We start from the raw sequence: 142,597 nt of genomic DNA, 5'->3' as shown, positions 1-142,597 counted from the left end.
GGTATGAAGCACAAAATAAAAGTAGAAGAGAAGTATTTTTAGTATTTATTTTAAAAGACATCCCTGTTACATCTCCAGCTTATTCTACTTTTTCGAAGCAAATAGCTTTGATTCACTTATACTTTGGATAATGAGATTACAAAGAACACAGTATTAGTAATCTTTATTTCATCAACTGGTTATACTGCAGGGAAGACACACCTCAGCAGATATAATGCAGTGAGATTGCATGAGTGCAGACATATTATGCTAGAAGACTTATTTTGCAGCATTACTGGTCTTTAAGACTTGGAGAAAAACATAGATTTGTGCATATTTAGGGATGAGCTGCTAAAGGTTTAAAAAACACAGATTTTATTTAGGCTTTTATCTTGAGGAAAGCATTTTGTTCATCTTACCTGGTCCCATCCCAAAGCTGAGAATATAGGTGAAGATGCAGGCCATGCTCAGGTAAGACATCCAAGACACATATTGCTGTTTGAAAAAAGAAGCATCTTGTTTTCAACAAAAAGATAAAATATGCAACATTAAAATAAAAATAATTATTTTATTTTAATAATCTGCAGAGATTTGTTGGAGCGGATGCCAATTACCTCAAATGACAGAGCGATGGTGAAGACGATGGCCCAGATGGTCATGAGGAGGAATCCTCCCATCAACATGAACCTCCGACCTTTACGCTCAACCAGCAGATTCTGAAGGGGTTAAATACACATTTTTCAGACTCTGTTTTTATTGTTGCAGATATTTGAGATTTGATACACTTTTATGTACTTGCATTGAGCAGATATCCACAATATACTACAAAGGATAAAACATTGTTTAAATAGTCTAAGACTTGCTGGTTAAGGCAGGCTATCATTAGCTATTATCTCATTAATCTTTCAACTGAGATTTTATCTCTTTGATTGCTTAAAGAGACATCCTGAAGGATTCACGCAGTTCTGATTGGTCAGGTGGGTAATTTTTTTTAATGACACCGTAATATCCAGAATGAGTCAAATTACCTACAGAGCTGATAGTATGTGGAGGAGGATGTCAAATAAAAAGAAGAAAATCTAATTAGTTGAGTACTGTACATGGTTAAAAAAAAAGAAGAAAAAGTGATATATCTTCCTCTTCAGACAATGTATGTTTACTCACTCCATATCTGGTGTATGCTATTCATACTCTGATGTAATATATACACCCACAGCGGGCAGTTTCACTCTACTTAAACTCAGTTTCACTTTATAAGTTGGAAGTTTAATTTTTATTGCTGGAAAATTTGTTTTCTGACAGTCTAGTACTGATTCAGGCTTTTCCTCCTTTGTTAAAGCACTGCCAGTTGCAGCTTTTCTCCCTCTTCAGCAGGTTGTATAACAAGAGACTAAATGGCAGAAACTTACACACATAATACACGCTGTGAACTCACAAGTCCCAGTGCCGATTGTGACATACTGAATTTGTTCTTCAGATATGCCGGCCTCTTTAAACACGTAAGATGCATAGAAGTAAATCTGTAAGAAGAACACATAATGTGAATATGTTACGAGGGATCACTGCTCATTTTAATGGGGTTTTAATGCTTTTAAGCTGATTGTGCCAACATTTGTACTCTGAGTATTTGTGTTAATATAAAGTCTTCTCTAAAGCTGCCAAAAATGTGGTTAAGAGGTTTTAAACTCAAGATTTAGTTAGTGTTTTCTGTTCTCATAATGCTTTGAAATGTTGCAAAGATGCACAAAGTTCATCATAAAAATAAAAAAAATTAAATATATATATATATATAACACAGCCCAAACATTCATGTAATTTTGAATTTATACTCCAAAATCTAAAGGGTATCTTCATGGGCAGGACTGTAAGGAACATAAACTAACTGGTAATTGCTCACTTTATAACACAGTCCTGTTCCCAAAAGTAACAGTGTAAATCCATAAAAGTAAATGGAGTGAACTTGGGAACTGGAATCAAATTAAAAACTTTTCTGATAGCTACTCTACCCTGGTGACAGAGTACTAGTAGATAATGCAGCCCAGTTTTAAGCTTCAGGAAAAATTCCTGGAAAGTATCGATAGAGTCCAAGACATTAATCTGTTGGTTCTGAAAAGATTTCTGGCGATTTAAGAGAGGAATCTGTAAATTTCAGAATAGCAACTGTAGGTTTTGGAAATTTACTCATAATTTCCAGGTAAACTACTAGCAAGATCCAGGAAAAGTAAACTATAAGTCCCTGAAACAACTTTATGGCTTCCTGAGAGTAACATGCAATTCCAGAGGTGGGTTGTAACCAGCTACATTTACTCAGTTACATTTACTGGAGTAACTTGTTGTACTCTTTGGAGCAGTTTCACAAAATTGTGCTTTTTATTTTTTCTTTAGTAAAATTATTCTGAAGCATTTTTCTAATGCTTCATAATAATTTTTCTTAACTACATTTTTTCATTTTAGTTTTCGAATATCAGAATTTACACAAAACTTTAGATTTATGTCTGACTGATGACATAACGTGTAAATATAGAATCAGATGTTGTGCTCAGTAATTCAGTGCTTACATAACCTTTTCACAAAACAATTTTTTTTATATTTGAGAAATTTCTTGGACAGTAACTTTTACTTTAACCTTACTAAATATATATTGAAGTAGTGTTACTCTTTCTTGAGCACAATTTTTGGGTACCCTACACACATCTTACCTGGTATATTATGGAAAAAATTACCCCTAAGTTACAGAAAGTTACCTGCAAAGTCAAGAAAACTAGTAGTTTTGGATAAATAATTGTCTGTTCTAAAAAGTTATAACTAAAAGTTGCTGAAAATGCCTTGAAAATTCAAGAAAGTACTGCTGGTAATGGAAAGGATCTTGATTGTTCGACAAACCCGGGGATTTTTGTAAAAGTAAACTGCCAGTTCTCAAATGTATTAGTAATTTTAAAGTTACATATAACTTCACAAAAAAGTAATCAGTTAAGATTTAGGAAAATATATTTTTTTTCTAGTAAAGTCATTTCCAGTAGGGATCCTGTTAGTTTGGAAAATATTTTTGTAAAATTGTAGCTTGTAAACTGTATTTATTTATTTATTTATTTATTTATTTATTTATTTTGAACAGACTTTAAAACAATCAAAGAGAAAATAAAATAAAATGGAATGAAACAAACTTAAGAAATAAAATATGAAACAAATTATTATGCCCATGTGACATGCAAAATTTTCTGTTCGAAAAGGAGCAGGTAGAAGATACATCTTATAATGTCCTGCCCCTTTCCTACTTGTCAATGTATTTACAATGAACTGTCATAACATGAAAGCAACTGTTTGCGTCTGTACACAAATCCTGTAAATAAAGAAATTTACCTAAAGGTTCTGGGAATTAATCTGTAAGTCTCTGAAAGTATTCTGCAATTTGTTGACAGTAACCCATAATTTTTTGGATAAGTACCCCATAAATTCTGGAAAATAGCTGTTCAAGTTCCAAAAAGTAATCTAAAAGTTCCAGGAAAGTATGATGTATGTGATGTATTGCCTCCCATTTTCTTTTTTAAATGAGAATATGGTTGAAATCATACATAAAAATAATTGGGGCTCTTTTACACATTTATTATGATGCTTCTGCAGCTGCCTACAGTAATAAACCATTTTGAGAACAAACTGTAAAGAACATAAAGTCCAAACACAAACTTGGCAGCTCAACCGGGCGGCTCTGAGGAATCCTTCTAAATTTCCCACCAACATCCCAAGCATTCATCAAAGGAAGTCCTGACCACAAGAACATCAGATAATGTTGCTGTACATTATCTGTAAGTCCCTGAAAAATTGCTGTATTTTTTTTTCTTAGCAAAAGTGAGAAAAAAAATTTGACCATATCTCCATCGTGACAGCAGGCCTCAGTGAAAGACCCAGACCAGGGAGCTTACCGAGTCGTTTCCACAGAGCTGCATGGCACTGCTGATGATGATGACAGAGATGAGCTGCCAGCGCACAGAGCGATCAGTGAAAAGCTCCCATGGCCGCCTTGGTCTCATGCCTTTAGTTTCTGCCTGTTCCTGCAGGATCTCATCGAGCTCAGTACTCTCAACCTCACAGCCTCGGAGACGACGCAGAGCTAACCAAAGAGGGGAAAAAACATACACAGAGCGTATTGAAAGTACTTAGAGAACAAAAAAAGAAAAAGCTACAGGGTAAAGTACTCCTGTGAATAAAATTGTGTTTTTTATTTCTTTTGAGGTAGCCCTGGTATCAGCCATGGTACATGTACCATAGATTGAAAACTGTGGCTTTAAATAAAAGCTTATTCATTTATTATGAAACCTAGTCAAAGTACAGACTTAAACACAGAATCTTTGGCAACAATTGAAAAAGCCTATAGAGACATATAGACTGTCAGGTGTACTTGCAGCAAGATGGCAAAGCAAGAGGCCGGTTCTACAAAGTTCTTTTTTCCTTATACACATAATATCCTTAAAATTTTTCAAAAACATCCATGAATCCTTCCACTTATTTTTCCTTCACAATTGTTCTCTGTTTTTTGGTTGTTATGTGACGATGTGTAAACAGGTTTCAAAGGGTATAAATGCTTTTGAAAGCCGCTGAATGTAGACTGAACTTCACTAGAACATAATACTGTACCTACCATTAATACAAGCCTCTTTGTCCCCTCTGTCGATAAGCAGGTATCTGGGACTCTCTGGAAACCACGGCAGGGTCAGAAGCTGGATGAAGCCAGGAATAGCATTACTGGCTAGCAGATACTGCCAGCATGACTCACACCCCAAAATCTCCCTTAAGAAACAAAGCGCACTTGTTTATTCATTTGAAAAACAGAGACACACTTTTAAAATCCTGGACTGGTATATTTAGAGATACCAGGAGCACACCTGAGACCGACGATCTGCCCCAGGACGACACCGAAAGCAGTGAAAACAGCCGATGACAGAGAGATGGCTCCTCTCAAGTGCTTTGGTGCACTTTCTCCAAAATACATGGGTTGTACATTCATGCTGATTCCTAAGAAACAAACATGCTCTCTCTGTAAATGAACTCTACTTATGAATGAATGAACGTTACTCCTGAGGCATGCATGGGTGATTTGGAAAATGTTTAATTGCCGTACCAGCGTTTATTCCAATCAGGACACGTGAGAGCATGATCATCTCAAACGACCCGGCAGCTCGGCTTGTGAGGGCCAACAGAGCACCGCTCATGAGAAAAACATTGTTCAGCAGCAGACATTTTTTCCTTTGTAGATGAAAAAACAAAACAACAATCTTATTTGTTTCGCTGAGATTTTATGTCATAGAACAAGACAAAATTGAGAAGTGAAAGATACAAGATTTTCACATTTATTTGCAAATAAATGTGAAAATTCTGGTATACATTTGTACACAGCCCATCTGAGTCAATACCTTCCAGAACAACCTTTAATCAGCTTTGAAAATCATGAGATTTATGTCAGATTGGATGGATTGGATTCAGTCGTAAATATAAATTTTCACGTCTCGCCACAGGTCATCAGTTGTATTTTGAACTGGACTTTTTGACTTGGCCTTTGTACACCTGTCTATCATTTGATCCAAACCATTCCGTTGTAGCTGTATCTGTGTGTTTTGGGTCATTGTGCTGCAGGTCTGGTCCTCTTGCAACCTCAAGCAGTAAAGGAGGATGAATGTATGTATGTTACTCTTTTCATATTTTCATTTGTAGATCAGCATGAACTAATGTATGTTTTTCTTTCACGTCACTAGTTTTGCAGATAAAATCCCAGCAGGTTTGGTGGTTTAAATGTGACAGCATATGCAAAGGGTACATAAATACATTTGCAAGAAAGTGGAAACAGATGTAGTTGATACAAAACACCAAAAGTGAACACTGTTATATATATACCAATAGCATTTAAGCTTAAAGGCTAGCACCATCCGCAGGTGCTTAGATAAAAAATGAAAGTAAATGAACAATCTCTGATGACGGCAGCAGGTCTATCATTCACTTTACCTCCCAAAGTGGATGGTCATTGGTCCCGCTATGAGCGCTCCGGCAAATCCCCCCAACGAGAAGATGGAGACAATGATTGTCCACACCAGAGTCACCTGGTAGTCCTCCAGCTGGATGTCCCAGCGTTGCAGGAAAGTCTCATTGATGAAGGTTTGAATGAACTATAAGAGAGAACACGAAGGTCAATATTTGATGCTAGATTCCTGGTTAACACTGACACTTATTATCTCTGTTAGCTCAATTTCATATCTTGGTTTGTACATTTATGCTTTGGAAGGTGATCCACACAAGACAAATTCTTCCATATGTCTTTTAATGTTTCAAAATCCCTCACTTCTCAGAGTATATTTATAGTTTAAACTTAAGGAAGATTTTGCTTCTTTAAATTTCATTGCAGATGCTTTGCTCAGCAAAAATCATGAGAAACAATCTCACCTCAAGAATTAGAGTTTGTTACTCAACATATCTGGGCACTTTACAAGAATGACTAATCACTGACACAGCAGACCTAATTCTCACTTGTGCCAAATCACCGTCTGACCCAAATATTAGGTCACAGAGTCTGCAGACTTCTTACAAGCAATGAAAACTTTTCGCGAGCAATAAAAAAATCCTCTGCTTAAATCCATCCCGTTTCATGTTAAAGAGAAAGCAATTTGGGCTTTTAGAGCAGTTGTTTTTATAACATATGTTTGAATGTAACTCGCAGTTATAGTGGAGATCCCTCACACAGGAACAAGCAGCTTACAGTTGTTGGAGCATTCATTATGGCCAGGTTGTAGCCGTACTGCAGAGTTCCTCCGATGGCCTGCAGAGGCAACCATGAGCACCAGCGTCAGAGGACTACCCTGCCAGAAGAAGGAAATAAACATCTTCACTGATGACATGTAGAAACACAGAAAAGGCGGTGAAGTCAGAAACTATCGTGAGAGCAAAACCTGTCTCTAATCTCAATTTTAAGTTTAATTCACTTAAAAGTATGGAAATTGCTCTGCGCTGCACTCATGAACATGCTAAAATCTTATGAAAATACGCGTAAAACATTCAATAAAACATGAAAATAAGCTCTTTACGTGTAATAAATAAAAATAAATGAATTGTTTACCTTTTGCATCCCTGAAGTTGTCATTTTTAAGTTGAGGTAAAGGTGACTGAGTGAGGACCAGCACAAGCGCAGAGATCGGCTGATTGCAAGCAGTGATCCCCAGAAGCCCGAACCTGAACAGCAGTGGACCAAATGTATTTGCATGCAGCAGAGTTGGGCCTTATTTGATTGGCTGAAGTTGTTAAAAAGCCTGTTAACACATAAACAGCCAAACAGTGAGATGACGCTTCACCAGCTTTCTTTGAACAACACAGAAATGATTTACCTGAGAAAACTGCATATTCTTCCTTTAAGTCTAAAGACTTTAAAATATGCAGCATAGTGGGAGTTCAGCTGGGATGCTAAGAACAGACACAAATGGGTAGATTCAGCCAGCATGGAGTTTTATTTAATAAGTAAACTGCAGAATGAATGGATAACTTGTAATGTCCCGTCAAAAACATGAACCTGTGGAAAATATTCTGGGATCAAAAACTCACATCAACACTAATTTTAATCAATTTATCTTTTATGTTTATTTTTTTATATATATATTGGATAAAGAGTCCTTTGGAGACAAGAAAATACTCTTTCTTAATACCAAAGAACAGAGTACAGTATATTTTCTAAATTTTTTAAAACTTTAATATTCACATATCAATTATCTTTTTTGACTACTAATAATGTGAGACATGAGATAATGCTTCCCAGTTTGTAGATATAAGTACTTTGAAGGGATGTAAATAAATAAATACATTTCAGTGCTACTGAAGTGTATTTGTTTCAGTAGCAGTAGCATTACTTGTAATCCAAAGTAATGCAAGTCAGTCAGACATAAAGGGCTGACGAGACACAGATTGCTCCATGAAAAGCATAGCAAAGATTTAAATAAGTAAGTAAATAAATAAGAAATAATACTCACCCTCTAAAAAACATCCTGATCAAAGGTTTGCATTTGTTGTCATTTTTTATTTACGCCAACACAGCCAAATTTAGCGAAAAAGTAAAAATAAAATATGTCCAGAGATCCTGGGATGGCTAAAAGTCTGCATTAACTGCTAATTGATTCTCTTCAATTGAAGTGAATTAAACAACCATGCCCAGCAGATGGCGCTGTTTCCCACCCCTCCTGCTGGACTCTATTATTAATGGAAGATTGTCCTTTACAGTAGAGAAGCTGGAAGAAGTACATTTACAGAAGTTTACACGAATCACTCAGGGGACAGTAATGTTACCTCTGAAACAGCAGCTTATTATCATCAGCTGATACTGTACAGACATCAGACGTGAATTTTATTTTTCAGATCTCTTATGTCTTAAATTAAGTAAAATTAAATTAAATAAATTTTTATTTTGAAGCACATAAAAATGCAACAAAATTAGACTTGAAGTGCTGTACAAAAAAAAGAACAAACTAAAAGTAAATACAAGCAGAAAATGCAAAGTACTGAAGTTTCTAAGAATAACTGAGTCTAGTCCAACAAAAGCAGGCTATACATTCACCTGCATCGCTTTACAGCTTGAAGTGATTTGAGATTCTGAGAAGAGCTGAGTCATGGGTCCATCTTGAACAATCCTACAAGTAAAATGTTTTACTTCTGCGTTAAACAGGGAGAACCATCTGTCTTTAATGGGAACATTACCATAGCTACTGCCAACTTTGCAGCTTTTGTCCTATTCATTTTACTAAAATACATATTGTCAACATTCATCTTTTGCTGAGTAAATTCAGGTCCTGAGAGCCCAGTCTATATAATTTTATATCTGTTGGGATGTTCAAAAATCCACATTTCAGCAGATTCTGGCCAGAAGATTTAAATTTATTATTATCAGCAAATCTGTTGGACAGATGACTGAACAGAAGGAACGCAGGATTAAAGTTCAGCCTAAAGTTGGAGGGAAAACATAAATCATCTGAATACTGAGAAGTGACAGGAGAAACAGAAAAAAAGAAGACAAGTTGTACGACTACAGTGGCTCTACGTCAAGGTCGGGGTTTCCTGGTTTTGGGGAAAAAAGCTGGTCAACCCAGACATTGCATCAAAACATGGATCACAAAAGCTTAACATCCGTCCGTCATTATTTTCAATAAAATGTTCTTCTTTGAGCACCTGGTCATAAGCTTTCTTGGCATCTAAGAATAAACTGTAACAGCGTCTTTATTTGTTTGTGCTTTTCTAATCTCTGATTCTTAACATAGGATGGAATCCTTGGTGTTTCCTTTATCCCTACAGCCACTTTGCTGCTGATTAAATTATTGCTTGCTTTCTACATAGTGACTGAGTCTGTCACTTAGCAACAGATTCATCTCAATCAGAAGATAAAACAATAGACAGCCTACTTTCTGTATTTTCTGTAAATATTACAGGAAAATTACACAGACAAAATGTACTACTTTTCTCAAAAATTAAACCCTAATAGCTTATAATGTATGATTATAATATAATCTTATTCAGATATTTCAGAATATTATTGTGAAACAGTTGTGGGGATTAGAGATTGTAGTTTCAATGGGAGTCAATGGGGCCTTTTTTGTTCTTAGATTTGTTATATGAAAACAAAAAAAACATTTTTAAGTGTTTTCTTTAGCATAATGTAATAAAAGTGACATTTGAAGGACAAAAGCGCTGATAATTATTCAGTGTTTGGAAGTTTGATCAAGATTTAACCTAAAAAAGCTGAAAAAAATATTCATCTGTACCTTTATAGCATTTTTAAGTGTACATTTTGTACTTAGTGACGAGTCAAGAGGGCAGTTCATTTTAAATCAGATTGTGCTCAAAAACAAACAATGCATGAAAGTGAATATTTTGGTAAATCACGTATTCAATACTGATCTTAAAAAAAAAAAGCATTCCCAAGCTGCCCAACATTTTGGAACAACTGTTTGTGGTGGCATTTCTTTACTTAGTGAAAACAGTGACATAAAGTAACAAAACTGACATTTGAACAGTACAAACCTTCATAATTGTTGAATGTTTGGTAATTTTAAGCAGGGATAAAGTAATAAATTATGGCATTGCTTTTGTACTGCTCATGTTTTTATAGAATTTGTTCAGAATGTGGATATTCTTACCACTTATTTCATCTCATGCATGCAGCTGGAACAGAACTGCTGCCACTCCTTCTGACTGCGCCATCCAAGATTCACAAAGGAGCATTATGGTAGGTCCTTCCTCCCAGCTGCTGTAAGACTCTAAAACATCACTACTCTCAATAAACACAGTAGGTTGTTTACATTCCTATTATTTGCATATTTTTGCTATTTGTTGTTAGTTGCTATAAGCTTGACCTTTTTGCATTTATGGAACAGTTTGCACATTTGAAATGATTGTATTTAGTTGCACTGAATACAATAATAAACAGTTATTATTATTATTATTATTATTATTATTATTATTATTATTATTATTATTATTATTATTATTATTTTGACCTTACCATATCGCTCTTATTTTCTAATTTTCTGTTTTTGGTTTTTGTTGCTATCTTCGTGTACCTGAATGCTTCTGCCTGTCACCACCTCTCCTGCTGACTTGCACGTCCCCACTGGGTGTCATTAAGAATAGCTCAAATAATTCATGTAACGGTGTTACTAAAGTTAGGTGTCACACGGTATAATTTATATTTATTACATATTAAACAAGTCAACACAAAGCGAGTGATATTGAGGTCAGAGTGAGACCTCTTCTCCCCCTCCCCCATCTGTCTCTAATTGGTCTGCTCTGACAGGATTACGGGAGTTTCCTCAATTGAGCAGCATCGCCAAGTGAAAGGCTGTGGCATCCAGGGGAGAAGATACGGAAAACTCGGCTGTCGTTGCTTCAAAACCACTTTATCTATTGTTTTTCTTTCTATCCAGTGGATTAGATGCTTGTGTTTGACAGTGGTCGGCGGCTGTAGCTCAAGGATTCCCGGATTAAAATAACCATCAGTGACATCGCTGCTGTTTCTGCTGCTGTACCTCTAATGTGGTTCTCCAACGCGCCCGGATTTCTCTGAAGCCGCTCTTCAGATCCTTCAGCCGGCACAATGACTCGGATTTTGTGGGATGCTATTTTTCTCATAAGCGGTGAGTCTTTTGATCGACGTTTGAGCTGAAGTGTTAAGTTTGGTTTTAGATAACCTAAGTAACTGTTTTTTTTTTTTTTAAAGAAACAACTTGTGTGGCAAGCAGGTGTGACAGTAAAATACTATTTTAATACCAATTAAGAATTAATATAAGATTAATATTTAATGCACTTCTATTTTAATTAAAAGGACATTTTGCTGTGCGTCCTGCTTGTTTCAGTTTTTCTTGTCATTTATAGTGCCTTGGTCTCATCCTTTTAGTGGATGTTTAACCCTGTAAACCATTGTTTGATAAAAGGTAAAGCTACACATTGTCATAGGTAAATATGACTGCTTTTATGATTTTCTTTAGACCTTGCATTTGTTTAACAGAAACGTTGCAATTCATTTTTTTAAGTGAATTTTTAAAAATATTTAAGGTGTCATTCAAACTCTGTGGAGTTCTTACTCTATCCTGTCTCACATTTGCCAAAGACATCTTGATGATCGCCAAGTCTGTGAGGAAAACATGTGGATTGATGAGACAGAAGTGGAACCTTTCGGAAGGTTCCACTAGAGAAGAACTTCTTCAAACTTTCACTTTCCATCAAGAACCATAAACTTTCAGCCAGAAGTAAAATGGAATAGTTTAGCTCTGGCTTTAAACGTCCAGTTAAAAGCATATTGATGAGGTACAATGGTCTTGTAAAAGAGTTTAGACCCATATCCAATTGGGAATTTGTGGCAAGACTTAAACATAACATTCACAGACCCTCTCTGTCCAATCTCACTGAGCTAGAGCTACTTTGAAAAGAAGAAATAGTTAAGAATATGCAGATTGAAGAGTTGGACCTGTAAGTGGATCTGTAAATTGTTGAGTCTGGAGGACTAAATACAAATGCAATTTAGAGATAGTTTTTCTTTTCAGAGAAGAGGTGTATAAAATATGTTTAGAAACACTTGTATTCCCTTGTGCAGGTTCCTTCTTTACATTTGGAGCAGGTCCAAGCGATTCAGCTGTGATTGAAGCGAATGTTTCCATCGCCACCTCTGCTCCAGATGCATCCAGTAACAACTCTTTGACCACCAGTGGCAAAGGAACAAGCACAGCTAACTTTCTTACAAGTAGAAGTAAGTTGAGTAATTGTAAAAATGCATAAAAGCAGTCTTTTCTCTCTTTTTTTTTTTAAACTTTCTGTAGGAGTTTATTTCCTTTATATCTTTGCATTTTGTTTCCAGGTTCTCTTTTTACAGAGCAAACAAATTCAACAGTCACAGATGCTGCAGTTAGTCTTAATACCTCTGCTGCTGCTTCTCGCACCCCAACAAGCAGCTCCTCCACAACCATCAGCAGCACAACCTCAACAACCAGAAGACCTGCTGCAACAACCAGCAAACGTCCAGTTAAAAGTATGTTTCATTCCTCCTCTCACAGCCATGCTGCTTCCCCTGGACAGATCCACGCTGCTGTTTCCATTATGGGCACAGTGTGGCTAATAACTGATCCTCAGGGCAGTAATTATGAGAAATTAACAATAATGAGCTGTATTTCCAGCTATTGCCCCCAAATGCTGGCGCTACAGTATTGAATTATTATGTGAAAAGCAAATAACTTTCCCTTAAGAGCTGGTGTTTTGTGTCGGTGTTCCCCCTGGAATCGTCTGCCAAAATCACATGGAAAGAGAGAGGGCTTGGTAGGCAGATGCCTGCAGGACAACAGAGTGCTTTCATGGAGTCTGAAGGATGGAGACAATGCATGCAGGCTGCGATCCAAACTCCCATTTACCGTTGGAATGGAGAGTGTGACGCGGCCTGTAATGCAGCTATCTGTCTGCATATCCATCCTCCTTGTCACCCTGAAAGCCACACTGTGGCATCTGTTTCGGGTGCTTGAGAAACACTTTTTGTTTGTTTGCGTCAGCGATGGAGGAATTTGTGTGACAGTACAGCTTACGTGTGAGAAGTGCTCTGTTTTATCTGGGCGTTATGTTCGATCTGGTGCGGATTTTTTTCTCGTCAGGGTGTAAATTGAGATTGCTGTTTTTATTTATTTATTTTTTTAAAAGAAAAAAAAAAAGAAACGCAAGCTGTTGTCACTGCAGGGATGTTCACTTTCTAAGAACCCAATGCGGGTTGATGGACAGAGGTTTTTGTCTGTTCTCTCACCAGGAGTTTTCTTTGGCTATAATTGTGCCTCCAAGATGTAATCCAGCACATCATGGAAGAAAAGGCTTAGCGGCCTTACCGTTGGTGGCGTGGGTGTCGGCTTTAGTACAGGTCTCTGTTTCAGGCCTCTAACAAGCTTTTGTTATTTTTAGATTTATGTCATTTATCGGTACTATGTTGTGAGTACTGGCCTATTTTTAAGTAAACCAAATTAGTTTGTTGTACAGTGTTACTTTTCTGGGTTCTTCCCCATTGGAGTGGGGGAGAAAAACACACAAATATAAAAACAATTGTGCTCACAGTGTGTTTTAGAACCTTTTAACTGGCATCCTCATAGACCCAGTGGATAACCTGTAAGTGTTTTGAGATGATAGTTAAGGGTTAAAAATGTGTGTGAAGTCATATTCTTTTAATAGCTTTAATTTACCTGTAGATAGAAGCATTGGGAACATTGACAACTTATTATAAATCAAAACAAAGAGATATTAAATCTGTACCCAATTTACAGAATGTGAGAGGTGGAAAATTATCAAGTTGTCTTAAAAAAAAAAAGAGTCATTTCTGCATGTTTCTTTACAAACCAAAACATATTACTGTAAAACCTGAAGAGTTAGCTTCCCTGGCTAACAGCAGGTATCACTTTAATGTTCTTCACATCTGAGTTGCATGGAGTCGCCTTACTTCTACCTGTGCACAGGTGTTCCAGCCCAGGGCAATCAGGCTGCAGTCTGTGCATTTCTTGGTTCTACCATAAACAGCATGTTTGTTGTTGCCCTACAAGTTTTCTATTAGACTGAGGTCTAGTGTTTGGGGTGGCCACTCTGTAACATTGATTTTGCTTATTTGGAACCAAGATGCTGCTCGCTTACTTGTGCGTTTGAGGTTGTTGCTTTAGTAAAAGGCAATGTGACCTTTTTAGGCATTTTAATGCATTCAACCTAATCCATTATCTATGTGATTAATAGACCCAACGTCACAATATGATGCTTGTATGAGGAATTTGTCTGCAGTTCCTAGATCCCAAAAGAACAACCTTGCTTTCAACATTTCTTAAAGTGTTACACAATGTCTCTCTAGGCCAGTCAGTGGATTCTTTGGCAAATCATAACCTCTTCAGCTCCTGTCTTTTAGGGGTTCTTGGTTGGTGTGGCTCAGTTTGTCAGATAGCTGTAGCTTAAAAAGTCGGTGGCTGTGAGACATCAGTAGTATATATTAAGGAGGATAAATTATTTTAATATTCATTAACTATTCAGATCTATGACCTATCAAATATACTGTATATTTGGAGAATTATTATTTTTTTACCTTTACATTGAGGTAACAGTCTCAGGACTGAGGCCGTCTTCATAAACAATTTTTTAACTTGCAGTAATTCCAGTGTGTAAAACAGAGATGCAATGTCAAAGCTTGACTCATTCCCAAACAATACCGAAAGTTGTGACTAATCATAAGTTATTTTTAAAGATTTCTGGATTTTTAAATTGCCAAAACAATGTTAACCTTGGAAATACCAGACAAATCAGAATAGCAATTATCTTAGATGTCTGGTTCTGTAACCACATTTTGAAGTGATCTTAAGAAAAACAATTTAAGTTAACAACTAAAGCATAAAGGCTTCGCCTCTAAGTGCTCCTGTTGCTGCTCTGACATCTGGACAGAGGTTAAAGATTCTCAAATGTCCTGTCACTGTCCTCAGCAGGGTTATTTTGTTTACCGTGTTGCATCCATAGCAACAAGTTGAGATGAATCGCATCAATTTTGTGGGGACACTGGTAATCAGTGATGCTTTAATTTATTAGATGATGTATTGACATTGTATTGCATTTTTGTTCGAACCTGTTTTTACATTTTTAAAATAGACACTGTTTGCCCTCACAGAGTTTGTGGCTGCGGCAGTTCGGTCTCATTTCGATGACTGTCCTGACTCTCATCAGCATTTCTGCTTTCATGGCACCTGCCGCTTCCTGATCCTGGAGGAGACACCTGCATGTGTGTAAGTTATCAGATTATTATTGAAAATCCTACTTGTCAAATTCTGCTGTGACTCCTGACCTGAAGACAACAAAGACTTACGCAATTGCTGCGATTGCTTTAGATTGTGTTTTGCCTATGGAAGCTCCCAGCAGCTCTGCATGCTGTTGGAGCAAAGTGTTGCCATCTGCCAGCTGAGACATTAGTGCAATCTTAAGATCTAAAGCCGTTGGTGCTGGAAAGCTGGAGTTAGTTTTATGGTGCATGCTTTTAGTTTGCGTTGCCAAGGAATCACAAATAAGCCAAGTGATTTAGTCAAACTTTGCAGTAAGAAAATTCAACATAAACTGCAGCAATCAAACATTCATATGTGGTTGTTGGAAAAGCACAGGGAGTTTTCATATTCTCTTACCACATTTCCTGGTTGCAGGTTTTTAAATCTTCTAAATCAGTGATAAAACGCATTGTTTAGGCTTTGAATTGTCAGTATGGTTTAATGAAGATCTGCAGATGCCTCAGAGTGTTTTTAAAAGTAAACTCCAGAAACATCTCTTTAGCTTTGCATGTTTCAGTTGACATATTTTATTCTTAATAAGCTTATGTATTCTTGCTTATGTTATTTAATTGTATCTTATATTGTTTAGAGATGTTAATATTTTTAGTCAATATTAATTTCTGGGCATCTTTAGGTTTGACCAGCTGATTTTGACCGTTCTGATTTCTTTTCCTTTTTTTTATCCGAAGTGCTATTACACATAAAGAGAAAATAATGCTGTGGGTTCTAATAGAGATGGTAGTTTTGAACGTAACAAAATAAAGGAATTTCAAGAATATCCTCATGTTTGCATCACAGCTATTTGACCTTCTAGACCCTCGCTTACCCCAACAAAAATCCTCAACCTTTATCTAAGTTTGACTCAATTAGAAGTGCATCATAAACCAAACATGGTGAGATTTCTTAGTTTTCATAATCCCCAGCTTTTCAGGGGAATATCGGCCGAGTCCAACCTCTGGCTGGTTGATCTGAAACGTTGTTTATGCACATTTTTATGACGTCAGGATCGCCTTACTTTTGGATACATTGTTGACATGCGCATAACTTGATTATGTTTTAGTACCCGTACAATTTATTTTTATTAATGTCTTTTTGTTTTAGATATATTTACAATGTACATTTATAAGTTTATTTTAACTTATTTGTTTCATGTGCAGTTGATAGAAATAACATCTGACTGCACTACATATGACCATTTAGTGTTTCCAGATGTTTTTAACAGTTTTGTCTTGGTTTTATTTATTTATTTACTTATTGGTGGGGATTAATTTATTGCTTTCCACATCCCACTTGTTATTGGAGGTTTGGCCTTTCAGCCAGTGAACCTGCTATAGGAGGATTTGTATAAAATCCAGCAACGCCTGATGTCCGTTTCGACTTTCTGTCCTTGTTGCAGGTGTCATCCAGGCTTTGTCGGGATGAGGTGTGAGCACGCAGACCTGCTAGCTGTAGTAGCAACCAACCACAGAAAGCAGGCTGTGGCCACAGTGCTCGTGCTGTGCGTGATTGGATGTGTCCTCATCATGGTGTTGTGTTCGTTCTTACAGTAAGTCACCTGCATGATGCTGTTTAAAAATTTAGACCACCTTTGCAATGTGCATCACTTCATGGCTGCTACTTCAGGCGATTCTACCGTCTCTCGTTCAGCTGCTGGTGGAGGGAGGACTGTCGGAGGCGGAGTCGAGCGCATCTCTATCTGGCAGAAAAGCACGGAGCGACATGCTATCCACCAGAGAGTGGTACTTCTCTTTCTTTCTCTGTTGTGTTGGATAAAAAAAAACGACATTTTGAAGCTCAGATTTTTTGAGTATTAGTTGAGTGTGTAATTTTTATCAGAGTTTACAGTCAGCAGTTGAATGTATCCTGTGAAATGTTAAACATTTCTTCAGGCTAAAAAAAAAAATCCAACCTATGGAAACAGGTTTCCTGAAGCAATCAGCACCTGCTGCTTGATTGACTATTTATCTCATCATTCCTTGTCTATAGTTTTAATCACCTTCATTCTGAAGACTTATGAGTGTCATTAGGAATAAGTATGTTTGTATTTTATAGTACATCTAATGTCACACATTTCTTTACACAATCACATCATTTTTTAAATAAGGCTTATAGAATTATTTGGTCATTACAAAAAATAAATGTTCACATGACCTCAAAACAGACAAATTCTTAGCTGCTTTTCCAATTCTGAATATTTGTGTAAAGAAGCTGAGAATGGCTTAAAATATTCATTTGCTGTGGTTTCTCTCAATATCACAAGTTGACTCTGCTGTGTTGGTTTCTAGTTTTGTTTTATTTTCTGGATTAGTCTCTTCTTGCCCCAATAGAGCAACTTGTCTTGACTTTAAGAATCAAAATATCTCGATTAAATATTAGGACTGGTATGCCCAGCTGTGATTGTGTTGCACTGATGTCCACTGCTTGGCTTTGACTCTTCACTTCAATCTAATCCCAAAACAACAGTTAAAGAAACTAAATCAGAGTGATTACGAAAGCAAACACACAATACCTTTTTCCGGGAAGATAATAGGATACCTTGATGAGCCGGATTATACAGAGTAAGAACTACTGGTTTGAGAGAGACGGATCAACTCCCGGCGGACTTAGCTCGTTAGAGATCGGATATATTGGCAGCCGCTGTGAATGCAGTTAGAACACCGTGTTTTGAGGTTGAGAAAACGATTATGGTGTAAGGCAAATGATTCCTAGCTGAGAAGACAGAGTGTGAAACAATTATAATTTAGCGTTGAAATGTTAGTTTGAGCTGTTTTGAGATGGATAGAGTTTGCTCTTAGATCCTCTACTGCATAGAGGACAAGTAACTTCCTGATTCTCCAAACCTTTGTTACTCTGTGTTTTGCCTGTAAGATCAGTTTCTGATAAAGTGGCCACAGAAAGCAAACCATCTGTACTAAACCTCAGCAGTTAAATTCCTCACCTTAACCAAACATTGGTCATGTTTTTAACCAAATATTTATTTTTGCACAACTTTAGTTTAAGAACACCTTTTCAACCTTGTGATGTAAAATTCATCTTAGTAATTGATGCTCTTGTTGGTTCCAGTTTTCTCTCATTCATTTTTTTTAATGTCAGAAAGAGTTGGTGATCCAACCGTGTAGTTAAATGTGATGACCACAACCAACTTTCCTTCAGCAAAAAGTCAGTGTAGTGGAGAGTTCAGGCATTCTGCCTTGCACAAGTCATCCACTTTTATCTGCCAAATCAAATCCAGAGGCTCGAATTAATTTTATTTTCTTCAAGCTTTTGTCATAGACCAGCTTAGAGTAGCGTCTGACTTTTACATGGAATGAAAAGGATACAAGGTTTCCAGTTTTCATACAAATAAAAATCTAAAAGTATCATCTACATTTTCAGAAATGACATCTAGTGCAATAAATTACTTTCAGAAATCACCTGTTATTGTTGGTCGATTTCTGTGTGTAACTTGAATCTGTTCTTTGAAGTCATCAGAGGTTTGTTAGAAAACCTCAGTGAACATTCAGCATCATGAAGATGGAGTACAACAGAGGTCAGATTTACACACCAGATGACTGAAAACAAATGGATGTCCACACTCTTCCTAAATTTGTATATGTAAGATAACTTGAAATTGTGTAATCTTTTAATTCCATGTTGGTCTATCACATAAAATCCTTTAGATTTTTTTTTCAGTAACTTGGCTAACTGGTCACAACTCCTATGACTTTTTTTGCTGTGTAGTTGGTTTATCCAAAAATTGCTCCAAGAGAAGTTGACACTAATTTATGCACCAAATGATTTTTTTTTAATAGTTATTTGTGTATTTTGTGTCCTCGTCAAGAATCATTGCAATTGAACACAGGCAATTTTTGATAACACTATTTTTATTTAACTTTCAGTGGTTTGACGAGACGCTGTTTGAAACATTGTGTGTCTCTGTGTGGCGCCTCTGACCCTGGAGATTCTTCTAAAACGATCAAGAACATCAGAGGTAAAGTGCTGCCCTCTTCAACATGACTGAGTTGGAGCTTTTCATGTGGGAAGTGAAAAGCTCAATTATATTCCTCCCCCAATCTGCATCACACCGACTGACTGGGGCTTTTGGACTGCAGAAAACGATGGATGCGTGCGCCTTGCTCTCACTTTCAGTGGCTACACACTCAGAACTGCGTCAGTCTGTTTGGACCTCATATCACGCCTGGAAAAGAGCTCGATGTCCTTATTACCGTTTCTGGATGACCCACAGGACATCAACTCAACTGACTGCTAAATATTCAACCATTTTTAACTAATGGCTTCAGGATGACCATTAGCTTTTCTCATAGTTGAGAAGACCACAGTTCCTATTTTTATCTTTCTTTTTTAATCGTCTCTGCACGTTTTTCCTCAGAAGTCGTTGCGCACGAAGGACATTTTTAGTAACTGGTGGTGTGGGGAGAAACTGATGCTTTAAACATGTTTTAGTGTCTGTTTTTTATAAAAGAAGGAACTCACTTCACCTGATGGAAGTAGGAATTGTTTAACTGGTCTGACTGATGTCACATTTCCTGGACTTCAGCTTTTATAAACAGTGATCTGCAATATAAAGTTGCTCTGATAAACCTCGGAGGAAAACCGTAAATTCCTACATTGAAGCTGTCAGCTATTTTAATTCCTGAGCTGTTGAGTGCTTTTCTCAGATTTGCAATCTGTAACGGTACCAACGTATGCGCATCCTGGGTGGTCATACTTTTTGTTCTCGATGGTATTTTTTTTTTTATAAAGGTGCACTTTTTTAAGGTTTCTTGCTCTTTTTGTAAATATAAACTTTACACACTGTACATTGCTTTATGGTAGCATCCACATGTGGAGATGCCAAAATAAAACCACTAATTCTGCCTGAATGAGCACCGAACAAGCACAGTTTGTACTCATCATCTGGAGATGCATGCGTGGAGTCATCTAAAAGAAAAGCGGTGTGTTACAGCTTTGGCTCTACTTTGATCTTTTTTTTTTTAAAAAAGAGAAAAGCCTCAGAATGCTTGAAGAACTTTTTGAAGGAATTTATAATGCTGGCATGCCTGAGTTTGTGCTTTGTGTGTGGGAGAAGAAAATGGGATTGTACAACGAATGTTCTGGTATCTGTATGCCAAAAAACCTCTAAGATGACGATAAACGTTTTTGTTTACAAGATATAATTTTTTTTCACGTGTCAAAAACAGAGCAAATACGTCTAATATATTATTAGAAAAATTGTCTAAAATGTGTTGTAACTTTACCTGGTCAGATTTTTGTTGTCACAGCTGGAAAGCCTCACTTATTTGTTTGCTTTCCAATGAAAGATTAAAAATGAAAGTGTTTGTCTGTGTGTATTTTATATAGGTACAGTTGAGCACACACCGCCGTTAAAATCCCATTTTCTATAGAATTCAACTTTAGAATCAAATGTGGTAAAAGAAAGTGTTAAAAGTTAAGAAGAAAATGTGCAAGCCCTTTAATACTTTGTTGAAGCATCCTTTAATTCAGTTTCAGCATTTGGTGGTCTTTGGTCTGTCAGCACATAATATCTTCACTTATCAATATTTGATTCATTAAACTCACAAAAGTTCTCCATATCAAATTGTGAGGATCTCTCTTATCCACAGCTCTCTTTAGGGAGACTTAGTCATTCAATTTTTAATCTTTTTTTTTTTTACTCTAGTTGGATCTCTATATAGTGGAGCTCACTATAATGCTGAAAATTAAAGCCTAGCTATCTAGCAGAAACTACATGGTGTTGGATAAAAAGCTGCAACTGTTCATGTACACATCATCATACTCCACCACTATGCTTCACTTTGGATGTTTGTCCATTTCCTGTGTTGAATGATGTTGGTCAGCGAGTTCAGAAAAACGTCACTCCTTTATTTGCTTTTAGCGACGCAGCACTTTTGAAAGCAGGTCAAACTGCCAGTTTAATGTAAAGCAGCTACATTAGCTGCCCTCAAAGGAGCACCTAGCATGAGGAAGAGAACTCAGGTCATTGATTGGTGGAGTTTAACCTTCTTGTTCATGACAAAATTAAACAATGGTGTAGCAGCCATTCTTTTTTTTCAGACTTTATGTTTTGTTTTAACTTTCTGAAAGTCTGAAAGTTTTTAACATAAATCTGTGCAGTGAGAGTGAGGCAAGGAGCAATCTGGCTCCTGTTGGTTCACCTGCTCTCTTTTGGTTTACTGGACAGCCTGTTTGCCAGCAGACCAGATCACTTATCACTTGCAAAATAATTGGGACATTTTACATTAGGCTAACGTTTAGCTGAGCTCCCACCTCTTGGTAAATGAGGCAGAACATTTGAGGAAAAACACTGTGTTCTCTTTAAAGTGGACGAGGCAGCTACCGTATTAAAAAGTTCCTAAATCTGGTTTCATTGAAGCACGATTCTCCTGCAAGGTTTTGAGAAATTTTATCCACAATATAGATTTTTTTTCTTTGAAACAATTTTTTTTTCAGCCTTCTCCTTTTTATTAATTTTGGAAAAACATCCACTTTCTGTTTAGTCACTGTTTTCCACATTTTCTCCAGTTACTGATTGCAGTTCTATAGTGTCTTATAGATAAGGCTGTGAAATTATTTCTTTTTATACCTTTGTACAATGAGATCCTTTGTTGGGGTCTCTGAGCAAACTATAGTTCTAGTTGAGGGCTCTACCACCTGTAACTCTGGAACTGCAAGTGCTCTTTGACCTTCCACCATGTCTCTTTAATAATTTGGCTGAAACAGTGCAGAACCAACAAATTTTATAAGATATAGATGTAACATGCACCTCTAGCAGCTATTTTAGTTTATTTTTGTATGGAATAATTCCTGCATTACACAACACAAATATTAATAAAATTTTTTTCTCATAATGATGAAAACTAAACGCTTTTTTATTTCATTTTCCTCTTACGTCAACTTCCCATTGAGAAAAATGTTAGTTCTTTTTTTGCAAATGTTTTATGTTGTAATGGTGGTTCCATAAAAATGACCACAAATTTCTTATTGTAGATATTTAAAACAAATTAAGTTCTCTTTTCACAAATGTAACACTTGCAGATTGAGACTAGTTTTATTTAGTTGAGCTGAGGGAAAAAATGGCTCTTTGGTTTGTAAAGGCTACAGACCCCTGCTCTAATTAAAGGAACACATTCCTGGAAAATCTTATAAGAGTTGCACATTGAATGTTTTTAAAAGAATTGACCAGTTTATTACATTTTAAAAAAAAAGATTTTCAACTTGAATTGCACAGAATATCACCCTAAAGGTAGAAAAAGCTTCAAAATGTAATAAGGTGTTGCTTTTTTGAGTCTGGCTTTTTAACAGGATTGAGCCACTGAAAATCTCTACTCCATCTCTCATCGCATGAGTCTTTTTTAACTTCTGAAGCTCTTTCCTTTTTTTTTTTTTAAATCTCCCTCCAGATACTCTAGTTTTTCAATGCTCCTCTCTTCCTTTCAATATTTTAAGAGGGGGAAATGTTGACGCAGAACCCTGGACCCTCAGGCACATTTCAACAACGGGCCAAAGTTCTGAGTGCTTTTATATCAGAGAGAATCGTTCCAGCCCCTGGCTTCACATGATCTGCACCCGCTCCCATTAAAGCATTTGTTCTTTGCTCTGATTGTGCATCAGGTTGGCTTGTTCCCTTTTATTACCATGCTGCATACCCGCCCACTCTTCCCTGTTGGCGTTCGCCGGAGCAGCTTCGTTTTGAAATCCCATTATGTCACCAATTGGATTTCAGCGGAGCTCTTTAGAGCCGTCTGGCTGAGCTTCTAAACCAGCTTTGAATTAAGCAGCTCTTCTGGTTGCAGTCCTCAAGATAAACAAAATGTTTTGACAGAAGCCGCTCATTGATATAGAAACAAATTAAGGCAAAGAATTGGGGAGAGGCAAATAATTATCAAAAATCTGGGAGTCTACTTGATTGTTATGGCTTTTGTGTAGCTCATGAAATTCAGTCAACTCTTAGTTAGTTTTTTTTCCACCCCAACAAGTGCCAAGCTGTAATTTCTGTAAAAAGACTAAGTTATGCTTAGGATTTCATCTCCCCTGAGGTCTTCCGCACAACAACATCTCCAGTTTCTGCTTCTGGACAGATGGTTTAAAATAAGAGTATTTACAAAGGCATTAGGGTTAAGACACCCTGCCCTCTTCTTGCTGCTTAGCTCTGCAATAAATCACTGGGAACGATAAAAGCTGTGCAGCTTCAGTTAAAGTATCAGTTCACTCTGTTGCCCTGCTGGAGACGTGATTTTGCTGGGGTAGTAACTGATCCTAAGGGGCACTGAAGAAGTGACAGAAAAGTAACAAATGCAAGACCAGAAAGCTTCTTATAAACCAAATGTTTCACTCATTTCAAACCAAATGTATTTCAGTTTATCTCCTTTCGGGTGAAAAATTATTTGCCCCCTTAATGATTTTTTGGGGGGTTTATTTTTGTCCCTTCTAAATGTTTCAGACCACTAGATTTTAATATAAGAATTTTTCAATAGTAAAATCTATAAAATTAGACCTGGCACTATGTGTAAGAGTGTGTTTGTTTATGTTTGTTATATTAGCTGGATTTAAATAGGCCACTCTAAAACCCTTTCTTTTGTTGCACTTTTTGGGCTCAAAAGCCCAAATTTCTGACACATGGATTCCAATTAATCTAACTTATCAATAAGTGCATTAAGCTCAAAGATTCAAATTGGTTTAAAAAGTTTTCCATCTATGGAAACCCAGCAGATTGCATCGAGTCATTGACTTGCAGCATTCACTCCTCCTGGAAGAGCATGTAGGGACAGTCAAAAATTGCTTGCATTGAGTTGTTGACGTTACACTTACAGTAATCTCATACCGAGCATGCATGTGGTGACAGTGGAGAGGAAAAAACTTCCCTTTAAACAGGAAGAAACCTCAAACAGAACCTGGGTCGGTACAAGGAGCTCTGCCACGACCCCGACCGTTACTGAGGCAAGTGAAATTTGAAGTGTCTTCGTTGTGCTTCAGCCTGAATGGTTGGTTTTAAGGGCAAATCTGGACGCGATCAGGCTTGGGAAAATATCATTAAACTCTGTATTTGGAAAATTTGCAGATAATGAAAATAATTTATGATTTAACAACAACACCAGAAAATCAGTCTCTGAATGGCTCAAAACAATCTAAAGAATATTTTGGAGTGACCTAGTTAAGGTTAGCTAAGGTTGAAATACTGTTGCATCACCTTAAACAGGCCATTCAAGCTGGAAAACCCTCCAGTAAAACTGAATTTTAACAATAATGCAATAAAAGATGGGTCCCAATATCACTCATTCCCAGTTATCAAAAACACTTGATGGATGGTGATGCTGCCAACAATATCACGATCAGTGATTGGATTTAAGAGGCAATTAGTTTCTCATTCAGCTAGGTTGCAAAACATTTTCAAAGAACTGTTATTTTGAAATCAAGTAAACAAAGAAACGAACCATTTGTAAAACATTTTTACATTTATTTGTCCTTTAGGCTCATTTTCAATATGAGCCTTGCATTTTAATGGCCACAGTGTGTTATAATCATATAGGCAAATAATCATTTTTGGGACACAGCTAATTGAATATAAACATCTGTAGTGACAGCGTAACCCATGAACATATACTGTACATTTCATTTACATATCACTACTGCAAGACAATCTGTCAAGAGTTCACATTAGTGAAGAAGCGCTTGGGTTCACAAGAAGCACTAAAACTTACCAAGACACTCACTAGAAAGTCAAGATATGAGAGAAAAGTTAAAGCACCAACTGAAGCAGAGATATTATTAATTAATATTAATTAATTGCATGACAAATTAAAATGAGTTCAATAAATTATATTCTGACGACTAAGAATTTTTACGAGCAAATTTGTTTATAGAGACGTCATAATCCATTTTATTTATGGTTTCAGCTGAGGGTGTTTTTTATTTCTATTTTATTGTTTTGGGTTGTCTTAATTTAGATATTTAAAATGTTTTTAAGTTCCAGTGTTAAACTTTACTGTTTACTGGCCCTCAAAAAGGCAAATTTGCATTATAATTTTCATTATCGATAGGTTTCTTGAAAATGGTCTCAAAACAGCAATGTTATCATTTATCGCAATAATTACTGAGACAAATTAGCAAATTTTGTTTTGTGACAGGCCTAATCGGATGTACAGATTTTTTCTTGTGTCATTCGATCATAAGTTCCTGAAGACGTGACGGCAGCTCATCCAATGTCACAACCCGGTGTTCCTGAGGAACATCGCCTGCTTTGTGCGAGTCGTCTCTGTCTAAAAGGAATCCGTGGATTCCCACAGAGCGAGAAGCAAGGTAATCATACACACAGTGGTCCCCAACATGGGCCACTCTGTCAGCGGATGTGCCACATTTCTGGAGGGCCTGATGAAAGATGGCCGGGCTGGGCTTCGCCACGCCGGCCGCCTCCGATGTTACCACAAAGCTAAAGTGAGACAGCAGCCCGCAGCTGCGTAAAATCGTTTCGAGGCGATTGTCAAAATTAGACACAACGCCCAGCTTCAGTCCAAGAGAGGAACATCGTTCAAGGGCCGTCTTGGAGTCTGGAAATACCTGGAAGCAAAAAAGTTCATGTGTTTCTTCATTTTCATGAATTTTCTGCATTGTCTGACTATTCTAATAATTAACAAAATGGATGGATGCATTTTGATTTATTTACTTTGTTTTATGGGCATAAATGTGTCAAATGTTGCTTACCTCCCATTTTTCTGCGTTGCAGAAATCTTGGTAAAGATTGGTAGCCATTGTGTTCAGCAGAGCTGGATCGTTGACTTTGCACTCAGCCAGAGTGTCTCGCATGACTCCTATCCACCAAGTCTGTCCGGTCTGACCTTGAGAGACGCCATAGTTTGGGTATCTGCTGGAATAACGCCGAAATGTCTCCCGGAAAGCAGCGTTGATCTCTGCAGGATGCAGGCTAAGGCCCCATCTTCCAGCCTCCTTGGAGTAATGGTCTCCCACAGACCCCCGCACCTTCAGCAGGGTGTCTTTAATATCCCACAATACCCAGCGCAGAGGAACTCTTGGCATTACAGCTGAACAGGTATGACAGAAAACACACCTTAACTGAGCAAAATAAAGGAAAGTGGAGGCCATAAATATTCCAGTGGAAAGTAAATAAGTTAAAAATTATTTCCGGTTGTTAATTCTGCTAAAATAAACTTCTCAGTGCATTTTGGATCCTGAGGAAAGTCCAGAAATTATAGTTTATAATTCATGGTTCAGTTTTTTTTTTTTATGTCTGTCTGGCAAGAGTAAAATTACATAAGAACTATTGGGGAGTCTGAGTGCAGAATGAAAGTATTTACAGTGCAATATTCTTCAACAGGTGAGCAGAGAAAATTCTCTTAGATCACTTTACAAATCCACACTTTATGAATCTCCTGCAAACTGTTGAAAAGGTTTTGCTTCACATCCATTTGAAAGCTGCACTAGTCAGAGCTGCTGCCTCATGTTTTTCTACAACATTGTTTTTTTCCACTAAAATTTGATTTAATGTTTGGATGCAGTATTACATGAACAGTGAGCTACTTTAACAACAACCTTTTGTGATGTTTGTGTCAATGGCTATCCTCTGGATAATGGTAGGTTTGTGTAGGTCATAACATTTCCATATTAAAATCCTTTTTTATTAAGCTCATGTGTTTAAATTTGTGTTTGGTATAGGCTATAATCATCATACATTGTGTATGAAATTTAACATGCTGGTTAAGGTCTTTTTCCAAAACACTGTTTGACTTTAAGGTAAATGTTTTGGAACATCCACTTGATAAATGGTCCAATGACCCATCCCTGACAGCCTCTCTCAGGTAATTCCTATTGCCTTTCCAACCTGACATTGTGTTAACATCAACATGTTTGATCAAGAGCAGAGAACTGCTGAAATTTCTGCTTATATTAATAAGCTGCTCATTTCTCTTTTGAATCCTTTGGATGTGCACTTAAGATTAGCTTAACTGTTTTGAACATGTACAGACCTGTTCATATGTAATAATACCGAATAGACAGTCTACCTAAAAAAAAAGAAAAAGATTTTAAATTAAAAATTAACCACCAGTCTACAAAAGCAGCTTTGACCCTGAAACAACGTGCAAAACACATAAAAACTCAACACCACCAGCCGGATATGTGACAATGTAGTTATTTTTTATACAGCAGCTAACGTAAGAAAGCTAATTTTCTCTGCACCTGTGCTCAACCTTTGAAGTTGTGTTTTAGAGCATCACCAACACCTAGCACAACTTTAAACATTACCGATATAAAGTCTCCCCGGTCACCTGCAGGTTTAAGCGAGATTAGATCTCCTTCCCTTCCTCATCCTCTTCGTCTTCTCTCCATCTGCCTCACTCTGTGACGATCGAGCTTCTGCTGCCATCTGTTGGCAGTAGCAGAGATCACGCGGTATTTATTTTACATTTTGTATTTTCTACGGACAACAATAGCTTATTTCTCAACTTCCAGGACTGAAAGATTTATTTAAATAACTGCCATGCCAACTAAAGTCATTCTCAATTCATATGTAACCTTGTATATCAGCACATAGTTTTTACATACATCCACTCCAGTAGGAGGCAGTGTACAGCAAGACGTTGCTGTACACCGAGACGTTGAACCAGCTTTGTGTGCGCATGCGCAAAGGTTCACGTGTGAGGACGGCTTGCCCTACGTACAACAAACATCTGATTGCTAAAAATGATTAAATAATGTAATTTATTTTAGGTGAAATTGAGGTGAATCCGCGCTGTCGCCATGCGGAGTCCAGCTGTGCGAATGTTCCACAGGTTAGAGGGTCTGTTCTGCGTCTACAAACCCGCAGGAGTGCACTGGAAGCTGCTGAGGGACACCATCGAGACTAATCTTCTGAAAGGCAAGATTTGTCATGATTCGTCTGCATAACAATCTCTCTCCTTTGTCGCAGTCACTATATAGTAGAACTTGTAGTAGAGCTGGATAACATGTGGAGCGCCTGTGAATGTGTTGTCCTCAGGTGTGAACGATACACCTGCTCCGCCTCTTACTCATGAAGTTCGCTTCTTACCAAACCCAAACAACCAACCTAAAGCATCTGGAGGACTCATGCTGAGGCCAGTCTCTGTCCCCGTCCTGTCCAAGCACCCTCTGGGTATGTCTTATGTTACATATTTAGAGAAACAGTGAGTTAGATTATGTCTAACTGTCTTTGATGCACATCAGTCATGACCATACACGTCCAGTTATTGAGAGCTGCTAACTTATAGGGACTTACAAGGATGTGGGCCCCTAGGCTGGGGACACTTTTGTCCTCTAAAGAAAAAATATAATACAATCCATATTATAACGGATTAATAAGTAGTCCTATACAGTATGAACTGATGCATGTTAGGTTTAATATGTCCCCTGTCTTCCATCTCCATGTTGAACTTTGCGATTTTGAATTGCATGAATATTGTTTTTCTTCACAAAAATCCTCAAACTATTAACACAACTCACCAGATATGGGTCTACAAGTATTATATAAAGTACAATTTTTCCAAAACACACATTTATTAGTACTAAAAAATCTTTTGGGTCCCCCAAAAAATCAAGGCCCTGGGCTGCTGCCACTGTAAGACCTTTCTAAAGTCTGGGCCAACCTACAACTCTTGGATGCGTCTTTTCTCACCTGATTCAAACGGCTGAATCTCGTCACCTGGTAATAAGCCATTCATTTGATTCAGACGTGTTTGAGAAGGGAGGCACCTAAAAGTTGCAGGATAGAAGTTCACCAGGACTGAAGTTGGCCACCCTTGATGTACACCATATGTATTATGGTTTTAGTGGCTGAGACTTTAAAGCTCACAGAAGATGGGAAGGGGGTATAATAATGGAAAAGAGTGAGAAAAATATGGGTTAATTGTAATTGATATCATTGCTATATTCAGCTCTAGCATCATGCATCCCCTGTAAAATTAAATTTTCCAATGTTTTAGTGACTGGACCGGAATTCCAGCATCTCAAAGTTGGAGTGGGTCACCGCCTGGATGCTTCATCTTCTGGTGTTCTTGGTAAAACTTTGCTCCAGCACATACAACAAAAGCTTATCCGTTAAAGAAAATCTCAGAGCAGTTACTCAGCTCTGTTGTTTCAGTTCTGGCCGTGGGGAATGGGAACAAGATCCTAAACGATCTCTACGGGATACGAACCACAAGGGTAATTTCTCACCTGTTTTACATTATACATGAAATTATGTACTTAACATTTAGTACTTAGGTGAAGTTCAATATTTGGTTCTGACAAAGGATTACACGCTGGAAGGTGAATTTGGGATGGCAACACATGATTTTACTCACACGGGTCGAGTTGTGGAAAGATCCACTTATGGTAAGATCTTTTTTTTATGCAAATAGTTTCTTAATTTAACATCTTTACCCATAAGGCAGTCCTGTATTTCTGTAAAGAAATCAGATTTTCTTTAGCTGTACTTTTGGATTAAACACATATTAGCTGTTGAATGTATGCTGTATCAGTAATAGTATTTGGTTGTATCGGTCCTTAAATACGATCTTGTTCGTCAGATCACATCACTCAGGAGAAGATGGAGAGTGTGCTAGCCATGCTGGAGGGAGCCAATCAAAAAGCCCTGAGAATGTAGGCAACCAACCTCACAACACGTATTAATTTATGCCACTGTAAGGAACAAAATTACCATGCAGATAATGACTGTTATTATCCCTCCTAATAGGTATTCCAGTGTAGACATGAACTCACAGGAAGCATATGAGCTGGCTGTAAAAGGCTTATTGGGTCCAGACGGGAAATCGGTTCCTATTTTGACAGGCTTACGATGCATTCGCTTCCAGCCACCACACTTCACCTTAGGTAAACTCAGCTAAGCGTGAGAAATATTGAATCCAAGATTTATTTCGTTACTTCCTTTGTCTTGCATGACACGTCACATGTTCTGCCTTTCACAGAGGTGCAGTGCCTAAATGAAACTCAGAAATATTTGCGCAAAGTTGTGCACGAGATTGGACTGGAGCTGCGCAGCACGGCGGCGTGTAAGGGAGTGAGGCGGACCAGAGATGGCTTCTTTACCCTGCAGGACGCTCTCACGCGTAACCACTGGTCGGCTGCTGACATCCTACAGGCTGTTCAGAAATACCGCTCAAAAAAGAACAAGAAGAAGAGCTCCAGAACTCTAACTGATAAAGCAATGTTACAGACATCTGAGGAAACACTCGCAGTCTCTCAAGAAAACAAAGCTGATAAGGAAGAAACACCAACTGAGGTGCAATGTAACTGAACTGATGGGTGATTAAAGAAATAAAAGTGAACTAAAATAGTGATATTTCACAGCTCAGTTAATAAAGAAATTTTACTAACAAGGTCAAACAAGTGTTTAAAATGAAAATGCTGCTCAAATATATTGGGTTAATATACAAATGTGACTCTATGGTTGCCGGCCAAAGTTTTTACAGAAATCATTGAGAGAATTAATATTGTTAATGTTTTGGTTGTTTATGTAAATCCTTGTTTTTCAGCTTTAGAATGAAGAGGTTTGAGTGAGTTTTTAAGACAAAAAAGGTGCTCAAGAGTTTTCCCTAATGTGTATGTGGTCAAAATTATATGAACAGACTCAAATACATGCAAAGACTACACAACTGATATATTGAAGTTTGCTCAATGGCCTTCACCTCGACGGCAGGTTTCATACTCTTGAGGAGGACTGATCTGGAAAAATGTGGCACCTGCAGCTTTAAATATAAACCAAATAACTGAAAATGTCCCAGTTTCACTTCTTAGGAACAAATGTGATCATGCAAGTTAAAGTCGAACAGGGGACAGACCTGCTAAAGTCTCTCTACTCTTTTTGGCCACTAAAACCCTTCAAACAACTCTTAAGAGTTATTTTTTATTTATCAGTTCTGGATGCTGGTCAATCCAGTGAGTATTGAACAAATCCTCTTCATGATAGCTGTGTGGTCAGTCAGCTACCAATAAGTTTTCAGGCCTTAACATGTCATTAAAGAAAATCAAAACCTGTAGGAGCATTTATTAAATATTAAGTAAATGTATTTAATCCTTTTTGAATCAATTCATCCCTTTTGGACTTGAGGAAATTAACAGAAATTACAAACATGTGAATCTATAACTTGTTTCTAAAGTTGTTTGTTGGCATAAACGTCTCAATGTGGAATAAGAACGGCTCCCATCAATTAGTTGAAGGCTGACGATCATGCCTCTGATGAGTTTAGTGGGAACTTTACTCAGAGTTACATGAATTACATGTTCTGACTCTGTAAATTTATTTCAGCAAATATTTGTCTAAGAGCAGCCATGTCTCTGATTGTGGTAGAAGTCTAAGTGCCAAATGATAACATAAGCCATTAATAGAGCCTAAATACAGGGTGCATTGGTTTATTATTATCATTTATATTGATTTTACACTTTCCATTGCTTGTAAAATATATGCTGTGCTTTAAGGAAATACACTCCCCTGTGTATTTTGTTTGGGATGTGGTTATACCAGTCATCTCAGAGTGTGCAGTAAAGGTTACTTACTGGTTTTTCAATGAGTGTTTTTTTAGTGTGTCCTGTCTGGCAGTGTGGGACCCATAATTGTCTGAGTACCAAGGTGTGGCCCAATAGATTCCCTTTCACATGTGGAGCATTACGGCTTTCACTATTATGCTTCACTTCACTATTATGCTTCAATGAAAGCAAATTCATTAGAAATTGCTTTGGGTTTATTTCAAATGTAATGGACAGGGAGACAGGAAATGAAAGGGAGAGAGAATGATAAAGAGAAGTCTGCTTCTACACCTACAGAAAGAGAAAAACTATTGCAACAAAACAATATATGAATATATAATAACAAATATAACATAATTGAAAAGTAAACACAGTACAAGTTAATAGAATGGCAACTGCAGACCAATGCAGTGTGTACCTGAAAACACCTGAATCTAAACATCTGTGTGTGTTTAGATTCACTAAATTAATTCTTAATAAGAATGTTCAATAGCCTCCACAGACTCTTCCCCAGGATCTGAAGCAGATATGAGGAAGACTGGAGCCGTCAATGTACTTGTCTGATTCCTTTTGATTTTCCAGCCAGCCAGCCAGCCAGCTTTCTCTCTGTGTATCTTTAAATAGTTTTTTTTTTTCCAGTGTCTAACATTTCCATGAAATCAATTGGTTACTTGGAACAGATAAGGCTGTTATCCAAATTGGAAAAAGAATGAAAAATGTTTTTTCTATGACTAAAAGTATGGAAAATATGAAAAAAATGGTCTTTTCTGGCATAACTTTCCCACCATTTACCCATTTGTCTATTAAACCATCCCTCCATCTGTTTGTGTTTTTTGCAGATTCCATATGCATCTGCCTCCACTGGCATATACTGTACATATCATAACATCCAGGAGGACTGGCAACCCTGACAATATGTGCTGAAACCCTAAATGAGTAAAGGAGAAACTGCTGAAAACTGCTGAACACAACCTCACTGATAAATTAATTTCATTTTGCTCCAAAACTGACAGCAATTTTCTTCCAATTTCAGCATTTCTCAGAAAACTGTTCGCATAACTGAGACAGTATGAACTTTAGCTGGCGAGCAAATGTACCATCTAAAGTTAGTGCCAGTCATTAAAATCAGATCTGCTGCAATTATCCGTGACCTCTGTTTATGCTGGAGGAGTTCATCTCTGCATTTATGTTCCCAGCTGAACGTCCTGCGGGAAGTTATGAGGTTATTGCCGTGGCGCCATTGTTGTCATGCTGCTCATGCCGTTGAAGGACTTGTTGTCCCCCTGGGAACACAGCCTTCTTTGTCCGTCTGGAAGAACACAACTCACTTGAGGACACAAATTAGGTCGGCAAAGCAGACAAATTGTTGAAGTGGGAGTTTATTGAGAATAGAACATGAGATTAGAACAATTTTATTGTGTGATTGATTGCGTCTCTGGGTTTCTCATCGGCATGGGTTATACTAGAAATGCACATCAGTGTAATAAAAAAGAAAAGCTACGTTTGGACTGAAAAATATTTTTACAAGCCACTGCTTTTAATCATAGTGGGAATGAAATGAATTGATTATCTGAGCAACCTGGCAGCTGGGACCACTGCAAGGAGGATGTGTGCCAAAAATATTATTTAAAACACAATTCAGAACAGAGTTTATGAGAACAAATACAAAAAAAAAACCTGGTTCTTTTTGCTTCACAAGACACAAAAAATGAACCCAGAGAACCTTGATGCACAGTAAAAATAACTTTTAAAATTCCCTTTTACTCCATACAATTGAGTTATAAAAAATATATGAAACACCACATTTGAAAGCCCATTACTTACTTTTTTTGGTTTTGTTTCACAATAAAATCCCCATTCTGCATAATACAAGCAATTATAAGAAAGAGAAATTAAGTTCTAGTAACTTTATATACATCTTGTTAGGTACAGTCTACTCAGGAAATTATCTCCACTATTTGCAGGATATCACCTCTTGCTTTGTTTGTGAAACAAACGCATCTGTTCAGCAACATTTTGAGCTCTTCCTCTGCGCCGGCTCTTTGTGTAAAACGGTGACTTCCTCACTTAGCAGGTCAGCTCTCTGACTCAGCATCCTGCCAACAACAGGGCAAAAGCACAACCAGTAAATGTCACAGCACTCACTGGTTTTCTGCAGAGTGTTGCATAACTATTTGCGCCCTTACAGTTTTCACATTGCATTGCAACCACATTGTAATGTGACATTGTGTGCTACTTGACAAATTGGCATTCCTTGTGAAGTGGAGCAATAAAGATATGAAGCTTTATTTTGTTTTTGCAAATAAAAATGTTAAAAGTGTGTATTTGTATTCAACAAGAGAGCACTTGTGAAAATTCAGTTTCATGTTTTGCCAGAACCTTTCAACTGAACTTTTACTGGGTCAGTACCGGTACATATTTTTTTAAATAACAGACTAAGAGGCAGAAGTTAAGTAAAGGAAGAACAACATAGTTTTTCTCATGTGTTTATTTAGTAGCTTTGCACTGCTGGAAGATATACCCCTACCACTCATGTTTTCCTGCTTTTTACAAGCTTCGTTTAAAAATCGGCATAATTTTTGTCCCACTACAGAGTAATGTTCTACTTTTTGTTGATCTATCACATAATGTCGACAAAAAAATATGTTGAAGTTTGTGGTTGGAACAAGTTTCAAGAATATGAACACTTTTATACGAAGCTGCTTATCTATGTTGGATTTAAACACACACACACACACACGCCCACCCTCACACGTATTACCTGGCCACTGCCTCCAAAGCCTCTATCACATTTTCACCTGTGGCAGCGCTGCACTCCATGAATTCAAAGTTATATTCCTGTTAAGAGAGGAAGAAAAAACTCATATTTAAACAAACCCACTAAAGTTACTGGTCGGAATTCAACTTTTGCAGAAAGAGATTTTAGAAATGGTACCTTAGCAAGGATGTCACCCTGCTCCATTTTAACTTGTCGCTTTGCGTGTTCGCTTTTGTTTCCCAGGAGCAAAACAGTCACGTCTCCGGCAGCAGCTTCCTGCAACGCATGGATTAGTTTGATTAGTATTTAAGCTGCAGTTTTCATGTTTTTCCAGATCGGTCCATCTCAAGGGAAGGGCCAAATACCTAAGACATTTGGCTTTAATAAAGTTTAAATCCTAGATTAACTGTTCCCTGGTGCTGCAGGTTTATTTAAGTTACTAACAAACAAATATATCCAGAACAAAATCCACATGCTTTTAACATGAGGATGAATATGCTTTATGGGACAAACAACTCTGTATTCACCAAGAATAAAAAAATATTCTGATTAAAGAAAATATTTTGTTTATGGAAGAAGCCATTTCAGACTAATGTTGAAAGTGTTTTTTTCCCCTCTTACAAGCAAAACAAAAATATAAACAGAGATGGCACGCTGACCACAGCATGACACACACACCTAGACTTGCAGTTTCAGTAACGGTGAAGCAGGAAATAGCAGAAGTGGAGGTTGGTTACCTGAATGGAGTTAGCCCAGTAGCTGACTGCTGAAAAACTTTGAGAGGAAGTGATGTCATACATCAAGAGAAAAGCCTGGGCTTTGTGGTACACTTGTCTGGTGATGCTGTGAAACCTTTAGAAATAGGTAAAAATGTCATGAGTGACATTTCTTCCTTAAATTTGACAATGAAACAATGGACGAGTAGGAAACATTTCTAATGGGCCTATGGACAAGAAATTAATGCCAGAGTTCAATAACAACCCAAATAATCCACACTTACTACAGAATTGTAAGACATTAGCTCATAAGTGATATACAATAAAGACGAATGGCAAAAGGAACAAGTTTTGAAAACTGCAAAAAGACAAAGGAAGTCAAAAAGCTAACTGAAATTGATCAGTATTTAGAAATCAATGTTTGATTGCTGAAGAAAGGAGAAGAGCAAAATGAAGAGAAGATGTCTCCAGAACCTTCAAGATTCAAAGACAATTAATTTGGTCAAAATTGAATCTGAGTCATGCATGCGACTGATGTCTGAAAAGCCCCAGTAACTGGGTTTGATACAAATTCCCTGTTGTATTCCACTTTATTTCAAATAATTTATAATCAAATATGGCTTAATTTTTTAATGTTAAAAACATGTTTAATGTGTTTCATTCTTTCTACCATCTGGTGTGAATTCCATGTTATTAGCCACATCAGAAATATATTTGTGTTTATTTCTTATTGTTCCAGCATAAATTTCACATATAGTGGGGAAAAATGTCTTGCTTTGTGTTTGAACTATTTCAAAGTAAACGTGGATCCAAAACTGCTTCCACTAAAAACATATCGGTCAGAATGTTTGAAGTCAAGTTATTGAAGTGGCACAAAATGAACTGGGAGTGTAACTCTGTTTCCAAGAAAGATATGTTGGACCAGTTCTGAAAAAAAATTTGACCTGAAGGAGAAATCCCAAACACTTCTGAGCACAATGTCTTGTACTAGTTCAGGAAGGCTGTGAATGTGGCTGTCTCTGCCCTTACAGACTGTTATTTGCCTGAATGTTGGGAACACAACTGTGCTGCTTTCAAACGGGGCCAATAAGACAAACTGTACTCGACCACCAGAGAGCCAAAAGCTATGTTTACCCAGAAATACCACAGCCACTTCCTAAAACATACAAGCGGTCAGCTTGACAATTAGAACAAAATACACCACAAAGTATCTCTTTATAAGTTCTATTGTACCCTACAATGTTTCTGCCTACATATGACCAGGTACTCGGTCCTATTCATTGCAAACATCAAATATCTACTACATGGATAATTGATTTGTTTTGTAAAACACAAAAACTCCCTACGGATGCCAGACCCTACCTTCAATACTGGGCCCATCCTACAAGTTTCTGTTGCTTGTAACCAGGATCTTGTGCTTTTGGCCATTTTCCACATTTCATGATCATAGGTGAGAGTTGAAGTCTAGTCTGCGTTTTCCAAAATACATTTTCAGCTCAACTTGTTTTGGGCAGACAAAAAACTACTCTGTCAGCCCTTTCTATGCTTCACGATCATCATGAAAAAGCAGGATACTTGAACTCCTTTGCTTGAGAAAGAAACTGACCTGACCTGGATGGGTCAGTCAATTTTTTTCTAGTTCAGAACCACAATTAAGAGGACTGCCTGTCATTCTGTCCTTTTGTCACTCCGCTGCTAACATTCCAGGTCAAACAAAGTTCATCAGCTAAAGATGCAAACAAAACCACATCATTTGCAAACAAGAAAAAGTCCTTTCACTGCAGTAAAATGATAGTTTACAGCACAATTAACAGGTGTTTTTCCCATAAAAAAATCAGCCAACTTTTCTTGGCATCATATAATCTTGTTTTCATTAGAACCTCACCTGTAATGTTTTTACTTGAAACAATAATTAATGAGAAACTTACCTTTCTTGACCTGCTGTATCCCATAAATGTAGAACCACAGGTTTTCCATCTACTACCACAGTCCACTTGCAGGAATCAAGGCCTGCAAAATATTTCAAGGTGATATAATTTGCTATACTGACACATAATTGCAATGATCTGAAGTATGAGGATCTTACCAACAGAGGCAGGAATGTCTAAAGAAAACTTCCCACTCTGAGCTCTTTTCATGAAAGAAGTCTTTCCAACGCAGCTCTCTCCAATCATCACCACGTTGTAGCCGTCTGATTTATCTGCGCCACTAGTAGTACCTGATAAAATGAGAAGGAAAGTCCCTTTCGGTCTGAATGCAAACTTCTGCTTCTTGTTCTTCTTTCAGGTGAATAACCCTTCATTGTGTGCAAGAACTGTGGGTATGTTTACCAAAAGAAAGCTGACTCCCACTCTCTTGATCCAAGCGGATATTACGATGGACAAGTTTCTCTGGTGTCTTGTCCCTATGGAATAAAAACCTTGTAATTAAAGTTTGACATACACATCCTATGTTAATTTAGTTTAACTGAAAAATATGCAAAGTGTTTGCTGTCAGTATGAATTTGTAAGATTCTCGACTATTTACTATTTCTTGTTTTCACACAGAAGTAAAGTAACATCCAAGGAGCACACTGAACTTTTCCATTATCAAATGGGAATCCAGAAATAAACTCTTATCATTATGCTTTTCTGAAAAACGTTGGTTGCTATGCCTTCCAACTTAATTTATTTTATTGGTTTATTTGATGAGCCACTGCTTTAGAAGGAATAAAAGTTGCCTTTAATGGAAAGAGTGGAAAATAAGACATTTGAAAATGTAATGGAATTTGTAAATTCCTTTACAAATATCACAATTGGACAACATTTTTTCTCATCTTAAAAAAACATATTGACTTTTAAAAGAAGAGTGGAAAAACATGGGAAATACTACATAAATTATCATACATATTTTGCTATAGTCAAACATGAACAAAAAAGACAAAAAACATTAAACAAATTTAACTGATGCAATGATTAAAATTTTAAAACAACCAGACCTACAGTTTTGCTACAGTGCAGAGTCTGAAGGATTGTAGGCTACATATAAAATTACCTCCACTGGTCACTGTTACAGAACTGCAGCAAATTATGGAGACTTGGGTTTCCATAACAACCATTAGATGCTATTTGCAGTTGAAACCAGATATTCAAAAATGACACAAACGTTAATGCAGTCTCAAATTAAATCAGGCTAAGCTTTTCTTGTTTTAAGGTTACACAAGTTAAGAATACTATAGTAATTTATATTTGCTTAGTGTGAAAATCATGAGAAAATTAAATGCATTTTTACTACTTTGTATAAAATTTAGACGCTTATATACATTGCATATATTTTACATAAAATAAGATTACGCTGCATTTAACAATTTGTAATGAGGCTACAGTTTAAGTCACAACATATAAGGCTAACAGAGGCACCGTTTCCCAAACAATGCATTGTCAAACACACTGCTTAACTGTGTGCTACCTTTGGAAAATAGGAAAATATTAGTCATGATATCAGGGAGAGAATCATGAAGATCCATAACTTGGTTCAGAGATGGATGTGCTTTTGGTGTGAACTGTTCATATCAACCCCAAAACAAAAGCAAATGTCCTGGTGAAGAATCAGCTGAAGCTGGCGAGTGTTATCTGTAGAGAAATGAGTCTTGTAACAATGTTGTTTGAAAAGGTCACACTGAGTGGAAGAAACTAGTTTGCAAATAGATACTGATGAATCTAAGTTTGAAGGATTTGGCTGTAATGACCATCATCACAGTTGGAGGAAAAAGAAAGAAAAGAATCCAGTTCAATCAGAATGAATGAGACGAAATACCAACAAACTGTTATGAAAGGCTTGTGGAAAGTTATCCAAAAACTTTTACGAAAGTCACACAGTTTAAAAGGAAATAGAAAATACCAAAGAAATGTATAAGGGTTCAAAAACATCCCTATTAAGCCTTGTTTTATTCCTAAATGCCTTTTATTGATTTGGCATTTGGGAAATTCAAAAAAGCAAGACAGCCAGAAAATGTTTTATATTTTAAAATTTCAGTATGAGACTGAATTATATTTGTAAAATAAAATAAAAAAATAAAATAATTAAACAATTTAAGTTTAATTAAATTAAACTTAAATTAGTATGCAGCGTAGTGAGGCATTTAAGTGCCTCACTACACTGCATACTTGTTATTTCTTACTTTGTCTATTTCACAGATGACCTAGGGTTTCTGAGCGATCAGAAAGGTGACAGACGACTGAATTTGAAGAGCAAATGAGACAGAGAGTGGGCGGTGCAGTCTCTGCTCAGATGGACTAAATAAAGACCAAAATCTAGAAGAGATACTTTTATGTAGCTTCACACAAATGAACCTTTCTGGACTTATTCAATGTTGCAAATGCAGCAAATTAATGCATTTACTTTTCATTAAATAAACAATACATATTGAGTTTTCCCTGTGAAACTGGTGACTCTGCAATTGAACGATGATTCGTATTGAGTTATGGTTTGTGTTACAAAGCAGATCCAACAACAGTTCATTGCGACAGCTAGCTAGTCACGTATGTCTGAGATAACTGAGTTTATTATCTGTGCTTAAAGTGAGTACCAGAATTACCTCATAGATTCTGAAGACCTTGTAGCTTCTAAAATATCAGTGTAGGAAGATGGTGTCTGCCCATTTTCATCAACCTGCAGAAATAAAAAAAAAAGTGAGATATACATAAAATACTTAACTTATTCTATATCACTGGATCTTTTGGTTTTATATGTATTTCTTTAGCATGCATATCATGTCAATGTACTTAATTTAGTGTTCTTTGAGAATAAAAACCACCTGGTCTTATTTAAAGCCTGCTTGTGTCAAGTTTCTGATGAAGCCAGATATACATGCATGTTCTCCTTTTCACAATGTAAAACATAGTGATGACCACATGTTCCTCATTTTAGTTAGTTGCATCACTGTTTTCTTAGAACAAAAATGCAATCAAGTACAAGATGTTTTATACAAATAGGAAGAAGCACTTGATCTTCACTCGATGTTGATCTTCTATGAGGGAAAATATATTGACTTGCCCACAAATACTTGTTTTTGTCAGACTTAGACCTTAAATTATCTCAGTTCAACGTGATCTGTGCACAGAGATATTGCATAACTCGAGGTCTTCACAAACATGTTTGTGTCATATTTGCTTTGAAAAATATGCTTTAAAATATGTGTCCTTATAATAAACCATAAAAAACGTATGAAAACAGTAAAAAGTACAAGTTTTGGAACTTACCTCTGATATTTTTCTCAGCCCCAATGATTCTTCTCCCTCAGCTGCCTTGAGAGCACTTCCCTCTATCAGTCCTCCAGCTTCATCTTCATTTTGTGCATTTTGGTCGGGTTTTCTTTGTTGTAACCCTGACTTCCGATTTGATCCAAATTTTTTCCTCCTCCCTCCAAAGGCTGATTCTGATTTGCCGTCATTGGAAGGGCTGGATGAAAGTTCACTTGGATTCCACTGTCGTCTTGTTTCTGCTGTTTGGGTCTGTGAGATTGAAGATTCTTCGGCCTTCTCCTCCTCAGCCAGAGCTCTTAGTAAAGACTCACCAAATTGGCTGATTTCCACAGTTTCTTTCTGTTTTTCTTGATAAGTGTTGTCATCTGTGTGTTCTGTGTGAAGCTGTAGTTCTGTTTCTTTCTTTCCTGAGACACTTGCCACAGTTACATCTCCAGAAGGCAATACAGTATCTGTGGATTCCTTTTCTGGTTCTAGGATTTCCTGTTTGGTCCGTGTTCCTAGATTTTTACGAGTAGAGCCCATTTTTCTTCTCCTGTTGGTTGGAGTTAAATCCGGACTTCCATTCCTCATTCCAGGATTTTGACTGTGAATGCTTTCAATCATGCTACTTGGCATTTGCTCTTGAACATCTTGGACTTGGCTTACCTCTATGCTCTCAGGACTGCGCTCATCTCCTTGTGTACACTCTAAGCTCCCTCCTGGGGTGCCAGTGTTTGCAGACACTGGCTGATTTAATGAGCTCCTCTTTCTTTCTGTATCCTCTGAGCATATTTGGGCCTGACTGTTGGTAAAATCATCTGGTTTTGGTGTTTCTAAAATAAGATCTATGGAAGCAGATTGTTCAGGAGGGAAAGCCAGGCTCGTGTTACTGCTTTGTAGCCCATCACCAGTTTCGGTTTCTGGAGTTTCTTGTTGCAATGAAGCTTCTTGTTGTGGTTGCACATCTTTACCTTGTAGCACTTCTTCATTTACCAGTACTTTCCCCACAACCTCCATCTCGCTCAGATTCGTCATCTCAGCTTTTGCGCTAAAGTCACTTTCTTCTGCCTCATCTCTCTCATGTCTCTCACCATCTCGTTTTCTGTTCAATGGAATCCTGCGAGAAGATCCAATCTTTCTCTTCTTCTGTTTTGATGTTTCTTGAGGTTTTTCTCCTTGACTCTTCAGTGGGTTTATTGTTGTAGAAATTCCTCCTTCGTATGATGCATCCATAGCTGGCTCCTGCAAAGCAGAAACGAACTCATTTGAAGTATTTTTCTGCTTTCTGGCATACATATATTTCCCTTCCACTTCACCCTTTTCAGGATTTTGCAAATCCATTGAGCTTTCCACCTGTGAACTGCAGACTTCTGTTATAAATCCAGCTGTTTCGATCTCTTTGTTTGTCTCTTTCAAATGGACTTCGGCTCCCAATGGGTCTTTTTCGCGAGATAAAGCTTCTCTCTTTTGTCTTTGTAAGGCTTCTTCTTGATGAATGACATGAACACTTTCTGACTTTGGGCTGATAACGCCATCATGAAATAAGATACTGTGCATATCTGAGTCACTGCTCAATACAGAGTCTTGGCCTGATTGCATCAAACCCGTTTTGTTTGTGTCATGTCCTGTAAGCTGAGTCGAATCCTCAGTCTCATCAATAAGTTTTGCATCTTTTTCTTTTGTTTCTACATTGGATTTTATTGCATTTTCTTGGTTTGAGTTTGAATTAAAATCTGATTTTGCAATTGTGCTGTCCTCCAAAACATGTGAAGAAACTGTGTTTTCCTCCAGCAGCTTTTCAGTCACAGGTGAGCTAAATGTTGCTAAGGTTTTAGGCAGTATGAAGTTTTCTAATTCTTCCTGTCTTCCAGCTAATATTTTTGGTGTTTCATCATCTCCTGTGTTTTCTAAAGCTTCGTCTTTGTTTTCTTGGTTTTGCTCATTAACTTGGCCATGTTTTCTTCCTTTAGTTCTCCGACTTGACCCTAGTTTTCTCCTGTTTCCTGATGCTTTGAGGCCTGGGTGAGCGTCATCTTTCAGGTCTTGATAATTGTCCTGAGGATGAGAGTCCAAAGTAACATCTTTATCTGACTGAATTGTTTCTCTGCGAGACTTGTCATTTGGAAATGAGATCTGATGCATTTCCTGCATTTGTCCTGTTTTATTCTGCTCTTTCTGTTCTTTACTTTGAATATCAAGTAGATAATGAGTTTCTGCAGCCATAGATAAAATTATGTGTCGATGCTCTTCCCCATCAGTACAAAACATTTCTTGTGGCGATGAAACAGCGCCTTGCTCAATGCTGTACACAACTTGAGCATTTTGCATGCTGCTCCCTTTTTCTGTGGTTCTTTCCGGTGGTTCACTAAGCTGTTCACTTTGTACATTTTTATCTGGCTGCAATATTTCAGTTATCTCATTCATTGAATTCTTTTCATTTTCACTGAACAAATTTCTGGAAAATGCCTCAGGATATTCTGTAATATCATCTCTCTCTTTTTCAGTTGCTTCAAGCATCTTTTGGTTCTGTTCAGGCTCGATCTCCTGTTCAAAAGCTTTCTTGAAAGCATCCCCATCCCCACTTTCAGGTTCTGTATGTTCACAGCTGCTGTTTTTTTCTGCATGCAATTCGGCTGGAGGAGGACCTGCATGTGGTTCAGGCAATGATGTGTTTTCCTGTAAATTTCCATCCTGCAGCTCTCTGTATTCATCATGATCTCTGCTGTGGTGTTTGGGTACTTCCTTATCTGTAACCTGCGTGCAACATGATGTGTCACTATCCTCTTGATCAACAATGGGTGATAGCTGCATGCCTACAGTCATGCAAAAAGAAGTGCTTATATTTGCATCTTTAGTCTGAGAAGAGTCATTTTCCTCTGTTTCATCCAGCACAATTCCCATTAAAGGTTCCTGGTCCTGTGCTACTGTCTCTGTTGTTTTTTCACCAAGTTCATTCATACTTGCATTGAGGTCAACCTCTGTTATAGGTTGACCTATATCTTTTGCATTACCCCTGCCTTTATTTCTACGACTGGATCCTAGTTTTCTTCTGCTGTGGACGTCCACTTTTGTCTGTTCTTCTACACGCTCAGAGGAATCCAGAGGATGGGAACCTGATGAAACATTTTCTGACTGCAAGTTTGACATAGCAATTTTTTTCCCCGTCATTTGAAGGAAGAGTCCTTCATTGTTCTGATTAACTATATGATCAGTGTTGGGTTGTACATCCTGCTGGATTGTTTCTTCATTTTTCAGACCTGGAGCTGCTGAGATGATTTCTTTTGAAGGGCATGCTTTCTGTATTGATGTAATATTATCAATACTGTTCATGTTGATCTCAGATTCTTCAGTTTTATCAGTAAGAGCTCTGGAAATAATGTCAACATTCTCTGCAGCATCATCTGCAAAAATTTTATCTGAATCGGTTTGCACACTGTCTTGAATTTGTGTTGAATGAACTTCTTCATGCACAACATTTTCTGAAACAGTATTTCTGGGGTCTCCATGAAAAACATTTTGTTTTGCCTCATCTGAAGTTAAAACATCAGATTTTGTGTCATCTGCATCTTCATGAATATTTTCATTTTTCAGAGTTAAACTCTGCACATCTTCATCAGGATAATTTGTTGGCACAGTGGTGCTCTGATCATGAGAAGAAATAACTGGAGGAATTAGAGACATGGAGCTGTCATGTGAAACAGACAAGATAATTTCATGCTTAGTTTCTTCTCTCTGTTCTTCCTGCTCTACTGCCTTCGTTTCTAATGACATTATAGGCATTTCAAAAGTTTTATCACCGCTTGTATTTTCCAAAACTTCCTCTTGAGATTCTTTACCCTGTTGTCTTCCCTTTTTTCTCCGGCTAGACCCCAGCTTTCTTCTGCTCCCATGTGAGCCAGCATCAGTTTGCTCATCTGTGGTCAGAGAATTATCCAGATGTCTGGTCTCTTTAGGATTTTGCGTAATACTCTCTACAAGAATCCCACCTTTACCCATCTGACTCAGGGTACTGTTGACTCCAACTGGGTTGCTGATCGATGTTTCCTTTGAATCAAAAATGTGCTCATCCTTACTTGTCTGATCTAAAGCCTCCAAATTTCCTTGTGTTGTGAAACACAGGTTTTGTTGGCCTTCAGCAGATATAAGTTCGTCTTTGGTATTAGAATAAGCGTAACCTTTTGTGGTGAGGTCTGACTGGCTATGGTTGATGATTTCAGCTTGGTCAATCGTATTTCCCAAATCACTCTCTGGATATGTGGGAATATCATGTGCAACAGTTTCAGATGTGTAATCCGTTTGCAGACATACTTCTATGTCTGCTGGTAAGTTCTCATGTTCTTCAGCTTGTTCTTCAGCATTATCTGAACATCCTGGACCCATAACTTTACTCTGAAGAGTCTGATCATGACTTTCTTGTACATCAGATTTATCCAATAAAGTGTCTTCTTCTGATTTATGAGATAACTTAACATGACCTGTTTCTGATTCATCTTGATCTTCTGATTGGCTTTCTTGAATTAAACTCTTCAAGTCAGTTTCAGAGTAGTTGTTTAACATTGAGCTTTGAACATCAGATGAATTGCCAGGAGCAAGCACTGAGCTGTCAGGTGACAAAAGGTCTTGCTTTAGTTCCTCACATGCCATTTTTGTTTCAGATAGGTTCAGGGTTTCATCTCCCGACTGTATTTTCTTTACCCTCTTCTTTAGACTCTTTAACTTGGTGTCTTCCTTTAATTCTTCGGCTGGAACCCAGTTTTCGTCTGTTGCTAGTATTATAAATGCCCTTGTTCAGTTGTTCATCAACATTCTGAGATAATTCATGAGTCTGGGAGTCAAAAGAAACCATATCTGTTTGAGCATTTAACCAAGCAGAGCTATTCTCTTTCATTTCACAGAGTCCTCGCATTTCAAGATCAACTACAAAACCAGTGTTAGGTTTTGTATCATCAGATATTCTCCCTTCGAACTCATTCATCTCAGTTGGAACAGAGTTAGTTTTTTCTAAGTCAGTGACTTGTGGTTTATTGTTATCTTCATTTTTCACATCTAAGTTCTCGGGGTAATTTTTCTTTACACAATATGTTTCCTCTTTTGTTGCAGAAACATCAGGTGCTTTCACAGTGAGCTCAGACATTCCAGTTTGATCAGTCAGGTTTTCAGGGATAACTTCCTCATTTTCTGAAACATTACCAACAACAGTTTCAGAATAACATTCGGTCTGAATATTATCTTGCATCTGCGTTGTGTGAAACTCAATTTTCTCCACTTCCCTAAGAGCATCCTCTGGTTCAGCATCTCTGGTGTCTTCGCTGTGAACATTGTCAGACTGACCCACCTCTTGATGTAGAACATTCATTGATTTCTCAATCATTTCAACTTCTGTCTCTAACTTTCTTTCACCTTTGTCTCCAAAATATTCATTTTTAAGAATTAAAATCTGCAGGTTTGTATCAGAGTCATTTTTTAACACAGACATCTGATTCTCAGAAGAAGGAATGTGTGGTGATACTGAAGACAAGTCTTGTGAAAGAGACAAGATAATTTTATGTTCAATATCTTCACTCAGCTCTTCAAGCTCTGACCCCCTTGTTTCTACTGATATTGTTGGAGTCTGGGGAGTTTCATCGCTTCTGTGATTTTCAAAAACTTCCTGCCTGGATTCTTTAAAACCTGGTCTTCCCTTATTTCTACGACTAGACCCCAGTTTTCTTCTGCTCCCATTGAAGCTGAAGCCATCATTTGTTTGTTCATTTGTGCTGACAGAACTGTCCTGAACGTTAGAGTTGTGTTCACTACCTTCTTCAAGGGTCCCACCTTCATCCATGTAACCAAGGGTGGTGTTTCCTCCAATTGGGCCACTGATTGATGTTTCCTTTGAAATATACAGGTGATCACCCTTACTTGTCTGATTTAAAGCCTCTAGATTTCTTTCTGTTGTGGAACACAAGTTTTGTTGGTCTTCAGCAGGTAGTAGTTCCTGTTCTGTACCAGAATCCGCTGTATGTTTCAATGTGAGCTCTGAATGAATTTTACTGCTGATTTCAGCTTGGTCAATCACTCCTTCCAAAGCAGTTTCTGGATATTTTAAAACATTATGTGCCACAGTCCCAGGTGTGTAATCCATTTCCAGATTTCCTTCTGTGTTTGTTGGCAGATCCTCATTTTCCTGAGCACGTTTTACAGCATTATCTGAAAGCTCACCACCAATTACTTTATTCTGAAGAGCCCTGTCTTTACACTGCAAAAAGTCAGATTTATCCAATAAAGAATCTTCCTCAGAATTATCAGATAAATCTATTCCATCATGATCACCTGGCTTATTTTTTTTAATTAAGCTCTTCAGGTCAGTCTCAGGATGGTTGTTTCCCATAGAGCTTTGAAATTCAGATGAAAGCCCAGGAGCAGATATTGAGCCGTGAGTATGAACACCATGTGTCACAGTTTCAGATGAGGAATCCATTTGCAAACTTCTTTCTATGTCTGTTGGTGTGTTGTCATGTTCATGAGCTTGTATTACAGCATTATCTGAATGTTCAGGGCTCATGACTTCTTTATTCTGAAGAGTCTTGTCTTTACTCTGCAGAAACTCAGATTGATTTTGATTCTCTGGACAATTTACAATTCCTTGAATTAAACTGTTCAGCTCAACCTCAGGATGGTTCTTTTGTATTGGGTCTTGAACTTCAGATGAATCACCACAAGCAAACACTGAAAACGAGTTGTCATTAGAAACCAATAAGGCTGCATCCTGCTCCATGTCTTGTCTTTTTTCTTCATGGCTGATTGTCTTTGTATCTAATGAGATCTGTGTTGTTCTGTGGGTTTCATCTACTTCATCTACTCTGGTCTTCTCACTGACCTCATCTTTAAATTCGTCAACTTGTCGTCTTGCTTTACCTTTACGACTGGATCCCAATTTTCGTCTGCTGGCTCTGCTGGAGAAGTCTGTGTTAATTTGCTCTTCTGTGCTTTCAGACGGTTCCTGAGGCTTGGGATCCAAAGAAACTGTTTCGATTTGAACGTTTGAAAAAACAGGTTTGTTTTCCTCCATTTCACAGAACATTCCTTCCTTCTCTTGAAATATTTGATCAACTTTGGGTTTTGTGTCATCCTGTTCTATTTCTCCACTTTTCAGATCTAGAGTCTCTGAGATCATTTCTTCTGTAGGACATTCTTCCTGTTTTTCTGTAATATCATCAATATATTTTACTGTAGACTGAGACCTTTCATTTTGTTCAGTCAGATTTTCAGACATAATGTCAAATGTTTTATTAATATTAGTTGAAGTTTCAGAATAATATCCCATTTGAAGACTGTCTTGCATTGTTATTGAATGAACTTCTTCTGGGTGTTCCATCATAAATTCCTCTAAACCAGCATCTCTAGTATCTTCATTGTGAGCTTTATATTGACTCAATGATAAATCCTCTGATTGTTTACCATCTTGAACCAAAACATTTAAATTTCTTTTTTCTACATCTTCTTGATGATTTTCACATTTCATAATTAAACCTTTCAAGTGTGTGCCGGGCCCTTCTTTTACCTCAGGGGTTTGATCCTCAGAAGAAAGAACATGTGATATGGAGATGCTATGTGACCAAAAGATTTCCTCCTCACTGGCTTTACTTAGTTCTTCCTGCTCAGACGTCTTTACTTTAAACAACACTGGCGATGTATCAATGGCTTTTTCTCCTCCATTATTTTCTAAAACATCCTGTTTAGATTCTTTAACATCTTGTCTTCCTTTTTTTCTACGACTAGATCCAAGTTTTCTTTTGTTCCCTTTGAAGTTAAAGCCAGCATCAATTTGCTCATCTGTGGTCAGAGAAGTGTCCTGAAGATTGGTGTCAGTAGGGTTGTGTTCACTACCTTCTACAAGGCTCCCACCTTTATCCGTCTGACCAAGGTTAGCGGTTATTCCAAGTGGACTGCTGATCAAGGTTTCCTTTGAATCATACAGGCGGCCATCCTTACTTGTCTGATCTAAAGCCTCCACATCTCCTTCTGCTATGAAACACGTGTTTTGTTGGTCTTCAATAAGCATAAGTTTGTGTTTGGTAGCAGAATCCTCTGTACTTTTCACAGTGAGCTCTGAATGAATATTGCTGGTGACTTTAGCTTGGTCAACCAAGCCTCCCAAAACTGTTTCTGGATATTTAGGAGTATCATGTGCCACAATCTCAGATATGTAATCCAATTCCAGATTTTCTTCTAAGTCTTTTAGTGGGTCCTCATTTTCCTGATCTTGTTTTACAGTATTATCTGAAAGCTTACCATCCATGATTTCTTTATCTCCTGCAACAGCATCTAAATTGTCCTCAAATTCATCCATGGCTTGCTGAGAGACATCCACTGTATTTTCAGTATCTAACTTGCTTTCATTTTGATTTTTCTGAAAATTTTCACTGTTCACACTTATATCCTCCAAGTCAGTTTCAGAGTATTTTGTTGGCACACAGCTCAGTTCCTTAAAAGATTGATCAAGTGGAGAATTTGGAAGCGATGAGTTATTTGAAACTGAAGTGGTAGTTCTGGGTTCACTGTCTTCAGTTAGTTCTTCCTGCATTAACATTGTTGGTCTCTCGTGTATTTCATCATCTCTTGCATTTTCTAAAACTTCCTGTTTAGGTATTTCACCCTGCTGTCTTCCTTTTTCTCTCTTGCTTGACCCCAGTTTGCTTCTGCTCCCACTGAAGCCGGTGTCAGTTTGCTCATTTGTGCTCAGAGAATCGTTATGAAGAAGAGGGTCAGAAGGATCGTGTTTGGTATCTTCCACAAAGACTCCAACTTTCTCCACCTGATCAGCAACAGTGTAATCTATTTGCTGAGGTTCTGGTTCTTGTAGTGCCACGTGTTCTTGACCTTTTCTCATATCAACATCTGGATCAGGGACTTCCTTAGTCTGAAGACTCCCTGATTTACTCTTATGACTGTCAGACTGACACCCTAAAGTCTCTCCCCATGATTTATCAAATAAATCCATATTGATGTCTGTTTCTGAGTTTTCCTGACTTTCTGGAATATCTACACTTCCTGGAATCAAACTCTCTGGATCCTCTAAGGAATGGCCAGGAGCAAAGATTGAAAGAATTGGGCTGTCATATGACACTGGCAAAATGTCTCGCCTCAGTTCTTCTTGGCTCATTCTCTTAGTATCTAAAATCTGTGTGGTTTCTTCATTACTGGTCTTTTCTTTAACCTCTTCTTTAGAGTGTTTATCTTGTTGTCCCCTACTTTTACTGCCAGATCCCAGTTTCCCTCTGTTGACACTGCTATAAAAGCCTTTGGTGGGTTGCTCATCTACAATCCCAGAGGTTTCTTGAGGCTGTGAATCAAACAAAACAGGATTTTCCTCCCCTACTTCAAATAGTCCTTTCTCCTGGTGATACATTTGGTCTGCAGTAAGTTTTATATCCTCTATATCATCCTCTACTCCTTTTTTAAACTCATAAATCTGAGTAGGAGTAGAGTTTGACTTTTCCAAGTTACTGATTTGTAAAGAATTTGCATCATATAAATCATAACTCTTATTTTTCTGTTCTACACTATGTGTATATTCCAAGATGTTTTCCTCTGTTTGATGCTCTTGCTGTTTGATGGCAACATCATCAGTGCTTTTCCCAGCAGATTCAGACATTTCCGGTCGGTCATTTAGGTTTTCAGAAATGTTTTCAAAATGTTCTGCAACATAATCTGGAATAGTTTCAGATGAATGTTGAATTTGCAGGTTTTCTTGCATTTGAGTTGGATGAAACTCAACTTTTTGCAGATTTGTTGGAACATCTTCTGAAAGAGAATCTATGGGGTCCTCACTGTGAAGAATGTCAGATTGATCCACCTCATACTGGGAAACACCAAAGTTTTCAAACATTTCAGCTAAAATCTCTGAATTTATTTTGTCTTGACCTTTTTTATGACTTTCACTTGTTAATATCAAACTATATGTGTCTGGCTTAGGATATTCAGAAGAAAGATCATGTGGCGGTACCAAACAGACTGAGCCTCTATTTGAAAGAGACAAGATTGTGTCAGCAGTAGTGACATCACTCACTTCTTCATTCCCTGTCTCCTGTATTTCAGATGATACAGTTGGTGTTTCAAGAGATTCATTGTTCAGAGTGTTTTCTAAAATGTCCTCTTCAGAGTCTTTAACATGTCTTCCTTTATTTTTACGACTAGATCCAAATTTTCTTTTAGTAGCACCAGAGCTGAAGACCCCCTTGGTATGGTTATCTGTGGTTAGAGAGCTGTTGTGAAGCTGAGTCTCTGTAATAGCCTTAAAGACTGATGGAAGAGTTTGCATGTTATCCTCCACATGACTGCCACTCTGAAGCATCTGGTCCAAAGAAGTTTCTTTTGTTGCAGTCAAAACATCCTGTTTGACTGCAGTGCGTTTCACCAGAAACAAACTTTGGTAACTATCAGATTCAGATTTCTGGTTTTCAAAGTAAGAACTGTAATCTTTGTGGAAATACAGTAGATCTTCAGTGGAGATATGCTTGTCACACTCGACTTGTTCTTGTGTCAACTTATTTTGATCATACTGATTGTCTTCAACCTCGTGTGAAAGCTTGGCATCTCTGACTTTAGGTGTACAGTGTTGATCATATTTACTTGTAGGCAACTCCTCTGTTTGAAATAAAAATGTTTCTTGTTCAACACCATCATTAAAGTTAATGTTTTCTCTGAAGGCGTTATCTGCAGTAATCTGAGGCGTGATAGATGTATTAACACGTGACTCACATACTGAAAAGTTGCCATGTAAACGCCCATCTTGTCTGAACAAGCCTGAGTCATCAAGCTTGCTGCTGTTTAATTCAGCCACAGAACACAGATTAAAATCTTCTGCCTGTTTGCTGATCATTTGTTGATCTGATGCAGAAGCCCTTAAACTGGTTAGCTCAGGGAGACGGTCATGTAGATTTTCATTGACTTCCTCACTTTGAAGAGTGTTGCTACTCTCAATGACTTCCAGCTTAGTCTTATCTTTAACAGGTTGCGTACTGACATCCTTGGAGCCCAAAATGTGTTTGACTTCTTCTGGGCATAACATGCCAGTTTTATCCTCAGAGTACTCAGCTGTAGTGGCTGAGACCAAGAAGGCAGCTTGTGGCGCAGTCATGTCACGCTCACTCTCTTGAGCTACTTCTTCCTGCACTTTAGGCTGCTTTGTAGCAGACGCGTGTGTTTCTGGATGTTCATTACCCCTGGCCTCATCCTGAACACCCTCTCTAGATTCAACATCTGGCTGTGTTTCTGGGTCATTTACACGCTGCTTCCCTTTATTTCTTCGACTCGTTGCCAACTTTCTTCTGTTCATTCTGATTTCATGTGTCGCTGGCTGCTGTGTCTCAGCTTTTAAGCTGTCAGTGTTAGAGAACACAGTTATTGATTTGGCATAATTTTCTAGTACCTGATTTTAAGCTAAACATTCAGTCTTTGACACTCAAAATAAAATATTTTATCTCCTTGTTGCTCTGAATTGACCTCACTTAAAAAGAAAATGTGCCTGAAGCAGAAAAGGTTGTGCAACGCATTAAGGAAATCACGCTATACAAGCAGAGAAAACTTATGGAGCGATCGTTTCTTGAAAATATACCAGGTGAAGTTCAGAAACTTGGCAAATTTAATACAACATAAACAAAAAGTTTATATAAAGCACCTGAAACACACAAACTGCAGCAACAATAAAGTGAACAAGTCTAGCAATTGACATTTAGTTAATTTGTGACCATTTAAAAACAAAATTACTTTTCTTACCTCCAAAATCTAGCACATCTGTCGACTCATAAACTAACTCGTAATGTCAACTCATCTGCTCAATAGGAGAAGAAGGGGGTGTTTCCTAACTAAAGCTGTTTGACAGTTTCCTGTGTGGGCTATACTTGCAGTCTTAATCATTGACAGTTAACTTCCTGCATGAATAAAGTATATTTTTTCCATTTTCAGTCTAAACTGATTCATTTGGATGAAATTAACACAATGATATAAAAAACTAAACTGACTTGTCAGCTTGGAAAAAACATTTATTGAACAAGTTGTTTAACTGCATTGTCACAAATTGTTGAAGTTGAGAGTCAAGATAATCAGAGTAAATACCGTCTTTTGTGACGAATATACAGTAGGTAAAATACAGAATTATAGGTTGTGTTTAAGGGACATCCTCCTAATAACAGCACCAGTATCTGTTAAGTCCCTGCATCTCACAGTGACCCCATAAAAGTAGAAACAGCCATGAATAAAAACAAAAATCACAAGAATGTATTTTAACAGTTAAAAATGTCTTCTGCTAAAGTAAAGGCAGTATTTAGTTTCAAAACATGCAGGACGAGACAAATTCTTCCATGTGAATATTTATACCCTCCAAAAAAAGAGACCTTTAAAAAAGAAAAAAAAAATTGTCTCGACAGCTGACAAAATGAGAAACATCCCGTCTTTTCTTGTACTTTTAACGGATATAACGAGCCATAAGATGGCAAGCAGCACAGGGTGCTTTAAAGTTTCAAACAAAATCTAAGAAAGAAAAGTGGCACTATAAAAACTTTCCTCTTCACAATCTTTGTATGATCTTGGGGAGCAATCCAGGACCTTCACTTCCTTTCGTGAGACCTGGAACGACTGTAAAACGAATCAACCGGTAAACTATTTGCATTAATAATAACAAGAAGCTTAAGTTCAATATAAATTTGATGTTTTGGCATGGGCTCTACCTCCTTGATCGAGAGAAGGATCGTGAACGCTTACGATTCTTATCTCTGGACAGAGACCGATATCTGCGTCTGTCTCTTGACAGAGACCTGAAAGTCAAGGAAAAAAAAAAATGTCATTCCCCACAGATTAGTACAGCAATTTGAATGATTCTTAATCTTACCTGCTACGACTGCGGCTCAGGCTCCTCCTCCTCGGTGATCTAAGGTGTGCATTATTAAAAATATTGAAACCAAGTTAGGGAAGAGTAACTATGTTTCATGTCAATAATGAACCCTTTGGGTAATGGCTCCCCGAGAGCCATGGTATATATGGAAATGTGATTACACGTTACTCTTCATTTGTTAAGAAGATAAGCTGCATTTATGAACTGCAGCAAGACCAGCTCATTCAATTGACAATTTGTCCAAAGAGCACCAATCATGGAGTCAGATTTCAGGGCTCGAAATAAAGGCTTGCTTTTGGTAAACAGGTTTGTCATTAGTGGACTTCCTGATTGTAATATTAATGTGTGTGCAAAGGTTATGAGGCTGAAACAGATAAAATCTCAAGTGAAAAAGGCTTCAGAGTTTAGCAAAGCAGATCCAACTCAAGATGCCTTGATGTCGAGCCTTTAATATACACCCAGCAATTTTTGCAAGAGAAAGTTTAAAGACTTTTGGTCCAGCCAGTTGCGCTTTAAGCTTTCCACTGAGTTTCCTCTACAGAATACAACTCATGAAACATAATTGTCAACCAGTTTTAAAAACTAGATTAAAAAGAATTTATTAAAAAAAAACTACAAAGAGCAGGATAAAAGCAACTTACTATTTTGGGGGGTTTGGACAACATAGAAATGAAGCAAGGAAGCCAGACTGATGGTGAGGGAGGTCGAATTGCAGACAGGAATTGCCACATGATGCAAATGTTGCAGATATGAAGTTGCTTGGTGGCTGGTTGGAAGGGGGCAGTGAGTAGTTGTAGATTTTTCCTGCTTTATTTTGAGGGGGAGTGGGGTTGAAGATTAGAGACTGATGTAACCCAACGGCTGTTCCCGTTGATACAGCAGATGTGTGGAGACTAGAAAGTGTAAAGACGCTGATTGGTTGATAATTTGAAGCGGACCGCTGTTGATTGGATAAAGGTCGGAGGAAGTAGAGAAGGATGCTGGGAACTGCATGCTCAGGAACCAAAAGGTTGGTGGGACCTGATGACTGGCGGTGGCGCCTGGGTCATGTGACAACACCAGGCTCGCTGGTCAGCCGTCACATGATGCTGAAAGAAGACTAGTTGCCTGACTCAGATGGTGAGAAGCGTGGTGGTGACTCTGCAATGGGGTTCAGTTTTATTAATATATGGAAACTGAACTCAGAAAAAAATAAAAGAAATTACACCTTCAGAAACTTATTTTAAAATTATGGATAAAAAAAAAAAAGTTTGATAAAAGTAATAAAACACCCCATACAGTAAAAATGGTCAACCAGACACCTAAATAATACTTACTGAACTTCAATGCAAATTGTCCACTCATAAAAATTGCTTTCAAATTTTAATTTTTGAACAAATGTGATTCAGAATCTGTACAATAAATCTGTAAACATGGCCATGATCACTAAACATTTAAAAGTGAAAACCTGAGTGATCAAAGTGTTGACCAGAAGAGGTTGCAACAGAGCAACCTCAGGTATTTAGCCTGTGGAAAGGTTAAGTACCTTTAACATCTAGTTACAGCACCTTGCAAAAGTATTCACATACTCTAACTATGCTGGTGAAGATTCTCAGTCATGACATGACCATCCTAAGTACTTAAGAAAAAGCAACGGGACTTCTGTTGTTTCCTGGAGACTTTTCACCTCTAACCCAAAAGAATTCTTCAGTTTTGAATATGACTGGAAGCAAGAGGCATAGAAGTTGCAGTCAGAGCGACAAAAGCTTCTAAACCTGTTGGAAGAAATGTATAAGTAATCCAGTTTGTAGTTTGAGTCAAATGGTCCCTTTTAACATAGCAAACATTTTGGAGAAGGTTCTCTGGTCAGACGATATCAAAACTGAACTTTATGACCTACAGCATGGTAAAAGGCCAACACAGCACAACCAAGGTGGTGGCAGGATTTTAGATTTGAGTCAAAGCAAAGACCTAAATTCAACTGGGTCCTAAGACTGGAAAATTTCCTTACACAAAAAGATCTGCATCTGCAATCTGACTCAACTGCAGCCACTTCCACAAAACTGTGGAAAGCCACTGCATACCCTAAAAATAAAAACTCAATCTCCCACACCCCCAAAAGATAACGAAACAAAAAAAACCTGGACTGTTGCATTAATGTGAAAAAAGTTCAGCAGGTTTGAGTACTTTTGCAAGGCACTAAATACGTTAGACAAAGACCTGTTTCCATAAAGCCTCTAAGGCAAAAGGCTCAACCTGCATTAGACAGTCGAAATGAACAACACAAAACAGACCCTCTTCTTCAGAGCCAATCTGGATTCATAGCCACTTTGTAGGTTTTATAACACTTTTAAATGAATAACAAAAATACTTGTGAAAATGGCCACAGACTTATGACTTAATAGAAATTACAATATAGAGCTTTTATGCTCATAGAAATGCTAGGACTTGTTTTGTGTTAATAATGTGACCTTGAGAACTTAGGTTTGTTTTTTTTCTTCTCTTTTTTCAAGAATTAACCTTGAGGTGAGCCACATTTTATGGGATAATTGTTTCCAAAACAAAGATTTAGGAGTTTTAAACTGGTTCTCCCAAAGGAATTGAGGTGAGCCAAGTTTACGTTTAAGATGTGCAAGTGAAAAGAAAAGAAAGTTTAAAATTAAAATGCATACCTGCGTCTGACTGGAGGACTACGTCTCCTAAAATCATCTCGGGGACGTCTGCTCCACGAAGGAGGAGGACCGCGGCTCCTCGAGCGCTTCTCCCCAGTCGACAGCTCAACACGCACACGGCAGCCACACATGGTTCTACACAGAATGAGTAAGACACACATTTCTTTATCCATTTGAATCCAGGAGATTTTTGACTGGAAATTATATTGGTTAAACATTATGTTTGGCAATGTTTTGTCATAATGACGGCAGATACATTTCCTGTTTGCATAATTCATGGATAGAAAGAGGGCTAGGGAAAGGGGTTCAATATTCAAAACAGGTTAAAAAATTATTGGTGTTTTATTAACACTTTGGCTTCATGTTTTCCCCACAGGGGTGAGCATTCACAACACTGGACATTACCTGCCATCCAGTTCTCTTACAGCATCAGATGCATCTCTAGGATCTTCAAACTCTACAAAAGCAAAACCTGGAGGATTCCTGGCCACCCAAACACTTCTTAACGGACCGTAATACCCAAAAGCTCGTTCTAATTCTGTCTTATTCCCATTGTTTCCTAGATTTCCCACATAAACCTTGCAGTCAAGAGGACAGTCTCGATGAAAAGCGGGATCTGAAAGAAACAGAGAGAAAATATTATTTAACAAAGTCTGTTTCATCTTTAGGATTTAATTTAATGGAAGAATTCAAATACTGAAACGGGTGTTTTAGAATTTGATTTCAAAAGGCAGATTTATAATTAGTAACTAGGTTTAGTGTGTGTGTGTCACATTCAAGCATGAAACGTGTCAAAAGTAAGACGCAAAAGTAAAATCATAACGCTAGATCACAACGGACATAAAACAAAAAAAATGCCTTTATCTATTCTGAAAACATATTATTGATATTATAGAACTTTCACAAATTTTGTTCTAATGTCAATGATAATTTATTTTTTCTTCCTTGCAATACAAACCAACTTACATGACACAGAAATTCTGCAGAACTATTTTTTTTTATAATTTTCACATTAAAACAAACAGTCGAAAAAGGTGGATTATATTAAAATGATACCCTGTTAACAGCAAGACTGCTTAAATTTAAAGATAACATGCCAAAGATTTTTTCCAGAAAAAAAGATTATTTTAAAATATGAAAACTGAAAACAAATAAATATCATACCTCCCATGTCAACAATCAGCTTGTTAGTGCCCTATAACAAGATGATTCTGAAAGGAAAGAAATTGTTAATTTCACACTTGAGGTTTATTCAACTACATTTGCCTCAATTGCAGGAGATAAAATTAAAACATATAACACATTCAGAGAACATGATAGTGAAGGAGGGCAGTCTCCTTCACTATCATGAAGGTTAAAGAAACAAAGCCTTTAACCTTATCTAAGCATCATAATAAAATAACAAAACAAAAGCAAACAAAAATCTGCTATCCAGGAGCAGATTAAGGGTGACAAAATGTTTTTCAATGTCTGGGGCAAACCTAGAAATCAAGCTACTTGACTTAGAGAAAAACAACCACTAGTGTCTCTACTACAAATCAAAATATTCCTGTGCATAATCAGTTTCAGCTAACAGCACTGCAACTTGATCAGATTAAAAATCACTTACTTACTTATCCCAACAAATACTAATCAAACTGAAAATAGGGGGGGGGGGGGGGGGGGGGGAATCTGAAGTTTAAATATTCTGTCATTTTATATACACTTAAATTTTGTTTAGGTTTTTCTCCACTTAGAAAAATGCATCCAATGTTTGGGAATTTTTATTATAGAAAAATAAGTGCTTTTTCTGGAAAAGTTCATTTTTATTTATTTATTACAATTCATCGAAAGGTCTGTGGTAATAAACAAGTGTTTTGTCCCTTATTTTTTCAAACGATGCATAATTTTATTTCGACCTTTACTGATTATACATTGAATTGGAGGGGTTTATGTTACTCAAACAGAATTTAGCATGTCTTCGAAGTCTTTAATTGTTGTTCATAAATAAATATTTTATATCCTTTGATTCGCGTCTCGTTTAGAATGTTTAGCTAATGCAGGTCTGGGTTTTCAAACAATCAATTTATTCAGCTAAAATATCCAAACCAAAATCTTTATCGAAGATAACGTTAGTTGCACAAGTGCAAGCAGAATGAATGAAGCAACTCACCTTAATGAGCGTGTGCGTTCATAAACACTCAGAATCAAACTATGAGATTTAAAATACAAAGTTTAAACGCTCCTTTAAAACGACAATGCTTTTAAAATTTAAATAATCAAAACACCCACATCGGAATTTCCAAAAACCCACTATTTCAAGGCTATGCTAAGAGCTAACTCCACATTAGCATTTGTCACAGTGAGACGAATATATTTACCATGACCCATTGAAGGGTCCAAACAATGTTCTATGAAACATTGTGGAGATAAACAAGAGGATGCGGATGTTGGGAAAAATAATAACTTACCTTTTTATTCAACTAAAAGGTCAGAAAATATTAAATGCGGATTTATCACCACCCCTTTACAACAAGAGGCTGCTATTAGCCTGTTAGCAGGAGCAGCCGCCGCAGAACAGCCAGCTCCGCTTCTTCTCTGCGTGATTGGTGAATATACCGCAAATAAGTATACTGCCACCTACCGTTCAACTGTGAAAAATCCCACAGTGCCTTTCAAAACGGCTTCACATCCCTTGATTTTTTTTCATATAATAAAAATAAATATATTTCATTGTGATTTAATGTGATAGAGCAAGACAACGTATCACATAAAATTTATAATTCTCCTAAAATGTTACAAATGAAAATTTGGAAAGTATAATATGCATCCATATTCAACCCCCTTTACTATTACAAATAAAATCTAGTTCAACCATCTGCCAGAAGAACTCCACTATTTGGTGAATGATGCCCAGACAAAGTAAAAGCCAGGGAAGGAGAAGATATTCAGATTATTATTAAGATTTAATTTATCCTGTAAAGTGCATGACTAAATTAAAGATAGCCACCAACAGCTAAAGATTGGCTCACTGTAAATGAGAAAAAGAACTTTCTAAATTAGGGCTTTGTAACATTTTCTATGTTTGAAAGCAATGCTTTATGAGAAACTGTCACCAGAACACCTTGTGAAAACTTTCTTCTCTAACACATTTGGCAGTACACTGTGTCTTGTAAAAAATGAGATCTGCCTTTTCCTGCTTAACTCATCTCTTTTTCTTCAGTGTCAAACTGACATTTGAAAGCACAGTAGAAAAGTCAGACTGTACCGCAGTGTGTTACTTCACAAATTTCTCCCCATGAAGAGCAAAATTGCAAGCTAAAGACACAAAGAGAAAACAAATAATTTTTTTTTTAAAAACCCAACTATATAAAACTTTATAACTGTCAGAATTATAACCACAACTGTTGGCTAAATGTCTTCATTAAATTCAACATGTTTGAGAACACCAACAATTTCATTTTTTCAAACAGAGTTTTTGCAAACCATAAACTGTTTTAAAACATCTGATGAATAATCCAGTAAATGCTTAATAGGCTGATATTGTGCCCTTTTTATGCTTTCCTTAAGTAAGGTGACCCTAAAGCCAAGAAAGTTCACTTTGGTCACAAATAAAAAGTTATTAAAAATCTCAATTTGTGTGTAGATTTATGCAACTTACATCTGAGTTTTCTACAGCTGTCTTATGTACTTCTTTAAATTAGAGATAATAAAGTGTTGGCTGTATTCCTAAAAAAATAACAACTAGTCCTTTTACTTCAGCCCAAATTATAAGCCTCAAACCATCAACTTCCACTTTATTAGCTGGCAGTACTCACTGCATGCCATCATTTTCATAGAGTGCGCACACCACAGGGAGGCGCCCATTCCCACAACCCGACAAATTATAAAGGAATAGAGAACTTGTTCAGGTCAGGTGGCAGCTTTTTGTGCAGCCCTGGGCAGAGAGCCATATCGCTTTTACTAACCAAAAAAAAGTTAAGCTACCTGAACAAATGATCTGGTTTTAACATAATATGGTAAACATGTTGTCAAGTGATTGCTGGGTAAGTTACTCAGTTTGTAAGGAGGTGTTACAGCCATAATAAACACTAACAGACCTGAGTTGTGGCATAAGGACTTGTACGTGAGGGCAGTCACATATTGTGTCATCTGGTACCATGTTGTCAAAAATACATCAGCAGCCAGCAGCAGAAGTATCCTAGAGTTCCCCAGACCAGTGAGCGAAGGTGATCCTGCAAAAAAAGATGTCCTGTTGAGATATTCGATAGGATTACCAGCGCTTGACGGAGACTGATGGTGGTGCCATTTTTGGGAGACGAGAAGCTGGGTGGTTATATTGTGCAATGGTCTGGCTTGTTGAACTTACTCTTTAACATAGTGCAGGGTGACATGCATGGATGGCCCCACTTATTCATTGGTTCTGATATCAGGCTACCATCACATGTGTGCCCCACATACCGGATGAACTGACAACATGCCTGAGGCAGTAAGCAAATTTTTCAACTCTTACAAGCGTGTAATAATTGCAGTGGGTTTGCCTGAAAGTGGGTCTTCAAATGAAATTGAACTTAGGGCCTCATTCAACCTCAGGTCAGGTGCCTGCCCAGCCACCTGACTTGAAATCCCAGTCAGGCTCTGCTTTCTAAAATGTCCTTGGTAAGTATTTGAGTCTTGTGAACTTAGGTCACTGTTTTGACACTGTTTTTTATGGGCATTAAAATAAATAAAAAATTACAAAACAAAACTTATTTTTCAGTAGAATAAGCCAGGTAAAAAGAGTTCTGAAAGAATCTACCTTGGTTTTTATTTGTTTTTCCACCACAAAATAGTACATTAATAGCAGGGGTGTGTAGACTTTTTAAATCAACTGGGCCTTAGAACTGTTTGGAATATATGAATGTTATTTATTCGCAACTAATACTTAAAATGTAATTTTTTAAAATGCGTTTCTGTTTGTAGTTTAAGTACATCAAAGAGTTATCAGTAGGAAGGATCAATTTCTACATACCAGGTATTTAATCTTAATGGTTTGATCTGTTAATATAGTTAGGCTTTTAAACTCACGGGTTAAACTCCTGACAGTCAAGTTGACCCTAAAATGATATAACACGGAAAACATCTGCCAGGGTTTTAGTGATTACATAAGAACAGCGGTAAGTTAACACACTGCGTTATTGCTCAACAGGACAAAACACAACCAACGACCCCTTCGAAGGGTGCAGGTGGGCGGGCAGAAACGGTTTTCACGCTTCCTGTTCAAAGGCACCTTCATGAAAAAGTGCGACACAGTGGAAGGAGAGAGCAACCGACGTTTTTGCAGATCTCTGACGATAGATCTACGGTGACACCTCAATCCTCACATGGAAAAGAAAAACACACGGCAAAGAAAGATGAGTTCAGCGTCATCATGATAGAGGACACCTGAGTAAAGCTCTTATTTGCTCGAAACCAAACATCTGATGTGTTCAGTGATTTTTTTCAACTTGATTTTTTGGGACAAATCACTTGTTCAAATTATTTATCAAGCAACTTCCTTCTAACTAAAGTCCTGACACACTGTAAGCTACAGTTTTATATTACCAGTGATAGTGAGAAGATGAGGAAATGACAATAAAGCCCTGTTATTACTCCAAATAAGGAAATGTGTCATGTGTTATGAACTGAGCATGAGGACATACAGTCAGTTTTCAGTTTACACGTCTACAAAGCTATATATAGCTGTATTTCTTGGAGGTTTCTAGTAAATTGTATTAAGCCGACAGACGCTCCTATCAAATAGTCCATAGCATGAACATCTCAGCAGGCTAAATACAGATAGAAATCTTGATATACCCTAACTGTACTGCCGTGTAAAGCTTATACTGAAGTTGCACCATGGATGCTTACAGCACTTAATCAAAAAGTACAGGCAATTTGTGTGACATCAGGAAATGTGAGGCGCTAAAACGGGATCAGGCTGTCCTGGACTCCAAGTAGAACAGCATGTTTTTTTTCTTGCTTTCTGATTTTCTAAACGGAGGTTGAAATAAATCATCTCTCTTTATAAAATATCTAGGCATATTCAAACAGACCATATGTTTTTTTCTAAGCTTTATGTGTACACATTAAAATTCAGTTATTTGGAAACAAATGAAAAACTTTCTCTCCAGTAGGAAAATGTAAAACACCATTTAATGAAGATGACGTATCAGTAAAACATTTCTTGCAAAAGTATTCCTAACTTTTTTACACAATTTTTCATAGTACAACCAGGAGCCTTGGTGCAGTCTTGTGGAGTCTTGTGGAGAAATGTCACATTTTATGGCAAACCTATAAAATAAGAATCCTAAAAGAGTGGAGTGCATTTATATTTAGCCATCCTGAGTCATCAATTGTGTTGTAAATTACAGATGCAATTATAACTGCCATTATAGCTGCAGGTCTTTTGGGTATGTTTCTATCCGCTTTGTACATCTACCTAATTCATTCGCTTGATTCCTCTCTGAATAGCTTCACCGTTCCTGCTGAAGAACACTGTCCCCATAGAATGATGGTGCCATTACCATGTTTCACCATGGGGACAGTGTTTTCAGGTTGATGTGGGGTATGGCAGATAATTAAACTTGTTCTCATTTAACCAGAGCACCTTTGTTGTGTTCCCTAGATGGCTTGTGGCAAACAGAAAACGGTACCTCGTATGACTGCCGCTCAGCAATTGATTGTTCCTGCTACACTCCCACAAATGCATGACTAATAGTTGTCCTATCGACGGATTTGTTTATTCATTATCAAGAGCCTCTAGGCTGCTTCTCTGATTAATGCTCTTCTTGCCCAGCCATGTCTTTGTAGGTTTACAGCTCTGTCATTTTCCACTTTTTGGATGATGGATTAAACAGTGCTGGGTGAGATGTTTAAAGCTCCTTTCCTACCTAATCTGGCGTTAACTTCTCCACAACCCCTCACCTGTCTGCTCTGTTCGTTGGTCTTTAAAATGGGGTACAGATTTTGTTCACTAATGTTTTTCCAACAAAACTTCTGAGCCCTGCAACTGTTCATTTTGTTTGGGTGTATCAAGATAAATAGGGCTGAATACAAAAAGCACACCACATTTTTCTAATTTTGTTTAGGTAAAAAAATTAAAATCATGTGCATGTTTTCCTTCCATTCCACTGTTACTTGGACATTTTGTGGTGCATGTCAAACAATTAAAATGAAATAAAGTTTGTTTTTATAATGTGACAAAATGTTAAGCAGCTGTTAACTGGCTTGCAAACTTTTGTGAAGATGTTTTGTTTTTGTCTTAAACTCAAATGTTGAGTGTCATCTTCAGGCATTAAATTGATTGAAGAATTTTGTAATTTTCTAAACGATATATTGTTTCATTAAAAAAATGCTAGAGTACTTGCTGTCATAAAAACTAAACACATCATACATCTTAGAATATCTTCTGTTGCATAGTCTGAGAAAATAGAATGATAGCAAACCTATAAACCACAGCTATATTAGCTTTAAGTTGAGATGAAAAATGTGTCCCCTGCCCCCTTTAATTTGTTTTCAACATTTTCTCAGTTATCTATTTCGGATTCTTGGAAGACAGCCATAACAAGCTCTCTTTTCTGGGGGCAAAAGTTCAGGGATAAAAGGAATCGCTTGGGAGATTACTCCCATGTACGTAACATGGACGCCTGGAACACAAACAAAGAGCATTATGCTGCTCAGCTTTATTTCAGTCAGAGCGTGCTGCTCCTCAGACACTCTGTCCACCTTTTTAGCTTTCATATCACCAAAAAAAGAGAGGAGTTTAGACTCAATTTATTTTCTTAGCACAGATCCTCCCGCTGCCATGGGGTCTCCTTGTCGCTGTTTAAATAAAACATCTTTTTTTTCATACATCCACTCAGGGCAGTGTTTTTCAATCAGATTAGTACAGCACATTCTGTTCTGTTTCACTTCCTGATGACTGTGCACAGCCTCTATCCCTGAATGAACTTACCCTCGTGCTTCTGGTTACAGCAAGGCACTCATTCAGACACACGTACGCTTGCAAACCGCCTGTTAGATTTCAGGACCTTGTACAATACTTGGCAAATGTGTCAAGCAATTGTAATTTCAGTAAAGTGACATTGCTTATTTATGAAGATCTGCAAACATATACACAGAAAAATAGAGTCTAAAAAGCCACAAGTAAGGCATACATTTATAGTTATATGTTGTGTGTAAATAAAAAAGACGCTAATTTAATCGGTCATAATTTACTTTGCCTGTGTCCTTCCATGCTTATGGTCTTCACTAGATCAGAAACAAGATCCCCTCAGTGCTCCAGGAAGGAAAAACAACATTTCAAGCCATGTGTTTCTTTTGAAATCTAACCAGGCGTGACAGTCTGACTCAGGTCACAAAAGTTTATTTGACCTCCTCTTAAATAGTAAGACCGAGGTCAGTGCCAACAAAGCTACTGGGGCAGAGCAGGTCAAGAGTTAGGGCAGAACTCATTTGCCTGAACTCAACTCAGCAGTTCACTGTCTTCAGAATTTTGCTTCTAATTAAGCGTGCGTCTATTTTTAATAGCTGCAAAGAGGTGATGATAAGTGAAGAGGTTGTGGTTGTTTTTCTAGATCACAGGGCCATAGCAGTTCTGTTTCTGTGCTATTTTTTTCCTTTTTTTAACAAAATGTTCTAAAACAAGTGAGTGTGAAAAGCTGCTTTCTTCTGTTAACCAGATGGTCAGGAGGATTACTCAGCTAGTTGACAACATCCCTGTGGGTTTGCAGAATCAGGTTGACATGCGTTATGTCACCTTTGTAATTAACAGGATCATAATGTTCTTCCCAACAGCTCCCTGTTGTCAGCCGGCCGTGTTGTCAACAGTGACACCTGGCTTCAAGATTCAACAACCGGAAATAGGCTCTAAACTGTTCGAAGTTCCCATTTCATACCTTTAAGGAGAATTTCTGATTCATTTCTTGATAAAGATATGTTCACAAAAATGAGTCTAGGTTAGGTTAGGTTAGGTTAAACTTTATTAATCCCATAAGGAAATTAAGGTTATCTGTTGCTCACACATTAATTCACATCCACACAACATTAAAATCTAACCATACTCTATTGTCTTTTGTAAGGCATTTATTGTAAAATAAATAAATAAATAAATAAAAAAAGTTAGTATTGACACACAAACACCAGAATCATTAAAAACACAAAAGCATCACAGCATTACCAAAAGAAAAATGTTTTATATTACACACAACTTTATTTAAAATATCTGCTTAGTACAAGTTATCAAAAACATTGTTACGAGCATTAAGTAAAACAATATCAAAATTGTTTTTACTGAAACACTCTACGAGGAGAAATAATAAAGCTACAGAGTCTGAGTGAAAACAGTGGTTCCTCACATTGATTTTAAAAACAGAAAACTCTTGGAAATTAGATATGCTTCTTCATTATTTTATTACATTCACGAAATTGTATTACAGCTGTTGTAAGAAGTTTGGGCCAAATAAATCCACTTTTATGACTTGTTTTAAAACACAACTATTTAAATTAATACATATTTGTCTATGCATGTCGTGACAAGATAAAACTAAAGTATTACAATTGACCTACATGAGATCTACATAATAAAATTCAACAATTGCACAACTCATTTCTCACACCACACATTCTACAAATGTTAAAATTATTCATCAGCACATTTAAGACCACAGTATTAGGACTAGTGCTGAACAACAAGATGAAACACTAAAAAGAGTGTAATAACACTTTTATTCAGTAACTTTTGGGGGGGGGGGAAATCTGTACTATTAATTTTTACTTGAGTAATATAATTAAGTATTGGTACTCTTACTTGAGTAAAATTTCTGAATACTCTACCCATTATAAGCAACTTCACTGAATGACAAAACAAACATGATTTAACCAAAGATACACCAGACTCAGATACACACCTGCAGAATATGTTGAAGTGAGACTTCTCATTTTTACACCAGCTTTGTTGTTCAAAAGCCATCTGCTGAACCAGTTGTGCCATTTGAAGGTCAAGAAGACCCAGTAAACACTAGATTTGTCACTGGAAGTACTTTACTTTACCCCGTCATTATCTACTATGAGTGTTAATTTCATAGGTTTTATATTGACAAAAAAATATTTTGAAAAGGTATTTCTCACTGCGTTTATCTTTTTAGTAACTATGTTATGTATTTGTAGTGATGTTTCTTCATTTGGGTATGCTATTCACCTCTAGAAACAAGTAAAGAACATATATGGTGAAAATAATAATGAGAAAATGAGACACAGCTTGCTATGCAGTAGAAGCATTCTTACTTATATTTTAGAAGCAAAAACATCACAGATAGTTTTTGCATAAAATACATCAGGCTTTCCTTAGAACATAGTCACTTCTTTGAAATGTCATTTATTACAGAAATGTGCACAAATGTACACGAAGATTATAAATGACCAATTTTTGTTGGAATGGTTCTGATTGGAAGATAAACTGCTGAAAGGTCAGACACAAAAAATAACTACATTTGTAGAAACTCCAAATAATTCTTTGGTTCTGCAACTGAATAGCATGTACTTTGGTGAACTTTAACACTGAATAAGTATCAATGAACATGTACTGTAGCTCTTCAATTGGTTTATGAAAGAACCTACAGCACATATTTTCTCTTTCATATGACATAGTCTTTAGGAAAGAGAAATTGGAATAAGAGGTTCAGAAACCTATAACCTATATTAAACCCAGAAAAACACTAACCAGTATAATGATTAGTGTGCTAACCAGCATATGCTGCTAATAAAACAGAGAAAAGCCTTGAGACAATCAGTGCGGCTCAAAAGTGTTTAATATAAAACAACTTTATAAGAACACAATGATTCAGTATCTTATCACTGAAATAATGGATTTTGATATCTTGACCCTTTCTCTTCCATTTAAACTCTGAGACACAAGGGGCCTGTATCATATATTTTATCTCTGTCTATGGTTCAGCTAAATCAAAGAATGGTTCAACAGCAGGCCTCTGCAAAACTTTGACACTGCTGTGGAAGAAGTTAGACCATTTGAATCAGCTGTGTTTTAGTATGGACACATCTAATGCCTCGTTACCACTGAGCGTGATGGCACTGGTCAGATTGGTTTAATAAGCTACTTTTTGGTTCAAGTTCAGGAGAGCTTTTCCACCGCCAGTTTGAAATGCTATTTTGTCCGTTTCCATGATAAAACCAGTCGGTACAACCAATCTGTACCGCATCATCCCTGGTCCTCCTTCAGTTGTAGGTTCATAGAATAATGGTATGGTACAGTTAGGGTGGAGCTACTGGGGTAGCTCAACACAATTCATTGATTGGGTACAGATAAAAAAGTCACTGTTTGACAAGAACAAGTGCGTCACGTTTGTTGTCAAACTGATATGACTCAACACTGGCGTTTGGATTTAACCGTGCCTGCACTGAGGGTCCAACTGGCTGAGTACCTTGTCGCCGCGATTGTTTGTCTTTGTACATTTGCAGTTTTTCCAAAGTCCTTAGTATTCATTTTGCAGACGATGAAATCTATGTCAAGTTTGGTCTTCTTGAGACTTAAGTAAAAAACTAAGCAAATCCAAATGTTTGCCTTCAACAAAAATGGGGCAGGTTGAAACTCTTTCATTTTTGTGGTTTGCTTTTGGTTTTGGTGCTCTCTGTGCATGAGTATGCTCCAAAACCAGTTGCATGGTGATGTTAATATGCTCCACATAATTAAAGGAGGCTGACAACAAGTGGATTTGTTTCATTTTTAAAAATCAATTTTAGGATATTTTATATCGATTTTGAATCATAGTGCAGTAAATGAAAACTGAGCTTCTTATGCAAATCGATTTACAGGTACACCCCTCGTGGAAACGCTCTTCTGAATCAACTGGACCATAAAGTAGCATACTGAACCACACCAACAAGTGTTGTATCACTCAGTGGAAATGAACCTGTTAGGACACTGGCACTTGAAGACTCAAGATGAACACCCATGGCCTAATTGGTGCACTTCCAGAGAACAGGACTAATTTTATCCATTACGATTATTTACACTTTAAATACTTCATGTTATTGCTTCAAACAAAAGACAAAAATAACATATAAAAAGAACCCTTTGACTCAGAATGAAAAAAAATGTGTCTGAATCAGTAACATGGAAAGTACCTTGACCTACAGTCATGTTGAAGCCTTTCTTACTTGATCTCATCTACGTGTCAAATAAACCTTTGCATAAACCACCAAACAATTTTTCTAGTTTTAGGTCATGCTTATAACACCAACTATTCATGCATACTCACAAACATTTTGATTATGTTTAATAACCTAGGTTCCCACTAGGAGCGTGCTTTAATTGTCAGAATTTACAGGTGATTCAATGTACTATAAACATCTCAGCTTAGACTATAAATTAGACTACCAGGAAACTGCAGGAACATTTATGTGTCAGGGGAGATTCCTTAATGTTTGTCTATCATTTTTTACTAAGAAACTGTTACACAAAATGTTGCTACTTGATTTAAAGACATAATTTTACCCTTAATACTTTAGTGGACTTGTGTATATATATATATATATATATATATATATAAAACCCTTTGACACACGCACACACAAATAACATTTTAATAATGTGTTTTGACACACACGCACACACCCCTATATATATTTATATATATATAAGTGTGTATGTGAGTGTGTCAAAACACATTTATTAAAATGTTATTTATTAATGAAATGGAAATGTATTAAATAACCCCATGGTCACCACTTTTTTGGCAAAGTGTTTTTTGTTACTAACACGTAGGACACCATGCCAGTACAAGTTAATATTTCAGATAAGACTAAGTTCTTTGATTAATCATAAATCAGCTACAAACGGCAACGTTAACTCTCACTTCCACAGTTTAGAAATGGTCTTAATAATCTTTACAACTCCATAAGCCACAAATTAATGCAACTGACTGTGAAACTGTCTTGGTAAAAATGTTCTTTAACACAGAAAATAATGAATTATTTTACTAAGTTAATTTGATTATATCACTTACTGCTTTTAACATTTTTTAAAACTACAGACTCTGAACAATAAATTTATTTTGTCATTATAGCTAACTATCATGAACAGGTAATATTGATATTACCTCTGTGTTGTGTTTGACTATAATCATTACTTACGGGTGCTTTGTTGATACTGTGAATTATTCACCACTACAGTTATAAAATTTAATGAACATTTACATTTCTTTGTTGTTCAATCATCTTGCCAAACCAAAATGTTGACTTTGGTCTGGTAAGTTACACATACAGCTATATTCAATAAATTCTGATTAGGCAAATTGTTCCAGATTACAAGTACTTTTTGAAAAATTTAAAACATATAATCACATACTTGTCATTAAGGCTACATTTCTGTATAACCATTTCTGTATTTTTATTGGTCTGGTGTAATATTCTGATTTTAAATGTCATGTTTTCATTAACCATAATTGGAGAATCATCATAATTAACTGAAATAAAAGTTTTCTTTACACACCCATCTGTGTGTAATTAATCTGTCATGTGACCTTTCAATAACATTCTAATTTATTGAATTAATCTGTACTTGCAACTTGGCTGCTTGAGAATGACTTGAACATTTTAATAACAGGATCTCTTTTGTTGTTCCTATAAAAGTAATTTAACAACAGTGGCAGGATTTTTTTTAATAGATTAAATGGTTGACTTGCAAAACAAGGTAATAAAATATTAAACATTAAATTTCTCAACACTGTGAAAGGGAACGAATCTAAACAAGACTTGAATATGTGTATACTGTTGTCTAATCATAAGGGAGATAAGTTAAAAGCATTAGGAAACTGCACATAAAATAAAAGTACATCCAGATTCATAACTGGGTTCACATGCATGATACATTCTTTTACCTCTATAATAATGAAGATACTAAAAAATACAGATTTACTTGACTGCATGAATTGAGAGAAAGCTTTCCTCCCAAGACAAATCAAAGTTTAACATTCTTTCATAGTAACCAACAAAATGGTTTGTTTTAGTACATTAAGTATCTGCAGCACTGCATAGCTACAAGTGATGTCAGCAGTCATATAAATATTAATATGTGCCATAAATTAGAAATGTAAACCATATGGGTCAACAGCACAATCTGATAACAGTAACAAAAAGAGCATTTGCAAAACTTAAATATAGCATAAGTAAGTAAAGATATTAGATAAAAATGAGATATTAATTTTAAGGTAGAGTAAAGGTGGAAAGGTTTCCTTCGATTGTTATTATAAAATATTCATGCATGTTTCTATTTCTTTGAAACTGGAAAGAAAGATAAGGAAAATTCTTTGTATTTGTCTCCTCTCCAGAAGATTTAAAATGATTTTTTTTATCCATTCTAACCCATGGTTTAGTATTTTAATATATCAATAACATTTGCAAAGAAAAAAGTGATGTCAGCTATTATATGACTATTAGAATGTGCTGTGATCCTAAAAATGTGGTGATAATACAATCTTCTAAGGTGAACCTTAGCTACTTTCAGTCAGGGTTATCATTTGATCAATTTCATAAGTAATGCATTATTTTTTTTCATGTTTTAAAGCTGGAGAAAGTAATGGTTGAGATGGAAGTTAATTTCCAAAATATGTTTATATTATCAGATACTGAAGATATTGAAGTACTTTCGAAAAGACACAATGTTTTGTTTCTAGTAGGAATTATAAACTGTGCTTTAGATTAGACATATTAATTACATTTAATTATATATCAACTTTACAGGGTTACAATATCTTACCAGATACATTTTCTTGGGCACATGCTCGGAGTATGTCTTCTGCACACCAATAAACTTAAACTAAACACTCAACATTTTTAACAGCCTAAAAAAAGCCATGCTTAAATATTACAAAAAGGTCTGACTACTTCGAATTAGAACATGGATGTATGCATGGTAATAATAAATAATGAAGGTGCTGTTTTTGCAAAGGAGATGACTTTCTTAGATCAGTTTAGTTACAAAAAGGACTTTATATTGGACAAAGTCCAATATAAACTTTGCCCAAACTTTGGAAGACAATGATGTTCCATTGCTCCAATTTCCATGTATGTATGTATGTATGTATGTATGTATGTATGTATGTATGTATGTATGTATGTATGTATGTATGTATGTATGAATGAATGTACAGTATGTACTGTATGTATGTATGTATGTATGTAAGATAGATAGATAGATAGATAGATAGATAGATAGATAGATAGATAGATACACACACACACACACACACCCACCTACACACACACGCACACCAACACACACACACACACACACACACACACACACACACACACACACCCACGTATGGGCGGGTGCGTGTTGTGCATGTGTAAAGTTATGCTGGATTTGTTTTTAGATATATTTTCTTCTGTGATGTGTGATTCAAACTCATGGGAAGAACTGAACAAACATATTTTATTTACACTTCATCTGCAACACTTCATAAAAATGTTGGTCTGAACTTTGCGTCCAGATCTTGTGCCCCAGTGTGCCTTTGTGTTTACGCCCCTGGTAAATGAGGACATTTACTTTGAAGCTCTGGATCCAGCCTTTTGCCAGGGAATGTCTATCACTGTATTTTGGGAACTTAATAGGAACGTAAGTATTTGCGTCAAGTTGCTGGTTTAACGAGATTGCTTTATTCTCTTTCTTACATGTTAATCTCAATGCATTAATCCCTATACATTAAATAATCAATTAACGCAATTTTTCAAGTTTTTTAAAAATTTTTATTTGCATTTGTTGTCTAGCTGATATTCCACCCTTAGTTTTTGGACGCTGCTTGTTTCACCGCTGCAGCCTGAAGGCACCAACGCATTACTGATTTATTTTCTTTAAAAAAAATATATATAAAAATACACATACTAAAACAAACGATGGCAATGTTGAGTAAAAATAGCCTTTTTTTTCAGCACTTCCTGGCGGAAACACGGCAGCTAGTACTTTAAAAGCAAGTAGAAAACACGTCGGAAGATAAGACATAAAGGCGGGGTTTTTACCGTCCCTCTCAGACACAGTAATCCGTCAAAGCGCGCGTCTTATCGGGCTCTGAGGTGTACATTTATTTCGGTGCTTACACATCCCCGTGTAGGAGTGCAGGCAGGCAGTGTTGTTGATATGTGTTGTCAGCTGAGCACAGAGAGAGAGAGAGAGAGAGAGAGAGAGAGAGAGAGAGAGAGAGAGACAGAAAGAGAGAGAGACAGAAAGAGAGAGAGAGAGAGAGAGAGGACAGTCTGCTGCGGAACAGGCTGTTCCCGGCCTGGCACGGAACGGGTTACAGGTCAGGGTGTCTATTGGAACACAGTGTTCTCATCAGCAGCGGCAGCGGTACAGCTACAGTACAGCCGGAACATTGTGTTACTTTGTGGCTGCTTTCCAAGACCTGCCCGTAATTTTACACTAAACACCCTCCCACAACTCTACACGTTTCTGCCCCCCCCCTCCTTCCCCGCCACACACTTTTTTTTTCTACCCCCCCCCCAACCCCCGAACCTCCTCTCTATCGCTCTCTCTCTCTCTGTCAATTTCTGACTCCGTGCGTCTCTATGTGTCTATAGTGTCTCCACAGTGTCATTTTGAAGTCAGACAGAGCTGCGTGTGGGGACTACACCGACACAGCCAGTCACCATCAAGTGAGGACAGGAAAAAGAAAGAAAGAAAAAAGGGGAGAGTGGGGTAAAAGACAGAAAAGAGCGCTACCTAAAAACCACATGGGCAGAACACTTAGTACCCAGCTGGATTTAAGATAAGAAGAAGAAGCGCAGACTTGAATTAATAGAGGGAGAAGACGCGTTCAACTGCAGCCACCGGGAACATTTTTATACGTATTATATACAAATAAAGGCGGATCACGAGATAATGTAAGTGCATTTTTTTTCTATTTATTAACTCTGTTGCAGGAAAAACTTGGATCAAGAAGTTGATTTCAAGCCTACCGGCTTTTCTGATTCACGACTGGCAGTGAATGGACACTTGTTATGCGCAACGATTTTATTTCAAAAACACGCAAATAATAATAATAAAAAAAGTGAGACAAATTTGGTTAGTTTTAGGGTTGATGCTAGATTGTTATTTTTTTTTTTTGCATGCGTCTACGTTTGTGTGGGTCCCGGGGGAGGAGAAGGAGGATGAGAACATCCAGAATCCCGAGAAGGCTTAGATGTCTTTCTCATAAATTACAGGTTTCATGGCTACTTCTTAGAATTATAACATTAACTCCGGTACATTGTGTGCTTCATTTTTAAAGCCGTGATGCTTATTACAGGGCAGATTGCAAGTTCACTGAGTAACTCTAAATTTATGGCTGTATTAGATTCAAACCAGGTGAAGAGGATAAAAGTAGAGGCAGTTTTTTTTTTTTTTTTGCACAATTTCTGTCTTTGAAAATAGGCTTATAGTTAATTGAGGTAATACAGATATATAATTATACAGTGTTTATGTCATTTTGTTGGTTAAAACTTAAAAATTAAACTGAGAGGCATATTTGGCCATTAAAAAAAAATCTTTCCACTGTTGCAACATTTCCAAAAAGTGACCTCTGTGAACTTGACTTTACAAAGCTTTCATGCTGAATTGTAACAGGTTGGAGCGAAAAAAGGGAAACCAGACTCAGACCGTGCTTTGGGATGTTGGTGTACAGGTTTATCACACACATAGTGTCTCCACTTGTTTAGGTATGAATCAGCAGCTGAGTACGGATGTGAGACAGAATGTACAGATACACTGCGTGCGTCTCTGGATGTGCTTTTTGGCTCATTGTGTTCTCTTCCCGCATTCCTCCGCAGGGTATCTTAGTTTTTTGGTACATGAAGTCTATACTTGCCATCTTATCTCTATCGTAGCCATATTCACACCCTGTTTATTTTAGTGTCTCACACTTTGATAATACAGCAGATGGAAACCATAGCAGACGAAAAGATCAAAATGGGTGAAATTGGAAACTTTTACTCATGCTGTGGGAAATGTCAGTTATTTAGAGTTGTTGTAGTTGTTTTCTGGTTCAGATTATGCACCGGGATAGCCAAAATGTGAATGTACACCCTCAGTTTGACAATTTTAAATAGGATGTTTTTGCACCCCCCAAAAAAAGATTTGAAGCTGGATCGTACGTGAGGGGGTCTTCGATTGGTGAACGCTGTCAGGCTTTGCCAGCGGGAACTGTGAATAGAAGGAACATTGTGTTCAGACACAAACACACACACAAAGACTGACGCATGCATAAGTTACATCTAAGATGAAATCTATAAAATTTGTAAGGCCATAAAGGGGCTTTGTGGCTGATGGAGGGAACATTTTGTACTATTCTTGCAGATAAACACTTTATTTCTAAGAGAGGCAGAAAAAGTCAAGGAGCAGAGTGACGGGATGCAAGTCATTCAGGTCTTCATAATTTTGATATGTGGGTTGAGGTGTGCAGAACTTGCAATGGCCAATTTATAAGAATCATTTCAAATTTTGACCTGTGTTCAGAAAGACAATCTTGTTGCTGGCTCATCCAGCTGAGGCTTAATATTTATATAATAAAATTAATTCAAATTATTCATTATGAAGGCAATCCCTGCAACAAAATGTTGTTTTAGAGAGTTGTAAATCAAATGAGATTCAGAAAATTGATGCAGCTAATTAAAGCTGCTGTTAAAGTCACCTTGCAAATGTTTGCTGACTGCTGAATTGCAGTCAAAGCGTAGGCCATCCTCTTCAATGTTACCACCTGCTGACTTTTATAGCCAAGATTTTTACTTGCTTCGGAAAACTAGATCTGAATTGTAAGTGTTTAATCAGTGGAAACAGAGAAGCAATTTCCCCTAATCTGTCTTAACTTGAACAAAATTGAAAAAGTCATGATTTTTTTTTTCCCACTGAGAAGATATAATCTCTTATCTTGAAATTTGTCTAATGAGCAGAATATTTAGCATTTCTATAGGAGTCATTTTTTCCATGTTTAAAATAAAGATTCTTCTGTTCTATTCAGAATATCTTAAAAAAGGTTTTTGTCCAGTTTTAGGTCAAATATATGCTTTACAACTTATTCCTCCACGACCTTTATGTTTTCTTGTATCAGATAATTGGCCAGAACAGACTCCTGATGTTGCAATCAAAAATCTAAACTAATTATTGTAATGGCAGCAAAAAAAAAAGGAAAAGATGTCACTACCTAATGAGACAAAAATACTCTTTCTTCTGTCAGATGTAGAGTATCTCATTGTGAAAATAACCTTTTTTGTTACTTCCCAAATGTTGTCAAAATCTAGAAGTGTTAATATCTCAGCTGCTGCCTGTGAAAGCATATTGGCAACCACCCTGCTTGACAACATGCTTTAAACATGACTGTTCTTTTTCCATTGTACTTTCACCATATCAGAATAATTCCATCAAAGAGGACTTAGTTGTTGGGATTGATTTGGGAAAGTGGAACGTAATTGCTGATGAGATGAAAGAGTCAGCATGCAGCAGCTTTAACAGCAACGTGTCATTACAGCTTTTATGGGTTTGGCAAACTTCTGTTTTCTCTTCTCCCCTCCGCATGGATGTCTGTGATGTTGGCAACAGACCTGTCTGTTGGGCTACATACTGAACATTTTTTCGTACAGACCTGTTTCATCATCGACTGTTATGTCACTGCAAGTGTCAAATACTTCTGTAATTTTTGTTACCTCTCACTCCTGTGAAGCTTTACAGCTGGAGATGTTCTCATGATAATGCCAGTGTAAAGGTCAGATTTGTGTGATAAAATTCAAATTGTTTTGAAGTATGAAACCGTTTTACTGGGATGGCAGTGTGTTGATCAGAACAGAGCATCAGCATGTTTGCAAAATGCAAAGTTTTACATTTTCTATTTAATTAAACATTTTTGTTTGTCTATTCATAACCACAGTTTTGGTCAATCAAAATGAAAATAGCTATTTGAAGCATTTAATCCAAAATTTTATTTTATTACGACTTAGGACGTCTGTAGTTTGTCTTTGAAGCTCTTTTGTCTTTCATTAGTTGGTGCTAAAAGTATTTCTAAAAATAAGCCAATACTATTGTTATTCATTCTAACACCTTTGGAATACTCATTATCCTATAATAATACTACTAATTAAAATTCTGCTGTAGTGTTGTTACTAAAATGTGTTTCAAATTTATTCTGGCATGAGCTTGGATAAAATGTTGGTAGTATTCAGATTTATAAACACAAGTAGCAATACTGAGGTAGGACAATAAATTCAAACACTCGAATCAAATTTCCTTCCTGTGAGTAAATTTAGACCCGTCGTTCTGTGCAATAAATTCTAGCAACTTAAAAACACTTCAGCTGCATTCTCAAAACCAAAAATTCACTTCAATGGCATCCAGTAAACACTTACAGCACATGACTAAAAGCCAGAGGGACTTTAATAATTGTGTCTGTCGTTCAACAAGCAACATCCACAACAAAAATGTTACTAACCACCAGCACAACTACCTGCCTATACAGTTGCAATATGGATGTAACAATAAAACTATCCAATAGACTCCCACAACCAGTAAACCTCAATAGATTTTCAAACCATTAGTTTTCTAACTTTTTGTCTCTGCTGCACCACTAACAATATCTGGAACGTAAACAGGAACAGCTCATCTTATTCCTGGTATAGCAGCTAACTGGAAACAAAAACCCCGAAAACAGCTGTTGTTATTGTAGATATACTTTTTTTTAAATTTTTTTAAGTAAAATACTTTATAGGTTTTAGTAATTACGTTATATCTATTCCGGTTTTAGCAAAATGCGTTTGATATTTCTTGTAGTGTTATTTAGTGTATAAATACAATTGCCAGCTATAAAAGTATGGAAACAGATACACACAGGAAATTAACTCAGTGTCTGTAAGTAAATTTGAACTGATGCTCAAGTGCAACAAAAACATGTTTTACCTCCCAACACCTATAGAGGACAGATAATTGAAGTCACTGACACCAATTGAACATGTATAAGGCTCAGTTTTGCCAACTTAGATGCTCTGTTGTTACGTTCAGTAAGTTTTCTACTGGCTCCTTTTCAAAAAAGCGAGTCCCTCGCAGCTTCAGTCAGAGCTGCTACCTTTGGGTCCTGACTGCTAATAAATCATGTATGTGTGAAGTTGCCACTGACTGAGCCTCCCTACAGCCAGCCAGGATGCACACACAACATCTTGTTTGTCTAGAAAGAAAATGATCACTAAGATAAAAAGATGCATTTCTAATTTTGGTTCATTCAGATTATTGCTGCAGATTGTATGCCAAAAAAGGTAACCATAATGTTGTACTGTGACCTTTATTATTTCCTAAATGAACCACAAGGCCAAAAGCAAAACTAGAATTTGCAAACTTAACTAAAGAAACAAAAACTCAAAAATATGTGTAAGAGCTAAAACAAAAGTTCATTTGTGGTTCTACATAAATGTAGTTTTGCTTTACTAGTTTACTGATACTCTTACAATGTTATTGATTTCTCTGTAGTCCCTCTGCCATGGAGGAAAGTAAGTTTTTGAACACTGTCGTATTATAAAATGCAAATTATATTGTACAAACATGGTAATATAGTGTATAGACTTAATAATTATATTGTGTGATTGTGATAATTTCATCCAGATGGTGGATGGCGGTAGTTTCCTTTTATGCTGCATTGAAAGCGAGACTCAACAGTAGGTAGAAGTTTGAACGCCAGGTTAATCTGGGATACATGTGGAGAGGAATGAATGACTAAAAATATAGATAGCCCTTTGTTGAGATTCCTACGTAAACCATGACATCTATGCCTCATGAAATTAGGTAGAGGATTTACATAAAAGTGTCTCGTCAGCCGCCTACTTTGCCTTCGTTCCACGCTGATAGGGTCCATAAATTTTAACAAATGTCTTAATGTACTCACAACATCTCCATATTGAAAACATTCAAGATAGTGAAACTGATGCCTCCCATAACTCTCCACCTGGTCAATGAGGAGGGCTGCCATATCTAGAGGATTGGTCAGATTGTTTCTTCTGTGCAGGCCCATTCTGTTTAGAATCCTTATTGTACTTACAATAACTTCAACAACAATGTACAGCAGCATCAGTTTCTCTCCATGTCTTATAAAATAGCAAAATTTGTAGTAAAACTAACATTTGACTAACTTGGCTTTTACACTAGTCTTCATAATGGATGCAGTAAAAACATACTGTAGACACCTTCTAGATAAAATTATTATCAAGTAGGGTTTGATAATGTGTTTATGCAAGATAATTATCACGTCTGTACAATATATTGTCATGTTTGCTCAATATATTAAAATGTTTATACAATATAGTTATCATGTTACAATGCAGTAGTGTTTAAAAAAAATATTTCTTCTGCAACAGCAATATGCTTCCATGGCACTCTCTGTTATACCTTTATGGAAATGGTAATATAAGCATCAACTAATGTCATTGAGTGACTTTTAGGACTAAATGTTATAACTGAAAACAAGGGTTGTTAAAGTCATTTTCATTTCAGAACTCAAGATCATGAATGTCCTCAAAGGGCCGGTTGTAGCAGATTGTATTGATAAAACACCTTTTCATACTGAAGTAATTTAGCATAATACAAACAACATCTGATTTGATTTGAATAATAAAATAACATCTAATCATACAAATGTTTTTTTGAACTTCTATTTCTGTGGCCTTCTAGAGTCTTATAGCTATGGCCGCATCACTAGATCACATGGACACAAAAAATATAAAAACCCTGCGCAGAGTGAGAGTTCATTGACTGAGGATAAATCTGAAAACTAAAGACTAGAGAACACATTTTTAGTGTCCTTATTTTTATTTTTGACTATTAGATTAAATAAAATTTCAGATTTTTTTGTAAATGGATTCCCAGATGACTTAAAAAGTGAGAGACAATTATTAAAGGTAAATTTTCTAAGCTACAGAACAGTAGTCATTAAAGATGCACCAGTATAAAAATGAGGGCTAGTATGAAAATCTGATACTAATACTGCTGGTATGGCAGTATTTACCAATACTTAATGATATCATATACATTATATTTCTCTACACTTTCAACACCATTTAAAAGCAACCACACCGCCTACATTGCTTCTCTGCCTCTGTTAAACACTCGATAATTGTTCATAAATTTCACTGAACAAATACCACATGGCCAATCCATGTTGGTTTGTGATACTTTCTGTTTAAAAACTGCATAAAAATACCAATGTTGATTGTTTCATTGAAGTGTTTCAGGACTGGTACAAGCGTCCTCTTTTTTTGGAAATCAAAATATGGTCACCCTCTTGTACATAAACAGTAACGAAGGGAGTTTTGGTTTAATCTGTGTTGTTTTTGTTGCTGTTCTTTTCAATGCCGTTGCTAGAGCTAACTGTGTTTTTCTTTGCAAATAAAGCATTGTTTGGTTTTGCTTGTAAAATAGCTATGCTCTTTAACCACAATAAGGCAAGTGCGTTAGTGGGTCTCCATAATCATGGCTCTCTCTTTGCACATGCCCATACAGACTTTCTTTGCCAATGTTTTTTTTTTTTCTTATTTTTTCCTCCATTTTATTTTTGGCAAATCAGTCAAATGTTCCTTTAAGTTGAAACAAATTCACTTCAATCTATTCAAAATGTATATAAAATATTGTCCTACTCTGTTTTTTTTTAGCACCTCCGTGTGCAAGGAGTGTGAATGCAGTGAAGTCCCGAAGGCCTTCACTGCATTCACAGTGAAGGCCTTCACTGTGAATGCATGCTAATGTTATTGAATGCTAATAGAAACATTGCTATATGACCCTGTGGCATAATTTAGCTGAAGTACTGTATATCTGTGTAACTGTAGAGCTTGCTGTTTCGTGAATAGTTCTGTTGTGTTACTGACCAAATGTGTGTACACATTGGCAAAAACAGTGAGTAAGGTAACTGAAAAGATCATATTTGAAATATAGCACAGCATTTAATTAAGAAAATCAAAACCTCAAATTTTGAAGAGGTATATTATGAGCGTATTGATCCATTTCAGGAATATCTGAGCTTTGTTTTTCTTTTTGAGACGGCACAGCTTTATGAGCACAGAGTGTGAGCGTGTGGCTAAGCCCACGCTTTCCCTGCGTGTTTAAGGCTCTCAGAGAGAAGACGTCACTAATAATGAAGAGGTTTTTAGAAAATACACTGTACAAACGTTTGGAATGCCACTCCGCTGTGTTGCATGCGTAGTTTTGGTGCTTGTGCAATACCCTGACATTATTTAGAGAGAGTCAACGAGCACAATGCCAAATAACGTAATTTGTGAGGGAACACGGCTGAGTGAAGAAAGCGACATGCACAGAGTTATGGTTATGTAATGACCTAATCTGTGTGGGGATCAGACAAGGTGTATTACAGTGGTGCTCCTCATATAGCTGTTAATGAGGCATTTTTCAGCAAAGCTATTAAAATGAGTCCAGCTCAATGCATAGCTTCAGAACACATGTCCTTAAAACGTTCAGGTTATATAATGTGAAGATGAAAGTTGTTCATTCGGGCTTGATTATGTGTCGCATTTTATTCGTGGTTTTATTCATGGTTCAGGCCATACTGTTGCAAAAAGGAGTTACATAATGCTTGATTTTCCATAAGCAAAGCTAAAAACATAGAAGAATCAGCAGAGATCAGATTGCTTAACTTGTTGTGCTTGTGTGTTTCTTTGCATCTTTTGCAGTGTTATTGTGTGATGCCCTTAAAGCAGCAATGACCACAGATCAGTTTTTGCCCATGGACGAAAAGTCAGCAACAGCTGTCTTTGCTGCGAATGGTATTGACGTACACCAAGAAAAGATCAGGGAGTTTTCAAGGTGCGCATTATCTTTGCTTACATTTTCTGCATATTGTTTTCAACTTCCTTTGACTTTTACAGCTGCTGCTCCTTTAGATGTTGTTTAATGGAAAATTCTTTTTCCGTCTTTTTTTTTTTTCAGGTTGTGAAGCGTCAGGGACTCGATGGGGACCGGCCAATGATTGGGGACAAAGTGACCGTACACTACACTGGAAAACTGCTTACTGGGAAGAAATTTGATTGCAGCTGGGAACGGAAGGAGCCTTTTTGCTTTAATGTAGGAAAAGGTAGCTGCCATCGGTCATTTCTGTGAAACTTTCCTGAGTCCTTTGTGCTATATTTTACTTTAAATAGTAATTAACAGAAATGCAAAAGTACTTAGTGACAGACCTACTTTTTTAATAGCTGATGGGAATATATAATTTTTTACTTAAACAAATACTAGAGAAGCATTTCCTAGTTTCCAGTCTAGCTTTTATGCAAATATAAACTAATATTCTCTGGAAGTAGCGTCATGTTTCACAGCAAATGTATTCATAGTGAACCACATTTTTAATTTCTTTGTACATTTTTTAATGACTTTTCTGAATCTTTATCCTCTCACAGGACAAGTCCTGAAAGCATGGGACATTGGTGTGTTGTCCATGCAGAGAGGAGAGGTGTGCACCCTGCTCTGTAAACCAGATTATGCCTACGGACCGACAGGAAATCCAGACAAAATTCCTCCCAACTCTTTAGTAGTATTTGAGGTAGGTGTGCCCTGTTGCTGCAGCCTTAGAATAATTATAAATCAGTTTAAGGAACTCTTTTTGTGTCTAAAGCCTGAGTTTGCTGATTATAAAATTAACAAGTGTATCTATTTTAATGCCTCATTAGCTAAACAGCTGCCTTGTCTAAGCTTCACATGTTCTTTAAAGAGCTTTAAAGACACACTCTGATGTTTTAATTAACTGAAGGTATCGAACATTTCAAGAGGAATGTAATTTTGCTTAACATTTCCAAACTTCATATCAGGCATTTTTGTACTATTCTTCTCAATAACACACATATACAGTATGTTATGTTACATTTAGAGGAAAGTAGGGGAAGAACACCACCACAACTGTTAACTATGTGGGGGCGGCAGCGTCGCGTTATGTAGGAGTTTTGCAGCAGGATAGACTTGTGCACTTTCCAAAATAGATGGCATCAAGAGGATAGAACATTGTATGGAAATATTGAAACATGGACAATGACACTAGTGGCTTGGAGATAACTAAATAAATTTAGTTTGGATTGCTAATCACAAAGCCATGATGTAAGTGTCCAGATAACCAGTGTGTAGTGTGTGTGTCCGTGTGTGTGTGTGTTTTTGAGCAAGGTTGCCTATAAAACTTTCTAAATTAGAGTAGCTCTGTCTGGAAGAAAATGACAAAATTTCATCAAATTAATGTGAGACATTTCTGGCAGGAAATTTAAAACATTTTACATAAATAATGCAGTTTAAAAGGCAATTCCACTAAAACTTGGAAAATATATGTAAACTTTTGATTTTTCAGTAGCTAAAAAGATATTCTTTTATTACTGTGCCAAATTAATGCATAAACCCAATGAAATGTAATTTTTGAAATTACACTTCATTAAAAAAATGAGTGGTAACTTATGGACTAAAAACCAATCATCAAGTTCACAGTCACACAGTCACTGGTTACTGTTATCTTCAGTAACCCAGCCACCTGTTTACTTTTACAAAGCTAGATAAAACTTCAGTACTTTTTAATACTGTTCAAAGTATTCAAAATAACATACCATTGCAAAACAGACTTGTGATAAGTTTACCATTAATTTCATGTTGTCTCTGGCAGACATAGGTTTATCCCGTTTTGTTTTAATGTCTGTTACCTGTTTTATTTAAGTTCTCTCCTCCTACATTCACTGAAATGCTAAGTTTTACAGAGATGCGATGTCATACTCTGCCTTACATTATCTTATTTGAGAGAAATGGTGAGAAGAATTTCTTTCTTCTTTTTTTTTTTTTTTTACAACAGATGGAGCTGCTTAACTTTGAAGGAGAGATACTTACAGCTGATGGCGGCATTATGAGGAGAATAAAGGTCAAAGGGGAAGGTTACAGTAATCCTAACGATGGAGCGAGCGTCGATGGTAACCTCAACATTTGTTTTAGAGGTCAATACCTTTACGATTAAATTATATTGTCGGAGGTTGAGTGTGTCATGTTTCGCACAGTGCACCTGGAGGGACGCTGTGGGGACCGGTTGTTTGACTGCAGGGACGTTGGCTTTATTGTTGGTCAAGGTGAAGACAAAGGCATTCCTCTGGGGGTGGACCGAGCAATGGACAAGATGCAGAGAGGAGAATGCTGTTTACTTTACCTTAAACCAAAGTAAGTTTCTCACAGATCTTTAAAGCATGCAAAATGTGTCACTGCTTCCTCTGTGATTTTCTAATGAGAGTGATTCTTGAATGTTTTATTCTGCTGACTGTAAGTTTACAATAACTAACTACAAAGTCGACCAAAATTAAACAAAAATGTGTAATATATACAAATGTCTATATTCCAAAAAATGATTGAGTCAAAACAAATACAGTGGCTTGTTAAATTATTCATACTCCTTGAATATTTTCGCTTTTTAACTTGTTACAAACAAAGACTTCAATGTAGCTTTTGAAATGAAAGGAGTCTCTTTTGGAGCACACCTGCATTTGGGTCAAAATTTTGTGGAATCACAAATCTTTCTTCCATCTTGACCCCTCTGGAAGCAAAGCATCCGACACAGCATAAGCTGCCACTGCCATATTTCACCTGTAGGGATGGTATGTTTGAGTGTTACTTTTCTGCAACACAAAGAAAAGTAACACAAAGCTTGTTGGCCAAGAAGCTCTCTGAAGTCCTCTGAAAGAACACTTTATTTTTGATTTATTGGTGTAAATGGGGATAGATTTCTGATTTTCAAACCTTTTTATTATAAAACAAAAAGATTTAAACAATGTTCAAATTTTGTTCCTCTCACTATTATGCCCTGCTTTGCCTTGTTAGAAATTGCAAATGATATGAAAACCTTTGTAAGGTATTATATTGAGAAAATGACATCATTTTTTTGTTTTCTGTGCAGAAAAATTTATTTATAGTGTGCATGTAACATTTCCAACCTTCTTCAACACTTTTTTTATTCTTTATGAGTTGCTTTGTTGACAGAGATTATGGATTTTTTTGTCACAATGCAGAGATGATAGGAATTAAATATTCCAATAGCAAGATATCAACTGTGTAGGAAAATGTGCTATGCGACTTTTTAAGGATTGCTAGATTTGTTAGTTAAATTGCTTAAACAGTATACTTCATAAGTCAAAAATCTAGTTTTTCAAATTGTGCGTATTTTGTGCTAAAACAGCTGAAATTCATAATTTTTCTAAGAAAACATGAATAAAGAGTACATCACTGCTCAGACAATGGCTAATGTCACGTCACATTAGCAATCGTTGGCGCAAATGTAAAACTCTTAGAGAAACTGAAAACAGACTAGGTACTTTTAAATAAAAAATCCATTTACTCACAGTGGCCATTTGTCTTACTTTCTGCTAAAGCGTGAGAAAGGAGGTATTAGAAATATGTAGCAAAAATGTTTTGCACTCACACAGTAGATATCCTTGAGAGTCAAGGCAGTGCCATAGTTTCAAGTGCAACAAGTGCAACAAGTGCTTCTCAGGCTCAGATCATTAAAGTACTGGAAAGTTTTGTTCATGCATGAATCAGAGCTGTACTTTCTGGCTCTTGTCCTTCTTCAGAGACTCCATCTAAATCTGCAGATTTATTGTGTTGATTTGCAGCAGTCTGTTCTTCATTTAACTCATATATGCATGCATTTTCCCATCCTTTACGTTACTAGAAGCCTTTTGAAGTTAAGCTTAATCATTTGGTTTGTAACAAATGAAATAGACGATCTAGAATGTGCTTCATATTGAAATCCTTTGGTTGCCTCAAAATGCAATGATGTTAACTTTCACAAAGTCTTGTTAGGCTGTGTGCAGTCATTATTAACCGTCTGTGATTAGTTCCTAAACATGATGTTTGGTCATGCAGGTTTACTATCAAACTTAATTAAAGGTTGGTTAATTAAGCTTAATTAAAGCCTAACAAGACTTTGTGAAAACCACCATGATATGTGGTTTTTGCCAGCCACAGAAAATTAGGCATTTTCTGTGGCTGGCAAAAGCAGACCTTGACATGTTGCAACTTTACAGCCACAAATGTCTTTTATTGGGATTTTGGCTACTTTTACGCACATAATTCACACTCCATTACTCCAATGCACCTAAATAAAATCCAGGGCTGATAAGGAATTGAAACTCCTTATATGTATCTGTTGAGAGAATACCTAGGTGGTTTGAAAACATTAAATATCTTTAGAAATTGAGAAGTAGAGGCTTAATATGGAAAAATGTGCAAAAAGCCGAGTATCACTAATTCATCATAGTTACCATTTATGGCCATTAATAATTATTGTTCTGCTTAATTATTAAATTTGCGTGGTTTTGATTCATTTACAGGTATGGGTTTGGTAATGAAGGCAAACCAGAGTACAAAGTTGGACCAGATAAAGACATTGTGTATGAAGTTACTCTAAAAAACTTTAAAAGGGTGAGTGACAGTTTTTACTTTTGATAATTTTATGAATAAAATGCAGAAATGTTGCTTTCAGAAAAATATATCTTATTACAATAATAATAATTTCTCTCATCAGGCTAAAGAATCCTGGGAAATGGACTTGAATGAAAAGCTGGATCTCGTCTCTGGAGTGAAAACTAAAGGGAATCAGTATTTTAAGGTATAGTTTTCAATGCTGGTGTTTCCCATTAAAGTGCTCTAGTTATGTATCTGTTCAGAACTGATCCGTATTTTTCATCGGTAGGCGGGACGGCACCACCAGGCAGTCATCCAGTACCAGCGGATCATTTCCTGGCTGGAGTTGGAGTGTGGTACTGGGATGGAGCAGCATAAGAAGATACAAGACTACGTTTTAACAGCTCACCTCAATTTAGCACTATGCTTCCTTCGGCTAAAAGAGTTCTCTCAAGCAGTGGACAACTGTAATAAGGTGAGCTGCGTTACCCGGATGGCAGTGCACGTCTACACCCCTCCGGCTATGTTTACCTGCTGTTGCATGTTAATGTTTCTCCGTGTGCCTGTGTTTGTGCAAGGTAATTGAGCACGATGAGAGCAACGAGAAGGCTCTGTATCGCCGAGGGGAAGCACGGCTTCTCCGCAACGAGTACAGCCTGGCCATGGCAGACTTTCAGAAGGTCCTGGAAGTCAACCCCTTGAATCGTGCTGCTCGCACTCAGCTTTCCAGCTGCCAAAGCAAGATGAAGGAACATCAAGAGCAGGAAAAGAAGATCTACGCCAACATGTTCCAGAAATTTGCGGAGAGGGACTCCAAGGTCTGTAAACTGTCCATTCTTGGCTAAATATAGTTTAGGAATCATGATGAGGCACATTTTTCCCTTTTTACCCTCCTGAAAAGAAGCTGAAAATTAATAAGTTCACTGTAGTTAAGTAGTGCCGTAATGTAGCTTTAAAATACTTTCATAAACTAGTGCACTGAGAAAGGAACTTACTTTTTGATGTTGGTAAGACTTTTAAATAATAGTTCTTATTTAACTGTTCATAAAATGAGAGTTAACTGCATCAATAAACATATTTTCTGATATGTGCTAGATTTTTAAAATAGTGACCACAACACAATTGCATATATTTTCTCAAAAATTACATAAATAATCCTACCTAATTTTACATATTCCTTGGCATAAAATTTGTTAAACAGCCAGATAGAAATCATTTCAAAACATTTATAAAAATGTGTTAAATTTTACAGTGTATGAGATTCTCCCTTTTCTATTCTGAGATTAATCCGAAACATCTGTTTCAACCTGAAATGTTTATTTATTTAGTTCCTTGAAGGAATAAATCATATATTGTTCTGACACATCCTGCCTGTACTTCTTCAGTGTTATACTGACCTCTAGTGGTGAAACATCCCATGGTGATTCCTGGCTCTGTAGAAAAAGACACAAGTACTCGAACAAGAAAAGAAAGAAACTGTTCAAAAAAACGTCTGATAAACATTGGAAACTTTAAAGTGCTTTGTGCAGTTTTCTTTTAGATGATCATTTTTATGTACAATCAGTGTTTCAAGTATCAGTCTTACCTCTGGCAGTGGTTTCTTCTGCATGCTCATGTTAAATCCCATTTCCTCCAAACAGACTGGGAGAATGAAGAGGAGAAAGGATGAGAGCATGCGGAGCGGCATGAACGGCGAAGTGGGCATTAAACGAAGGCGACGAAGTCAGGACTGCCCATCATAGCAGGAACATTTGAAAAAGGGAGAGGAGACAGCCTCCTATCTCCAGGGAGCAGAGGCGGTGAAAAAGCTGAATAAAAGCCTCTAATCCGCACCTCTTCAACCCAAAATCCAGCGGGACCATTCCTGCATATAAAGCAGAGAGTGAGCTGAACAGCATTTATTTGTCACGTGTACTGTTGGACAGCCTGAACGTTCCTCCCTGTAGGGACAGTACTACAAATATCACAGAGTGAATATTGATATGAACACTTTTTTGTCCAGTTTATTAGAAAAAAAAACAGTACTTTCATTTCTTCTTCAAAAAAACAAACAAAAAAACCACAAGAATCCACCCCTTTTTTAAGTCATTTGGCCACTGTGCTGACATGTGCCTCCATAGTGTGTTTCCAAGACCAGTCTTTCTGGTTTTCAGGCTTCTGACTTGGTATTAGGCCTTTTTAGGGCAGCTGCATGCGTGTATCATGTTTGGGATTCAGACTTGAAGCGTTGCAAAATTTTAAAATGTGCAATATGAACTTTGGATGAAAAAAAGGCAGAACCTGTTATCTCAGTCGTGTTTTTTTAAAAAAAACAACACAATAAATTATGTTTCACCCAACGACCTAGGTTAAGCTTGGGTTAAACGTGGATAAATAATAGGGACAGCTCATTTTTAGACAATAAAGATTTTATAAATTACAGATCAAAATTTAAAAAAAGCACAAACAGATGCCAAAATGGTCCGAAAACGAAGATCTGTATTTTTAAGGCGTGGCAAATTCCTGATTGACATTTGTCTGTAGATATTTTTTAAAATGTGTCAACAGCTGAAAAGGAGTGAAAATTGAGCACTTTGTTTTCCTAAACTTGTTTTGACAATGATAATGCACTAAAATTTATATATCCATGATAATATCTTTTTATTTTTTTAATTTTATATACTTCACCTATCAGAAAGTATTACACAAAAGCCAAGTCTGGTACTGTGATAAGTTCAACTAAATGAGGACAAACTTCTGTGCGAGGTTTAATGAAAGGCACTTATTACATTTTAAGCCACTTGCAGCTGCAAATCTGTTAGTCTGATGAAAACTACAAAATACAGAATAGAAGTGTATTCTCTAAAACTTTAACATCATTTTAAAGTTTATTTCAGTAATTTAGTTTAGAAATTGAAAGTCAAAGAGATTCATAACACAGAATGGTGTATGTAAAGTGTTTGTCACTGGATTTAAAGATCACAGATTATGTTGATGAAAACCCAACATCTTCATCAGAATATTAGAAAATTACATTAGATCCAATGGAAAAATATTTTCTATGCAGAAAATATGGGACTATCAATCAATCAATCAATCAAATTTTTAGTCAGACCTCTTTTCGTACAGTGAAATTTAACTCAAAGTCCTAAAAGGTATGTGTATGTACTTTACAGTATACAAAAAGTCCCAGTCAGGGCTCCTTTAGCATGAAGCCATCATGGTACAGAGGAGATCAGCCTGTGGCTCTGAGGTACTGAAGAAGACCGGCCATCGGCTTATGCGTTGTTGGGTGTGTCTCATCTTCTTCTTGACATACCTCCATATTTTCTGTCCAGCCTATTCAAGCACAGCGATGCCACTGTCAAATAAGTATTGGCCATTTGGCATGGTGCACAGGTGCCAAGTTCGGCTGAAAAATGACATCAGTGTCTCCATAAAGCTTTTTAGCAGAAATAAACATGAAGTTCTTTGACTTTGGACTTGAGAATAAACTGTGGACCAAACACCAGCAGAAGACATGACTCCCAAATGCTCTTCACTCAGGACATTAAGCGACTTGGATTCTGTGCCTCTCTGCTCTTCATCCAGACTCTGGGACCTTGATATCCAAACGACATACTAAATTTACTTTTATTTAAATATATGACTTTGGACCACTGACGACTATCCAGTCTTTTTTCTTATTACCCCAGATAAGATACTTCTGGCATCTGTGTTTCAGGAGTAGCTTGACATAATGAATGCAGCAGTTGCAGCCCATTTCCTGGATATATTCTGTGTGTGGTGGCTTTTAAAGCTTTGACTCCAGCCACTTCATGCTTTGTGAATACCCTTGTCTGGGCTTTCCTTGTGCACCTTTTGGCTGTTGCAGTTTTTCCTTCAGCTCCACTTTCTTTTCTTTTAATGTGCTTGGATACAGCAGACTGTGAGCAGCCAGCTTTTTTAGCTGTGATTTTCTGACCAACCCTCCTACTAAAGGGCGTCAATTATTATCTGATGGATGACTGTGGAGTTCACAGTTGTTTCATCAGTATTTAGGCCACAACATAACATTTCTTTATTAAAAATGATCTTTTTACTGACTTTATGTAATATTCTAAGTTTCTTATTAAGTTCTGATTTGCTTTAAGTCACAATCATCTCAATTAACAGAAATAAGTGCTTTAAATACAACACTGTGTGTTTAGTGATTGAAGACAATATATAATTTAAATTCTCTAGTTAAATTATTGAAGTAAATAAACTTTTGGATGATGTCATAGGTTTTTGAAATGCACCTGTGTGTTATGTTATTAGTGATGCAGTGGTTTAGCACTTAGACCTCGCACAGCAGGAAGGTTTATCCTGCAGGACGCCCAAAGCCTTTCTGTGAGACGTTTATTTCTTGTCATCAGTTCACTCCCACAGTCCAAAGATGTGCACATTAGGTTAATTGGTAAAACCCAATTTAGTTTTAACTTTGTGTTTCATGTCAGATAGAGTAGCTTGCAGTCCCATCTCCTTCAAACTTAAATTATTGTTTACACTCTGGAGCTTTAAATACATTTAAAGAGTTAAACTGAACCCGTGTCCTCTGTAAAAATGGCACAATGTGTTTGAAGGCTTACAGTAACGATAGAACCCGAAACAAAAGGACGTCACCTCTACCTTTGTATTTGGCTTCTTCTTCGTCTGTGTGGGAAACTTTGGAATCATCACAAATTTCTTTAATTTATTTTTCTAGTGATATGAATTATTATTTTTTTGCCTCAGCTCTGAAAATGTTTTTTCTTACTTCATACTCAATTCATTTCTTTTTAAAAACGAAAAAGAAAAAAAAAAGTGTGTTAATGTTTGTGTAAAGGGCAATATTGCACTTTGGTCTCTGTCCAAACAACACTGTCATTTTTGTATGTCATGTCCAAATGTCTCTGGACAATAATATTGAGATGTTTTAGAAACATTTGGCTGGTTCAGAATGAAAACCTTAGCTGTCTTAAAGATTTTGCATAAAAAAAAACCAACAAAAAAAAACCACAGTGACAACATTGTGTTTGTGTGTCTGTATATATTATTGTATCTTGACAAGGTTTCTAAACAGCTTGTTGCTAAATGTTTTCAAGTGCTGCTGCCTCTAAATATTCAAATATTTTGTATAGTGAAAATGAGCATGAAGTACTTTTTCCTATCCGTTTTAATTTGTAGACTAGGATTTACAGGCCATTTTACCAACTTGCAACTAAAAGTAAAATATTTCAGGCTTCTTTTTTGTCACCTTTTGGTTAATTTTAATGAAAGATTCTAGATGTGAAATAAATAAAAAAAAACTGTAGAGAAAAAGCAGCTGGGTAAACTGCAGTGTGTCTGATGTGTGATTGGATTTATCAAAACTGTTGAGGCTTTTCTGTCACAAAATGTGTTTACATGTACTGAAATGATCATTGTCTTGTAAAGAAATGATCCATGTTTTGAATCGGCATTTATGCAAAAGAAATATTTTCTGACTAAATGTGTGTGTGACTCATGTCGTCTTTGCACATCCACGATCACCCGCACACACGTCAGTAAAATAAACCAACTCTTTAAGAGAATAATCATCTGGTGGAACCACAGATTCCACCGCTCTTAAATATGTATAAGTCTCTGTTCAAATGTCAGGATTTTGTGATGTGAAATAGGAGACTTTAATCAATAATTTAAAAATGTTTTAATGTGACATTCACTCAAATTCAGTGGGAAAACTAAGGGCATTTATTTCATTTATTTGAGTACAAAAGCAGCAAATAAACCCTTATATTGCTACTCAGTTTAAACACCTGTTGATTCAAAATCAGCATTCAGTTTCCTGGTTTCCATAAATACCATCATTTATAGTGAATTTGATGAACGTGAAATAATATTTCACTGTCCCAGAAGGATTTTCCTGACATTTGCTTCCATTAGCTACAGTCGTACATCACAGAGAAGCTACAAGTGACCAAAGTTAACTCATTGTGCAGAATTATCAATGAGGTAGAAAAAGAAATTTAGAAATAGATATCTTATGACGAGCTGTTCCCACCACCTGACTGATTTGGAGAACCTTTATAAAATGGAGTTTGGTAAATATTGTAAACTATCTGTGGGATACCAAAAAAAGTATGGATACTGAAATTTAATCAAAAGAACTTTAACAAGATATTAAAGATATGCATATTTATGGAACCAGGTTATTGTACCTATTTATGTACAGATGTGTTTTCAATTGAATTGTGGATAAATGTCACGTCACACGTAAAATGCTTTTGAAATGATTCATCACGGCCTCATTGTTTTGCATCACTAAATTCTGGTATTTTAACAGGACTTTACACCTCTGAGTGGCACTGTACCTCTATACTGTGTGGATCTATTGTGTAGTAAAAGAAAAAAAAAAAACAACATAAAAATAAATGTCTGCATGTTTTGATTTAAAATGACTATATGTAATACAAGTAGCATTTTTTGTTGCTCAACAAATAGTGCTATTGTTAGTTTATATATAAACAGTAGATTGGAATTTAATTTCTCCCCTCATAGGTACAAGAAAAAATCTGTTTATAAAAATTTATTTTGCAGCGATTTCTGTTTAGTTGTGATATCCATTAGATACGACATCCATGGCATTTTCTATCATTATCTTTTATCATTGGATTAAAGATTAAAACCTTTAATCAACATGATAGCAAATCGGAACAGTTTTCTCAATCTTCATTTTGATGACAAACGAAGTGTTTGCTTTATTTAACCACTAGAGGGCAGTAGAACTACTTTTAGAAAGCAGCATATGAAGAGTCACTACTTTTTACTTAGATTTAGTGCGTTTCATTTTTCCTTTTTTAATAAATAGCTAATGTGAGCATATCTTTGATATGATAAAAATACAGTTTTGCTGTTCCAGCAGAAGGTTTGTCTTTTCTTCTTAGAGGAGTGAGTTACTGAAAGTTTGAAATCACTTTTAAACTTGAAAATGAAAAACTGTGATACTGGTGTTTTTTTTTGTTTTTAAAGAAATTTGGTCACTTTCTATCAGTTAAATGAATAGTTCCGATTTTTCGAAGTGTGGTTTTATTAATCTGCTTTTGTTTAATTTTGCCTCATGTATTTTTTTATTGTTGTTGAAGAATTTTTGTGATTTTCATCTGGAAAGGTGCTATATAAATAAAGTTTTACTTACTTAAGTTTTCCCCTGCTTTCAGTATCTTACCTGCAGCAGATAACTCACTTACCAAAGAAAATTAATTGATTTAAAAGGAAGAACTCCAAAGACTAATTTAGGCTACTTCTTGCAATGTATAACTCACAGAATACTAATTATAAAATATGAACTATATCTTTAATAGTCTCCGATGAACTACAAACAAAAGAGCCTGGAACTAGGTGTTTAGCAGTCATTTATGACTTTATTAATATTTTTAAATATCAAACTTTGCTAAACAAAACTGGTAACAGATTAGTTTGAACAGTTCATGAATAATTCATTATCGATTTTTAATGCTGCCACAATTTCTGTCATAATCTGAGGTTCTGAATTGTTGTTACCAGTTAGTTTATAGGAACAGAGAGGTCGTAGGAAGACATCCTGAACAGCTTCAATGAAACCAATCACACACATTACACACAACAGCATCTACACAATGCTTGCTCTTGATGCATTTCTCAGTATCATAAAACCATTAGTCAACAATACTGACACAAATTTTAGTGATACATGATCAAATCACACAAAAATAACATAAACAATAACCTCCAAACAAGAATTTCCAAAGACTAGAGCTAAAAGTTAGATTATGGGGGAAAAAAGATGTCAAAAAATACATATATTTTATATACTAACAGTGATTTATAGTGTGAGAATCAACAGATTTGACCAATTATCACATTCAACTCAAAACTGACATTAACAACTCATCCACTCTGCGATCAGAGTGGCAGAGAGACAAAATCACAGTTGGTCTTTCTTTACATCGTCTTTAAAAGCAGCATCAGTAACAAATACTAGGTAGCTCATGATTATACATGCTAAAAAATGTTATGTTTATGTACTTCAATGCCACATTCCTCTTTAAAAATCTGTTACTGACTTTACATCTTATTGTATTTCTGCAGGACTAACCTAAAGGCCACTTTGCAACATTACATTTATTTAAAAAAATAGATTCTTTTGTCTCTGATCAGAAATCTCTGATTGCCTTAGAAATATTAAAAAAGACACAGTCAGTTATGTTTGTAAACACAGAATTTGACTCAGAGACAATTTACGAGGCATTAACAGTTTAGTCCTTTGCTGTCTTCGCTGCAAAAAGACTGAAAATCACTTACAAGTTCATATGGGCATTAAACATGCTGTTCAACACAGAATACGTTCTACAAAAGGGGAAAGTAGTAGACATAAAAAATATATTGTATTTGCAAATGGACACAACTTCGACATTTGTTGATTGCAAACACAACTTTAAGTTACAGCATATTTAACTAGTTTGTAGTTAATGACTGTAAAAGCATAAGAATGATTAGAATAATTCATTTGTACAGATGACGACAAATTTGTTATTTTTAAAGTCGTTGAGTAAAGTCTAGGCTACAGCAATTAAACATTTGTTGTGTTGTCTTTGTGCAGGATGTAAAAAACATAATGAAAAATATTATATTTTTTACAACAGATGTTTTCTACACTTCAGGAGTTCTCTCAGAGTTTTGAACCAAACAGCAGGTTAAAGTGAAAGTAAAGCACATCAACTCTGATATGTTGAGTAAGTCTGCAGAGATCTTTGCCTATTAGCATTCAACATTCCACATCGCGTTAAATAAACAAGGATGTTAATCTGTGTTGGCACAGTGTGGTTGAAAAAGGTTGACTAGACACACAACTCTTTGTGTAAATGCTGGTAACCAAAGGAGGCTGACAAGTGCAGACTTTCTGCATCAGTCAGGCCATTTGGGTATGAGAAATTGGAACACCAAAAGACCAAAATTTCACATTTATGTTTCTCCCTTTTATACTGCCAACGAAAGAAACCAAAGAAATATAATTTTAAATATTGGTAAGGAACATATGGTCAAACGGAAACAGCTTAAACACCATGGATGCTTTGAAACAGGGAACATAAGCCAAACACTTTCTTAATGGGAAGATTTTTTTCCAACTTTTTTTTTTGCTATTTTAAATCTTATTTTATTCTAGTTTGTTTGTAGACTGCCCAACAATTGAGCAGGGAGTTTTTACCTTGACCTAAAAATCAGGATGACAATTCAAACCCAAAATTATTCATACCCCTGGCAGAGTTAAATGACAAAGACATTGTTTCTGTTAGGAAATAAGATAGTTATCCCTTATAATAATTGCTATGCAGCTTTTTTTTTTTTTTTTTTTTCCACATGTTTCCATTGTTATTTTGACAATTTATCTCTGGTGATGAACTCCAAGTCTTCTTCCCTGGCATCACCCTCCTCTTTGGCTTCCTCCAGGGGTTCTCTATCATTCAAGACGAAATTTTGCCTGACAAAAATCTTAAAAATTACTTAAAGCCTGGTCTATATTGTTAGAATTAAGGGGGCAGTATTGTGCAAAATTGACTTTTTTGAAGTTTAAATCATGCTATGTTATCCCCTCATCAAAAACATGCTTGGATTGTTGCTTTGCCTCTTTAATACCTATTTAAGATATTAAAGAGTCCAATGCCTTTAACAGGTATTGTTGCTTTGACTCTTTTGTATTTGTTTGAGAAATCCTTCAATCTACTGTGGCAGCCATTTGTGGTGCCTAAACTTTTACTTTCACCAAGCGCTGCCTCTTCCACAAAGTTCCTCCTTGGAGCTTCAGTCTTCAAGTCGAGCTTCTTCCTTACAGAGGACCCCTCCCACACGACTCCCCCACTCAGATCACCCAGAATTGTCTGGAAATTGATAAGGTTTCTCTGTTCAACGCAGGTAAAAACAATGTTGAAAAGACAATAAAGGAGTTCTGCTCTGATGAGGTACTGAAGGCAGAGTGTTGGAAAGTGAAGGAGCTTCTTAAAGAGACAGAGACCCAATTTCAAGGTAATAAATTGCAAAGTCAAATTTCTTTTGAGTCATGTTTTATGTATGTACAGTATTTTTAACAAGTGAAGGTAACATAATTACTTGATTGTGCTATTAAATGCCTCTATGTGCCTGGAAAATACATAATTCTGCCCCTTCAAATGTATACTTTTGGTATAAATCTGCCAGGGATATGCATAAATTGCAGCCGTGCCTTGTGTTGTTGTTTTCTGGAAAAAATAAATAATCTCAAGGAATATACAAGTTCAAGTACAGTTACATTAAAAACTATTCAAAATTAGCAACCAAAGCACCACCTAAATTTATTGATTTTATGCCGGTAGAAAAATGTGTCAGCTATTCAGTATTACTGTACGTTTTGATTGCAACAACAAGCTCATGCAACAGCTTGTCTGTGCTGACAGGATCATAATAAGAGGGTTAATATGGTTTGATTTAATGTAACAGGATTTATAAAATGTCAATTTTTTAGCAATTATTTTCCAAGAACAAAACATTTTGTGCTTATTTTTGTTTTAACAACAAACTACATTTTAAACAGCCTTTTAAATTCTGAGATGCTCAACAAAGTGTAAAGTAACACATTTTAAGTGCATTGGTTCTTATAGTGATGTCTTATGAGAGCCTAACATTAAAAGAAAGATAGAAAAACATTGTTTGAAAATTGACAAGGTTTTTGTGCATTTCAGTTTCTATGAACAGCCTTGTTTGAATAAAAATGCAAAGCTGTTTTAGGGGTCTAACTCTATGCCTTAATGATGGTATGTAGGAATCTGTGAGGACAGATTCACCTCGTCAATCCATGTTGCTCTGAGATGGCGGCAGGCTGAGAAGTTCGAGAGCTTTTTCTGATTTGGTCAGAGGAAGGTCTTCAGCTGGAGTGCACAAGATAGAGAATCTCTGCAACAGAAGCACATTAGTTTTAATTGAAGTTTGTTTGAAACTGTTTTTTTAATCTTTGGTGGTATGACCAGTAATTTACCTCCCGCAGGGTGCCAGGAGTGATGAGCAGATTGTACAGCATCCAGAGGGGAACCATGAGTGTTGAGGAGAGAGTGAACCACCAGCCCAGAGCGTAACCCCACCACGGATACTCTATTGTGTTGTCGAACTTCAGAGGGGTGTACTTGACCAAGGAAAAAACAAAAGTGCCCTGAAAATATTAATGAGAAAAAGATAATAAATGATAAGTCTTGGCAACTGATTTGATGAATTTAGTTTCAATATTTTTCTCAAATCTGTATATTTGCTTTTATTTAATAATATTTCAAATAATCAAATACATTTTCTTACTAGTCAATGTCAAAAAAGCAAGTTTAAGCAACAGTTTTCAAACAGTTTATAAAACAGCCAAACTCACACAGTCCTCCACAGCAATTTTGAATGCAAAGTAAATATTTAATTTAACAAAAAATATTTAGCTGCCACCTGGCAAAAGGTGCAGCAGCTCTAAATGCTAAACAATCAGATTCCATGGCAGCTTCATTTCCATGTCATAAGACTGATAACATTGCATCAGTCTTTTTATTTTATATATTTATATGTATTTATTTTGTCTTTACTTGTTTATATGTTGTATGTCTTGAGATAAAATTTCACTCAATATGTACATTGTGAATGTGCAGTGGAACGACAGTAAAGTCTAAGTCTATGTAACATAGACTTTGATATATATATACTGTATATATAGCAAACTGTGATGTAAAAAAGTTAAAGTTATATTTAGAATCTGTATCTTTACAGACAATGAATGACAAACCTAATTAACATGTAACCTTGAAGTATTTACCTCTACATGGAAAACAGAAACCAAACAGCACATTTCAGATCAAACATCTGCAGCTGGATTCATGACTAAATTTGCTTAAAAATATTTAAACCTGACAGGTCTTACAATGCAAAGGCAGGAGGCTGTGCTGAGTTTTCTCATTTTAATTGGAACCCACCAGGCAAATCACTGGAGTGACGTATTTCAAACAGTACTTAATGAAGGGAAAAGGCCGGTATCCGATCATGTCCTCAATGTTGTCGTAAAAGTGCTCAGCACCTGTGAAAGCATGGGAATAAAAACAATTAAGATCCACTGTGAAGAATCTGTGTAAATTTTCTCCCGGAGATGGACTCACCGTACACCCATCCAACACACACAGACTGCAGAATGGCAAACAGAAGCAAAGTCATCCCACTGCAGGCGTAGTAGTCAAACACCTGGAAGACGTACAGTCCTCCCTGTGTGCGATATTAGATATTTTACTGTCATGTTGTAGGAAGTGTGAATTTTACCACATGAGATTTAATCTTACTTCTGTCACCATAACAAGACCAATGAAAAAGCTGAAGACGCAGACGAACAGGAGCAGAAGTTTACGTCGATGGCCGACCAGGAAGAAGGCAGGATATAGGTCAGATATTGACGTTGTGAGAGCTTCCAGACCTACAAACTGAATCACAGACGTCCCGAGTCAAAATTTCTACAGGACCAAACATGCTACAACCTCTGGACAATCTGGAGTTTTCATAGTTTTTCTTTTTGATGTAAAAAAAATCACAATTATATCACTAAAAATACAATCTAAAGTTTTCACAGTTTTCAATAATTTACTTCTTTATCAGAAAGTAACAACCTTGTTTAATATTATCATTTCAAAAATAATTTTCTGATTTATTTTGATCACACAAAGTGAAACAGTGCTCCACCTCACTGTCCAGTCCCAGAAGAATGATCATAACAAAAAAAAATATGGACCAAAGTTGAGGAAAAGGCATCATGGCGACTGCCCGAGGGTAGGCAATAAATGCCAAACCAGGTCCTGCAGAAACACAAAGGTGAACATTTAATCAACCAACCAGCACCCACGGCGATTTTTGCTATGGAATTTGAACTTGCATTTTAAATCTAAACTAAAGTTGTTGTTTTTTACAAGCTCACCTGATTCTGCCACTTTTGATATGTCAGTGTTCTGCTCATAGGCCATGAATCCAAGAGCAGAGAAGATGGCAAAACCAGCAACGAAACTGGTTCCACTATTCAAAAGGCACAAATATACACAATCCCTGCAGAAACCAAACAGGTGTTCATTCAAGTTATTTTCTTTTATATATATATATATATATATATTTTTTTTTTTTACATAAAATATTCCTCATAAAATCTCCGAAAGTTTATCGATGAGTTGTATAACCACCTAAAGCACCAAATATTGTGACCTTTGTTTTCGTTTTTATTAAACAAATAGTGTATTTTGCATTAAAACTATTGAACTTACTTGTAGCAGTTATTGTTGTACTTGTTATAGCTGCCCAATGCAACTAGACAGCCAATGCAAATTGCATAGGAATAAAATATTTGTGTCCCGGCATCCATCCATACCTGCAAGACAAACAGATGCCACATTTTAAAAATCTGTTACACAATATTTGCAATAAGCACTGTGTTGCATATTACTACCTCAGCAAGTATGCAATCATTATTGAGTGTTTATTTTTAAAAGGCTCTCTACTTGTGTGGCATGCCGAGATAGGAAGTTTTTAAAGCAACAGCCAGAAGATTATTCTTGAAGTGGCAAACCAAAATTAAAAGACAAAGGCATGACAGGCTGTTTAAAAACTAAAAATGATAACACTATTAATTATTTCCCTTTTACTTCATCACCATTCTGCTTGTTTGACATGCAACTATTATTTGTGGCTCAAAAAGAAACTTGGCAATACTCCATGTTTACTGCAAAAAAAATGGAATCAAAGATCTTCTGGAAACGGCAAATTGCAATTCAAAGTAGAGAGAAAACCCCAGGAAACCTCTTCTGATATTCACTTCAAGGAGCATTCCCTTTACTTTCATGTTCTTGGTTGTAATAATACACCACTAACAATCAGAATAAAAACAAAACTGTTTATTGCTAATCTGGTTTCCTTTTTCTTATGCAGACTCACACAAAATCTGAATAAAATACATCAATGTTTGTGGTCGTACACAAATGGTATAAGAAGTGTTAACACTTCTGGTCATTTCTGCATCATGCTGTTGTCATTAGGAGCTAAAGCCTTGAGTAAGTCACAAAGAGAATGAGAATTTATTTGAAATCTAAATTTTACAAAATTACTCTTCAATGCAGGTACTGAATCGTGAATAAATGATTTTGACCTGCGGGTCGGCGAGGCGGGATGCATCTGGGTAAAGGTAGAACTTGATCCCGTCCATGGCTCCTGGCAATGTGAGTCCACGAACGAGCAGCACAGCGAGCATCACATAAGGAAAAGTAGCAGTAAAGTAAACGACCTGTGGGGCAAAAATGAGGAGATTTATTTGTGGAGAAACAGTGGACAGTAGTTGTTTTCATGTGTAAAAATGCAAAATTATTTAAAATTCAATTTGAGAGTTACACTTCTGAAATCCTTTAATACGTTTTTTTTTGTTTTGTTTTCTATATTGTCAAAAGGCAGTACAGTAAGAGCTGTTTCCATAAGAAAGGAGGAACGCATCGAGATGAGAGAGAATCTTAAAATTAAGTGTTAGGAGCACGTTCCTAATTTAGCTTAGCACAATCCACATGACTCTGCCCCCGCTGGTACACAAAGACAAAAAAAATATTACAACACACTAAATTCTGATCTTATCACTTCTGAGGAAGAATTGGCATGAGCAATTGAAAATATGCTATCAAAATATGTTGATAGGAGTGTGGTATCAAAAAAACTGCTACGACAGAAAATACATGTTATTAGTTGTAAAGGTTGTTTTCTGTGTATGTGTGACATTCAAACTATTCTACCTTCCCAGTAGACTTCACTCCTTTCCACACGCAGAAGTAACAGATGATCCAAGACAACAGCAGACAGAGAGCCAACTCCCATCTAACACTGCCCAACTCATTGATGCTGCCTGTGATATTTAAAACTCGTCTCCTGAAAATCAATCACACCAGTCATTTCTTCACTATCTTCATGAACAATCATTAAATTGTGCCTTTTTTTTCATACTCACTCCCAAAACTCTCTCACTGGTGAAGTTGCATTCTCAGGTATCGTTAGGTTGAAATAATCCCGTCTTTGATCAAACTCCACACAATTTTCTGCAAAAATACAGAAATTTTGAAAAATATGTCCAAGCAAATGTAGAAACCTTGTTAAAGCTACAAACAGCATAATGCTGTTTTTTTGATAATTATTAACATAACATTGGTAACTTATTTTTGCAGTACATTCTTATTAAGGTTTGACATATTCTTATGCCACCAGGATGTTTGGGACTCTTATCTTTTTTTTTTTGGTTTGTATAATTTATCAACTTTAACGCACGGACATGCAAAACTTTGCAAATTGGCTTGCAGCAGCAGGAAAGAGAACATTTTGATGGTGTTCTTTCTGCCTACTTAGTTGCAAAAAGCAGTTGGAAGATTAGTCAACAGAAACAGAACCAGTATTTCAAGACAATAAATCATCATGTTAAAGAAAAAGCAGGTACTTTGCAGAAAAGTCTAACAAGGTTGTGCAAAGGTTTTTCTGAAAGCTTGGTGTAAATCTGAAAGAGAAAAAATAATGTGCCACTTAAAGGTTTTTGAACAAACTGCTTAAAACCCTGAGTTGAATGGGAACATTTTGCACATCAAATGCATTGCAGCAGCTGCACCGGGTCAGCTTATGAAAAGCACACAGTTGACATCCATTTTTCTCTTTAACATTTGGTTTTCTCTTATAAGCAAAGAGACTTATTAGAGTTCTGACTGTAACTGCAGATGAGCTGCAAATCAAAAATCCAAAAATCGCCCAAAAATGAAGTTTCTTGTTTTATTGTCTGTTTCATCCTCCTGGTTGGGATGTGGTGGGCCTACCTGTGTTCCAGCTGTTCCTGCAGGTCGCCCAAGGAAGTTCAGAGCTGAAGGAAGAGAAGAGATACAGGAATGCCCAGGCTAGTATCACTATGTAGTAGATACTGGAGTATAAAACAACCACCTGACTGCCATAACCCATCCCTGAAAGAGAAAGAAAAACAAGGTGGTATAATCAGTTAACTGATTTGTTAACTAATAAGTTGCTGAAGCCTTACAACAGATGAACAGATGTTAATATTCTATAGCTCAAAGCAGACTATTTTCATATTGCAGTGTTATATCAGAAACTTTTTATTGAACAAAATCATTAGGAAGCAACCAGCAGAGCAAAACACATGGACATAACATATTTGTAACATGGCCCACTTTTATATTTTTTGATATTGCTTTTTTGTTCTAGAAATGTAAAAATGGTGTCACAAACATAAAGAATTACAGATGGTCATTCATGCAAACCTCATTTTTAAGATTAGATGTGTTCAGAATTACAATAATGTTCCTATTTAATTGTGCTTCAGTTTATTTTCATATTGGTCATTTTACCCTCAAAGAGTGGACAAATTTTCCTCCAACAGGTGATACATCCCTGCTTGGTGTACTGGCCGAGGGATGTCTCCAGCAAAAACAAGGGAATGCCGCAGGAGAAGAGGAAAAGTACGTACGGGATGAAGAACACACCTGAAAAATATTAAACATGTCACTTTATGGCTCTTAACTGCAAAAAAATATTTGAACCAGCTTAGAAGGAATTAATCTAATTTGTAGTTTTATGATTTTTGTTCAAGCTATAATTCTGATTTCAGGATTATCCACATGAGAATTATAGTTTGAGCAAAGAAAATTAGCTATAATAAATTAGAGTATTTTTTTTATTTTTTACATTTGTTTCAAAGTAACATTTTTTCTTTGTGGAGATTAATTTAACTGGATCTGTAGCTTCTCTGTTGCTCTGCCTCTGATTGTAGTTTCTAAATATTGTTGGCTATATTTAGCCAGAATTGTCTGTACATTACTCTTTCACATTTTGAATTGCTAAGCAATCTTATCATTACTAAGGAAAAAAAGCTTTTTGTCAATTTTAAAGAAACCTACCTCCTCCATTTTTGTAGCACAGGTATGGAAACCTCCACACATTTCCCAGCCCTATAATTTGCCCCGCCACAGCCAGAAGAAACTCAATTTTGCTTGACCATTGTCCCCTCAGGGTTGTGGGATGATCAGGGCCCTCGTCCAGTCTGAACCTGACCTCTGGACTGTGGGCATTATCCATTGTGCTATGATGGGAGAAGAACAAACTTTTAAGTTGGGAGACTTATGTTTTTTTTTCCAACCAGAAAAATATTTTATGTATTTAATAAATAATTAAATGCACATAGCACAAGTTGATCTGTAGCATAACACATGTTGATCTGTAACATAACACAGGACATCATGTGCTACAGTATGTTACAGATCAACATGTGTTATGCTACAGATCAACATGTGTCATGTTACAGATCAACTTGAGGACACCATGTCACAAGTTGAAAAGTGTCTAAGACATGACAGCTATTCAGCAAAGCATGTTGCTCTCTACTACATGCACAGTGTGAGCAGTCTTTCTGCATTAGGTTAACAGAGGGTAATTCTTTTCATCAATGTTGCTTTTGTGTGGCTGCTCTAGTTTCACAGTGGGAGCTGCAAGTAGAGTGGAAAATATGTGCTGTCCAACAATGTTAAAAGCTTAAAATCCTGAGATGCTGAAAACAACATTCCTGAAGTCCTTTATTGATCATTTAGGGATCTGAAGAGGTGGGAAGATCACTGATGGATTTATGTTGGCAACGCCAGGGCCTGGACAGTTCTGTATAAGAAACTACAATGTTAATGTAAGAAAGGAAATAGTCAAATTATTTTAAAGAAAAATAAATTGACTATTTTTTCAATGTAAATAGAAACAATGCTGATTTAAACAAAAAAAGATGCAGATTTAATGTTATTCTCAGTAATGTTAAAACAGAGACATGGTCTCTACCGGCATGATAGGCATGGCTCACCTACTATTAATGCAGGTTTTAATCATTTTATTGTCATGACCAATTATCCTAACAGTGATGTTTTGTGATTATGGGAGGATGCATGAGAGTCCATGCATGCACAAAGAGAATATGCAAACTTCATGCAAGACTACTGGCCAGGATTTGAACTTAGGACCTTCTTAGTCCAACTCTGCCCCACACAGTGACCTTAATGGTTTACTGTGTGGATTAAAATTATTTATTGTAATAGAATCATGCATAACTTCCAAACTCAGTTATCTATAAACTCGGTGGACAGAAAGAACAAAATAATACATGCAGTTTTTTATACTGGATATTTATCATTTGGATCTTTGGTTTTTGGAATTTCAAATAAAATGGGAAAATATCTTTCTTGATTGAGATTGCTCAGAATACTTTCTTTAGTTTATTGTATAAACAGTCACAAACTCTTGAGGCATCATTGTCTTGTTTTCTTGGTCTGACATTTGAACAAATTTGCAAATGTGGCTTTCACTTTGAGGAGTTCATTTCCTACAAGCTGTGTGCTGAAATAAAGGTTCGTCTGCCAGTTCTTTAGAACTTTGTGTTTTTGTTTATGAGAGGAATTCCTCTCTATTAGTTTTTTGCTTCAAAAGACTATTATACAGACACACAGCATGTAGCTGCCATGCTTAACATCTGCTCAGTTCATGCCCTACAAAAGGCAACATTGTTGTCCAGTTAAACAACGCAGTGTGAGAACAGAACCGCTCAACACAGGAAGAGTCTTTTCACAGCTGCTATGGGTGTAGTGTATTGATATTTATCTGAATTATGTCAGCGAAAGAGTTCTTGAAGCTGCCTCACACTTTCTAGGTACTCAATAACACAAGCAACCATGCAGATAAAGACTTTTATATATTTATAAAGCATATAACCAGTTCAAATAATCCATGCTGTTAAATTTAAATTATTTTTAATTTTTTAGTTGTTTTTTTTTGCCCCATAGCTATATGCTTCACATGAACAACAGGAAATGAAGGTTTCATTTTGCTAAGCATCAACTTTCACCTCCTGACTATCTAACATCCTACATAATAAACCAGGAGCTCATTTAAAATCCCATCTATAGGAGGACATTTTGCTTAATTTCAGGCAGTCTTACTACATCATGAACACTGGGCACATAGTCATCCTTGAGTCAAGAAATTTTATGATAGTTTATTGCTTATGCTAAAGTCTTAGCAAAACCAACATTAAACTACAATACGACTAAAATGGTTTTTCACATGGTAAAAAATCAACTGTGGAACCAACTAGTGAAAAATAATTTTAATTTGCTACATTTCTATGCACTGTTCACTCAATTATATGAAACTAGAACGATCATAGCACACATGTGAACCAGATGAACATGGCTACCTATCTCAGCTAATAGACTGCAGATTAACATTATTAAAAGAAGCAATTCATTGTAAGTTTGGAGGAGCTGCAGAGATCCACAGCTCAGATGGGAGAATTTGAACTGCTCAAAGTTACCTTTACTTTCTATTTGTTATGTTGTTGTTCTGGTGAAGTCTTGAACTGTTCATATTTTTAAGATTAAGTGTTTGTACATGAATGCCTCCCCAGCCCCTCTTATAAAAGCCCCTTAATGTGCAGTTGCACTTGTTAACACAGCAACTAATAGCCATGCATTTTAGTAAGTTGACCTTTATTGGAAAGTGACAAAAAAGTGAGCAATTATTGAAAAAAATTTAATATTCTACTAAAACACATACAATGGACATGTGGAGGAGGACGTGGAGTTAAAAATTTTAACTCCACGTTAGAATTTGAAACATTTGCAAAGCAATGCAAGTGTTTATCACCATTTTAGTTCTTGACTGAGTTTCAAATATTGTTGGAACATTCCCTCTGTTTTGTTTTGAGTGGTACGGTCACTGACCTCTAGGGGCTCTCTTCATGAGAGAGCTCTTTCTTTGTGTTTCAGCTTTACCTGGCTGCCACAGGTGCAAAGTGTTGGAGCTCGTCAGCCACCCCATAAAGAGCTACAACCAGAGATGTCAGATCCCTTCTTTTTTTCTCTGGGCCTTGATCTGATGTGATCTTGTCTGATTGTTTGTGGAAACTTTGGATGGTTTTGCTGTGAGCATTTTTGTGAAGCATTTAGTGAATAGAACCAAAACTAGTTTTGTTTCTATTCACAGTGGAAGCTGGTAGGGGTTCTCTGCCATTTTGTTTAACTGTTTTCTCCTGTTTTTTTTTGTTTTTTTTTTGGTTAGTCAGGGAGTTCAGGTATTGTACTTTCTTTTCAGTTCTCTTCTAGAAAGTGTTTTTATTTTATAATTAAAAGGGGGATGTTTTGTTTGTTGTTTTGGCCTCGGAGACCCTGAAGCTTAAAAGCTTCCCTGTGCTTGTTGTCTACTGTGACTTGTAACATTGAGTATGACTATTGTCACCCACCTTCAGTCCATTGGATTAAAATGCTCTGACAAAGCCAAGAATCTGGGGTGATCATGGATCCTGAGCTGAACTTTAATAACCACATCAAATCCATCATAAAAATATCATACCACCATCTAATAAATATTGCTAAAATTAGACGACTTACAGTATGTCCCCACAAGATTCTGAAAAATTAGTTCATGCCTGTGTTTTTAGTAGACTCGATTACTGCAATGGCATTATTACTGGATTATCAAAAAAAAGCAATAAGACAGCTCCAGCTTCTCCAGAATGCAAGAGTCCTTACTAAAACAAAAAGAGATCAGCATATCAGTCCAGTTCTAAGATCCATTCACTGGCTGCCTGTTGCTCAAAGAATAGAATTTAAAATCTGCTTAATAGTTTACAAAGCACTTCATAATAGAAACCCAGTCTACATTTCTGATCTTCTTCAACCATATACACCACTCAGACCTTTAAGATCATCAGAATCAAACCTACTGACTACAGAACTAAACATGGTGAAGCAGCTTTTAGTTTTTATGCTCCAACACTCTGGAATAAGCTTCCTGCTCATTGTAAGACTGCCCCTACTTTGAGTATATTTAAAACAAGGTTTAAAAACCTTCTTACTTGAAGTTGTCTATTCTTACATTTTTTAAATTCTATTCTTTCACTATATTTAAAATTTTTAATGTTTACTTTGTCTATTTTTAATCTGCTTGAAAAAAATTTTTTCACTATCTTCTTGTATGTTGTTTTTAACTTTCTTGTACAAGCACTTTGAATTGTCTTTGTCTTCTTGTATGTTGTTTTTAACTTTCTTGTACAAGCACTTTGAATTGTCTTTGGCTGAAAGGTGCTATATAAATAAAGTTGCCTTGCCTTGCCTATTGCATTTCAGAGGTTATGCCATCCTTTGATTTGAACATTAACATTCAATCAGTTCATCCTTGAAAACTGACACCGAGACAGTCTAAATATATAATATTTATAGAAAGAGATAACTATGTAAAGAGAGTTAACACAAACCTAAAAGAAACCTGATATCGGTTGATATCGGTTGCCAAACTCATTTAGAGCTCTCTATTTTTATGTGTCATATGACTATAACACTGTGGCTTGGTTAGAAAACAACTTTGATTGAGCGGTGCTTTATTTTATATTTTTGCTTATTCCAGCTTCTTTTTTAGTGCAGCCGCAGGTTTGATGGGGCAGAAAGAAAGTTGCTTTTGAGTACATTGCAGGTCCTGGATCAACACTCTCTTGGCAGCAAGTGGATAAATTCCTTTAAAATATTTTCCTCTACAGCTTTAGGGCTTGCGTAAAAAGGGGATCAGATAGAGTAAACAAGGATGGTGTTGGGTTTCTGTGGTGCTGGGAAGGCTTTAAAAAGAGCGTAAATAAGCTATAGTGCAGAAAACAGATGTATGGTTAAAACCAGACGTTTACATATACTGAATGAAAAGAAACATATTTTTTCCTCACTGCCTGAAGTTAAATCAAACCAAACTTCTCCTGTTCGTTAGAATCACCGAAATTCTTTATTTTTTTTTTGCTTGATGCTACAGTATTGAGAGAATCTCTTGGATATTTATTTATTAATATCTTTAAAATCAGAAGTTTACATATAAAATGTCTGACTTCAGTCAGACATTTTGGGTTTCCTTCCACAAGCATCTTGCAATTGTTTCCTGGAGTTCTGGCCCATCTACACTAACAGAACTGCAATGACTAAGTCAGGTTCGTAGGCTGCCTCACTTGCACACACCTTTTTTGATCTGCTTACAACTTCTTCATACAACTGAGATCAGGGCTTTGTGAAGTGAAAACACTTACTTTGTTGTCTTTAAGGTATTTTATAATCAGACTGTATGCGTATGGATACTGTCCATCCGGAAGACCCATTTGTGCCTGAGCTTAACGTCCTGCCGTTAGATATTTCAATATTCCTCATGATGCCATTTACTTTACGATATGCACCAGTTCCTCCTGCAACAAAACAGCCCCAAACAATTATGCTTGGGATGGTGCTCCAAGGCTTATAATCTTCAACCAAATTGGTCATAAGCCCAAACAGTTCCACTTTAGTTCCTTTAGACCACAGCACATGTCTCCAAAAAAGAAGGTTTTTGTCCCTGTGTGCATTTGCAAATTGCAATCTGACATTTTTTATGTTTCTTTTGGGGTAATGGCCTCCTCCTCTCTGAGTAGCCTTTCGTGAGGTTACTCACGAAAGGCTACTTAGTGAGTAGAAACCTGCCCTGTTTCACATGTGAAACAGGGCAGGTTTCACTGTGGATAATGACACCGTCTTACCAGCTCCAACCAGCATCTTCACAAGGTCTTTGTCTTTTGTTCTGTGGTCGATTTGCACATTTCAGACCGAAATACTAGGACACAGAACCTGTCTCCTTCCTCAGCGCTATGATGTTGAACATTCCCTTCATGTTTATACTTGCCATGTAATTGCTTTGAACCATGGCTGGAGGGCTTGGGACTGGTTTTATTGTTACCTACAGAATCACAACAAGCTGAATGTGAAATAAAAGCAAGATGACCAGGGTGCAATAATCCATCATCAAATAAAATTAGTTATTATTGCAAAATTGTGTTGCAAGTCAAGTTTAAAACAGTATTTGGTCCTTTGATTTAAAAGAGCACTTCTGTATATTCACATGCAGTGAGGTACAGCTTTTGCTGAGCAAACACATGCAATCTGACCGCAGAAAAATTATTACATTTGCTTTTCAAATACATGAAGAAAGGAAGAAGGGGAAAGAAAAAAAAGTAACTTGTACATTTTGTTAACTAACATCAACCTTTGGGCAAACATGACAACATATTCTAAAAACAAGCAACCCTAGTGCGACACTATCTTGGCTACAGAAGCAGCCTCTTTGAAATAAGGCACAACTTTTCTTTCTAGTGGTATCAGTATCACCACTCTACATGAGAACTTCCCTAACCAGCAGCCGATGAATATGAAAAATGAGGCTCATCAAACCAAAAATATAAATTCAGTCTTATCTCCAAGTTTCTTTGGTCATATTTCTTGTTATTCCTGCTATGCAATTTTTGAAAATCCCAGAGATTCTATTTTTTTCTTTATTTTAATTCAGATGATTATGAAATATCTATTTTTTTAAAAATATGGCAAACTTTGATTACCCTACTAATAAAAGTATTATTAGTAGGCTAATAATGATACTGATACAGTATATGACTATGCACAATCATATAGTCATATGATACTGTTTTTTTACTGTATCATATGACTATTGTGCAAGTTGATTAATTCAGTTTAGAGAATGTATATAAATGGTATTAGTAGTAGTTTATGACAATTATTAATTTAATAATAAACTACATAATATTTTTATTATTAGTTTATCATAATAAACTAATCATAATATTTATTAGTTTATAAATATTATTATAAACTAATGCTACTTCCTGACAGAAGTAAGATTGGTTGCGTAATTTTTTGTGATCAAAAACAAAAAGAGAAGTTTGGTCTGATGTAACTTCAGTGTCAAAAAGGTATGTGGGTTTTTCTTTGGTCTATGTAAACTTCTGGTATCAACTTTACAAATGACCAGACAACTTTGTACAAGCTATTCAGCAAAGTGCATATTATGTAAGATATGTATTTCAGACCTATTGCGAGAAAAGGTTCATTACATGTTTACAGTGTAAGCGACCTGTATTAACAGAATAATCAGAAATCCATTAGCAGAGCAGGTGAACTGCCTCAGCAATGTGTACAATCTGAGCCTTGACAGGTCGTACTTGTATCTTTGGAATATAAGGCATCATTTACCACTATTGCTTTTAGAAACACAGGGCCATTCCTTTCTTGAAATTATGAGCTCATGATTTCAAGGAAGTCTGTGGAAACTTTCCACTAAACATTCAGTTTAGTCTTTTTATGCAAGAGATTCAGACACGTATAAAATATAAAAGTATGTTGACCTGCTATTAGTTAAGTGCAATACATGTGTCTGAGCTGCAATAAAATATATTTACACATTAGAAAACAAAAGAGCACAATTGGTAATGTAAAACGTATTTTCCTATGACAATTAGAAACTTAGAGGAGATCTTTTTTAGAGCTTGATGTGAAGACTGTTCAAATATTTGTTTAAGAAGAATAAATGATTTTGTTTGCTTTTTGCTGCCAGTGTAGAGTGTTGTACTAAACAAGAGAAGTAACTGCCTCACTGCAGCATAACAAGTAACCTTTGGCCTACATATTACAAGCTCCAAGCCTCACTGTACCGCTGAATTGCCAGGGTACCAGCTATGTTTTTGGCTTTACGGCACTGAAATAACAGAAGACTTCACTTGGAAAAGTTCTAAACTAAACACATTATGCAAAACCATGCCGAGGCAATAGAGAAAAATGAAGAGTACCTTAAAAAGATGCCGCTTTAGTTTTGAGTCATGCATCCATTCCAAGAGACTTCATTTGGTGCCTTCAGAGAAAAATACAAGTGCAGAACCCCCAGCCTCACTAGGACACACTTTATGCCCAGAACTGACCATGAGCGAGTCCATGAGGAGGTTTGAGAGAGATGAGTGGTGTGTCAATGAGTCCGAGCCACAGAGTAAGAAGGACAGAGGAAGCAGGGGGTGGGACTGTTTCTGAATGAGCAACTTAAGGCGGGGACTGTTCCAGCAGCCCGGGCCACATGGTCTCGGTAACGAAGGAGATTCACTAGTGAGGCATGCTGCTTACTTGCTTTTATGTAGGCTCTCTGTATGTTCACAAAACTTTTTCCAGTTTTAACAAAATACTTTCGATTTCCTGTACTAAAATAAGAAGACAATCTTTTTTAGAAGTTTTAATAGCTTTTTTCATAGGAATATCTACTACTATTTCCTTAAAATTTAGTAGTTTTGCTGTATGACTTGCAATAAATGTTTTGTGTACCTTTCTACAAGCTTCTCACAATAATTCCTCCTGACAAAACTGCTGAAAGCATTTCTGTGGGGTTGAGATTTTATGATTGCCACTCTGAAACTTTAATTTAAATTTATGGATGAGGTGTGGTGTGTGATCTGTCAGTTGCCTTGTGAGCCAACTTTCTTTTTATTGTTTGTAGATGTAAAAAAGAAAAAAGAAAAAAAGGGGGGGAGTTGGTGCCACCTGGTGTTTGCTGAGAGTAAGAACAATATTTTGTGAATTACCTGCTCCAGAATTTAGATTAAAAAATTGCTTTACAAACTAGAACCACAACACGAACGCATCTGCAGTAAATGACAACTGTGGTTATTTCTAGTTAGGTAGATAAAATAAATGTATATAAATTGCAATCAAAAATCTTTCTTATTTATTGTTAGTTTAAATTTTTCCTATTATTTAATCAGTTTAGATATATGGTAGTGTAAATGTTTTTATTTTTCTTATACAGCATTGTGACGGCCCTGCTGTGCGGTCCTGTGTGTGTGCAATAAACTGTTATCAATAACAGTAAACTGTTTATCAATTAGGCCCTCGATTGTGGGAGGTGCTTCTAATTACGTGGCCACCTGGAAGGAGCGCCGTTCCATTCATGGGTGTGGCTGGCCGACGCAAGTACCAGACTCAGACGACCCGGAGATCCAGGCCTCGCCGAGAACTGGACTCCCTGTTGGGGAGGGTCCAGGCTGAAGGAGCGCGGGTCTATTACATCTTGGGCTGCCGTCTGTGGATCCCCTAGCCTAGACCACAGGTGTCAAACTCCAGTCCTCAAGCGCCGCTGTCCTGCAACTTTTAGATGTGCCTCTGCTGCACCACACCCGAATAGAATAATTAGATCATTATCAAGGCTCTGGAGAACTGATCTACACAAGGAGGAGGTAAATAAGCAATTTCATTCCAGGGTTTTGTACCTGTGGCACAACTAAAAACTGCAGGACACCGGCCCTTGAGGACTGTTGCTGAACGAGTTTGACACCCCTGCCCTAGACAATTAGGTTCTTTTAAAATAAAATGCATCTAAAAGGCTAAAACTTTGTCTGGTTGCCGTGTCCTCCCTATTTTCTGTTGCGGCCAGCCGAGCGGGGCCGTAACAAGCATGAAGAATATACCATTTTTACTTAAAAAATGCTTAGCTGTGCCAAAAATGTTAAAAGACTAAGACTTATCTGTAATTTTGTTCATACAAATGCATAATATATATTATATATAAATTGAAAATATTGGAAAAATATACACAAAATTGGCCTGCTTTTAATAAACAATAAGCTTAAACTTTCATTGGTGGTATTAAATATTAAATGGAGAGGTGAGTTGGCTCCCTCTACTGGTTTTTTTGGAATATGGAGAGTATTTTAAGTACTTTTACCTGGTTTTAATTTAATGTCCTATATGCTAGAACCCAAATGTTTATTTTCTTTTTGTGTTTACAAAATAGATATGAACAACTCAGTAGTAGCATTCAAGTCAACCATAGAAAATTGATTAATTAATTTATAAAACCCTTTGGTATCAGCTGTTATCAGCAATATGACATTCATTAAGCCATCCTTGAGTTGGCAGATTAAATAAAGCAAGATAGCATCATGAGACCTCTTTGTACCACTTAACTTTACACTACATCCATCTTGTAATGTCACAAAAATGAAATGTGATGTTCATTTGGGTTTAATTTCTAGAAAATGCCAGTGTTCCATTTTTACAGGTTTAATGGTTTACTGTTCACCAAATGCAGAACACTGGGTCTCAGACGTCAGTATCTGTGAACTGGAATGTATCCTGGCAAGATTTTAACCTGAAAAAAGTTTGCCAAGTCTCAATAGTTAAAGACTTTCAAACTGCTGCATTGTTAATAGACTTAAACATTTCTGAGGAAGATCTCTTTGACCTGTTGCAAGTTGAAGTCCCACAGTTGTAAATGGAAACATAGTCATAAAACACCAATGTTAAAATTCATTCATGCAGATATACGTAAGCTGTTTCGTTTTTTCTTTTTTCTTTTATGGTGCCCAGGAATTTAAAGTAATAAAATTTTTTAACCTTTGTTACAACTTTGTTGTCACCGCAACAAACAATTTTGAAGGACAGAGACTTAGCCTCAAACTGAAAGAAGTGGAAGCACAATTTTGAATTTAAAAAAAGCGGGTATAGCACCGCAGACCTGTATAGACAGTTTGAACTTGAATCCTGGAAATGGTTTGACTGAAGGTGCTGCTAAATGGGTCCAGGACACAACCCAAAAATGCAAGGCAGAGCATTGTTTCAAGAAACTTAATCTTGATCTAAGTCCTGTAGAGCAAAGGCAAACACATACTCAAACAAAGGTGGTTTAGCATGGCTAAGTAATCTAATATGCATGTTTCTGGGATTTACTAACCATTACTGCGCATCCCAAATTCAAAATCAGCAATTCAAAATAAGTTATTTCTAAGTAAAGACCAAAAGTAAACAAACAACAACTTTATTATGAAATGAAACAAAAGACCATACAGAAAACATATTAGTGGCAGTACAACAAAATATTTTGCTGCCGAAATTATCAAAATTATTTTCAAACAAAAAAGAGGTTAAGTGTGTTGAAGGTTGATTGTAGTACAAGTTGTACTTTAGAGCCTTAGCAGAAAGCCTCTAACATGTAATCAAAGTGTAACTTTACCCTCAGCTTTGAGCTCAGCCCGGCCCACTGTGCTACTCTGAAAAAGGTAGGAAAGAGTACAGATGGCTGATAATATTTACAGGCTTGGGGCTGAAGGGCATAAAGGTGATTCACAACCTTTCATCAACTAAATAGACTGAAGGAGAATCATAGGGCAACTGCACAAAGTTCTGTTTTTAAATGAAACACCTTTCACCTTCAAAATATATGGAAGCAGACAGTAAGTAGGTGAAAGACCAATGGAAATATAGAGCTGTATCTATTAGAGCTTCCTGTTAAGGTTCTAGTCAGATTTAATATAATGCACAACAAAACCTGAATGTGAACAAAGTATTTTGGTAATAAAATTGTGCAGTATTAAGAGAGAGGAGGCCTTATTAGCATCAAAATCACAATTTTTCACCTTACTATTTTTCAATTCTAGTGGAGACAGGTACTCTGAAATAACTTGTGTTTATTCTGTTTCTAAAATAAATCTAAAATAAGATAGCCCACTGTCTGGAATAAGGTGGAGGACATTGAAAATAACTACCAGCATGCCCAGGAGTGACAAGTTTACCCAAAAAGAGGGACTGCAAAATGCTTAAGTAAGTCTCTGAAAACCCTAAAATATCAGTTTGGGACCTGCAGCAGGCGTTTACTACCACTGATATGAAAGTTGATGTCTGCAGCATCAGAAACAAACCAAAGAGGTTTAACTTTAAAGAGAGGCACGCAAGGAAGAACAATTGCCCTCAAAGAAATCCCTGAAGGTCAGACTGAGGTTTAATATAATAAATGTAGACAAAAACTGGTACTTCTGCAATAATGTTCTTGAAAAGATGAGCATAAAACTGAATCATTAAACATAAAGCCAAAATAAATGAAAACAAAACCTCCTATTATTATCCTCATTATCACCACAGGCTGTCAGCCGAGGCCACAGATTTAGTCACAATGATGTAATAGCCTACGTTTCTTGGATAGCAAAAATGGCAATAAAAGAAAGAAGAAAACATGGTTATATTTTTCTGTATGTCTATTGTAGTTCTTCATCTTGTAAAGAGACGGGACTTGTGAATTTCTGCTACATCAGTAACTTAAATTGAATTGAAAGTTTGGATCATAAATGATACTGAGAATAATGAAGATGACTTTTGTTGTCTAGATGTTTACATATAAACAACAACATGAATATGTCAGGATGTTTTGCTGACATGGAGCTGTCTATACAGGCAAAATGTGCAAAATGAAAAAGTATGAATGATCTGCTATTTTCATGTGCTTCTCTTATCTATGACTTCAGGTATGAAATGCATGTTAGGACACGCATTGTTAGAAAAAGCTTGACAACACTGTATAACTCATAAAAGTCACAGAGAGATATTTCTTTAACAGTAAATAGGAGAATTAAATGGTCAGTGCACTCACTCATTGCCGCCCTCTGAAGCCTGATAATGTCCTGGGAGTTTCTCTGTCTTTGTTTCAGCATTTTCCATCTCAAAGCAGGTTTTCTTGGGCCACTGCTCTGAAATCTGTTGGTGAATCTCTGACTGAAGGGCTTGCAATGATCACAGGAAAACAAGTTGTACAAATCATTACAGGGTTGTAAATGAATTATCTTTGGCAGTGTCTTTCAAAGCTATGCCGCACAAAGTTACATAAATACACGGAAATGCAGCTGTGGGCAGATTTAACAGGACAAGACATTTTTCTCTAGCTATTTTTAGTCACAATAAATTTTGTGATGGGTTTTATATTGAGATGCTAAAGTACAATACAACAGGTAACGTACGCTTGTAAACATACCCTTTGAACTTTATCACATTTTGTCACGTTACAGCAAACTCTAATCTATTTTACTGGTATTTAATGTAATGGACCAATACAAAGTAATGCATAAGTGTTAAATAGAAGGAAAATGATACATGGTTTGAAAAAAAAAAAGCATGTCTGAAACTGTGGTACACATACATACTTACATATTTAGTCCCCTTTACTCTCATTCCCCTCAATAAAATCTGGTGCAACAATTGTCTTTTGAAGACATCAAGTCCACCTGTGTAATTACAATGATGATTTCTTGGAGAGTATTGGTCAAATAAATGATATAATGAAGACAGAGCAACACAATGGGGAGAGAGTTGTGGTGAAGTTTAAAGCAGGGTTAGATTATGAAATCAATTGTCCAAGTTTCGGACATCTTACAGAGAGAAGAAAACCTCAAGCGATGTCATCCCACCTAAAGCGATAAGCCAGGCAAGGAGAGTGAATTAACTCTGGAGGAAGTGAGGAGTTATTCAGCTATTAATTGTGCGGCCCAACAAATGTGTGCTTCCCCCACTAAGGATCCCTTGTAAAAATGACAAGAAAAGGAACATTTTTGTAAGACAGCTATGAAAATTCACAAATTTTAAGTTAATTGAAACCTGTAAATAGATATGTTGAAGGCTACAAGAGTCTGTCACTTTTCTTCAGGACAGTGAGTCCAAACATCAATCAACCAACCAACCAACCAATCAATCAATCAATCAATTATAGGGAATTACTACTATGGCATTCATAAATACAATTCATTTTGACTGACATGACAGCAAATGATATATTGATAACGTTACAAACCAGTGGAGAATTGTATGGAAGCAATTGACGAATGCCCAAGGATTTGCAATTTGTTGGAAGGAATGAGAAACTGTAAGTATGAAAAGCAGCGCTGAGAAATGTTAATTCTGATCAGAGAAATGCAGCAAATGTCGAAAGTTATGTTAAATACTGACCTCTTGTGGTAAATAGAAGAATTAGCCTTTTAAAAGGCCTTAATGAGATGCTCAGTGACAAAAATGCTCCTTTACTTTAAGAGTTCAGAAGTTAGGGCAAATATTTCTACCTGTAGATATAACTTTTATTATTTAATGTCAATATTTAGAATAGTTACTTGTCATTGTAATTAAATATGTTAAATATATATTTTTAAATATATAATACCATGATGTAAAAAAGCAATGTTTAATCTCAGTTTTGGAAAAAAAAAACTTATTCTGTCCATTGTGTTCTATATTTAGCGCACCTGTATTGTCTGTGTTGATGTTATGTACCACAGCAAGAAATGAGAACAGATATATGTAATGATTATTTACCATATGTCCTGGTATTCTCGTTGGAGGATCTTGCATACAATAGGGTAATATTGAAATAATCGTTAATTCAGTTCACTACAGCATAAATGCATTTTACTTTTTTTATAGCAATGAGAAAAGAAAGTTATTCTGAACACATTTATTTGTAACAATATTTATGACTTCTGTCTACACTATACCTTTAAAATTTAAATAATTTCTGTGAATATCAGCCACAATGTCACCAATTATTATATTGTATGATCATTTTAGCTCATTTTGTATTTTTCATGTTTCTAAAAAAAAACAACTTTCTGTGGCTCTTTCTGGAAACTTTATATCATATTTTTGACCAGATTGTTTTGTCTGACCATAAATTACCAAGAAACTTATCTAGTATTTCTGTGAATACTTGTTCTGGATATGCAGTGTAACACAAAAGAACAGAGTGAATAGACTTTAGGAAGCCTCCAGATTCAACAGTTTGACATGTGTGTGAAAATAGCGCTGACTTTCCATCATTTTGAGTCAAATGATACAATGTCTGACTAATAAGTAAATGCACTATTGTTTGAAAGAGACTCGTTTCCTTGTATTTAAAAAAATCCATAAGGAGAGCAAGGGGGGGGGGGACAAATGTTCTATATCTAAGGCTTGTAGCCCTTAAGATAAGTTTGAGCCCCTGCACAGGGTCTGAGGCGATTATCTGCCTTATCTGGACAAAACAGTCACTGACAACTGCAAATGTAACTTTGGTCTCTGTTGGTTTTGAGGAAATAGGTTGTGTTAGTCTCAGTGGCCACTCCTTCAGAAACCATGCTCTACGTGTCATGAAGCATCAGGTATTTGATCTTCTGAAGCGACAGGAAAGAACCTGTTCTGCTCAAGGTAAGATAGAGACTTGTGTAACTGCACTAAAAGTTGTTTAAAATTTGACTTTTTGCATGGACATGATACATAAGTGTTATAATATGTTAGTTTCTTATTAGAGAAAAAAAAGAGCTAATTTGGTTAGTCTGTGTTAATCTATTAATATATGTGTGAAGGTGTGTGGGTGTATTATACAGATGGTTAGATTCAGTGAATTTTTATTTGACAACTATGATATGGAAGTTAATGGAGACACAAGAACAAAAAAAAAAAAAATTGATGCACATATACGTACATGATGTGTGTGTAAGCACCAAGCTGATACGGATAAGTGTCACATCGACAAGTTCTTCGACAACAAGGGGGAGCCAGTGAGTCAGAACCCAGGGAAGAAGAGACGGGTTTAGGTTTGAATAACTATATTTATTCCCAAACACAAAAGGAATAAATCACGTTGTTTTCAAAACTGTAAAATAAAATTCCTTTCAGAGCTAAACCCCAAAAACATCAGTCGAAGGGTCCCAAGTCCAGGATAAGATTGTTCTCTATTTTCAATTAGAGGAGTCTTAAAAAGCTGGAATCATGTCAGTCAAATCCAGGAGAAGGAACCTCTTCGTTCCACTCCTAAACCGTCTCGATTTTGGCTCCGTCGTGTCGCACACCGGCTGTCCTCAACTTGTGCCTAGCTCGCCAACGAGCTCCGCCGTATCTCAACCCTGTAAATATAAACAAATGATGTCTATAAGCGCTGCTCGTAGAGGCAACCAATATCCTCTGCGACCCTCCCAAAGAAACCCCGCAGACGGTGCTCACCGATGCGGGCAGAGTTCCACCTCACCCCTATGATACTCTTGTTTTCGGTTTCAGATCAGTTACATAGAGATAAGCGTGAGCATAGAAAGTAGCACTCATCAATCGAACGTGAATAACGCGATTCACCATGGCAACGGGAGGAAAAAAAGAAGCTAGAAGTGCTAATTACTCGCCAATTAATTGATATATATATAGATATATAATTCATATAAAAATTGTCTGAATTTATTTATTTCATTCGTTTTTTTAATTGTTATATAAACAAATAAAATAAAGGTAGTAAGCTTAAGTGAACAGTTAGAAACAAAACTAAATATGCAAAAACAAATCATAAGCAGTCCTTAACGTATTCATAGAAAGGAGAGTGTTTTTTGTTGACGTGGTAGATAAAGAAAGAAAATAAAAAACTGTTATATGAGAAAAAAATATGTACAAGTCCTTCATTACATTACTGATCATAATAAAAATAATACTACCAATGATAATGTAAAAAAACTTTAAAAAAAACCCATTGATGATAATAATAATAAAGAAATGGTAATATTGACAATGGAAATTTGACTGATTGAATTTATGATTTCATGCTGTCTACTTATGCCATACTGAACTTAAATGTATTGCAGATTGTAAATGTATGCTGTTTATAAATGTATTTAACTAATAAACACTGTGTTCATTGCATACTTAATGATACTTATCTAATCCTGACCAAGGTTAAAATGGACCCAAAACAAACCTCCCATGTGAAAACAAAACCAAACCCTGGGGAAAGACCTTTCAGCATTGAGCCAAAAACTCATGTGAGGGACCAATGGGCCACAAAGATGGAGTTCATCCTGGCGGTGGCTGGACATATTGTGGGTCTTGGAAACGTTTGGAGATTTCCCTACCTTTGCTACAAAAATGGAGGAGGTAAATCTTTGTTGTTGTTGAGAGCTGGACATTCACTAGCTATATCCTAATGAAAAGTCAGTTGTCAAAATAAAGTGAGATTTGCATGATTAATGTGAGGGCAATAATAATGGGCAATGTCAGGAGTTAAAGTTTTGCTAATGTTACACCTCAAAACCACCATAAAAGGCGGCCAAAGAGAAGAGTTGGCAAATAGCTATGTTAGTATTGTTTTGTAGAGTATTTCTTGATAAATAAGAATGATTAAAAATATTCAGCACTGTTGACATTATTAAATGTAAGAAAAAAGGCTAAGGTGTAAGAGTCAACAGCAACCTTGTGTTGATATTTCTGAGATACTAATCACTGACTTGTTTGTTTTGAAGGGGTTTTCTTCATTCCTTATGTTTTATTTCTATTCACCTGTGGCATCCCACTCTTCTTCCTTGAGACATCTTTGGGTCAATTCACCAGCCAGGGTGGAATAACATGTTGGAGGAATATGTGTCCTCTTTTTGAAGGTATGTGCTAAAGCTGTCACAATACTGATGCTACCTGGGTAGAATCAAGCAAACATTTTCTAACACAAAAAAGGTTTTGATCAAAACGATTCCATTATAACTGAACTGTATGTTTTGAGCAATTGTCCTGCTGGAAGGTGAGGTTAAAAAAATTTGAAAAAAGTTTAATGGGTAGGACAGGCATGGAAAATATTGACTTGAGTCAATATTTTTCAAGTCTGCTCATATATACTGTATACAGTATATATATATATATATATATATATTTAGCTATAAGTATTCCACATATCTTGCTAAAGGCACACCTGTCTCTCCATAGGCCTGGGTTATGGAAGCCAAGTTGTTGTTTTGTACACCGGGGTGTATTACATCGTCATTCTGGCATGGACTTTTCTCTACCTGTTTTCGTCCTTCAGAACTGAGCTTCCATGGGTGAGCTGCAATAACAGTTGGAATACAGGTAAAAAGCTGGTTTTCAGGATCTTTTACGTCATCGTTCACCTAAGTTTGTTTTTCCCCTGCTAATTACAACATCTCTGCTTCCTTGTAAGTCGCTTGTTTTGAACATGGTCACAATGACACATCCTCTTTCCACCTGTACGCCAACACGACATCTTCAGTCGTTCAGTTTTGGGAGTAAGTATCAGGAAGCGAAACATTATTTCAGATCTTCTGTTTGTGTGCGTTACTGAATAAAGTCTGTCACAGGAGGAGAATATTGGGGCTGTCCAATGGAATTGATAACATCGGAAGTGTTCGTTGGGATCTGGCTCTTTGTCTGCTCCTTGCTTGGGTGTTGTGTTATTTCTGCATCTGGAATGGAGTTAAATCCACAGGAAAGGTACAGTACAGAACTAACAGATTTCCTTTCATTTCTGATTTCTTGTTATCTTGTACTCACAGTCACTGTAATCTTTGTGTATTAGGTGGTGTATTTCACAGCTACATTTCCATACGTGATGCTGGCAGTGTTGCTTGTCCGTGGACTGACATTACCAGGAGCAAAAGACGGCATTCTTTTCTACCTCTACCCTGACCCGTCCCGCCTCGCTGACCCAGAGGTACCATTTTAAACCTGTAAAGCTGTTTTTTTTGTCTTCTAAGACTTAATTCATAAATATTTGGTTTTGTATCTATCTTTTGTAGCAAATGTAATTGATTCTCCACATTTAAAATCCTTATGATTCAAAATATTTTGAAAAGGGACCGTAATCCAGAGAATCCTGGCATATCGTGTTACTAATATGCAAATATTAAGATTGTTATCTTCTAGGATTTTGTGGTAATAAGGGAAGGGCACAAAGTAGCAGCTGTACCAATAAAATAGAAGGTTGGTGACTCAACCTTCTATTCTTCTAACAATATGCACAGATTTCTACTTGGGACTCATTATAAATGACGTCTTTTGCACCATAAAATGCTGACTTCAGATTTTTAAATTGGGCTGATTTTATTTTTTTACAAAGTGCAGTTGTACCAATAAAATAGAAGGTTGGTGACTCAAGTAAATATTCTCACAGGACATGTCAAAATGTAATTACATTCAAGCCCTGACTTGTTAGCGTGTTTATCACAAACTTGTTTTCACAGCACTCCTTCTTCTACAGAAATGTGACAAAATATTAGTCACACTCAGTGACACTCAGTGACTCATAAGATGAGTATTAAGATATGCAGCATGAAACTTTCACAATTGCCAAGATGCAGTGCTTTTGCAGTAATATTATTACACTTTGAGATTTTCCAAATTTCATAGCAAAATAAGTGAATTTTAAGGGTTGTAATTGGACAGACCAACACAAAGTAGTGCTTGTTTGTGAAATAGCAGTCAAATTATGAATTGTTTTCATTTTTTTAGTTTGGCCTGTATCCAGATCCCTCTCTGCTCACATAAATTAATGTCAGTATAAATACAACTGTTCTGTGAAGATGTCTGAGTTTTGTTACAGAACCTAAAAGTTAAAAAAAACAAACAAAAAAAAAACATAATAAAGAACTAAGTGAAAAGATCAGGTTTAAATACTGGACACGTTTAAAGAAGACAAAAGTGGGGAAAGTTATATTTTGGTGGTTTAATAGGGGTGTGTAGACATTCTTGGTATATCAAATTTCATTTCAATGAGATATGCACACTTAGGTCCTGATAACACAACAAAATGTAAATGTTCAGGTATGGATGGATGCAGGCAGCCAAATTTTCTACTCCTATGGGGTTTGCACAGGTGTTCTGACATCTTTGGGAAGTTACAACAAATACAACAACAACTGTTACAGGTAGATGTGATTTTTTTTCATTCAGCATATAATTATTTCATTATGATATAATTAACACTATTTCTTTACGCTTCCTCCAAACAGGGATTGTATTTACCTATGCCTGCTGAACAGTTTAACCAGCTTTGTAGCCGGCTTTGCCATTTTCTCTGTGCTCGGTTTTATGGCAAAAGAGCAGAATGTGGAAATTTCCATGGTGGCTGAATCAGGTACTGGAAGTTGACGATTTATGTTTAACAGAGATTCCAAGTGATAGTGATAAGACATACTAAAGAAACTTTTTGATGTCATCTAACAGGCCCAGGCTTGGCATTCATTGCTTATCCTCGTGCTGTGGCTTTAATGCCTCTGCCTCAGCTTTGGGCAATATTTTTCTTTTTTATGATCATCTTCTTGGGATTAGATAGTCAGGTAGGATACATAGTAATTTTTTATTTAAAACTGAAAGTCTTATACGAAAGTACATCCTGTAATTTTACTGAACAATATCTCTTACCTCAACAGTTTGTATATCAGGAGTCCTTGGTTACAACCATCTCCGACATGTATCCCTCCTTCTTTCAAAAAACCCTTCTACGTAGATTGCTTCTTCTCACAATTTGTGCTGGAGGTTTCCTGGTTGGTCTTGTGATGGTAACGGAGGTGAGTGGTTTGAACAGTTAATCCTTTATCTAAAGTATGAACAAATGCAAACAAAGCTGAATTTACTTCAAAATACGACTAAAAACGGGTCAGAATCTTGACAGACGCTCAAGATTATGACATTGAAAATATTGATATATTTACTGTTATGAAAACAAGTCTTCCTATTTTCTTTCTAGACCAACAAAGAGATCAGTTCATATGATCTGAGTCGTATGAACCACCAAGTTTGGTGTCTACACCTCAAGTAGAGCCCTAAATACAAAACTCTACTCTGGTTTGGCATCTTGGGAGTTTTGGTTATTTATAAAATTGAGAGGTTTAAACAAAAAATTTTCTCAACCATTAAAAACTCACAAGCGTCATTCAATGAACTGTAACAAAATGATTGACTTGAGATGATGTGTGTTGATTTGAATTTTCAATGACTAGATTAATGACAATAAAACACTACATACAACACTGATATTAAGTGGCAACATCGTTGGAAATACCAGTAACATTGTACATAACATGGTCAATGAATACAGTGGACCTAAGGTATTTACAGAGGTGAGGTTAAGTTTCTGAACCACTCATGAATAGATGAAATCCACAAATACTTGAGATACTCTTGGGAATGCTTACATCTGTCTATTCTAATAGTTAAAGCACCAAATATACCTCAATATGCAATAATAAGCACAGGAAAAACAGTCTTTGCACTACAACAGAAGCTAATATCTACAGTTTTCCTTATTTACGCTACTGGGGTACAGCCAATCAGCTCCAAGGAAAATGAATGGTGTTCCTTGATTGGTTGCTTTGCAAAAGCCAAGCCAACTGTGAGCATTGCACCTAGGTATTTCAGCTATTTTTGACAAATTTTTGATTTGCTATATGAAACAATCTGTGAATAGACATTTTCCTGGAGTAATTTGGACTCATGTTATGAAGAGGCATCTGTAAAACTCAAATGAGAGTTATAATAATAATAATAATAATAATAATAATAATAATAATAATAATAATAATGTGTTTCTATAAAGATTTTCTGTAGTTTGTATACAGCTAGAATACTTCGAGTGACGGTGACTGTGTTTTTTTCAGGGAGGCCTTTATGTTTTCCAGCTGTTTGACTACTATGCTTGCAGCGGGATGACACTTCTATTTTTTGCTCTTCTTCAGTCTATCTGTATTGGATGGGTTTATGGTATGCGATCAAACACATTTGATTAACTCAAGTTTTCAATGGCTTCCTCTATTGTGCTGCTGCATGTCAGCAAACTAATAGTATCTAATGTTTCAGGTGCAGATCGTCACTATGATAATGTGAAAGACATGATTGGTTATCGTCCCTGGCCTTTCATGAAATACTGCTGGAGGTACATCACACCAGCTATCTGTACCGTAAGTGTTTATTTTGTGATATTTTGCATTAATTTATTTTTTGTGCATATCAGCTGTCCAAGTTGAGCACAGCTCTAAACAAAACCAACCACCCCTTGGACTAATGTTTTCTCTCAATAGAGGAGCAATCTCAGGAACAGGGGGGAATGTGAGAAACAGGGAAATTAATGTTTTGATTGTTTCCCTCTATTCCGTTTGTTGTAGTTTTTATATTTTTTATTTTGTTTTTAATTATGTTTTTAATTATGTATATATCATGTACTGATATGTATGTAAGCAACAGATTACCCCATAATTTTCTCTGGATTAATAAAATACTGCCTAACCAAACCTGCAGCGGTGCAGGGTTGAGCGCGGACTAGATGCTAGAAACATCCTTGTGCATATTAGGATCCAAATGTAGTCCAACAAATTTCAAAATGTAGAAAATTCTCTGAAGCTTTAAGGTTGCAGTGCATTAAATAAATTGATGTTGTGCTTTTTTGTACCTTTTTCTTCTAGTTCACGTTTCTGTTCTCTGTGATCAAACATAAACCTTTGAAATTCAACAACACGTATGAATATCCATGGTGGGGATACGCCTTGGGACTATTCTTCACTCTCTCTTCGACATTGCTTGTTCCGCTGTGGATGCTGTATGCTGTGAGCATCACTCCAGGAACACTAAAACAGGTAAACATATTGAATTTTGAAATTATTCTATTAATTGGGCATCAAGGCTGGGAGGACTGATGTAAAAAAAAAAAAAAAAAAAGCTTTCATTTACAACAAAAAACTGGCAAACAAAATCAACTTTTGCAGGACACCATCTTTGTCTTTAATATATTTTTCTATCATTTCTACCTTTCTAATTTGTACATTGCACCTGTTGTCATTCTTCTTTATAAGTCATCTTAACTCATACTAAAATGACAAATGGTCTTTCTTTCCTTCTACACAGAGGCTAAAACATCTCTGCACTCCAGCAAAGAATGTACCAGCTGGCACAATAAAGAAAGCATCAAACCCTGAAGCATTTCAGTCATTCACAGACTTGTCCACACTGCGTCCAGCCAATCATCCACAGGAAACAGAAAACACAGTTCTGAGGTCATCCGTTGTTTAATCAACCATGTCTGTCTGTTTGTCTGTCTAGTGAAAATTATATAGATTCTTGGCAGATTTAGATTTAAAAGAGTATCAGTTTTGAATAATAGTAATTTATCACTCTTTATTTCTGTTTGATTAAAAGGTGGCATGTTAAAAATATATATATTTTTTAATAATCAGCAGAAATTTTCTGGCATTACTGTGCCTATTCTTACATTGCTCATCAGTTATAAGCATGCTGGTGATGAGCTTCAAGTATATTACTTAGGAATGCCTCCTTGTGAACATCCTAATCCGTGGCTGTCCAACTCTACTCCTTGAGTGCTAAAAAGTTACATTTGAATTGAAAAATTAGGTAATTAGCATGAACCCAGTAGAACTTGATGGGATGGTGAGGAGATAAATTGGACTTGGAACAAATTTAAAAGTTGTAGGACTTTGGCTCTAGAAGAGTGGAGTTCGTCACCTCTGGTGGGATCTTTAGCTATCTCCACAGATTCTCCATCAAATTCTAGCTGGGCTGCTCCAAAACCTACGGTCAGAACAAATATATTGATAAAATGCGAATTTTTGTTTAAATCTAAATCTGCCAAATATAAGAATCATTTGGGACTAGATCTATTTACAAATCCGAAGATGAAATGTGACATTATGGTTTTTGCTGTAATAATAGTTAAGTTTCAGTTCCTTGTAAACAAGTGGATCAAAGGTTAAAACTAATCCTACCTTATAGAAAGATAGCAAACCCCTGGAGCTACATAGTCTTTTTGAAATACTCATTAGTCAATGGGTCTGAAAGTTGAAATTGAGAAAATATTTCAAGGCAAGGGATAGCAAAATAAAAATATCTTTTTTATAAGAGTTAATAGCATGTGTAAAGGTTTACTGGAGCATGCTTAAATGAAAATGTCAAAACTATGTTAAAAAGAATAACTTTATTAAAGAATAGCACTGTATTCTGTTAGGATACAGAGGTTTTATGAAGTGCTTCAAGAATTACTCTGACTCCCTGTAAGGTTGATGTGTCAGGAAAGAAAAATTAAAAATATATATCAATTTTAAGAAAATAAAATCAACTTAAAGTATTCTTTTTTAATTTCATTTCAAATATATATTATGAAGCAATGAAATACTTTTCCAAGTCATACTTAAATATAAAAGGACAAATGTTCAACCCAGGTTAAATATCCTTCCAGCACTTTACTAAATACCATAAGCTTGCTGCAGCAAACCAGCTCTCCACTGACACTTGAAACTGTGAAAAAACTGGCCTGTAGTCTATTCACAGCTTTAGTCACAGACAGATTAGAGGGTAACGTGAAACAAAACTGTTCAGCCAACTTACACTGTCATGTCATGTTGCACCAGGTGCAGCTGGTGCAACATGAAACCTTTCAAGGAGATCCAGACTGAGAACCAGTTACTAAAACAACACGTTCAGTCCAGATACTAAATACTGTGGCTATGAAATTATGCCACAGCATTGACATAATTTCAATACTGTGGTTACCTACACAGCACACTACCTTTATCTGTATTCAATTCATTCCACTGCCAATGTGGTAAAAAACCAACACAGTTATTAATTCAGAAGAAAAAGAAATACATTACATGCAAATATATATAGATTTTTTACAAAGTTATTTGATGAGTTTTTTGTGTGAGATACTGAGGGGGAAATTGAGCTAAAAGGACTAACTGTAGTATACCTTTTTGGGTGGTTACTCCTTTTTAAGTTGTTGTTCTTGGTCACCATACCATAAAAAGATACTTCTCTTAAGCATAGTAGAGCTTTGCTTACGAAATCATATAACTTATTTTGAATAAAATCTGAAACACAGAAATCCAGAGATGTGTCCGTTCAAATGAAATTAAGCAAAACTGCCCTATTTAATGCTTAATAGTTCTTTAATTACAAACTACTGCTCAGCTCAATCGGGCTGTTTCTTCTTTCCATAATTGAGCTACATAATGACTCATTCCTCATTTCATTGTTTTAAGTTTGTTTTCAGATTGCTTCTCTTTCATTTTTGTAACTGCAAACTTTTGGTTTCAAGTGAACATTTCAAAAACCTTTTTTTATACCTTGCTTGTCTCATTTTCTTATCCTAAACTTCAAAACTGTCTATGAGGGTATCATATTTAATTTCATTTCAGAATATATTATGTTGGGTTTGAATGGAGAATTAAAAAACTTTTTTGGTTAAAGGTTGGACATAAATTATATTTTAATAAATCCATCATGCTATATAATTACATGGTGCCTTCTTTGTCTCTAAACCTGAATGAATCAGTCTTGCCAGATACCCGAATGTACCAGATTAATATGTTCAAACAATTACACGCAATCTAATAACACGAGAATGTATTGTTTTGAAAGGCTTTGTTGGTCCAGAGATGGATGAGTTTTGGGGGTAAATGTACGTATCAAAGATAGAACAAAAGCAAAAGACATGAAGATGCTGGATGAAGCTGCTGAGAGAATTCATCATTATAGTCAACAAGAGCTGAGAAGTCACTCAGAGAGGAAGAAGCCATTACTTCAAGAGGGATATAAAAAGAAAGATTACAGTTAGCACATGTACATAAGAACAAAGTTTAGCTTTTGGAGACATTCCTGTGCTAATAAAACTCAAACTGTTACTGTTTTTGTGTATATTTGGTTTTAAAAAAAGGGGGACGTTTACAAACCCTAGGAGGCCATATCAAATGTGAAGTATGGAGGTGGAGACATTATGCTGATAGCAAATATATCAGATTTTATATAGACAGACATACATAAATAGTTTTTTTAATGTGCTTATTAGACAAAAGGCGGTGCTAAATTTAAATGTTTTACAAAGAAACAGTCCCCCTCATAAATCAAAGACACAATTATGTCTCCCATCTATTGAAATAAAGTTTCATAGAGTTTAGGTGAAGATATCCTATTAACACAGAACTGTGTGCCTCACATCATACACAAGACAATAAAAACATTTAGAGCAATACCCCTGAAACATTAGGGATTTCTTGAGCTATTTCCATCACAAAAAAAATTATACTCCAAATCTGTGGGCATCTTTAACAGTTTGTGTCTGATTTTCTAGAAGACTTCACATAATAAATAACCTTTTATTTTTTACTATATGTAAATAGATGGGGCTTAATTGATTGAGAATTAAATGATTACATTTCTTTGACCGTTATTGAAAAATGTGTTGACAAAAATTCCCCATTGTGGGGTTATAGAGGGTTTTTCTATTATATTTCTATTCTAGAAATCTTGAGTGAGTTAAAGTTTGCCTCTAGAGGGCGCTTCAGCCACAATGGAAAACATTTTAAGAGATCTTTCTTTAATGCTAAAATAAAAATAATCCTTGAGTTTTTGCACACAAAGACATTTTGTGGTGGTAAAAATCAGTCCCCTTACTTGTCAGGTTTATCTTCAAAATATGCAATATGAATCCAGGCATGGTAACAGCACTCAGCTTTTTTACCTGCTCACAGTACATCCATATATGGTAAAAGATATAACAGAGGAATAGGAAAGGTGTGGAGGAGAGAGGGTGGCATTAGGGAGTAATCCTAGCTGCACGACTGTCAAAGCCACTGTGAAGGCTGAGATTAAACAGGACTGATCACGTCATCAGTCAGTCTATGGCAGCAGGGCCTGAGAGACTTCTCTCACATCAATGTTCTTCCCATCAAACAACAAGTGGATTGTTTGATGGTGGCTGACTTTAAATTGAATATTTAAAAGTCACTGCATAGGACTGATTTGCATGTATGTCTAAATTAGTCCTAATACAGCTTGTGACTGAAATAGTTTTGGTTTCTTATGAGTTGGTTTGGTTTCTCTTTCACTTCAGTTTAGTTCACCATGTTAGACTTTCTGCAGACCCAAAACAACCTGACTTATCGTCTGGATGGTGGATCCGTTTTCTGGGAATCCATATAAAAAGTTTTTTCTCTTTATGTTTTCTGTGGTTTTCACAAAAAAATGCAATTACAAATTAAGATTTATTTCAAGAATGGTGTCCTGCCATTGTTAAGTTACACAAGACAAACCAATTCATTTGAAAATTAATTGCAGCAACATCCACAAAGATTTATTTATAGAATTTTTTTTTGTGTGGTTATGTGTTTAACATATTAAAATCAAAACTGTTGATGTGGTGACATAGACTTTTATCTCATTTTGTGCCCGCTAACATTTTTCGGATCTGATCACAGAAAACCTGCCATGTTATGCATGTAATGTGTGTTATTTAATCTTTAAAGTTGTATCTGTTATTGGTTTTCTGTTAACACTTTTCTCATTAACATATTTTTTTTCCAACTGAAAATATTTCTTAGGCAGATTTTTTTGAATGGCTGTTCTTTCTTTCATAACTACCATTTACTCCAGTGAGATTTCTATTTATAAATAAAGTTTAGATGCTTTTACCGATTTTACATTTTTTTGTCATCTATTTCTTATGCACTCATTCATCAATTAAAACACAAAACTATTTGCAGTAGTTTAACTTGATTTCTGTGCATTGCAAGGTGTTCTAGATCACTGTTATGTGTCTTCCTGACCGACTAAAAGATTAGATGTAGTTCTTGTTTGCTTCCTGTCACAGTTTCATCACACTTCGGCCCTACAAGTGTGCTAAGTACTTGTCGCTGCAAAGCAGAGAGTTAATGCCAATTAGCTGTTGTTTATGCGTGACTGTAAGCATGTAGCATGGCACCCCAGTGATCTAAGCTTTTTTTGGACTTCTCATCTTGCTCAGGCTTTTATGTAAATCTCATTTAGCGCTCAGCTCTGATATCCTTATTACAACAGATGTCACATATTTATCTATCTATCTATCTAAAATTATTCAAATTTTAGATAGATAGAATACCTTAACACATATTAAGGTATTCTGTACCTTAATATGTATTCTTATTTACACAAGTCAGATTATAAAAATGACCAAAACATAATGACTGTAAGCAGAAAAGTTAACATTAACTGGACTGTTCAACCCTCAAGCCCTCCACTTTTTCTACTTGCTTTGATGAGATCGTGACAGGACTCTCAGGGAAGGCCTGATACCAGGGGAGCAAAAATAATGGGTCAACTGGGGAAGTGAAAATTCAACCTTTCCAGGAATAAGCTCAGTTCACACAGGTTATCTCTGCTGCTGTCTTTACCTATACAAACTCAAAATCTCTGTTCTCATTCACTTACTTTCCTGTTTTAGTTATCTGAAGCCAAACTGAATTGATTGTCAAAGGAAAATTGCCTCTGTGGGCTATGCCATTAAAGCACTATGAGGTCTGTGTTCCTTTTTACTGTAATAAAATCACAAATCCTATACAAATAAATGAAGGCAATGTCAACATTATCTGCAACCCGTGAACAGATGTCATGTTCGTATGAAGAGCTCTGCTCAATTCAAGATCAGGTGAGTTCAATATCCTCCAACAAAACTGACACCAATCATGCGCTCATCTGTATTTTTTTTCCACCTTGGAGGGCTACATTTTAAAATAAAATATTCTCTGTGCAGTAAGTGAACAAAATACATACAATGTTTTAAATGTCTGCCATGAGATGCAGTTGATAGTTCAGTGCATCCATGACTGGTTTTCCCCAAATATTCAAGCTCTGTGATTTTTAGCCTTTAGCTAAAAAACAATAGGCTAAAATAATCTGAACACTCAACAATTTTTTGAAGTAACTAGCTTGAACAAAAGTAATAGTTTAAATATATTTTGTATGAAGCATTGAACTAAATTTTGATGGTAATTTTAGGGAAATGCTGTTTGAATATGGCTCCACTCTGACAAGCCATTAGCTTAGTCAGTTTCACTGGTAGTGAAAAAAGGTAAAAAATAGTTGTTGTCTCTCCAAATTGAGACTTTTCAAATATATATATATATATATATATATATATATATATATATATATATATATATATATATATATATATATATATATATATATAAGATAATTTTAAAATTCTACCAACAATGGCTACATAATAAGTCTTATTGTAAATAATAAAAAAATCCCCACAGAATACCCCCGATTCACTCTTTGATCTCAGTGTTACACGAGTTGACCTCTTTTCTGTGAACAATTCAGCCTGAATGTAATCACTTCACATGAATTAAAGAAGACAGGTGTCACCCCTAACGTGCACCGTGACTCCTAGACAACCTACTTATCACCTCTGACTTGCGTAGAAGGTGTGAATCCAATTTGTTAGGATTGAAGATTAGGAAGGGCCAAACCCCTCCGGTTTAACAGCTTGCTAGTGACAATTTTTGGATGCTAAGCGGATAAGCGCAAGCTTCTTGGTCTAGAAATCCCACTTGTGGGAATTGGCATTCTTGTGGAAACTCTGCGGCAGATGGCTTCCTGTCAATGCATCCAGGGCACTTCCATAAATCTTTGCATTACAATAACACATATCACTTTCTTTTTGGGATTAAATCTTTAGTTACAGATTTTCTCTTTGCAACAGCAATACATTATTGGTTGATCAAGTTTATTTATTAAACTAAGAAAAGAAAACCTATTTCCAGGGATCTCAAACATGAAAACATTTGATCAAACTATATAAAGTTTAGCTGTTACAGTAACTGAAGAAACAGAGCTAGATGTTAGACAACCCTAAATATCACCCATTTAGAATGATGCAAAAATGTAATGTACTTTATGTTAGTCATCTCATGGCAAACAAATAATAACAAATATTAAGTTTCTACACAATGACACAGAAATATATCATCAAAATAATGAAATTAATCGAATAGAATCCAGTTAATAAACAAGTAAATTTAAGGACATCCCAATGCTAGTTATAAAACAATGCTGTCAAATGAACTTTTCCAGGCATTCATTGTCACTATGGTGGTTATGATATTTCTATTTTCTCTACAGTAAAATTATTGCTATTAAAATTCACTAATTATCATTATTGTTTATATAAACGCCAGTTTGTGCAGAAATATAAGGCATCTGGTAACCTGATAAAAGCAACTTGGGCCATTCACTATATTTAGTTCCATGTGCAATGAACAAACAATTATGTAGCGATAAACTTCTGATTGTGTTTGGTCAAAAGTCAATATTTATGTACATTTTAATTTTGTAATTTAATCTAAATCCCATTTCATCTTGATGACTTCTTACTTCAGCCACTGATTAGGCAATGATTATTTAACCATGAGCTAGAAATGACCAACATTACTGAATCATCGCATACTGCCAAATTCCCGATTATGTTTTGTTGAATACTTAAATATATATCTGTTACATAAGAAGCATATAAGAAGCTACTGAGCTATTCATTAGGTACTAATTATAAATTAGTACTGGCAATTAGTCAATGATCAGGTCAGCTCCCTTTTACCAGAACACATCTTGTTGATTCAGTGGAAAATGTTGCCAACAGTCTCATTAAAATCCAGCTCAATACACATTTTTTCATTTGAAATAGTTTCAGCATCATTTTAATACATAAGAAAACTGAATTTAAGGTCTTTTGCAAAGAACAGGGGCTTAAACTATAAACTATATATAGTATAAACTATACCTAGTGAATACATTTACAAGTCTGTAAAAATGTATTCAATAAATTTAACAAATAATGAAAACTAAGTCCTGAAATGTATTTGTTCAACACTTTTTAATTGATCTGAGGCTTCTATTTTTTTTTTTTAATTGTTAGAAAACTGCTTATTTTCTTTTGGGAGGTTTATGTTAAGTAACTGGCAGCACCAGCCCAGAAATAAAATTTTTTTTCATTGGCTAAATCAGCTCTTTAAAAAAGATTAATTTAGCACACAGTAGCACATTAATATGTAGTTTCAAATATAAGCAGTTTTATACAAAATAATTGTTTTAAGTGCATAAAAATTACATGAATACTCCTGCTTCAGTGAATGTCTAAAGTGCTGGTTTCCTTGAAAGCACGGGGCTCATAGAGATGGCTTAAGTAATTTTCCAATTTTGTACAGTGTAAAAACAATTTGGATCCACATGGTGTAACAAATTTAACTTTAATCTTTGCCTCCAAAAGTCAGAACTTGCTTAATGTAATTTGACGAAATGAAGGGCACTTAAAAACCTACAGCTGTAAAACCTTCTGTTGATAATAAACTAATTCTTTAAAATCTTAATCACTTACAGATTTAAGGGGAACCAAACAGTTTCAGTCAGTATTTATTTTTCTTAAAATGTAATGATTTAATGGGATTTTGAGCATCAAATGGTGTAAGATTACATGTCCACAGACAGGACTTGCATGTAAAGGGATTACCTCAGGTGCTCCCAAACTTTATTCATCGTGAGACAGGTCGGGTAACCCCAGCCAGTAATCTAGTTATTTAAATAGGTATTAGAAACTCAAACAGTTTCTGATACAAGTTTGTTCGCTGAATCCTCTGAATAGAAGTTTTTGTTTTATGTATTTCAAGAAAATATTGGAATGGATATATTTATTCTGTATTCTATTAGAAGCTTTAGCTAATGGATTTCTTGCATACATGGTGTTGCTCTAATAACTGTATTGAAAATATTGCATTAGTTTTCTGGCCAGACAAATTTAAATGACGATCCCAAGGGAAGCAAACAGAAACAGCACAATTTTAGGCACTTGTGAGTTTTTACTAGTGTTCATAGGTGTATTTCTGTGATGCATGTCCCCTATGCATGTCTATTCATCACATAAAGATGAATAGAAATATTTAATAAACTATGAGGTCCTTTCCATTTTTAAAATTCATTTGTGCAACTCAGTTCACTAAGCATTAGGTTTAAAATCTATGGGAATCAGTCACTTCCGGTTGTTGAACCCCAATTGACATGGGGCAATTAAAGGCTCCACTTCCGCCCCCACGAGGAAGTAGAGCAAACCTCCTACAATATCCTAATGACGGTGGTAGTGAAACGCAACGTGTTATCCCAAAGACATTTTTTGAGTCATTTTTGTCTTATCAGCCAACACTGAGGCAAAGACGACAAGCAAGAAAATTCTCCAACAAGTCCTACATCAGCTCTGTAAGGTTATTTGCGGGAAACAACGGAGAAATGAACGTTAAAGCCCAAGTCTTTCCTGCCAGAGGGAGAATGAGGGGCACAAAGTCTCATTGAATGTGAGTGTGAACCCTGTGTTGGACTGCATTTCGCACATACAAAATGGGTGAGTAATGAGTTATATAATACCGGCTTGTGAAAAACTGCCTTCAGGAAAATGCATAAAAAGTTTCTTAAATGTAAATACCGCATTTACTATGACAGCTTGCTTTCATGCTGCCATAGAGCTACCATTGGAATGTACACACATAAAACCAATCAAACATGACTAGCTTCACTTATTGATCTTTAATTTGACAGTCAATAAGTGTCTTTATGACAGAAAATGGGATGTTTATTACCTGCTGCAGTCGAACATGTGGTAGTTGTAGTCGGTCGCAGTTTCATTCAACTGGCATGGACATGAGGTCGGCTGCAGGCCTTGATCAATTTCTTGCTTTATTCCAGACTCCGTTTGGGTTTTGGAAATGTAATGAATTGTATTCCGCCCGCTACACGCTCTGGATAATGACTGTCGGGATTGCATGTTCCCCACTGATAACACTGAACCTTAACTTCCTATTATTTTCCTCAAATTCTCTATGACCGCAGCTTGTTAGCATAGCAATGATAAACCCCAGCTATGTTGACGGAAGTTCATTCCTCCAGATTGGGGCCGTGTACTTCGGGACAAATTGCGACCGCCGATTAGGTCGGTTGCTGACAAACACCGTCGAATGACTGACAGGTGAAGTTATGTCTTCCTTTTATAAATATATATACACACACACATATATATAGTGTCAATTTCATTGTTTATGTTAAAATACGGTCATAAACATGTTTGCATGCACATGCTTTTAATTAAAGAGGTGTTTAATGTGTTTTTTTTTGTGAATCACTTTTCTGGTTGAGTATTTCGGTTTGCATGGCAGAAAGTTTGGACACCATTGATCTAATCTTTTTTACTGATACAATAATCCAGCATTGAAGATTGAGATATTGTATTTGGTTTTTTAAGGGATACAAAGTGAACTTACCTTATTGGGTTTAGGTAACATTTGACAATGTTAGGACTCACTGGTTGTGGCATAAAGGTTTTGCAGTGATAATGGAGGCATTGTGTTTTCATGCTTGTTCTCCCTACGTAATGTGTGAGTTTTACACCAATTTTCTTCCACAATCAAAACACATGTATGCTAGGTTCAAATAGAGTATTTTATGAAAAAGCCAAATAACATAAGTGTTTTTCAACACTACATAAATATATTTCAATGAATAATTGAATTTTTCAAAAACTTCTAGCATAAAATAAAGATTCCATAATAAAATTAAACTATTTTAAACCTTCTTGAATGTCTTTACCAGGGGTGCAGATAAATATGCCGGATTTTTCCTGGAAACTAGAAGCAGGCCTTTTAAGTCTGTAATTCTACTTTGTTTAAAGAAGCCGGATCCCATTACATCTTTACTGTTGGCTTGTACATTACGTCCGTTAATGGTAAACCAATTGATGCTAGTCAAGAGGATCCGGAGCAGCTCAGCTGTTTGCCTCGGGCCAGAAAACACGGATCATGTTCTTATTCAATTAGATAAACCAGAAATCTGCTTTCTTGTTGATTGATTTGCAAATTGCATCTGCTCAAGGTAAGCATTAGCTGGCCATTGGCTAGAGATGCTCGTTTTAATGACAGCCGGTTACAATGTCTGAAAGAATATTGTTTCTTTCAGACATTTCCCAGCTCTCTGCGACTCCCATTAATTAGATTTTTCCGCATCCTATGATAGCTCTAGCTTTAAATATGTATGTGAAATGAAATTTTGTTTATATCTTGATTGAAATTTCTACTTAGGATACTTGAATTAGTAAATAGTTATTAAAACTTATGAGTTCAAAATGAGTTCAGTGAGACATAAATGTGCGTATATCCAGAGTGTTGTAAATTTTAACCAGTTATAGTAGGGGACATGTAAGGATAATAAGCAGACTAGCAGATTTCTTCTGTTCCTGCTAAGGCAAAGGCTAAGAGATCTCAAAAAGCAATTCATCATTGCGGGATCTACATAAATAAAATAAACAGATTATAAATAACATTGCTGACATATATCAGTCTGAAAAGAATATGAAGTCATTTTGTAGAAGATGTCTCCATCTATGGGTAAAGTATTTTTTATACCAATGGTAATGGAATTGATTATAACTTAATTCAAATATTGAGGCAAATATAATGTGCTTACAGGTTCTTTTATGAGTATTCTCTTTATGTTGATGAGAGATAAATGTAAAATGTTATTAGTTTAATTGTAATTGTTTATGCACTGGCATCCAAACTGTAATGTTATTTCAAGAAATTTCATAAATGAAATGTTCACACACAGCACTGATTGTTTCCAGGAATGTCACAGAATTTTTGAATGCCTTTGTCTGTTCCTTATCTTCCAGCTCACCATAATCCTCTGAGCTTAATTAGGAGGCAAATGGACATATTCTTATTGTTAGTGAAGATGTCTCTCCTCTCATTTGAAAATACCTATCAGTGCCCGGTATAAATACACTTTATCAATTCCTACTCTAAAAGACCTCTGAACTGTTTTAAAAGAAGAAAATGGTTTCTATCATAAACTCATTCTAGTTTGGCAGGAAAACAATTTAACTGTCTCACATTGGCAGGAGTTTTATTTTCAGCTGTTGACAATAATTTAAAGTTAACAGACTGATTTAGGTATTTGGCATAATGTGCTTTATCCACTATGCTTTCAGTATCTGTCTGAACAGTGCTCTTTAGAAGTTTTCAATTGTCATTCCTGAATTGATGACTTTCAGTGTAGGGTGCTGAGATCAGACTGGTGATGGATGCTTGTGATGGTGGCTTTACTCCACAGTAAGTGGTTTATGTCAAGATGTATGAGTTGTTCCCCAGGTTGTTCAGGGGAAGGCTATGTTAGGGTACAGCTTTTGACTTTTTAAAGACTTCTCAAGATGTTGGGATGACCAATAGAAGCCTGGAAGGCATAAAAAAACTGAATACTAAATATTCAATGCATACATTTTGTATCATATCTGTTAGAATTAAGGTTGGTTTGTTTGTTCGTAGTTTAATACAACAACACCTGATCGCTGGTGAAGAGGGAAAATCAGATAAATCTGTAACAGTATTCCTGGTTCTCAACAGTTTGGAACCACCGTCCCCTGTTGACGCTGCATGTTTCACTGGGATAGAGTACTAAATGGAGACTGGATGCCAGTTAGTTCAGAGTCCTGGGTTACCCTTTGACTACGTAAAGGACAAAAGCAGAAGTAGGTCGTAGAAAACCTGGCATGAATTACAATCACTTAATGCCAACAATCCCATGTCTGACACAGTAACGGTTCCAAAATCTGTCTTTAGTGATTGGTTTATACTTTAGCAATTTGTTCAGAGAGCCTGTCTGGGATGCTTCCTTCCTGTAGCCTAATTCTAGACCTACTGATAAATCAGACATTAGAGCTTGTTCACTTGTTTTTTTTCATATTTTGTCTTACATCTCAAGTTGATATTTGTCTTCCACTTACTACAGAAATTGTGTTATGATTTAATACCCATTGCTTTTTACTTTACTTACTTTTGGACTTGGACACTTTGGATGTTAATATAAAACTTGTTTCTTAGCCTTCTAGTTCCTCAAGGAAACCAACTCAGAGATTCAGGTTTACAGTGGACACAGACCCTTACTGTGAAATCCTATTTGGGAATTGTTAGCTGTAACCCATCTAAATGGATAGTGACCCAGGGTTGTCAAACAGGGTCCACCTTTAATTCCATTTAAGTCATAACCAACAAGTTGTTTTGCTTTGTTCGATTTAAATTGTTTACAAACCTCATGTTCAAGGTTGGGCGAAGCAACCAAAACCAGAATTAGAGTTAACTAAGTTGGTATGTACACATATTTCCAGGGAAAATTTGTTTACCACTGTCATTTGTCACTTTGAATAAAATAATACCTGTCTAGTAAAATCAAAAACAGACAGAATATACTAGACAAACAGAAAGAAGAAACCTGAAAGATCTTTCTATCATCGACCCAATGTTAGGAAATCGATTCTGTGACCTCATTGGTCCCAAAACTTGCCCTAAAATCTTGAAAAAAGAGATCACTGATTAACGAGTGATTATACCAAGAGATTATGGGCTGAATTCCCAGATCCTCTTAGCTCATCTTCTTATAACGTGCCTAAGGGGTATATAACCATGGCTTCATGTAAGAAGTAAGAGAGCAGAGACAGCTGCAAAGACAGAGCTTTAGGTTTTACTCTATTCTGCTAATTCAAATCACAGCCTGAGAAGATGGAGAATGGCACAGAGGGCAAGAACTTCTACATCCCCATGAACAACAGGACGGGGCTGGTGAGGAGCCCCTTTGAGTATCCACAGTACTATTTGGCAGATCCATGGCAATTCAAATTATTAGCTGCGTACATGTTCTTCCTGATCGTCACCGGCTTCCCAATCAACGGTCTGACACTGGTGGTCACAGCTCAGAACAAGAAGCTCCGGCAGCCTCTCAACTATATCCTGGTGAACTTGGCGGTAGCAGGATTGATCATGATCATCTTTGGATTCACAGCCACCGTATACTCTTCTTTGATGGGCTATTTTTCTATGGGACCCTTAGGCTGTGATATGGAAGGTTTCTTTGCTACAATTGGAGGTAAAGTTTAGAAATATGCTAATCTTTCCTAAGTAAATTATTGTTACCTCAATTATCCTTTAACTGGTTTCACGTCACAGCTCGTTTTGTTCTTTGTCTACAACAGGTCAAGTATCACTATGGTCTCTTGTGGTCTTAGCTATTGAGAGATACATAGTAGTCTGTAAACCAATGGGTAGTTTTAAATTTACTGCCACCCATTCTGCAATTGGCTGTGGATTTACCTGGGTCATGGCTCTCTCCTGTGCGACTCCTCCTTTGGTGGGCTGGTCAAGGTGAGAAATTTACAATAATGGATCCAATAGCATACCCACATCTGTAGGGCAGTGTAGCAAAAATGAAACATTCCTTCTTGTGATTCTTTGTAGCTTTATTTCCTTTCTAACAAATCTGGGTGTTAGATTGTGGATTTTAAAATCTTTGCATAATTTCATGTTCGTTATTTTGCTAACAATTAACCTCAAAAGCTGCTGCTGTTCAAGCAAAGAAGTTTATTTCCTTTTAGCTGGGTTGCTTCTATAACATGCAACCAAACCTAGGGAATCATACTCTTTGTGCATTGCAGACAACCATCACTCTAACTTGGGATTTGTTTTCTTTAAAGTTCCTGATCATAATCATAGATGTACACAACCAAGGAGAATATTATTTATTTACGGATGCACTCATTCAGCAGACTGGCAAGGAAAATGAGATCTTCTGCATTTGGCAGAAAAAATAAAAGTATGGAAGAAACATTGATTATTTACCTGAATTCATGTTAAAATATATTTGTCTCAGACAAGGTCTCCAAGACCTTAGAGGGGAAGGTGGTGATGCTAAAATGGAGGAATTTTAGATAAAAAGTAATTGTTTTCAGCATAATGTGATTTTGCTATCTTGTAATGAGACTAAATGAAGTCAGTGAATTTCTGAAAAGATTTCAGACTTTCACAGAAAGACCTGGTTCACCTTTCAGAACAAACAAAGAAGGCAAAATTGATTAAATACCAAAGTGAGATGACACACTGAAATTCAGCTTAGGCAAGGTTTTAGTTCTTAAACACTTGATTTAAAAATGGCTTAGTCACTCACAACTTCACTTAAGCCACAGCACCTTGTAATTGCTTTTTTATTATTTTTGTTTTAAGAGCAAATCTTTTCTTTTCAAGAAAGTTCATACATAAACACCAACTTAGAATAACGTAAGCAGAGACAACCAGTTGCTTACATTTTGTCTTCTGTCTATAGGTATATTCCTGAGGGTCTTCAGGTATCCTGTGGACCTGACTATTACACGTTGGCCCCAGGTTTCAACAATGAATCATACGTGATGTACTTGTTCTCCTGCCACTTCTGTTTCCCTGTCTTCACAATCTTCTTCACATATGGGAGTCTTGTGATGACAGTCAAAGCTGTAAGTGTTGAAGTTTAAAATATAGTCATTAATATAAATTCCATGTTTTTAATGTTGTGTTACTACAGAATATTACAAACTGACAGCTAACAGATTAATTTCTACACCAACCAGTTCAAATTGCATGAAGCATGTGGATGATGCAGTATTTTTGAACAAATGTATTTTTTCTCAAACTCTTAGTTTCTTTTGAGATTTGTTTAAAAAAATAATTGCGTGGTGAATGTCTGCTGGAATGCATGGATTCAAGATCCTTCAACAATATATGGTGCAAATTGCAAGGCATGTGCCATGAAAACCTCAGATTTAATGCCATGACAATGGTTAATGAAAAACACTAAACAATAAGTTATTTATGGAAAGCAATTACAATATATCTCTTATCATAGGTATTAATGTTTTGAAGTTTTTTAAAATATTTCAACAACTTACTTTCATGAGTTGGTAGCTCGCAAGCTGCCTTGTATGTCTAATGCGATTCATTCAATTCAAGTAATTGAAACATCATTCATACTTCACATGAAAATCATTGCTTTCTCTGTCATGTCTGTTAGGGGGGACATCTATCTGCATTACAAACATCCTTTTTCCTAACTGCAATCTTGATCTTACTGTATAATAAAATGTCTAAAACAATCAAACACTGACATGACCTGTTGTTGAACTCATTTCCAGGCTGCAGCCCAGCAGCAGGACTCAGCTTCCACTCAGAAAGCTGAGAAGGAAGTGACACGTATGTGCGTCCTGATGGTTGTCGGCTTCCTTCTTGCTTGGGTCCCCTATGCTTCCTTCGCTGCGTGGATTTTCTTTAACAGAGGAGCTGCCTTCTCAGCTACCGCCATGGCCATTCCTGCCTTTTTCTCCAAGAGCTCAGCATTATTTAACCCAATTATCTACATTCTGATGAACAAACAGGTCAGTTTTTTTTACATTTTACATTATGTGTAGAATGTTGTATCTAAAAAAGGTCAGAAGAATCTATGCATATTTTATTTTCCTTGAAATTCAGTTTCAGTTTATAATTTTTCTGTGAAAAAGTTAAATAATTATTACTGCAAGTTTGTGTTATGTCCTTTCAGACCAACATAAAATGTGTTTCTTTAGTACAAGTTGGTTTTTTTTTAACATGAAGTCAAGTCATCATTTCATTTTAAAATGAGTTTATTTGTATAGCACATTTCAGCAACAAGGTAGTTCAAAGTGAAGAGAATTAGTGTCTTCCAGAAAGATTAAATATTATTGCTATGGAGGAAAAACACACAATATTGCTATAATATGGTTAACTGTGATTCAAAACTTGAGTGATCTTTCAGATATTTCTTCATGTTTGTATTTCAGTTCCGTAACTGCATGCTGGCAACAATTGGAATGGGTGGCATGGTTGAGGATGAGACCTCAGTGTCAACCAGCAAGACAGAAGTCTCCACTGCAGCTTAATGATTACAGCTACACATCTTCAGACAACCTCCTTCCTTATGTTTTCTTAATTCTGCGTGTTATGGACATGGAAATAAAGAAATGGATTCAAGGCAAACTTTGCTGCAACAAAAGGACTTTAATCTCTAAATACTGGCCTGTGATGTTTTGCTGCACACATTTATGAATATTATCTACATCTGGGAAAAAATAATTTAAAAAAACAACAAAAACAAATAAGCAAAAAAAATAATAAAATAAACAAATTTAAAAAAAAAAGGACTCTAAGATGAGACACAGCCTGATGTGTGTTTCCTTGCTCAACTGTGTTGGTAACATCTGCTTGTGAAATGTTCAGATGGTGAGTGGGTGAGATTCACCTATGTATATTTATGAAATGTGAAATTTTGCATTTGTTTCAGCCTCTGTCGTAATAGCCTGTAAATATTTTCTAAAAAAAGAAAAAGTATAGAGATACAGATTAAATGCATGCATAAAAAGACATATTGGTTTGTGCTTCCTTGTTGTCTATGCAATTGAAAGATGAAAAAAATTATTGAAGGAGCAGGTAAATTGGATCATTCCCACTTGCATCATACCCAGCAGTAAAACTACATGTTTTCTTTCAGTAATTTTTTTCTTGTTTGATTTTGTACTGGTTAGTATGGCTGACCCAATGATGACATGAAATCAATGATAACATGTGGAATGTAACTCCCATTTATTTGCAGAAAATTTGTCTATGGGCAGATTATTTCGTAGAGCATTTTGAAATAGTTGAAATAAAATTCAACTTGGGAACTTGAAACACCAATGCTAGTTGATTCACTATTAGCAGGGTAGCCAATCAAGGAGCAAGATTCATTTTCCTTGACACTGATTGGCTGTTCCCCCAAGACTAGAGGGTAGGAAGACCATGAATGTTAACTTCTAAATTTTTATACGTTTGATATTATATATCAAATGTATATAACGTATAAAACACCTTAACACTGTTAAGGTGTTTTTTCCTTAACTGTGTCTTACAGCATAAGGGCTGCACAGTGGTGCAGCAAGAGGGTCCTGGGACCAAATCTAAGAGCCGGGGTCTGTCCGCATGGAGT

General features: G+C 36.2%; 10 protein-coding genes and 1 long non-coding RNA gene across 19 annotated transcripts in view; 6 read left to right on the top strand and 5 right to left on the bottom strand.

Moving 5' to 3' along the window:
• Positions 1-10,379, bottom strand: part of slc2a11a (solute carrier family 2 member 11a) — an 11,442-nt gene extending 1,063 nt beyond the window's left edge. The window contains 12 exon segments of the mRNA XM_032548932.1: positions 399-474; positions 594-695; positions 1,389-1,499; positions 3,900-4,087; positions 4,616-4,764; positions 4,860-4,989; positions 5,096-5,220; positions 5,974-6,134; positions 6,722-6,781; positions 6,783-6,821; positions 7,079-7,268; positions 7,344-10,379. Of these exon segments, the coding sequence (XP_032404823.1) occupies positions 399-474; positions 594-695; positions 1,389-1,499; positions 3,900-4,087; positions 4,616-4,764; positions 4,860-4,989; positions 5,096-5,220; positions 5,974-6,134; positions 6,722-6,781; positions 6,783-6,821; positions 7,079-7,268; positions 7,344-7,456 (1,444 nt within the window). The 5' untranslated portion in view covers positions 7,457-10,379.
• Positions 10,380-10,584: 205 nt separating this feature from the next.
• Positions 10,585-20,617, top strand: tgfa (transforming growth factor, alpha). The gene is made up of 7 exons (XM_032548348.1): positions 10,585-11,129; positions 12,086-12,238; positions 12,347-12,517; positions 15,152-15,266; positions 16,696-16,845; positions 16,947-17,038; positions 19,178-20,617. Exons 1-7 carry the CDS (start codon positions 11,090-11,092, stop codon positions 19,183-19,185), a joined length of 729 nt encoding a protein of 242 aa, XP_032404239.1. The 5' UTR covers positions 10,585-11,089; the 3' UTR covers positions 19,186-20,617.
• A 4,113-nt stretch (positions 20,618-24,730) lies between these two features.
• hdhd3 (haloacid dehalogenase-like hydrolase domain containing 3) lies at positions 24,731-27,681 on the bottom strand. Of its 2 annotated transcripts, none has more exons than XM_032548749.1 (3): positions 27,555-27,681; positions 25,998-26,335; positions 24,731-25,853 (listed from the first exon to the last, which is right to left on the bottom strand). In XM_032548749.1, the coding sequence occupies exons 2-3, from the start codon at positions 26,328-26,330 to the stop codon at positions 25,455-25,457; spliced, it is 732 nt and encodes a 243-aa protein (XP_032404640.1). In that variant the 5' UTR covers positions 26,331-26,335; positions 27,555-27,681; the 3' UTR covers positions 24,731-25,454. The 2 variants fall into 2 exon arrangements, with proteins under 2 accessions (XP_032404640.1, XP_032404641.1); XM_032548750.1 differs by having other exon boundaries at positions 27,578-27,661.
• Positions 27,682-27,913: 232 nt separating this feature from the next.
• On the top strand, positions 27,914-30,606 carry trub2 (TruB pseudouridine (psi) synthase family member 2). The gene is made up of 8 exons (XM_032548748.1): positions 27,914-28,167; positions 28,288-28,422; positions 29,249-29,323; positions 29,407-29,468; positions 29,558-29,639; positions 29,834-29,906; positions 30,001-30,137; positions 30,233-30,606. The coding sequence occupies exons 1-8, from the start codon at positions 28,050-28,052 to the stop codon at positions 30,559-30,561; spliced, it is 1,011 nt and encodes a 336-aa protein (XP_032404639.1). The 5' UTR covers positions 27,914-28,049; the 3' UTR covers positions 30,562-30,606.
• Positions 30,607-33,151: 2,545 nt separating this feature from the next.
• On the bottom strand, positions 33,152-52,456 carry rab44 (RAB44, member RAS oncogene family). Of its 3 annotated transcripts, none has more exons than XM_032548741.1 (10): positions 52,250-52,374; positions 40,505-51,852; positions 39,841-39,914; positions 37,595-37,668; positions 37,351-37,482; positions 37,193-37,274; positions 35,286-35,400; positions 34,726-34,824; positions 34,552-34,628; positions 33,152-33,886 (listed from the first exon to the last, which is right to left on the bottom strand). In XM_032548741.1, exons 2-10 carry the CDS (start codon positions 45,131-45,133, stop codon positions 33,796-33,798), a joined length of 5,373 nt encoding a protein of 1,790 aa, XP_032404632.1. In that variant the 5' UTR covers positions 45,134-51,852; positions 52,250-52,374; the 3' UTR covers positions 33,152-33,795. The 3 variants fall into 3 exon arrangements, with proteins under 3 accessions (XP_032404632.1, XP_032404633.1, XP_032404631.1); XM_032548742.1 differs by having other exon boundaries at positions 40,505-41,731; XM_032548740.1 differs by lacking the exons at positions 33,152-33,886; positions 34,552-34,628; positions 34,726-34,824; ... (3 more) ...; positions 37,595-37,668; positions 39,841-39,914 and having other exon boundaries at positions 41,656-51,852; positions 52,250-52,456.
• Positions 52,457-52,497: 41 nt separating this feature from the next.
• Positions 52,498-60,211, bottom strand: srsf3a (serine and arginine rich splicing factor 3a). 2 transcript variants are annotated; one of them, XM_032548752.1, is made up of 7 exons: positions 60,094-60,211; positions 57,179-57,225; positions 56,420-56,630; positions 56,015-56,149; positions 53,361-53,399; positions 53,200-53,286; positions 52,498-53,107 (listed from the first exon to the last, which is right to left on the bottom strand). In XM_032548752.1, exons 2-7 carry the CDS (start codon positions 57,183-57,185, stop codon positions 53,080-53,082), a joined length of 507 nt encoding a protein of 168 aa, XP_032404643.1. In that variant the 5' UTR covers positions 57,186-57,225; positions 60,094-60,211; the 3' UTR covers positions 52,498-53,079. The 2 variants fall into 2 exon arrangements, with proteins under 2 accessions (XP_032404643.1, XP_032404642.1); XM_032548751.1 differs by lacking the exon at positions 60,094-60,211 and adding an exon at positions 58,465-58,620.
• Positions 60,212-60,461: 250 nt separating this feature from the next.
• On the top strand, positions 60,462-65,406 carry LOC116709985 (uncharacterized). Its single transcript, XR_004337017.1, has 3 exons — positions 60,462-60,652; positions 60,956-61,007; positions 61,182-65,406. It is a non-coding gene; the product is annotated as an uncharacterized LOC116709985 (long non-coding RNA).
• A 15,307-nt stretch (positions 65,407-80,713) lies between these two features.
• Positions 80,714-90,918, top strand: fkbp5 (FKBP prolyl isomerase 5). Its single transcript, XM_032548746.1, is given in 11 exon segments — positions 80,714-80,815; positions 80,818-80,846; positions 80,970-81,114; positions 81,434-81,576; positions 82,855-82,969; positions 83,054-83,210; positions 85,376-85,466; positions 85,570-85,653; positions 85,738-85,923; positions 86,027-86,266; positions 87,089-90,918. Coding segments are annotated over 11 exon segments (1,365 nt in total). The 5' UTR covers positions 80,714-80,742; the 3' UTR covers positions 87,191-90,918.
• A 1,895-nt stretch (positions 90,919-92,813) lies between these two features.
• Positions 92,814-114,911, bottom strand: LOC116709979 (sodium- and chloride-dependent GABA transporter 2-like). 3 transcript variants are annotated; one of them, XM_032548743.1, is made up of 15 exons: positions 114,780-114,911; positions 102,395-102,576; positions 101,846-101,980; positions 101,303-101,443; positions 100,456-100,543; positions 100,244-100,376; positions 99,616-99,750; positions 98,738-98,841; positions 98,401-98,525; positions 98,169-98,281; positions 97,775-97,912; positions 97,598-97,700; positions 97,418-97,518; positions 96,454-96,624; positions 92,814-96,371 (listed from the first exon to the last, which is right to left on the bottom strand). In XM_032548743.1, the coding sequence occupies exons 1-15, from the start codon at positions 114,845-114,847 to the stop codon at positions 96,267-96,269; spliced, it is 1,842 nt and encodes a 613-aa protein (XP_032404634.1). In that variant the 5' UTR covers positions 114,848-114,911; the 3' UTR covers positions 92,814-96,266. The 3 variants fall into 3 exon arrangements, with proteins under 3 accessions (XP_032404634.1, XP_032404635.1, XP_032404636.1); XM_032548744.1 differs by lacking the exon at positions 114,780-114,911 and adding an exon at positions 110,167-110,378; XM_032548745.1 differs by lacking the exons at positions 102,395-102,576; positions 114,780-114,911 and having other exon boundaries at positions 101,303-101,346; positions 101,424-101,443; positions 101,846-101,979.
• A 2,325-nt stretch (positions 114,912-117,236) lies between these two features.
• Positions 117,237-127,432, top strand: LOC116710763 (sodium- and chloride-dependent GABA transporter 2-like). 2 transcript variants are annotated; one of them, XM_032549991.1, is made up of 15 exons: positions 117,237-117,352; positions 118,861-119,059; positions 119,425-119,559; positions 119,879-120,019; positions 120,111-120,195; positions 120,268-120,400; positions 120,486-120,620; positions 121,730-121,833; positions 121,918-122,042; positions 122,132-122,244; positions 122,338-122,475; positions 123,565-123,667; positions 123,764-123,864; positions 124,366-124,536; positions 124,805-127,432. In XM_032549991.1, the coding sequence occupies exons 2-15, from the start codon at positions 118,867-118,869 to the stop codon at positions 124,967-124,969; spliced, it is 1,842 nt and encodes a 613-aa protein (XP_032405882.1). In that variant the 5' UTR covers positions 117,237-117,352; positions 118,861-118,866; the 3' UTR covers positions 124,970-127,432. The 2 variants fall into 2 exon arrangements, with proteins under 2 accessions (XP_032405882.1, XP_032405881.1); XM_032549990.1 differs by lacking the exon at positions 117,237-117,352 and having other exon boundaries at positions 118,780-119,059.
• Positions 127,433-133,848: 6,416 nt separating this feature from the next.
• LOC116710764 (green-sensitive opsin) lies at positions 133,849-142,302 on the top strand. Of its 2 annotated transcripts, XM_032549993.1 has the most exons (7): positions 133,849-134,120; positions 134,663-134,741; positions 138,310-138,682; positions 138,789-138,957; positions 139,913-140,078; positions 140,754-140,993; positions 141,417-142,302. In XM_032549993.1, the coding sequence occupies exons 3-7, from the start codon at positions 138,319-138,321 to the stop codon at positions 141,513-141,515; spliced, it is 1,038 nt and encodes a 345-aa protein (XP_032405884.1). In that variant the 5' UTR covers positions 133,849-134,120; positions 134,663-134,741; positions 138,310-138,318; the 3' UTR covers positions 141,516-142,302. The 2 variants fall into 2 exon arrangements, with proteins under 2 accessions (XP_032405884.1, XP_032405883.1); XM_032549992.1 differs by lacking the exons at positions 133,849-134,120; positions 134,663-134,741 and having other exon boundaries at positions 135,244-138,682.
• Positions 142,303-142,597: the final 295 nt, after the last annotated feature.

Source organism: Xiphophorus hellerii, chromosome 20 (assembly GCF_003331165.1).
Source record: "Xiphophorus hellerii strain 12219 chromosome 20, Xiphophorus_hellerii-4.1, whole genome shotgun sequence".
In the NCBI taxonomy this organism is placed as follows: Eukaryota; Metazoa; Chordata; class Actinopteri; order Cyprinodontiformes; family Poeciliidae; genus Xiphophorus; species Xiphophorus hellerii.
Note: the sequence above shows the minus strand (reverse complement) of the source record. Positions and strands in the feature narration are given on the sequence as shown.

Coding starts and splice junctions, on each gene's coding strand:
- srsf3a (XM_032548752.1), bottom strand. Junction 53,400..56,014: donor AGTCCTCCAGTCAGACGCAG/GTATGCATTTTA, acceptor TGCACACCTTAG/ATCACCGAGGAGGAGGAGCC. Junction 53,287..53,360: donor CTGAGCCGCAGTCGTAGCAG/GTAAGATTAAGA, acceptor CTTGACTTTCAG/GTCTCTGTCAAGAGACAGAC.
- LOC116710763 (XM_032549990.1), top strand. CDS start 118,795: ATGTATTTAACTAATAAACACTGTGTTCATTGCATACTTAATGATACT. Junction 120,020..120,110: donor CAATAACAGTTGGAATACAG/GTAAAAAGCTGG, acceptor CTTCCTTGTAAG/TCGCTTGTTTTGAACATGGT. Junction 120,621..121,729: donor CCCGCCTCGCTGACCCAGAG/GTACCATTTTAA, acceptor GTAAATGTTCAG/GTATGGATGGATGCAGGCAG.
- hdhd3 (XM_032548749.1), bottom strand. CDS start 26,330: ATGCCAAGAGTTCCTCTGCGCTGGGTATTGTGGGATATTAAAGACACC. Junction 25,854..25,997: donor GCAACGCAGAAAAATGGGAG/GTAAGCAACATT, acceptor TTTTGCTTCCAG/GTATTTCCAGACTCCAAGAC.
- trub2 (XM_032548748.1), top strand. CDS start 28,050: ATGCGGAGTCCAGCTGTGCGAATGTTCCACAGGTTAGAGGGTCTGTTC. Junction 28,168..28,287: donor CGAGACTAATCTTCTGAAAG/GCAAGATTTGTC, acceptor TGTTGTCCTCAG/GTGTGAACGATACACCTGCT. Junction 28,423..29,248: donor CCTGTCCAAGCACCCTCTGG/GTATGTCTTATG, acceptor CCAATGTTTTAG/TGACTGGACCGGAATTCCAG.
- LOC116709979 (XM_032548743.1), bottom strand. CDS start 114,847: ATGGAAAATGCTGAAACAAAGACAGAGAAACTCCCAGGACATTATCAG. Junction 101,444..101,845: donor AATTTGTCCACTCTTTGAGG/GTAAAATGACCA, acceptor TTTCTCTTTCAG/GGATGGGTTATGGCAGTCAG. Junction 98,842..99,615: donor CCCGCCTCGCCGACCCGCAG/GTCAAAATCATT, acceptor TTTGTCTTGCAG/GTATGGATGGATGCCGGGAC.
- LOC116710764 (XM_032549993.1), top strand. CDS start 138,319: ATGGAGAATGGCACAGAGGGCAAGAACTTCTACATCCCCATGAACAAC. Junction 138,958..139,912: donor CCTTTGGTGGGCTGGTCAAG/GTGAGAAATTTA, acceptor TTCTGTCTATAG/GTATATTCCTGAGGGTCTTC. Junction 140,079..140,753: donor TTGTGATGACAGTCAAAGCT/GTAAGTGTTGAA, acceptor ACTCATTTCCAG/GCTGCAGCCCAGCAGCAGGA.
- rab44 (XM_032548740.1), bottom strand. CDS start 51,809: ATGAACAGAAGAAAGTTGGCAACGAGTCGAAGAAATAAAGGGAAGCAG.
- tgfa (XM_032548348.1), top strand. CDS start 11,090: ATGACTCGGATTTTGTGGGATGCTATTTTTCTCATAAGCG. Junction 12,239..12,346: donor TAACTTTCTTACAAGTAGAA/GTAAGTTGAGTA, acceptor TTTTGTTTCCAG/GTTCTCTTTTTACAGAGCAA. Junction 16,846..16,946: donor GTGTTGTGTTCGTTCTTACA/GTAAGTCACCTG, acceptor TCTCTCGTTCAG/CTGCTGGTGGAGGGAGGACT.